The sequence below is a fragment of the Melospiza georgiana genome, chromosome 11 (assembly GCF_028018845.1).
Source record: "Melospiza georgiana isolate bMelGeo1 chromosome 11, bMelGeo1.pri, whole genome shotgun sequence".
Classification (NCBI taxonomy): domain Eukaryota; kingdom Metazoa; phylum Chordata; class Aves; order Passeriformes; family Passerellidae; genus Melospiza; species Melospiza georgiana.
In genome coordinates, this window is record NC_080440.1 from 18,253,146 (window position 1) to 18,397,324 (window position 144,179).

The 144,179-nt window shown below is 41.0% G+C and overlaps 1 protein-coding gene across 5 annotated transcripts; it reads left to right on the top strand.

Moving 5' to 3' along the window:
* The first annotated feature begins 940 nt into the window (after positions 1 to 940).
* Positions 941 to 108,869, top strand: SLC6A11 (solute carrier family 6 member 11). 5 transcript variants are annotated; one of them, XR_009115053.1, is made up of 16 exons: positions 941 to 1,163; positions 1,572 to 1,802; positions 4,894 to 5,028; positions 5,205 to 5,345; positions 6,752 to 6,842; positions 26,674 to 26,806; positions 54,041 to 54,175; positions 87,791 to 87,894; positions 93,689 to 93,813; positions 95,505 to 95,617; positions 97,210 to 97,347; positions 100,002 to 100,104; positions 100,817 to 100,917; positions 102,191 to 102,361; positions 104,684 to 107,335; positions 107,377 to 108,869. XR_009115053.1 is itself a non-coding variant. In XM_058031808.1 (15 exons), exons 2-15 carry the CDS (start codon positions 1,583 to 1,585, stop codon positions 104,834 to 104,836), a joined length of 1,863 nt encoding a protein of 620 aa, XP_057887791.1. In that variant the 5' UTR covers positions 941 to 1,163; positions 1,572 to 1,582; the 3' UTR covers positions 104,837 to 108,869. The 5 variants fall into 5 exon arrangements, 2 of the variants coding, with proteins under 2 accessions (XP_057887791.1, XP_057887792.1); XR_009115055.1 differs by having other exon boundaries at positions 107,482 to 108,869; XR_009115054.1 differs by having other exon boundaries at positions 104,684 to 107,252; positions 107,336 to 108,869.
* Positions 108,870 to 144,179: the final 35,310 nt, after the last annotated feature.

The following is a 144,179-nucleotide window of genomic DNA, read 5'->3' on the forward strand; positions in this document are numbered from 1 at the left end:
CCCCGGCTCTCCCCGCCGCCCTTTCCAGCTCAAGTTTGTGTCATCTGTTCCCGCCGGGCTCCTTTTTTTAACTTGTGGGGTCTGTGCCAGCCCCCGAGCGAGGCAGGTGCGGGGCCGGGTCTGTCTGCGGTGCCATCCCTGCCTGAGGGATGCGGGGCAAGGATGGCACTGCCGCGGTTGGGATGGGGATGCACAGCACGGCTGCCAGCCTGCGGGGCTGGTACTGCCAGAGGCTGCAGAGCAGGGATGGGACTGCCGGGAATGGGATGGGAATACGGCTGCCAACCTGGCGGGCCCACGATACCATCCCTGCCCGAGGCTAGGGAGCAGAGATGGGACCCACCGGGGATGGGGATGTGGCTGCCAGCCTGCCCTACCCGCGGTACCATCCCTGCCCAGGGCTGCGGAGCAGGGATGGGACTGCCGGGGATGGGGATGTGGCTGCCAACCCGCGGGGCTCGGCCCTGCCCACGGTCCCATCCCCGCCGGAGGGATGCCCAGCGGGGCCGGCCACCGGGGATGGGGATGCAGAACGCGGCTGCCAACCTGGCGGGCCCGCAGGTACCATCCCTGCCGAGGACTGCGCAGCGGGAACGGGACTGCCGGGGATGGGGATGCGGGTGCCAACCTGGCGGGCTCGGCCCTGCCCTGTCCGCGGTCCCATCCCTGCCCGATGCTGCGGAGCCGGGGTGGGATTGCCGGGGATGGGGATGCGGCTCCCAGCCTGGCGGGCTCGGCCCTGGCCGCGGGCGGGGAGCGCAGCCGGGGATGCTCTGCTCTCCGCTCGCTGGCGATGCTCGGTGGTGATGCTGGGTGGAGAAGGAGGAGGAGGAGGAGAAGGAAGAGAAGGAGGGGGGAGCTGGCGGGACAGCCTGAGGTGGGCGGAGGGGGGAGGCGGGTGTTAAACCATCGCTCCGGGGAGGGCTGAGCATTTGCAAATTGCGGCTCCATCCAGAGCGCGGGGAGCATCCTCCAACCCACGCCGGGCCGCCAGCAGCGGAGGGGCAGGACGAGGCTTCCCGGCTCGCGGGGATCCCGAACGCCTCCTCCCCTCCTGGCCGTGCCCTGCCCGCGCCGCCGGAGCCGCAGCATCGCCCGCAGGCAGCGCTAGCACAGCCCGGCCCCCGTCCCTGGCGCGCAGGCAGGCACGGGCACAGCCCTGGGTGAGTAATCCCGCAGCTCCCGCGGGCAGGCCACAGCCATCCCGGCCCGCAGGTGCGAGCCCGGCAGGTGCGGCGCGTCCCCGGCCTCTGGTAGGTCAGCAAGGACGGGATCCTTGCCTGGGGAGGGATTTTTGAAAGGTTTCCCTGTCTGCTAGCAAGTTATCTGTCACCGCTTGGAATTACTCCTTCCCTTGCACAGAAGCTTCTCTCTTCCCCCCACCCCTTTCTTCTCCTTTTTCCCCTGCTTTACAACTTTTCCAGCCTTGTGGAGTTGCCTCCCTCATTTTCACCCGCAGATTTCCAGAGGTAACAAGAGGCCAGTGCCACCCTGGGAGATTTCAGAGGTTGAAGATCAGTGCCAGCAAGTGTCCTAACACACCTGTGTGTTCCTCTTTTGTTCTCCACCAGGCTGAAAAGTCATGACAGCTGAAAAGACTATTCCTATAATTAATGGCAAGCCAGAAGATGCTTTGGACCCAGAAGCCTCAAGTACCAACCTCGTCCACAGCAATGATAAGAAAGTTCATGAAAGAGGGCACTGGAACAACAAGGTTGAATTTGTGCTTTCAGTGGCAGGGGAGATTATTGGGCTGGGAAACGTCTGGAGATTCCCATACCTTTGCTACAAGAATGGAGGAGGTAAGATGGCATCACGTGTGGATTTAGATGGGAATTAAACACGGGAATTAAGCAGTTAAGAGTGCCTTGCTGTGATTTATTGCACTAGTAAGAGAGACGTGTTCAGGGTTTCAGTGCATGTGCAGACAGGGAAGCATTAACATCTGACAACTGAGAAAAATCGTTGTGTTTCCCTTTCCCTCTCTCCAAACACTGTGTGGTTTATTTTTACAGGTTGCTGTTACGTTAGTAAATTGACATCTTTTTTTCAGGAGCATTTTTCATGCAGGAGAAGCCAGCATTCAGTTATAGTAGTACACTCTGTCTTCTGCATGTGAATACACACCCAGGCATACTTAACTAAGTTTGTCTGACACAGAAAAGAAGGCAGCACTTCATTTGTCACAGCAGTGTACTTTGGAGAGGATGAATATTTTTTTTTTCCTAACAACGCCACAAAGACTAAATTAATTTTCTTTGTCTCATGAAGTTTTTTATACCTCAATGTTCTCTTTTTCCCCTCGTACTTCTCCAATTCCTACAAGGCAGAAAAGATGTAAAATTACAGGTTGAAGAGAGCAAGCCCTAATAAATACAACATATGAATGTTATTTGAGAGAGGAAAGAGCAGACTCAACTTCTCCAGAGTATAACATGTGGCACGTATTGGTTATAGCCAACTGTAAACTGTGTAAGATAAATGACAGCTGAGAATAAGCACATCAGCTTGGGCAGCAGGGAAGAAAGGAAAGTAAATTACAAACTCAGTTTAGAATTCTGTGGACTGGGTTCAACATTCTTCCCACTTAAGGCCTGAGTCAGTGGCAGTGTAAACACAGAGGCTGGAAGAAAAATAGGATGTTGAGGGCTGATAAGCACTGATCTGCTCCTTGACGGGTTGGTTTGCTGTGCCAAACTTCTATTCCTTGTCCCTCCTTATCTGAACTCAGGGATGGTTTTTAGCCCATTTTGTGTGCTGTTCCTACAAGACAAGCCCTGCTGTGCAAATTGTGTTTATTGTTGGAAGTTCCTTTCTTTATGTCTCTGTATTTTGGCCAAACTTAGGCAACAAGAGTTCAGCTCTTTAGAGAGCGCTGCTACCAGATCCCGAATGTTAACATGCTGCACATCATATACACAAGCCTTTTTTGTTGATGGTCAAAGTGTTCCCAGAGAACTTTTGGCAGAGGAAATGACAGGAATATATATTTGCTGTGTAGTTTTTTGGTTCCTGCAGCTTTAGGTGCCCATTTGTGAGTGTGTGCCAGCTTGCTATTATTTTAAAGGCTGTAACATGAGGTAGAAAGAATTTCCATCATTGTTTTGGGTGATTTGATGAAAAAGTAATTACTTAAATATCATATTTAATCACCACTGTACTCTTTAAGAATAGAATAAATGGGTGTGATTTAATTGCTCGTGTCCTGGCACCATGGGACATTTGCCATTGACCAGTTTTAGTCAATGGAGGCTCAGTCTGTGAGCTTGTGTAACCCCCTGCTGGAATTAGACCAGAGTTTGTTTTTAGTGCTTAAATCTGGTGCATCCAACTCCTTGGTGTGTGCTGGGGGAAGACAGTGGTAAATATCCGAGCTAGTTGTGAAATAAATTGCTTTTAACAGAACAAATCTAGAAGCTGTAGTTTGGAACTTGTGAGGTTGACCTCTCTGACACTTACTCCAAGTCATAACAGGGAGTGTAGGAAAAATCATCTGGAAGTTTGGGCTGTGGATGTTCAGGTTTTGAGGAAAAATAATTTCTTTGTGTGTTTAGAATGAGGTATTTCTTGTAATACGATCTTTTTGTAAGCTGGGAATCCTGATGTTTTCTAATGTTCCTGTTGGAAAAACAAGCTGGCACTTTGGATTTCCACAAGTTGCATTGTTCAACTCGCTGTGAGAGTGTGTGTGATGATACTGGCCAGTAAATTATCCAGGGAAATATTCCATGTTTTGTGGAATCCCCGTGGATTGCTTGAGAGGCACCTGGGATTCACCCCTAGGGAAATTTCCTGGCTGAGGGAAGGAACTCCTGGTGATGAGATGAGGGAAACTCAGAACAGGTGGATGTAGTTGTCTCAATTTTCTCACCAGGGTGACTGAAACCCAGCAGCTGTTGCAGGGTGGGGTGTGCTGTGGTTGGGTTTGCTGTGCTTCACCACCTGTGCTGGAGTTCACTGTCAGCACCCAACAAAAATGTGGATGCTTTGTTATTTTCCTAGAATTTCACACCAATATTTCTGGCTGATAAGGCCAGGTCCTGCTTTCTTGTCCTTGCGAGTAGTTCTGAAGTTTTTTTTCCTCATTCTCTTTCTGCAATCCTTATAATATAAATAACATGAAATGGGTTTCTCAGATTTAATATCTGTAACACTTCCTCATCCCTGAGAAAAGCAAGGAGGGTGGTGCTGGGCAGGGCAGAACTTTGAGCTGAGCATGGCTGGGATCTTTTCTGTGTTTGAGAGACCGACTTTAGGCTGAGGAACGTTGATCTGCTCTGTTTCAGCCCATAACCCTGGCTTACAGGTTAACTTTGGATATTTGGGGCAGGAATTAAACCCTTCCTACACTGCACTGATGGCTCCCAGCTTAAGATCCTTCCTTTAATGGAAAAATCCTCCCTGTGCTTCTGAGGAGCCCTGTTCTTTCTAACCAACACCCCCTCAATGCTCACCCCCAGGTGCTTTCCTCATCCCCCCCAGACCCTGCTTTCCTGTCCTTGTAAGCAGTCCTGAAGTTTGTTTCCTCATTCCCTTTCTGCAATCCTTATCATATAAACAACATGAAATGGGTTTCTCAGATTTAATATCTGTAACACTTCCTCGCCCCTGAGAAGTGGTGCTGGGCAGGGCAGAACTTTGAGCTGAGCATGGCTGGGATCTTTTCTGTGTTTGAGAGACTGACTTTAGGCTGAGGAACGTTGATCTGCTCTGTTTCAGCCCATAACCCTGGCTTACAGGCTAACTTTGGATATTTGGGGCAGGAATTAAACCCTTCCTGCACTGCACTGATGGCTCCCAGCTCAAGATCCTTCCTTTCATGTAAAAATCCTCCCTGTGCTCCTGAGGAGCCCTGTTCATTCTAACCAACACCCCCTCAATGTTCACCCCCAGGTGCTTTCCTCATCCCCTACGTGGTGTTTTTTATCTGCTGTGGAATCCCAGTATTTTTCTTGGAGACGGCCTTGGGACAGTTCACAAGTGAAGGAGGCATCACATGCTGGAGGAAAGTTTGCCCTCTCTTTGAAGGTAACAATTCTGTGTCCTTCTGCAAAAGAAAGCATTCCATTTGAAGTAAAATGAAATTAACTGTAGCAAAATTGAAGTTAAGATATACTTAAGAGTAAGCTTTTGTTTTTAAATTAGATACAGCCTGAAAAGCAGAAGTTTTCTTTTGTATCTCACTTTTTATTTTGCTCCTCCAGGCATTGGCTATGCTACCCAAGTCATAGAGGCACACCTAAATGTATATTACATCATCATTTTAGCATGGGCTATCTTCTATTTGTTCAACTGCTTTACTACAGAGCTTCCCTGGGCTTCCTGTGGCCACGAATGGAATACAGGTATGACCTCAGCAGAGTTTGCCACTATAAAATCCTCCCAAATGATTGATTATTATATTGAAATGTCCCGAACAAAGCTATGTGTGTAGCAAAACCTGCGCAAATGGGCCAATCTCATCCCACTACAGCCAAAAAAAAGGAAACCAGGAGTGAAACTGCCTTTGACCTTTTTGGGTTAGGTCATTGTAAAGCATTTACTCCTCTAGAATAGAATGTCAGCAGAAAAAGACTATGGATTTGTTACTTCTGTACGATCTTCTGGCTAAATCCCAAGACTCTCATTTGCAATCATATCTCTTCTCCCTGAGCACACTGAGTGAATTCTGCAGCAGAGAATGACCTGATGACAGGTTGCATTCTTGCTCTTTCACTCTAATGAAGTCAGGGGGAGTTTGAATGGAGAGGGAAAAATGTTAAATGTGGATCTTTGGAATTGCTCTTTTAAATGCCAGATGTTGAGGGATAATGTTCATCAAGCTACTTCTGGAAATGTAGTCTCATAAATAATCCTTGCTGTGCATGTAAAGGAGCCTCCTGCATGCAGGATGAGGTATTCAGGAGGGTTTGCAGGGCAGGGCTCTGCATCTGTCTTCTCATTTATATAAATATCTGTCATTCTCTGCTCTTTGAGTCTCCAGATCCCAAACATCCATGGGGAGGATGTCATCCCACTGTCCTTGTTCCTGAAATTTTGCATTCATCCCTTATGTGCAATCCAGTTTCAAATCAAGCACCCAGCATGTTGTCTTTCATAGTTTGCACTAGTTGGCCATTTTTGGTGTTCTTTGAGCACACCTAAATCTGCCTGGAACCTTAATTTCTGAAATCTTAGGCAGGTAATTTTGGGCCCAGTGGATGTGGAAGGCTTTGGTATCAATTTTGGCAGCCCTGCCAAGGAGCTTGGCCAGTGTTATCAGTGCTCAAATGCTCCACAGGGCTGAGCTGCTTTGGCCTTTGTGTTAGAGATAATAACAATAATAATAATAATGATTATAATAGTGATAAGCCAGAGGAAATACCCACTTTCCTTATCAGGAAAAAGTGGCAGTTTATGGCTGGCCATGTTCCCTTTGTAGCCATAAACCACTGAACCAGCAGTGGAGTTGGAGCACGTTGTAATTTTAATTCCCAGTCCATTGCCTCAATGTTTCTTCCTTCTGCCTGAGGTGATTTTTTGGCCCTGTGCCTCTGGGAAGTGTTGTAAGAGAGTCCTGATGGATGTTTCTCTGAGTTGTCATAACCTGGTGTTGCAGAATTAACAGCTGTGGCCCTTAGTGCCCCCAAAAACCCTTTAACCCACCCATAAAATTGTGTGGGCTTCCCAAGGTGCACAAAGTGGGACATGAACAAGAACAGTACTTGCATGTCAACATAGCAAACTCCTTGCTTTTGTGGTTCTTTTCTAGAAAACTGTGTGGAATTTCAAAAACTCAACATGAGCAACTGCAGTCAAGTCTCTTTACAAAATGCCACTTCTCCAGTGATGGAATTCTGGGAGTAAGTGCACAAAAACCTTTATATTTGATCAGACTTTTTTCTACCTTTATATTTTATCAGACTATTCACTGCCTTTATATTTGATCAGACTGTTCAGTGATTTTATATTTGATCAGACTCTTCATTACCTTGCAATGATTTGACCATTTACACCTCGTAACCCTGTAGCACTGAGGGAGCGAGTTCAGCTGGAAATTTTCTTATCCTGCCACGGTCAGAAGGAGAGTTTTTAACTCTTTTTTAAGAGGACACAAGGAAAGGAATTCCATATCCTGAAAGGACACAGAACAAAGTGTGCCACTTGCTCGGGAGCTTGGCTCCTGCTGCTGGAGGAAAGAGCCTCCAGCCCATACTAATGAGGAGGCAAAGGTGAAAGAAAGAAAATGATTTACAATATTCCTTTTTTCCCTTTTTTTTCTTTTTTTTTTTTTTTTTTTTTTTTCCCTAAATATTTCTTCCCTTAGGAGTTGGAGAGCTACATCCTCATCCTTGTTTCAGCTAACTAATACTCTGGCTTCTGGATCTCATTATTTTTTAAAGGACTGTGTAAGTGTTAGTTATTCAGCTAGAATAACAGCAGACTTTAACTCTCTCCTCTCCCCCTGACTCTGATTTCTTGCTAGACTAAGGGAAGGAAATCAGATGTTTGCACAAGATGAGCTGCTTTTGTGGTGACATATTTTTTCTGGCTATAAATATTTAATCAGTGCAGTGCAGCCTCCCATTTGTTCCTTGCAGGGTGTAGTGTGTGCTAAGCCAATCAGAGAAATGCAGTGTTACTTTGAATTCTGAGTGATTTCACAATTCAAAGCCAGTTACACAATTCTGGGTTACTACAATTTCTTGAGGACCCATTGATTTTATTTTGAGGCTGTTTTGTGTTCAGGACAGCGACAGCTACACTTTAAAGAAACAGGATTTAAAACTTCTTGAAGGGAAAACTCTACATTGACATAATTTCCTTCAATCTTAGGACTTGCTATTGTCTGCCTGAATGTCTTTTTCTTGCTACATCAGCCAACTTAGATTTCATTAGTTATATCAGCAAATAATACTGTTTTATTTTAAATCAAAACCCCCCAAACACTAAATTAAACCTGAATAATATGAGCGACATATGCACTCTCTGGGTAAAACTGAAATTTTATTTTCTGTTAAAATTTTCAGTAATCTGAACACCTAACATCTTAAATCAAAACATAACTACCCACAGATAATAGCTCAGAATATACAAGAGTTTCTCAGGTGGCATCACTTAATGCTACAACTTTATTTTATTTTAGCAAAAAATATCATATGGTTCTTTGGGATAAGGAGAATTAAGACTTAACATCAGTGGAATAAATGAACAATATATTTTCTCAAGTATTAGCCAATTTGCCCCCTGCATTTATATGATTTTTCAATAATATTCCCAACTCTGCCACTGATGGTAACTTTGGTTATCCAGAGAAGTAGGAAATGTTTAGCTCAATTCTATGGAGGGCAGAGAGTAAGTTTTACACTCTCATATTCTCATATTCCTGTGGCTTTACACTCTCATATTTGTGTGGTTTTACACTTATATTTCTGTGGTTTTGTGAGTTTTGTGTCAGTGCTCATCTCTGGAGTGCCTCAATTCCTGGCTCAGTGTTATTTTGAAGCACACACAAATCCACTTTAAGGATGTCCCTTCTCAGAGATCTCTGAAAATGAAGCTAAACAAGATTCTCTAGCTCCACTTGCAATCAGGTTGAAGTGGGTTTTAAACCCTTTGGGGCATATTTCCCTACCTGGTATTTGTTAAATCTGGAATAAATTATGCAACTAGAAGGGAGAATCAGATTTAGCCTTTTCTCTAGCTGGTTTTACAGTCTTGTCAATAAAAAGTTGAAAATACACACTCCAAACCTTTTAAAATCACAAACACCAAAAAAAAAAAAAAAAAAAAAAAAAAAAAAGAAAAAAAAAGAAAAGAAAAGAAAAAAAAAAGGTAAACTAAATAATCTATTATTTATTTGGAATGCCTTTCTTTATGTGTCACAGACAAACTTTTTGTAACACCAACAGTTTGCTGGCCAAAATAACTTAAGATATTCAACTTTTCTACTTTCTCTGTCCAAATAAAACCGGAGTTGCATAGTTTTGCACACAGGAAATAAATGTACTCTCTTCCTGCTAAGGAAAGTGCTTGCCTTGTTTGAAATTTAAGTAGTTATGATGTTGCTTGGCTTCAAAATTGAAAAAAAAACCCCATAAAAAACTAGTTTCAAAGTGGAAGAATGAGCTTTATTAAAAACAGGATTCATTTTGCTATGAAAGAACTTGAAATAACTATTTTGCTATGAAATAATCTTAATTGGAATTAGGATTATAATTAAAATATGTCTTAAATATCAAACATAAAAGCAGTGCAAGGTCTTGCTGTATAAAGAGAAGATCACAGAGCAGTTAATACAAAGTGAATATTACTAGAAGAGTTACTTTGTGTGGAGATAAGTGTTATCAGCAATGTTATTTCCCTCAGCTTGCGGTGGTGTTCTTGTGATGCTGCTTTATGATTTTGTAAATTCTGCTGCCAGGAGCCATAAACTCATTGTAAGCCCGTTGAAACAAATAGTAAAAAGGAGATTTGCTGGAGTAGGGAAGGAGGAGGCTCCAGGATTTTTTAGAACCATCACACTTTGTGCTCCCTGCAATGCCAAGGCTGCCATTGAAATTCCTCTGGGTTGTGGCCACATAAAGACAATTTATTGCGTGAAGGGTTGGCTGTGGGGGGGAAAAATGGGGGTTTGTGGGATATTTTTTGTGGTGTTTTTGTTGTATTTTTTTTTTTTGTCTGTTGATTAAATCTGTGGATTAGAGTGGCAATTGTTGTGCCCAGTGATCCTGGTTGCTTTTTGTGAGTTTGTTCACATGTGAAACTCAGCCCTGCACCTGTGAAGTGTCAGGCTGGCGCTGCAGCTCCCCTTTCACAGCCACGTCCCACAGCTTTTTACATGCTCACACTCTCTTCAGAGAGTTTTGGTTTTAACTAAACCCAGCCTAGCAAGGAGAGACTCAGCAATTCCCCAGTGGCTTTGCAGTGCTCTGTGCTGCTCCCAGTCTGAGAGCTCCTCATGCTGGGCAGGCTCAGGTTGTTGTTTCACACAGGATTTACATTCTCAAAGTGCCAGCAGCCTGATTTAAGTGTGTAAATGAATACACCAGGCCCAAAACATCTTTATTTCTGGCTTTGGAAAGGAATTTTTTCCCTTTTACCTGGTGCTGTTGTCTGTAAGGCTCTGCCCTTATTTACTCATGACTGGAAGTAAATCCAAATCCTCAGCTGGTTTCGGGATTGCAAACCCTAACTCCAGCCTCTCTGCTGAAATATTTGTGGCTTTTGCTGCTTCTGCAGCCTTGGCAAGTCCTAAAGCTGTGGCTGGAGTCAGGCAGAGGTGGCAGAGGATAGCTGGCAGTGCCATGAGGGTTTTCCATTTCCCATCCCCAGCAGTGCCCAGAGGATGCTGCTCCTTTAGCAGGAACACTCTGACTTCTGAAAATTCATCTTCTCTCCCTGCTTTGCTAACTGCCTCACACAGAGGGTGAAAGTCTAATTTTAAAATATTTTAAAATTTTTAAATTTTAAAAATTCTAAAAATCTTTGTTAAAACCAACAAAAAAAAGATTCAGAGACAAATCCTGCAGCAGGTCCTAGGTGCTGTTTTCCTCCTGGCACACTCCAAAGAACCCCATTAAACCTTAAATATTTTTGTGAGGTTGTAATTGATAACAACTTTTCTGTAGCTGCACAGTGGAAATGGGCTGACCCTGCTGGAGGTACAGCAAAACTTGGCAGTTTGGACACTCTTTTCTTTTTTTCCTGCTTAGAAATATCTGTTTCTGTCAGTGTTTCAAGGCTTCATTTGAGTGAGCAGGCACCACTGACAACTGATCAAAATTAGGGGATTAAAGGATTTCTTACTCCAGAAGGCCTTGCAAGCTGCAGCCTTGAGAAGTTCCAAATTCTGTGTGTACAGGGAAGCAGCTAAACTGATAAAAATTCACTTTTTATTCTTCAAACTCACTGCTGCTGTGTTCCAAAGGACAGACAAGTGCCTGAATTTCCACTTTTCCCTTCATACCCGTGCCAGCATTCAGAGACTTGACCTGTTTTCTCCCATCTATGGCCTTGCCCTCACCCCACTCGTATAGTTTAAGGATTTTCTAAGAAAAAGCAATAATCACACTTTGAAGGCGTGGCACATAGGATTTTTTGGCTTCCAAAACTTGGATAGTTAATACTGCTAGCTGCTAATTACTGATAAATTAAAGCAGAATATGAAAAATCACCGTGGCTGTGCGTGAGGGTGTATTTACAAGCACAGGGGAGATGCTCTGCTCCATCCTTTTTCTGCTTTCCTAGGAGAGGAAATTGCCCTGGCAGGTGTGGGGGCTGCAGCCTTGCCCCTGTGCCCTCTTGGCTGCTGCTCCAGTCTGTCCCCAGGGGCAGGAATTGGAGCTTTCCAGAGCCTGGGAAGGAGCTGGACAGACAGAGGAGCCACGGTTTTGTGGCTGATTCCACCTCAATGGGTTTTTATTGGCTGTGTAGCAACAACTCGGTGCTCTGTTCAAGGAGCTCTGTCACTCTCTGGAGGGGGTGACACATCCCCAGCCTTTCCAAGTAAAAGCCTAGTGAGAAAAAAAAAAAAAAAAAAACCATTGGTTTTGTCCGGCCTAAAAGAAAAGGGGCTGTTCTCAGCAAAAAAAAAAAAAAAAAAAAAATCCCCAGCACATTGAGAAGTCAGGGGTGAGCTGAGCCTGCTCAGTGCCCAGGGGGATCCAGCAGCACCCCAAACCAGCCCCTTTGTGGGTGTCTGGTAGAGCATTAAACACAACCAGCCCCTCTGTGGATGTCTGGTAGGGCATTAAACAGTGCCAGCCCCTCTGTGGGTGTCTGGTAGGGCATTAAACAGAATCAGCCCCTTTGTGGGTGTCTGGTAGGGCATTAAATAGAGCCAGCCCCTTTGTGGGTGTCTTGTAGGATATTAAATAGAACCAACCCCTTTGTGGGTTTCTGGTAGGGCATTAAACACAACCAGCCCCTTTGTGGGTGTCTTGTAGGATATTAAATACAACCAGCCCCTTTGTGGGTTTTCTTGTAGGGCATTAAACAGTGCCAGCCCCTCTGTGGGTGTCTGGTAGGGCATTAAACACAACCAGCCCCTTTGTGGGTGTCTGGTAGGGCATTAAACACAACCAGCCCCTCTGTGGGTGTCTGGTAGGGCATTAAACAGTGCCAGCCCCTTTGTGGGTGTCTGTAGGGCATTAAACAGTGCCAGCTCCTCTGTGGGTGTCTTGTAGGGCATTAAATAGAGCCAGCTCCTTTGTGGGTGTCTCATAGGACATTAAACACAACCAGCCCCTTTGTGGGTGTCTGGTAGGGCATTAAACAGAACCAGCCCCTCTGTGGGTGTCTTGTAGGATATTAAATACAACCAACCCCTTTGTGGGTGTCTGGTAGGGCATTAAACAGTGCCAGACCCTCCCCTTGCTGCCCAGCTCATGAGGGGCTGCGTGAAAATCCCTTTTTCTTTGGAGCCCCGTGAGCTCTCCACCTGGGTTTGCCTCAAGATCGCTGACTTTGCCTGACTTCAGCTGAAAAAAGCAAATGGGATGGGTATCAAAATGCTGCCAATTTTTCCTGTATTGAGGGCTGGACCCTAAACCAGGTGGATAAAGTTATCATGGTTTTTGATTTTTATATTTCCTGTCCAACAGTTTTTCCTTAACTGGGGGCTGAACCCCGAGTCAGGTGATGACGTTTCATGATTTTTATATTTCCTGTCCAAATTCTGCCAGTTTTTCTTGTATTGAGAGCTGAACACTAAGCCTGGTAGATGAAGTTCTATATTTTTGACTTTTACATTTCCTGTCCGACAGTTTTTCCTGTATTGGAGGCTGAACCCTAAGCCAGGGGGATGAACTTCCATTGTTTTTGATTTTTATATTTCCTGTCCAAATTCTGCCAGTTTTTCCTGTATTGAGGGCTGAGCCGTGAGTCAGGTGTTGAACTTCCATGGTTTTGATTTTTGCATTTCCTGTCCAACAGTTTTTCCTGTATTGGGGGCTGGACCCTAAGCCAAGAGAAAGAACTTCCATGGTTCTTGATTTTTACATTTCCTGTCCAAATTCTGCCCATTTTTCTTGTATTGAGGGCTGAATCCTGAGTCAGGTGGATGAACTTCTATAATTTTTGATTTTTACATTTCCTGTCCAAATGCTGCCCATTTTTCTTGTATTGAGGGCTGAACTCTGAGTCAGCTGGATGAACTTCCATAGTTTTGATTTTTACATTTCCTGTCCAACAGTTTTACCTTAATTGTGGGCTGAACCCTGAGTCAGGTGATGACCTTTCATGGTTTTTGATTTTTACATTTCTTGTCCAAATGCTGGCAATTTTTTTCCTGTATTGAGGGCTGAACCCTAAGCCAGGGTGATGAACTTCCATGATTTTTGATTTTTGCATTTCCTGTCCAACAGTTTTTCCTGTATTGTGGGCTGAACCCTAAGTGAGGTGGATGAACTTCCATGGTTTTTAATTTTTACATTTCCTGTCCAACTGGTTTTTTCTGTATTGAAGGCTGGACCCTAAGCCAAGTGGGTGAACTTCCATGGCTTTTGATTTCTACACTTCTTGTTGTACATAACACTTTCCCTGTGGATGATGAAAAAATAACCTTCAAGTTTGCAAATTCTCCTGACTCTGTATTGCTTTGGGAATTTGTAGCATTTGGTTGGTTCTTGTGTTAATACACAGTCGAGTTTTGGCTTGCAGTAGTGTCAAAACCAGAAATTAAATTTGTGTAGCAAAGGTCATATGTGAGCTACTCAAAATATCCTTTAGTTGCACAATTGTTAAAGTTCTAGAAATGCTGTTATTGCTACTCATGGTGGGTAAACATGCACAGAAACTGAGTGAGGTGCTTGAAATTTATGATCTTTAGAAGCTGCTGGCTTAGATATCCAATTTTGCTGAAAAATGGTAAATCTGTTTTATTTGTAACCAACAAGGGCATTTTCATTACTGGGATTAAGATGGGAATGTGTGTTTAGACTTGTACATCTATATATGCAATTTTGCTGTTGTAGGGAAAGAATTACATGAGAAAAGCGCATTTTGCTTGAAGGGGGGAAATCAATATAAAGTGAGAGGTTTAAAATAGCAAAACCTCTGTGGTGCCATGATGGGCTTGGCCAAACCAGCCAGGAGCAGCACGAGCCAAAATAACCAAGAAAAGTAATAATTTTTCTTCTGCCTTTGCCAGGGGTTCATTGGTTTCTCATAACATGCTGGTTTGCTGGGTTTTTTGTGTGGAGTTTTAAAATTATTTTTTGTTAATTATTTTAAAATTTTTAATTAATTAAATTAATTTTTTTATTTTTAAAAATTTTAAAATTTTTTTTATTAAGTCTTCTATTGAAAGGCCTCCCTTCGGCTATATCTGGTTTCATGCAATTATAAAGCCAGCTCATCCCCTTTATCCTGAGTTATTATGTACAGCCTCCTACAAATATCTACAGAAATTTTTAAGCCTTCCAGAAAACTGAAAGTAGGAAGTGTCTCCACAACCTTTTAAAATTTGTAAAACTGAAAGTAGGAAGTATCTACACAAACTTTAAAACCTTGTGTACAAGAAGAAGTGCGTACATAAACTTTTAATATTTGGAAAACTGAAAATAGGAAGTATCTAGAACTGAAATTAGGAACTGTCTGGATAAACTTTTAAATTTGAAAAACTGAAAGTGGGATACTTCTTTATTATGTACAGCCTCCTACAAATACCTACACAAACTTCTAAATCTTCTAGAAAACTGAAAGTAGGAAGTGTCTACAGAAACATTGAAATTTGGAAAACTGAAAGTAGGAAGTATCTACACAAACTTTAAAACCTTCTATACAATAGGAAGTGTGTAAACAAACTTTTAATATTTAGAAAACTGAAAGTAGGAAATATCTAGAACCGAAATGAGGAACTGTCTAACTTTTGTTAACTTTTAAATTTGAAAAACTGAAAGGAGGATACTTCTTTATTGTGTACATTCTTCTTTATTATGCACAAACTCCTAAAAATATCTACACAAACTTTTAAACCTTCTAGAAAACTGAAAGTAGGAAGTGTCCACACAAACTTTAAAATCTGGAGTGGAGGACCGCAATTCGGAAGAACCTACGCAAACTTTGAAATTTGGAAAACTGCAATTAGGTAGTGTCTACACAAACTTTTTAATTTGGAAGACCGAAACTAGGAATAACCTACATAAACTTTTAAATCTTCTAGAATACTGAAAGTCGGAAGTGTCTACACAAACTTTTAATTCTAGAAAAGTAAAAGTAGGAAGTGTCTACACAAACATTTAAATTTGGAAAACTCAAAGTAGGAAGTATCTAGAACCGAAATTAGGAACTGTCTAGATAAACTTTTAAATTTGGAAAACTGACAGTAGGATACTTCTGGTGCCATTTTCTGTCTGGAACCAATTTGTCCCCTCCAGTAGCTCCCCACAGGACAAGCTGGAAAGTGCCATCCATGTTTGACAAAGTTGCCCACTCCAGGAATTATTTTCTTTACCGGTTGACCACAGGAAAGAGATGTTCAAGACTGGAAGTGGCAACAAATCCCATGGAGCTCTTCCATGGCATATTTTTCACACCTCTGTAATCCCTTAAATATCCAAGTAGAGAAGAGACTTTTATTTCCAGCTGTTAAGAAATGTGTCCAGTATGTTTACTCCCTGTCTTGGAATTGGGAATGGGAAAGCTTTGCTGAGAGGGATTTTAGAGATATACAAGTAGCTGAAAACATCATTTAACAGGAATCACATTCCTCTGGTTTTTGGCTATCTCAGCATGGATACTGTGTAAAGGAGAGATTTCCATGCAATTCATCAAGCCTCTGTCTACTTTTGGCACTTGAAAAATATCATCATAAGAAAAATCAAATGTTTAGACACTTTTTAAGAGTATTTCCCAAATATGGCTTTGTGGATTCAGGATGTTAACAGAAAGGGTGGTTGCTTGGGATTTTAAATCAAATTAAAGGAACTGGTTTTAATGTGCAAAAATTATAATGAGCACAGGCTGGAAAAAACAAAACTAATTATTACTATTATTATTATTATTATTATTATTATTATTATTATTATTATATTATATTTATTTATTTATTTCACTGTTTTGCACTATATTCTCATATGGCAGCAGAATTGCTTTGCTGTGTCAGGAGGACTTCCTGAGGAACTTATTAAATATTGCCCTGGAATTCCTGGAAAGGCTCCAGGACACCAATCAGTGCAGGTCTTGAAGCATCACTGTGGGCACTGCTGTCCTCTGGGCACCAAGGAAATCACTGAAATCCCCCCAAATCCCTTCCACAGCTCCTCTTTATTTATTCCATAGATGGTGTCCGCAGGTTTTAGTTCATACAGGAAAAATTGATCCAGTAGAATGAATCTGGATTTAATTAATAATCTGTAATTTGTGAGTGCTACAGCAGTGATATTTTATGAAGACCCAGGACCTGCAAATGTGGACAAAGCATTGAGAGCTCCCAAAATAATTCCTGTCCATTTACAGCTTTCCTTTTTCCCTTTTGAGCGGTAAGTGGTTTTTTATTCCTTGTGCCCCTGCTCTTTTTTACATCTTAGGGGTTTTTTTGTAACTAGAGTTTAAGGCCAGTGAGATAAGAAATATGTTGACAGAGGAATTTTTTCAATTTTTAAAATTTTTTTGCCAGTCAGTCAATGGTTTTCTTTTGGCCTGTTCTGTGAGGAAGAGATAAGAGCTTATCACCATTCATTTGTTGTGTGAATTTGTATCCAAAAACTCACAGTGAAGGTCTGTTTTACAAAATCATGCAATAGCTCTTAATATTTTGTGCTCAGTAGTTCTCATTTGATGAACATTTAATTAATAGTGAAAAGATGAGTACAACTGTACAGGTTTTCTAAAAGGCTCCACACAAATTCTGAGGCATCAGCTTGACTTGATTTCTTCTGGGTGCTTTCAGTTCACAGCTGGCGCTGTGTGCTGAGCTAATTTACACCACTCAAGGTGAATAAAAAGGGAGATTTTTGTTGCTGGATGACTTCTTCAGAGAGGAGAAGAGGGAAAATTACAAAAAAAAAAAAGCCTGGAGGAGTCATTGGATACATTGAGAAAAGAGACTGTAGAGCAGAGGTGAGTGGAGCAGCACAAAAAGTGATTTAACAGGATTAAACCCTTGGGGTTGGTTAAGTTGCCATGACTTCAGTGAAAGAGGAGTAAGGAAAATAGGTCAGAAATGGGATGTTCTGAGTTTATCCCTCACTATCTCAGTGTGAGATATGAAAAATGAAAAAATCATATATTTATACATTATTATACTACACATATACACTATTATACATTATATTGTTATTTATATAGTCAGCCTATACTGACCTTAATGAGAGAGGGGTTGACACAAGAAATGTGCCATTCTTTTCATATTTCGCAACCTGTAGTAGAAATTTCAGAGAAAATTTATTGTATTTGGTGGGAAATGTCCTGATGAAGGGGGGAATCTGACTCCATGTTCTCAGAAGGCTAATTTATTATTTTATGATACTTTAATAGAGTAAAGAATACTAAATTATACTAAAAGTACAGAAAGGATATTTACAGAATTCTAAAAGGTAATAATGAAAACTCCTGACTCTCTCCAGAGTCCTGACACATCTTGGCCCTGATTGGCCAATGAGTGTAAACAACTCCCAGCAGAATGCAATGGAACAATCACCTGTGGGTAAACAATCTCCAAACACATTCCACATGAGCGCAACACAGGAGAAGCAAATGAGATCAGAATTGTTTCCCTTTTCTCTGATGCTCCTCAGCTTCCCAGGAGAAAAACCCTGGGCGAAGGGATTTTCTAGAGAATGTGAATGCTACAAAGATTCTGCAGAGGAAATTTCACTCTTAAATTGGAGATGTGTAGAAATGGGTAATGAATGGAACAATGTTAAACCCTGGCAGGAATTTAAGGAGAAGGAGCTGGATAGAGCAAATGTGACTCAGACAGGAAGGATTAATTCTGTTATGTGTAATTCACACTAGATCTGCTCGAAGAGGTAAATATTTCAAAATAATGCTGTAGCTGAGGGATTCTTGCTAATGTGACCACAGGAAGTTGTCTGTCTGCTGCTTTGAAAAACCAGCCAAGTATGGAATTCAATGGATTTCCAGAAATGAAGTCTTACACTTTTAAGAATTTCCAATAAATTTCTCTCGAACTGTAACCCGTGGATTATCTTCTAAAAGCTGAATTCCTTCTTTCCAATACTTGAGCACTGATGGCTGGGGAGTACATGTGGGTATCCAGCAGTATCTGTCAAGAACCTTTTTAGCTCTTTTAGAAACCTATGGGTATTTTTCCTATTTTAGATTTTCCAGTAAATCCTGAAAAGAGAGGTTTGGACACTACACAGAGCCTGGAGCTCTTATTCTGGATATTCCAGAAAAGCCAAAGCTTCAGCTCATGTTTACTTGCAGGGAGACTTTGGCACCCAGACGACTCTCCCTTGATTTTAAACACAGTTAGTGACTAAATGTGCAAAAAAAAAAAAAAAAAAAAAAAAAAATCCACTGGGATTTATTTAACTTTGCAGTTGTATCTGTGCTTGTTCTGGAGGTGTTTCAGTGATTACCACACCACTGCCCTGGGAAAACACCTGGCACAACCAGCCCATGTTTAGTTATTCTTCCCAAATATCAGACTCTAAAGGAGGGGAAAGAAAGTCCGAAAGGAATAATTTCATTTTAAGGCATTATCTCTGTCAGATGTTTGCCATCTGTAGGGTGTTAATGCTGTCACTGTGCCACTCCTGCCCGTGCCACCATCACATCAGGGCACAAGACAGAGCAGGGTCAGGCAGTGCCCAGTGTGTCTCTGCTCCTCCTCCTCTCCTGCTCATCCACATTGGAGGGTTTGGGTGGAAGGAGGGTCAGAACCAATTTAGTGCAGCCTGAGGGGTGTCCTGCTGAACTCTGGATTCTGACAGTGATTCAGGGTGTGCTCTGTGTAGTGCAGGAGCTGTGTCCAACCCTGGGCCAGCACAGGAGGCTCCAGGATGGGCAGAGGATGGAGCAGCTCTGCTGGGAGCAAAGGCTGGCACAGCTGGCATTGTTCACCTGCACAGGAGAAGATTTGGGGTCACTGAATTGTGGCTTTCCATCACCTGAAAGGGCTGCAGGGAAGATGGAGAGATGTGGGAAATGGAGTTGTAGAAAAATTTTTAAATTTTATGGAAGGTTTATATAGTGTGTGTTTGTATGCAAACTTTGAGAAATGTTGGTTTAGAAATGTTCTAGAATAGGAGAGATATTGTTGGGAGAGAAATGAAACTACAAGCAAGACATCCAACAGAGAGACTTTGGACAAGGGCATGGAGTGCCAGAAAATTGGGAATAGCTTCAGACTGACAGAGATCAGGGTTAGATGGGGTATGGGGAAGGAATTGTTCCCTGTGAGGGTGGGCAGGCCCTGGCACAGGTGCCCAGAGAGCTGTGGCTGCCCCTGCATCCCTGGCAGTGCCCAAGGCCAGGCTGGACAGGGCTGGGAGCACCTGGGATGGTGGAAAATGTCCCTGCCATGCCAGGGGGTGAAACTTGGTGATTTTTGAGGTCCCTTCCAACCCAAACCATTCCACGAATCTGTGCTACTCTGGGGTTAAAGCTCATGAAGGTTATCACTGCTCAAATATGTGTTATCCTGGAAAAGGGAGCGCTCTCCCACACATTTTTGCCCAAGTCCCTCATCAGAGGTATGTGATCTTCTATTAATTTTTGTTTATGCAATGAAACTCAAAAAGTCTCTAATCTGACAGTTATCTTTTACAGTCCTGTAATGTACAGAAGAGGATTTAGGTGTTAAAGCTGAAAAATGTTTCCCAGCTTTGATGCTTCCAGGACATAGAATGTTCTATACCCGTTCTCTAGGACAAGATTGCCCCATTCTTTACATTTGCAGTGTCAAAAGATAACAAACCACATCAGAAAAGAGAAACCTTTCAAACCAGTACATGAAATCCAGTAATGAATTGACTGAAGAATTAAAACCACTCTTTTTAGATTCCATTTATTGAAAGATTTTTTTAACCTTGATCTATATAAAACATGTTTATCTTAAGTAAAAAAATCCAAGAATTTCACAAAGTAAGCTGCCAGCCTTTTGGCTTCACAGTTTCATATTTAGCATTCAGCATAGATTTTTTTTTAAGTTTATCAGTATCGTTTTCCAAAGTTGTCATCTAAGCAGATAAAGCAGTGGAGAATATCTCAAATCTTTAATATCTTGTGTTCTCTGGTTCTTGCAAAACAACTTGTTCCTTCTCAGCTATTTCTTTTCCATCTGCAGTCTGGATGCATGGATCTGCCTCTCTAAATTAGACAGCAATTAGCTCAGATTAGACAGGCACAGGGAAATGTTCCACCTTCCTGACAGGTATTTTGGCAGGGAAAGCTCCTGGCACTTCAAGATCCACAGAGGATTCTGGTGCCTGGAATTGGAATATTGAATTTTTAGAGTTCAGTTATATCTGCTCAAGTTTTTCAGTCAGAAACTCTGTATTTGCCCAGGATACCTGAGTGCATTTGGGTGTGAATTATTCAAAGTAATTTTCACAGAAATAAATGAATATTAATTGCATAAAGTGCAAGGAGAGAAAGAAAGATGTGAGTTAAGGAAATATCTTTAGATAGAAACTTAAATTTGCTTTCACACAGGAATAAAGAGTGTCTAAAAGATCCCAATCCTTTTCCCCTAAACTGGTGAGAAATCTGCACACCCTCAGGTGTGTTCTGATTTTTGAAGAAGGAGCTTAGTGATGAGGTTCACAAAGTAAATATGGGATGGGTTTGACAACTGCAGGGATAAAAGTGCACCAAAATATAAAATATATAAAAGATATAAAATATATAAAATATAAAATAAATATAAAATAAAAAGGATTCTGTACAGGGGCACTGCATGATTTTGTTGCTTTTATGCCCTCAGGATGCTTTGGTTGGGCACACCTCCATGGACAGGGCACCTCAAGGGCCTCCTCTCTTGGGGTGCTGTTTGCTGTTGGGTTTTTTAAAGCCTTGGAAACTGCTCCAAATGCAAGTGGGAACATGAAGGGACCTTCCTCAAATAGACTGGAGCTGTTCTTCAGCTTCCCAAATCATGAAATAATTCAAGAAGTACCTCAGGACATTCCTTTCAACGCTGCGTTGGCAGCTGTTAATCCTCTTTCTGTTCAAGAGGCTGTTCCAGCTCCTCCAACTTTATTAAAGACACTTTTTCCCAGGAAAATCCAGTGTTCCCATAGCCAGTAAATAGTGTGTAAGCTTTCAGAAGGTTTGTTTTCAAATTTGGGTGGAAAGGCTGCTTTTCAGTTATCTCATAACCTTCCCCTCTCCAGCAATTCCAACAACAGAGGGGCCCTTCTTCCTCTCCCATGAACTGAGGCACCAAATGGAAATGTGTTTTTCTACTTTCTCAAACAAATTAGTCCCATTTTCAGTAGGTACTTGTTGAAATCATCTCCCAGTGGGATTTTATTGGGTAAATTTTGTGTAAATTTTGCCTGTGCAGTGATGTGAAGTGAGGGAAGAGAGGTAATCCTTGGCAATGGGGTGTCCCGGGCATGTGGGGAGAACCAGATCCTTGTACAAGGCATAATTTCTTCCTGGGTTCATTCTTTTATTATTTTATTATTTTATTGTTTTATTTTTTTATTGTTTTATTGGTTTTTTATGCGTACTGAAAATATGCTGAAATTTTTCTTTCTATAGTTCTGTAGTTCTAACTATTCAGATAGTTCCTGACTATCCATTTTTATTTCCTTTTTAATCCACATTTATATTTAGATTCAAGTGAGTTTGAAGCCAGGCTTACAATATTTTTTACTCTAGTAGAATTAATCTACACTGTAGTTATTTTGTCTGATAATGATTTTGTTCAGCCCAACTGCACAGACCCTTGTGACCAGACCTCAGCATTTCTGACAGCCCCCCTTTGGAGATGTGCCCTATTACTCCCCCCAAATTTTTCTTTTATTCATTAGATTCCTGGAACTTTTGCCACTTTTATTCTGTGTTATTTACAGGATGAAATGTAAGAACCTTCACTAACATTTAGCCAATTTAAATGTGTGTGATCAGAGGCAATGAACCCTTCAAGCACAGTGCGAGGCACCCCAAACCCACTCTGGCTGGGTTCTACTTAAAAGCAAGACATGCTGTGGAGAATTAATATTTGCTACTGCTGAATTAAAACCTTGCTTTGGTTTGCATTAACCTTTGATCCCAGACTCCCCCCAAGGCAGTAGAATGTGTTTCCCTCAATATTCTGCCCAAAAACCTCAAGTGCCATCAATCCCTTGGCCTCTCTCCCAGGCTCTGGGTGGGTTGAAGGTGCTGAAGTGCTGAATATTTTTACACAACAAAACAACACTCCCCTCAAACAGCTCAAAACCTACAATAAAAACTTCCAAACTCTCATCACTTGCTGTTTTCAATGAGATCCAACAGTAATTAATGATTTGTGTCTTCAGTGCAGGAGAAATCTTTCTCACAGAAAAGTTTCACGCAGCCTGAAGTTGTTGCCAGCAAATTTTGCTTCAACCAAGCAGGGATTTGATGTTCTGGGGTAATTCAAATGGTTATCTACAGTTGTACTGCCAGCTATGTGATCTCCCAGGTTCTTGGGCTTTTATCTGTCAATGAACATTGTTGATAATAATTTCTTCAAATAAAGAAGTGGCAGCAGTGAATTCTAGTGAGAAAGAGTCAAGGCATTGCAATGAAACATCTGTTATTTCTCATTTGATTTAAGAGGGTTTAAAGATGCTCAGCTTTAACAAGTCTTGATACACAGGATAAAATTATTTCTTTCTTTTCACCCAAATGGGATGCAAAGCAGCTGAGCTATAGATTCACTGCAGAACTTTTCAAATGTTTGCTCCTTCAAACCAGAAGGGAGCACATGGAGTGCTGATTTTACTGCTTGTTTCTGTGCTCTGTGCATGAAGAACTGAGGAGAACAAGGCAGTGCAGGGCTCTTGCAGGTAAGGGAAGAGGAGGAAGGACTGGAAGAAGCTACAGAACCTTGTTTTGTTGTTGTTTTCAGTGATTTATGGCAGGTTTTAGGTAGAAGCTGCACTACTGAGCCCTGAATATCAACCTCACATCTCAGACACAGGGGCAACCATTTATTTTCAAAATGCTTCCCTTTTTCCTGTTATTTCAGTTGAATACTAAAAGAAGGGGGGCAGATTTGACTGAATTGAGGCTTTGTGAGAAGAATTTCATATTCTGATTTCTCCCTCCTATCAAAACTTCATTCCCTGCTGCTGTTGAGATGGTTCCAGCAGCAGAATTTAGGGAGAGCTGTGAGGGATTTCCCCTCCTTGGCTCCATTCTTTCCATACATTTCATGTTACAGATTAATTATCACTTCTGGACTTGCTGCTGCTCCCTTTCTGAGGGAAACACCAGCCCTTTGTTCTGCTGGAACAAAGGGAATCCAAAGCCTTGACGGCACTTTGGGGTAATTAACTCCTCATTATGGTGCTGACAGCTGCCCTTGATTGGCACCACGTGTCTCTTCTCAATAGGACCCGCGGGGATAATTAATTATGGTTATCCCATTAATTTGCCATTGTGACGCTTCACAAAAATATCTGGCCAAGAGTCCTGCGTGGGTGAAGGAGGTGTCTCTGCTCTTTGGGATTTCAGAGCACCCAGAAAACTCTGAGCTCTTCCTGCTCCCAGGAATTGGTTGCTTTTCAAAATCTTCACCCCAAGCCTTCATTAAAAATTATGTTCTTAAGAAGAAGTATGAAAAAAAGAAAAAAATTACGTTCTTAAGGCAAAGGCATCTTCTGGTGGGTGAAATATTTCAATCATGAGAAAGAGAGAACATTTATTTATGAAGTTTTGCAGATAGGGAACAGTGTAGGAATTAAAGTGACTTGCACACCCATTGTGGAAAAGGAACCTCACTCATGTTTGGGTTCACGTGTACATAAATAAATCCAAACAGCTATAAAAAAGCTGGTTTGATTAAAACATAAGGAAATTTTTCATTAATAGTTCACAGTGAAATTACAGCTAAATGAAATTTCACTATTATTGTGGCCCAACCATAAATATTTTGTCTCAGATTTCATCTTAAAAATGTACTGCTTTAAAAGGCCTTTTAGTATTTGTTGCCCTGTATTATTTATTCATTTTCTTATCGCATTATGCCAAATTTTGACCTTGTTCTCTTGCAATTAATTCCTCTTCTGGGTGATCTAAGAATTCAAGGACTTCATTTGGGATTTGATAAGGATTTGTGAGGAGGGTGGACTCCATCCTAGGTAAAATTCCACCTTCATCAGTCAAACAGCTTAGAAGAATTTGAATTTTAATGATGCATTTCATGTGTGATTATGTCTCAGTGGTGTTGTGTGCAGGTATCAATTATGTCCTTCCTCTTCTTGATTAAAATAACCCTTCATTAAAAGCCACCTCTCCTCATTTGGGTGCATTTTGATGAGAGAACTTCAGGCACTTTGCAGGTCTTGGCTAACTGAGGGTGCTCCGTGCTGGATCACATCTCCCCCAGAAAAGCTGGTGGAGATTTGAATAATAAAGATTTAAAGAATAAACACTTGAAGAATAAAACAAATTCCTGGATGGGGAGGAGATGTGGATGAGGTGGCAGCAATTTTAATTTAAGAAGATAATTCTCAAAAAGTTTGTGTTGACTTCCTGCCCCCTTTTATTTTTGAGTGGGAAGATCTGTCTTTATTAATTGGGAAATATGGAGATAAAATCTGTGATTTGGGGTTTTTAAGTGTGATTTTTGCTTACCCTGTTAATTCTGTCATTCCCCAGCTAAAGAGGGAATCTTAAACTCATATTTTATGAGCAGCAGCTGCAGCTCTGGAGGTGTGGAACTTGCCCAGGTGCTGCTTCAATATTTCCATTTTCCCTCTTGGCATCTCCAGCCTCCCACTCCATCACTCCAGGAATTTCCCTTCACAGATTCCTCCTTTATTTCATTTTTAAAATTTCATTTTATTTCCTTTAAATATTTCTGTCTCCTATAAACATTATATTTTTCATGTAAATATTCTATATCCTTTAACTGTCATTTTTTATTAGCTGGAATTACAAGATCAGACTTGATATCCCTAAATTTATTGACTCAGACAATAACTGAACCAAATACAAAAGGAAGAATTCTTTTATATATTTAACTGTAGTTTGCTTAGTTTGATTTAATACTTAACCTTTCTACTAAATTGTAATTAAATTATGTGTATATCTATGTAGATATTAATTATATAATCAATTGAAACCTGTGAAAATCAATTAATTTGTTTTCAGTCACAGTGGGGAGGGAGAGGAGTACAAGTCTGAGGTTGTAATAATTTGTAGTTTATATTTATTTATTTATTAACTTACAACTTTAATTTATAATTTATCTTTTTATTTATTTCTTTATTACTTTAAATAAAGATTTTAAATAAATCTCTTCCTATGATGATTTATTTCAGGGTAGTGTTAAAAAACTTTTTATGTGAACATCTTTATGTGTGCATTTGTTGTTTTAAGTTGCTTCAAAATGTTTTGAAAAGAAATATTTTAATATTATAGCTCTAATTACAAAAGGAAATTCATGAAATTTGGGTTAACAGGTAAAAATAAAGGTTAGAAAATTTTTTGGGGAAAACAAATCAAATTGAAAAACCATTTATTTAGGAAGTGTTTTTATTTTAGCTCATATAAATTGGTAAATAATTCAAATAAATTATTTTTGTTTGACTTTAAAGAAAAGTTGTTCTAAAATTAAAATTTTGTCACTGACTTGAAAAAGTGAAACATTTGTTCATTTATAACCGGATACAAAATACCTGGAATATTCTGCTTTTCTCTCTCTCTCTATTGTAGCAAGAGGTATTTTCAGTAGTGAGTAAAGAGCAGTCATTGAATTAAATTAATTCAGTTTTAACCCATTGTTTCCCAAGTAATGCTGGTTTTCTTCAAATATGATCATCTTTATCATCTTTTCTTTGTAATTAATTCACTTTTATCCCAGTATTTAATATGTAGCAATGTCTTTCTTCAATGTTATAATTTTCTTTCATAATTATTTCAGTTTTATCCTGTTTTTTCATATGTAATGCTGTTTTCTTCAGTATTATAATATTTTTTTGTAATTAATTTAGTTTTATCCCAGCATTTCACATGTAGTGCCATTTAAGCTCCATTTAAGAATTTTTTGTAATTATTTCAGTTTTATCTTACTTTTTCGTATGTAATGCCATTTTCTTCAATATCATAATCTTATTTTTTTTTGTAATTAAATCAGTTTTATTGCAGTAGAAATACCATGTAGTGCTGTTTTAGATCAAAAATCTGGGGGTTTTTTTTGTAATGAATTCACTTTTATCCCATTATTCCATATGCAATGTTGCTTTCTTTGCTATTATCATCTTTTTTTTGTAATGAATTCACTTTTATCCCACTATTTCCTATGTAGTGCTGTTTCAACTCAATATTCTAATTTTTATTTTGTAATTAATTCATTTTTATCCCAGTATTTCCCATGCAGTGATCTTTCAGCTCAATATTCTAATTTTTTTTGTAATGAATTTACTTTTATCCTAGCATTTCATATGTAGCATCGTTTTAGCTCAATATTCAATTTTTTTTTTTTTTTGTAATTAATTGACTTTTATCCCAGTATTTCCCATGTAGTGCTGTTTTGGCTCAATATTCTGATTTTTTCCCCCTTTTTTTCCCTCATGGAAGACGGAGGGTGCTGGCGATTTCCGATGGGATTGAGCACATTGGGAATCTGCGCTGGGAGCTCGCCCTGTGCCTCCTGGCTGCTTGGACTATTTGCTACTTCTGCATCTGGAAAGGCACCAAATCCACTGGAAAGGTGAGCCTGAAATATTTATTTCCACCAGAGCGGGGGAATTTCACATGTGTGAGGAACTGTAATTAATTGTAATTAGGAGTTCTTCGTGTTTTTCGGTCCTTTTGGTTTCGTGATTTGCTTTTTCTCTAATTCTCTTAGGTGAGGCTGGGTGGTTTTGTTTTATTTTTGTTAATTTAGCAATGAGATTTATTGGAAAAAAAACCAAAAAAAAACATGTTGTGTTGATTTCTGTGTAAATATTCTGCAAAATTTGGATTTTGCCCCAAATGGTCAGGAGTCAAAACTCTCAGCCCCACAAGAGAGTCACTAAGAGATTTGATGCACATAAAAAGAGAATTTTAAAATACATTTTATTTTTGTTAATCTAGCAATGAGCTTTACTGGAAAGAAACCAGGTTGTGTTGATTTCTGTGCACAAATTCTGCAAAATTTGGATTTTGCCCCAAACTGCCAGGATTCAAAACTCTCAGTCCCTGAAGAGAGTCACTGAGAGATTTGATGCACATAAAAAGAGAATTTTAAAATACAGATTGAAAACCAAGAGCAGAAATAATGAAAGCACTCAGAGAGGGACCAAGACAGGAATGTTACGGGGGAAAATAGAAATATTTAGGACTTTTTGAGTGAATTCCACTCAATCCTGGGAGCAGGGAGCCATGGGGTGAGGGGGAAGCTGCCCCTGGAATGGTGTCAGCCACAGCTCTGAGTAGAATCTGTGAATAATCAACAACAATGAGAGAGGAAAAGAGCAACAGATCTGGAGGGAGGATCTGAGAAATGATCACTGGTTTCTCATGCTGGAAATAAAGGAAACCAGGAACAAAATTGCTGCATTGAAATACCTAATTTTCAATTGTTTCTTATGTAGTTTGGGTTGTGGTCGAGGATATTTTTATTTCTGGTTTAGTGATCTTGTTTATAAATGAAATATTTGACAAGTAATGGATTTTTGAAATTTAGAAAACACCAGAGTGAAATTTTTCAGCTGTGTCAACTGCACACATCCTTGATACTACCAACATTTTGGCTGTTCCCAGTTGCTGATTCTGGGTGTGTTTGCCAACTGTGCCACTCAAGCTGCTGCTGCATTTCCCAAGAAATTTCCACACACATAAGAAGAATTTCCACACACACACACACACACAGAGATTCCTGCAGCCCCACCTTCACCAGTGCAGGGAAAATCACAAAATCACTGCTGAGAATGCTGCCAGGGACAGGGGGTGATGCCTTGGGAAGGCTGACATAAAACAGGGGCTGGAATGGAGATAAAGTAGGGATTTATTAAAAGGATCTCCTCCATGGATGCACCTTGGGCAACACAAGAGCCCAGCCAGGGCTGCACCCAAGATGAACCAAAATGGTCAGAAAATGAACTCAAGGTGGACCAAAATGGTCAGAAAATGAACCCAAGATGAACCAAAATGGCCCCAAAATGCACGAGCAGTCATGGGCTCTGTCACTGTGATCAGTTCTGCTCCATTTGCACCTTGCAGTTCATTGTCCCATTCCAGCTTTAGCCCAGGCAGTCCCACCCTGCTTGTTTTTCTCTCTCCAGCCCACGGTGTTTGTGCTCTTGGGCTGAGATTTGGGTCATTTGTCCTTGGTGCCCTGCTGGAGCAGGAATTGTTTTGTCTCCCTGCTCTGTGCACAGAGCTCACCATCCCTGAATGTGAAGCCCAGAACCACCCACTAAAGCAGCACAGATCCTGAAAAATATAAAGGCCAAACCTGAGGCATCAGGATGAGAATGAATAGTTTAGAGGCAGGGGAAAATCCTAAAGAGTTGGATCTGGAGAAGCCAAAGTGATCCAAGGGAATGACAAGATCCATGTCCTCACACCTTTGCCGTGGGCTCAGGGAGGTGCACGAGCATTTTGGAGTTTTCTGAGAGGTTGCATCTGCTGGGGAAGAAATGAAACTGAGCAAAACTGGATTTTTTTTTCTCCATCAGAAGGAATGTCTGAGGATGGAAATGTATTCTAGCATGGTTTAATGTGCCCCAGGGGTGCAGGCAAAGCTCTGTGGCTGCAGGTGTGTGCACGCACGCGAGGCTGGGCAGAGGCACTCACAGACACAGCAGTGCGAGCAGCCTGGGCTCAGAAGGGGCTGAAGTGACTTTAGAAAGGATTTATTTTACATTTCTGGAGTTTACATCCAGGATTTTATTGCTCTTCCATTCTTTCAGTTCATACTGTTTCCCCAGAATCAGATCTTGCGCTTTGAAGGTGGATAACCTGTCTGACCTTTTCTTTTTCCTTTTTCTGATGGCTTCTGATGGCGTTTTTCTTTTTCTGATGGCTAAGCCCTCAGCTTTAGCTAGGCGGAATGAATTGATTTTATTTCAGTGTGATTTTGATAACCACCTCTCTGATGAGGTCAGCCTGGGAGAGAACAGCCTGTCTTGGGCACGAGAAATGGGATAATAAAATTTTCAACAAGCAGAAATAACTTCTAGTCTTGCAACAGAAGTGCAAAGAGAAGGGAATTCATGCTCAATATTTAGCTTTATAGATCTCAAGCTTAAAACATTTAGACCAGGGTTCTGTAAGAGACAGAATCATGATATAATTGCACCATTTAAATCAGTTTGCCATGAGCAGCTGATCTGTTTCCAGAATCCTGAGGAATTCCTCAGCACTGGTAAATCCCACATTTCTGAAGAGAGCCTGTGGTACCCATGAACCTGCCTTTCCACAGGGTCCCTGGCTCTCAGGAGGGATCTGTCCTATATTGATAATTCAATATCACATTGATAATTGATATGATATAATATTGATAATTCCTTTTTCCAGCTCTGTTTCTGCAGTGCAGGTGTTCCCCCTGGCATACATTTACCTTATTTAATTTTTTTAATGCATTGTTTATTCAATATTCTTATACTTGTTACTTTTTGCAGCCTAATCTCTGGGAATCTGGGCCATGGCATTGCCTTCCCAGAGCAACAAACTTCCCAGCTTAAAAACAAAGGCAGCACTCAGGTGGTGGGGATGCTGTAAATGGATGAAATGTTTGTTCTAGCCAATATTGATAATTCAATACGATATTGATAATCTATATGATATAATATTGATAATTCCTTTTTCCAGCTCTGTTTCTGCAGTGCAGGTTTTTCCCCTGGGCATACATTCACTATTTTTAATTTTTTAATTCTGTTTATTCAATATTCTTCCACTTTTTCCAGCCCAGTCTCTGGGAAGCTGGGCCATGGCATTGCCTTGCAGAACAGCAAACTTCCCAGCTTAAAAACAAAGGCAGCACTCAGGTGTTGGGGATGCTATAAATGGATTAAATGTTCTGAAATATAAATGGTTTAGCAGATTTCTCAGCTGAAGTTTCCATTTCAAATCTAATGCCATTTCTAAAATTCATATTTAAGCTCATCCATAATCCTTCCCACTAAATTGAATTTATTACATGCTCATTTCCAGGAAACATTTAAAATTGACTTCTGAGGTTTTTTATGATAATAATGTAACAGTCTGTTAAATTTATGACAGACTTTAATTGGATTGGATAATTTCAATGAAAAAAATACATTTATTTAAAGCAAAAAAACTTCTTGAAGTTTTATCACCTTTGAAACATTTTCAAAGGGAGGTGTCTGTGGGACAGGAGAGGGGAGAGAAAGAGGACAGGGGAACCAGAGGTGAGATGGAGAAGGTGTGTCCTCTCCACACACTTGTGCTTTCTGAAATATTCAGGAGGTTTCTTCATCCTTTTCCTCTTTTTTACTCTGCATTCTAATGCATGATGGAAAAAGAGTCCAAGCCTTAAAAGCTGTTATAAAATAACTCCATCATTCTCCAACCAGCACTACCACAGATCATGAATATTTAATATTTCAGGATATTAAATATGTTAAGACTAACATCAAGTTTAACTCCAGAGGAAGTGCCTATTACACTGTTAACAGGATGTTCCAAACTTTTCCATTACTGTTCTTGAAATCCATCACTTTCTCACAAAGCATTTCCATTTTCCCTTCCAACAGCTGTGAAACGGCAAAATAAATCCAGGTGATTCTGGCAGCTCTCAGGTGAAATGGATTTGTGCCCTTAATTATTCAAACTTTTCTTGCCCTGAACTTCCAGTCTTAAATCTGAAGGTATTTGTGTGCAAGCTTTTAGATTTTAAATGTTGCAAATAGGCAAAAATGCAGGATCCTTCAATGAGAAACTCAAAATCAGAAGGAGAAATATATGCCAGTGCAGTTACCATAATTTTGTATTTTGAAAATTTCTTGTTGATATCTGATCTCCACCTCATGGAGAAGACCTGTCAGTAGCTGAGATCAAATGTTTCCAAAGATAAGGTAAGAATTATCTAGAAGACTGAAGAAAGTTAACTTTTTTTAACATTTAAATTATCATTCCAGTCTCTGATCATTAGGTTTGGTTCAGTATCTGATTTTTCCAAAATACTTTTGATTTCTGGTTTCTTTTGATTTCCAAAATACTTTTTGATTTCTTTTGATTTGTGGTTATGAAAATTCTCAGTTTTTCTATATTGTACACAGAGCTGCTCAGTCTCCCTAATTTTTTTTTATCTTCCCATTTCATTAATGCAATCTTCAGGTAGAAGGGAACCTGTTCTTTTATGGATCTTGGTTATCCATTTATTAATTTGACTAAATTTAAACTTTGAGAGAGCAACCCCAGTAGCTGCCAATGCATTTTTCCTAAGTTACTTGCTGAAGGTAGTACCCCTGATATTTTCCTTTCTATTTTTTATTTTCATGAGAATTTTTGCAAACAAACCATTCCATTGAGTTCAGTTCTCTCTGTCCCGTTCCTTTTGGAGGGAGGAGCCTGCAGGACTCAAAGTAACAGAAAAGCATTTGAAGTTGTCTTTCCTGCTCCTGGTTAATTTTTGGGTGCATCAACACATCCCAGTCCTGTGCTGACATCCCTGGTCAGAAGCCCTGGCAGGAACTTGGAGTTATAAAAGTGGAAAAGTTGGGAGGGACCTTGGAAAGTCTCTGGTGAAACTTCTTGGTCAAAGGAGGTTCAGCACTGAACTTGGAACTGTTGTCTTGGTGTTTGGCTGCATCTTAAAAACCTCCCAGGACAGGGATTGCTCATGTCCTGAGAAAACCTCCTCCAATCCTTAATTTCCCTCCATTAATCAATTATTCCCTAAATGTTGCTTCACTACAATATTTAATTTTGTTTAAAATTTATTTCTTTTTTATTGTTTTGTTACATTTCTGTTATCCAGCTCAAATCAAAGCCTATTTTTTTATATCATCTGTGTCACTACAGAGTAGGAGTTTGAGTGTCTCCAACTACTGATTTGAAAAGACTTCTGTATTAATAATCTCAATTAATATACTCAAGTTAAAAAACAATCTAGCTTTCCTGCCTCGACCTCTTGAGTGGGAATGAGAGCAAATCAGCACTGAGATGCTTCAGGATTTTGTGCTGTAGATGAGGAGAAGCTGAATCAAAAGTATTAAAACCCCCACAGTCTTTGTATCATTTTTAATTTATTGATATCAGAGCATTTTACCCCGCCCACAGCACATTAATTAAAGTGTGGATGAGGTTTTGTCATGTATGACTCAACACCAAGCCAGCATTTTCTGATGTGAAGTGTTGCAAAATATTCTCCCTCTGGATTTATTGAGTATTAGAATATCACACTGATTGTATGAGCACTGAATTCTCATATATTTTGGGTCTTTTTCAATGGGTTCTTGTTAACATCATGCAAATAGTCTTTTGCCAGAGCTAAACTCAAACAGTTCTTGCTCAGTGATTTTTTAGTTCTACATTAGTTACTGGTTAGTAAGCGATGAGAAATCCTTCTCATTGTGCAGAACCAGCTGCAAGAGAAAAAAATCTCACAGAAATCCTTTCTTCAACATTTTCTGGAACTCCTCTACATGCCATAATCACTGAATATTATTCTGATTCTGACTTCTGAATATTTTGATCCTTTCACCCTCTTTGTGCTCAAAGTTCCCTGAATTCCCACTTCCTGCTGGTGTTCGAAGGTGCTGAATTTAAGCTGCCTCCCAAAATTTTATATTTTAAATACAAAGGGAGGTGCTGAGAGCTGGGAGCAGGGATGTTGTAGCCCCAGAGCCAAGAGTGTCTAAAATAAATCTGCTTGGATTTCCAGGTCATAATTGAATTTGCAAATGTCTAGCACGCTCTCATCAAGCCCTTGATAATATTGGGGCCCTGTCAGACACTTTTTACCCCTTTCCACCCTGCAGAATCTGTCACCCACAGCCCAGAGAGCTCTGCTGGGAGGGTTTGCTGTGGCACATGAGTAAAGCTCTGATGTGGCTCCTCTCTCTGCAGAAACATGAGCTAAAATGCTGGATTAAATACTCCTGTGAGTCAAAAAAATAGCAGATTCATGATTGCACAGGATTCTTTTCCCCTGATTTATCACTGGGAATTTATCACTCCAGCTCTAGAAGGACACTGCTCAGTTCGCAGCTCACTGTTGTAAACCCTGAGAAATGACCTGGCATCATTTGTAGCTGTTGGATATAAACACAAAAGGACAAGGGGCTCTGATACTGTCCTTGCCACCTTCATTATTCATTAAATCTTCCACTTTCTACACGACCCCACTGCAAAAGTTACAAACACCAGAGCAAAGCAGAGAAGTTTTTATTTTCTCAAAGGAACAGCTCTGCTGCTGTAGGTACCACGAGAAGCAGGATTTGGGGTTGAATATTTGCAAATGGGGGCATCATTTCTTGTTTTACTCTTTTGCTAGCGATTTTTTTTCCTCTTTTCCCTGTGATTGTGCTTATTGCCTTCACCTGTAATGTTTTCTAAACGTTCCATTTAGAAAAATTAGGTAGATTCCATTCAGATCCCCAGATATTTCCAGCTCTGTGCATTTAATTTAAGCTTTACAAACAAAACTTATACCTGAGTCCTGCAGAGGCTGCTGAGTGCATTTAAAGCCCTGAGCAGTCTGAGGGGCTTAAGATGAATTTCTGAAGGATCTGGGGATGTTCAGCCTGGAGAAAAGGAGGCTCAAGGAGAACCTTATTGCTCTAAAAGGATCTGGCAGGAGGGATCAGGCTCTGCCTCCAGGGAACAAGGGACAGGAGGTGGCCTTGGGTTCCAGCAGGTTTGGGTTGGATATTGGGAAAGATTTCTCTGAAAGGAACAAAAAGGAACAAAAGGAATGTCCAGTCTGGAGAAAAAGAGGCTCAAGGAGGATTTTATTGCTCTCTATAATGATCTGGCAGGAGGCTGCAGCCAGGTGGGTTCAGGCTCTGCCCCCAGGGAACAAGGGACAGGATGGATGAGAGGAGGTGGCCTCATGTTGTAGCAGGTTTGGGTTGGATATTGGGAAAAATTTCTCCCAAAGGAACAAAAAGGAACAAAAAGGAACAAAAAGGAACAAAAAGGAACAAAAGGAATGCCCAGCCTGGAGAAAAGGAGGCTCAAGGAAGACTTTGTTGCTCTCTAAAATCTGGCAGGTGAGGTCGGGCTCTGTCCCCAGGGAACAAGGGACCAGGTGAGAGGAGATGGCCTCAGGTTGCAGCACGTTTAGGTGGGATACTGGGAAAAATTTCAAAATTTCTGCCCTGAAAATGTGCTGAGCCACAGCAAGAGGCTCCCAGGGCAGTGGTTTAATCCCCATGCCTGGAAGGGTTCCAAGGACACGTGGATGTGGCACTTGGGGACAGCGGTGGCTTTGGCAGAGCTGGGTTTGGGGTTGGTCTTTTCCAGCCTTAATTATTCTGTGATTCCCTGAAATTCATGTTCTGACTGCACAGCTGCTGTTCTTTGCTGTGCTGCACTACTCCTCATGTGGTAATTAGTGCCATGGATCACGTGGTAATTAGTGCCATGGATAATTTGGTAATTAGTGCCAGGGATCATTTGGTAATGAGTGCCATGGGTCACGTAATTAGTGCCATGGATCACGTGGTAATTAGTGCCATGGATAATTTGGTAATTAGTGCCAGGGATCACGTGGTAATTAGTGCCATGGATCACAGGGTAATTAGTGCCATGGGTCACGTGGTAATTAGTGCCATGGATCACAGGGTAATTAGTGCCATGGGTCACGTGGTAATTAGTGCCAGGAATCAAGTGATAATTAGTGCCATGGATCACTTGGTAATTAGTGCCAGGGATCATTTGGTAATTAGTGCCATGGGTCACGTAATTAGTGCCATGGATCACTTGGTAATTAGTGCCAGGGATCATTTGGTAATTAGTGCCATGGATCACTTCATAATTAGTGCCAGGAATCAAGTGGTAATTAGTGCCATGGATCACGTGGTAATTAGTGCCACGGGTCACATGGTAATTAGTGCCATGGATCACTTGGTAATTAGTGCCAGGAATCAAGTGGTAATTAGTGCCATGGATCACATGGTAATTAGTGCCATGGATCACGTGGTAATTAGTGCCATGGATCACTTGGTAATTAGTGCCATGGATCACTTGGTAATTAGTGCCATGGGTCACATGGTAATTACTGCCAGGGATCACGTGGTAAATAGTGCCAGGGATAATTTGATAATTAGTGCCATGGATCATTTGGTAATCAGTGCCATGGGTCACGTGGTGGTAATTAGTGCCAGGAATCAAGTGATAATTAGTGCCATGGATCACATGGTAATTAGTGCCATGGATCATGTGGTAATTAGTGCCATGGGTCACGTGGTAATTAGTGCCAGGGATCACGTGGTAATTAGTGCCATTTATCACTTGGTAATTATTGCCATGGATCACTTGGTAATTAGTGCCATGGATCACTTGGTAATTAGTGCCAGGGATCATTTGGTAATGAGTGCCATGGATCACGTGGTAATTAGTGCCAGGAATCAAGTGGTAATTAGTGCCATGGATCACTTGGTAATTAGTGCTATGGATCACATGGTAATTAGTGACATGGATCACATGGTAATTAGTGCCATGGATAATTTGGTAATTAGTGCCAAGGATAATTTGGTAATTATTGCCATGGATCACGTGGTAATTAGTGCCATGGGTCAAGTGGTAATTAGTGCCAGGAATCAAGTGATAATTAGTGCCATGGATCACTTGGTAATTAGTGCCAGGGATCACGTGGTAATTAGTGCCATGGATCATTTGATAATTAGTGCTATGGATCACTTTGGTTTGCTGCGCTGGTGCCACTGAAGGGCCAGTGAAATGTCAGGAAAATTTTGGAAATCTCATTATATTAGATTAATTATATCTGTCAAGACCCCAGAGATGAAAGAGAAGAGGTACACCCTGTTTGCTGGGACATCTTGACACAGATTCGTGTTAACAACAACAGAAAAATCTCCTGAAAAGGGGTTTGACATTATTGTTAATCTGTGATGGGCAGGAAACAGCCACTGAAAGCTGGACCATTTGTAATGAATAATTGAGGTGGCCAAGGAAATGTACTAAAAAATCCTTAATTCACACTCACATTTTAACAAGGTGTAAATAAAGGTAGAGACCTCAGGTTTTTCTTATTTTATGATGGTTTTGTGTGGTGGTGTTCACAGGGGTCCCAGGATGAGAGAAGAGGTGAGGATCTGACTCCATGTTTCAGAAGGCTGTTTTATTATTTCATTATATATATTATATTAAAAGAAAATGATAGATTAAAACTATACTAAAGAATAAAAAAAAGGATTCATCAGAAGGCTAGCAAGGAATGGAAAGGAATTAATAACAAAATCTTGTAATCTTGTGACTTACCAGAGAGTCTGAGCCAGCTGACTGTGATTGGCCATTAATTAAAAACAACCACATGAGACCAATCCCAGATGCACCTGTTGCATTCCACAGCAGCTGATAATCATTGGTTTTCTTTTCTTCTGAGGCCTCTCAGCTTCTCAGGAGGAAAAAATCCCAGCAAAAGGATTTTTCAGAAAATATCATGGCTACAATTTTGAGGACCACCTGTCCCAGGCTGCAATTCTGAATGATTCAATATAAAATAGACCCCTGACCTGTTGGGAGTTTATTACAACAAATAAGGCTCTACACTGTGCACTACTAAATTAAATACATAAAACAAAGCTGCAGCTGTAGCTAAGTTTTGGTTATAATTTATTTTTCATTTTGCTGTTGAGGAAAATGCCCAGAATTTTTGTGAACAATTCAAAATGCAAAACTGGAGTTCCCAGGCCCTGCTGGCTGAGTATGGTTTCACCTCTCACTACTGAATTCAAAATATTCTCCCTTGGCTCTGATCTTATATTTGTGCTCCCTCCTCCCCCTGGAGGGGAGCTGGATGCATATCCCCAAAAAACTTTATTTTCCAGACATAATAAATTATTTTTGCACCCCCTCCCTACACTTCCAGCTCATATTTCTTTATATTTTGTGAATTATTTCTATCACTCTCAGAACTTTGAGGTTTAATGTTTTTTGTCCAGGTTCTGAGGTGAATTTCAGCTCTCTTGGTTTGAACTGAGCTTAGGTGGCTATGAAATAATCCATCACACCATAATGTTCCCCCCAATTATGTCCAATATTATTTTTATTAGTAATATTTTGATAATAAAAAAATTATAAAATATAATGAGGAGAACAAAATAACTCAGCCCTCTATCTATTCTTTCCAAATGTGATTTTTTTCCTGCCTAAACCAAAGAATTTCAAATAACAAGCAGTAAGCTTCAATGGTTTCTCCAAAGAACAATATCTTTTTTAAGCTTAAAATTTAAGCTTAAAAATTTAAAGCTGGTTGGATTTAATTGCTTAATTTAAAGCTGATTGAATTTATTTGCTTACCTCTCTGTAAAGCTTGGAGCCTCTCTATTCTGCCTTAAGATTTGCAGCAAGGCTGAACCAACAGCCAGAAAAAGTCAGAATTTCTGTAGCTGTCTCCAGTCCCTGAGTCACAAAGCAGAAAAAAAAAAACCCTAAAAAGGGGAGCTAATATGTCCTTTGCTGCTTCTGGGATATAAACTTAGGAAGAAAATCAGGTGAAATTTGGATTTCTGTTTCTGCAGTTTGCACTTATGGAGCTGGGCCAACAATTCTGTGATGGAAAACAATAAAAAAATTAAAATTATTTTAAAGAATAGGCTGGAACAAAAAATATTTGACTGGGGGTAATTTTGTGTTAATTGAGGACCTCTCTTATAGCAGAGCCTCTCTTGAGGCCTTATCATTTCCAGTGTGCAAAAATCACTCACTAAAATAACAATAAAAGAATATATTAATCTGTTGAGAAATACCAGAAGAAAGATAACTCAGTGTGTCAAGATTGATGCGTGAGAGAAGTGGGGAAATTCCTGGCATTGGGTTATTCCTTTCCCTTGAGGAAAAATGGGAAAATTCCTGGGATTGGGTTATTCCTTTCCCTTGAGGAGAAGAGGGAAAATTCCTGGGATTGGGTTATTCCTTTCCCTTGAGGAGCAAGGCATTGCTAGTATCCATTCTGCTTGAAGATCCCAAACTCAGAAATGTTTTTTTCTATATTTTGCCCATCATTTTCCCTCCCCTCAGGAGTTAAGCCTTGCTTGCCAGCAGTTAAAACTCAGTCACTAGCCCCAAAGAAAATTTATTTCTCAATAGCAGCCCATCTAAAGGCCTTAATGGATTCAATGAGGCAGAAAGAAGAAGCAAAAGGACAGAAACAAAAAAAATTAAAAAAAAAAAAAAAGAGAAAGATGTGTGGAAGGGAAAAAAAAATAAAAAAAAAGAAATAAAAAAAAAAAAAGAAAGAACTAGGGCCCATTGTAAGAGCCCAGGAAAAGGAACTGGGCAGCAAGGATTGTATCTCCTGAAGTGTCTTTTGTTTGAGGCTGAAGTGACAGCAAAGAATGGCCCTTCATGGCGAGGCTTTGGCCGTGGCCAAGGCTGATGTCTGCATTCAGAGGGGGAAAGTAGAACATTCATGAGATGCATGCAGAGTTCCTGCTCTCCTCCTCCTCTCCCTGAGCTTTCTAAACTCATTTTTTTTTCCTCCACTCTCCTGTGCTCTGAGCATTTAAGGACATCTCGGGTTTGTTAAAAAAAAATGCATTTTTGTGCTTCTCGTTGGTTTTCCTGACCTGTTGGACAGCTGGGGAAGGTTTCTTAAATAGGAAATTTCAATCAAAATCGTGATTTTTATGATTTCGGTCCTTCCCAGCTACACCTTAGTGGGGAAATCCACTTTCATATGAACATTTAGGGTGGATCTAAGCCCTGGTCCACAGCTGAAGAGAGTAAAAGGTGTTTGAGGGCACTGAGGGACAGCTCAGGGCACGGGCAGGTGGGAGAGGTTCTGGGCACAGAAATCACCAATGAACTTTAAATATGAGAAAGCAGAAGGGGCAGGGAGGGGCAGAGGATGGAAAGCCAGCTGGGATATTTGCTCTGGCAATGCAGGGAAAATTGCTGCAAAATTCAAGGGAAAGCCCCAGGGCACAGATGAGCACAGCAATCCCTGGAGGAAAAATGCCCTGATTGGCCAAAGGTAACAAATTCAGCTTCTTTCTGCCATTGAGGCTACCAGGAACTTTTAGCTCATTATCCAAATTACACTGACCCAACAGAGAGGTTTTAGCAATGTGACAGCTGCACTCATTTATTCAGAGTATATATTTATTTATATATATTTATTATATATATTTAAATAAATAAATAATAGATAAATATAGATTTATTGATATATACTTATTAATAGATATTTATTCAGAGTATGATCTCTTCATGGTTCAGAACCTGCCCTTCCCTACCCATCCTCTTCCCCAAATTTATAGCCAAAATAGAACATTTCCAGTTTATTATCATTTTTGATGCACATGTCAGGGTTAAAATATTATTCCTTCAAGTGCAGGGCACTGTTGCTGAGTGGGATTTACAACTGAGGGGTTTCCAAAGTTGCCCTTCCCAAAACTCTCTGGTTGCCACATCCTGGTCTCCATGTGTGCACAGAATTTCTGCACAGAAATTGCAATGTCTTCAGTCTCACTTTGTATATTTAGAATATTATTTGCCCCTTTTCTTCTGCGGGAGCACACAGGGATACACAAACATTCATAGCTCTGAGTTCCCTAATGCTGCTCCAATTTCATATTTCTTCTCCATGAAACAGAATAGTTACAACTCCCTATTTTCACACAAGTTTTTTTGTCCTCAGCTCCTGCGGATCTGTCCAGCTTTAGGACTGGCTCCTGAACTGCAATTTTAGCTCTCCATTCCCATACCCTGCATGCCAGGGCTATATTAACCCAAATTCCTGCCAGTGGGAAGGCAGGCTCTGCACTCTGCAGCCAGCCAAGCCCACATTTCTGCCTTTATCTCCAGCCTGAAGATCTCTTTGTAGTACAAGTTTTGTTTACAAGGCCGTTCTTGTGAGATTTACAAACTGCAGTCCTGTACCCCACCCCAGTGTCAGCTCCTGTGGCCCAGACCCAAACTCACTCCCAAGAATGGCAAAGCCTAATGAAATAAATAAATAAATGAATTGCCTCAACAAAGGCAGCTTCAGGCAGCTGCTGGTGCTGGTGCTGGGCTGGAAACTCAAACACATCCCCAGGAGGGAGCTGGCTGCTGTGCACCTGCTATTCACTCTGCTGCTGCAAAAAAACCTCCAAAAAGAGAAAGGAAAAAACTCAAAACATCCTGTGGAAGCTGGATTGGGTCATGGAAAGCAGACACTCTGGACAATTAGTAGATAGTGATGTTGTGGAAAGTATAAGACTCTGAATTAAGTCAATTTTTAAAAAATAGGATTGAACAGTGCTTATATTTCTGATGTGGGGTAACTCTGTGTTTATTGAGGACCTCTCATAGCAGAGCCTCTCTTGAGGCCTTGTCATTTCCAGTCGTGCAAAAATCACTGGCATGTGGCCCTAAAATGAGAGAATAGATTCATCTGCTGGGAAATACAAGCAGAAAGAGTAAAAAATTCTGGGCTCTTTCCTGTGGTTGTAAAATGTGTTTGGGAGAATTGCAGTTCTTGAGGTCAGGGAGGATTTTTGTGCTTTGGTTCGTGTGTCCCTTGTCCCTGGAGTGCCTTGCTGAGGGTGGAATCTCAGTGCTCCAAGTGTGGGATTGTTAGGAAAATTAACCCACAAACCCATTTATGGTTTATGTCCAAAAAGGAGACAGAGGAGTCCTTTGACTTTATTTGAATAGAGGAGAGGCCATGGGACATTCCTCTGGAATCTCTCACATTTTTGGAGGATGCAGCCTCCTTTTTATCCCAATTCCCCATTTCCCTTCTCTCTTTCCCCATTTCTGAGGTGCTTGAGAGGTTCAGACTTCTCAAAATCTGATACCAGAGATTTCCCTCTGATGCACAACCCTCCCTTTCCCTCTAATGTATAACTCAATCCTTTTTATCCCAATTTCCCAGCCACATTTCCATTCTCTCTTTCCCCATTTCTGAGGTGCTTGAGAGGTTCAGACTTCCCAAAACACCTGATACCAAACATTTCCTTCTGATGTATCACCCTCCCTTTTAATTTTTAATTCTTAGGGGTTTTTCTTCCTCATTGTTTCTTTCATCTTTCAATGTCTAATTCCATTTACCAGCAAACCTACAGTTTATTTGTAAAAGCAAATATCATTTTCCATTCATCAATCAGTGGAATCCTTCCCATTGTTTCTTTTATCTCCCAGTGCTGGTTTTATCCACCTGCAGACCCACAGCTTGTTTGGAAAGACAAATCTGCTATTTCTCTGAGGATGAGCACAAGGAGAGGTCTGTGCTCCCTAGGGAGAGCCCCTTTACATCCCCAGAGGATGTCTGCAGAGCTGAGGGCGTGAAGGGAGAGCTGAGAGATCAAAGCCTTTCCCTGAGAGAGAAAATCAGGAGAAAATCAGTGTGTGGCACTCACAGCCTCCTCACCCACCCTCTCTCCAGCCCAAGGGTTTTATTGTGTGATCCCTCTCATTTTCTCTACGCATCACACCCCCTTTTCTTCTCAAACCCACAAATTAATTGCAGCACTGTCAGATTGGTGTCCTACAAGGCAGCCTTGGGGTGATTTAGCAGCAACATTGAGAGGGAGGGAAGTTAGAGAGCAATAAACCCTCATCAAGGTGTGGTAACTGCTTTAGGGGGGTGGAGTAGCCGCAGGGAAGGGAAACGTGGAGAATCAGGGTCAGGATGATAAGGATGCTTGTTAGGCTGAGTGCTGAGGCCATTTATTGTGCTTTTGTTATGATACTTAATGCACAAGGAGTGCTGTAAATGCTTCATGGCGCATCCATCCCTCAGCTGTCACCATGGAGATGAGAGCTGGTGTTGCTCAGGGGCTGGCAGGAGCTGGGCTGTCGCGCTGGGGGCACACAAACACACCTTCCCCCAAAGAAATGGGAGCTCTTTACTCTCCTACAAAAGTCCTGGGCTCCCCACAGGAGCACAGCATCGCTTTTTCACTCTGAGGATGCTCAGATGCTGGAACAGGTACTCAGAGAGGTGACAGAGTTTTTGTGTTTGGAGATACTCCAAATCCAGCCAGTCCTGATCTTTTCCTCCTGATTTGTGCAGTGAAATGCTCTATAAGCCATTCACATGCCCTTCCTATAATTCACAACCTGAATTGTACTAAATTTCTATGACCCTTTAATCATTACAGAGAAATAGAACATTCCAAGACAGGGCCTGTCAGTTTAACAGATTTATTGTCACAGACATCTTTTATGAAAAATCCTTTCCTTAGGATTTTTCCTTCTGAGAAGCTGGGAGGCCTCAGGAACAAAATGTAAACAATGATTATCTGCTGCTGCGGAATGCAACAGGTGCATCTGGGATTGGTCTCATGTGGCTGTTTCTAATTAATGGCCAATCACAGTCAGCTGGCTTGGACAGAGAGTCTGACACACAAGCTTTCATTTCTTCTTTTTCTATTCTTAGCCATCCTTCTGATGAAATCCTTGCTTCTATTCTTTTAGTATAGTTTTAATATGATATATACCATAAAATAATAAATCAGCCCTCTGAAACATGGAGTCAGATCCTCGTCTCTTCCCTCATCCTCAGACCCCTGTGAACACGGTCACAATTTATCACCTAGGGAAAGATAAAGGTCTGCCAGATTTGGGTTTTGATGGTTTGGTTGGAAGGGACAGGACAGTCCATGGATTCAGGGAATATCCTGAGCAAGGACAGACCCACAGGGATCATCCAGCCCCACTCCTGGCCCTGCTCAGACCCCCCAACAATCCCACCCCTGGCAGTGGTGCCCAAGCTCTCCTGGAGCTCTGGCAGCCTTGGAATGTCACCATTCCCTGGGCAGCCTGGGCACTGCCAGCACCCTCTGGGGCAGAAATTTCCCCTGATTTCCTCCCTGACCCCCCAGCCCAGCCCCAGCCCTTCCCTGGCTCCTGTCCCAGAGAGCAGAAACCAGAGCAGAAATCCCCACTGCCCATCCTGGGGAAGTCTGACCCTTTTCCTTCAACACCACGATTACAAAACCCATCCAAAGACAAAAAAGAGTTCCTATGCTGTAGGATATCTCTGCCTGCCAGTTTAGAAATCTTTTTTTCCCCCAGATTTTACTGCACAAATACATAAATAGTTTACACTATTTACAGTGTAACACGTTGAATGGTGCTGTGGTGCCCAGAAAACTGCAGAAGTGACTGCTAGATTTAGAGATGGCCATTACCAAACCTGCTGGAGGGCTTGGAGGATTGATAGGATCATTTTCAAACAAAGCCTCACATATGACTCATTTTGGAGCAAAATTCTAGAGAAAATTTTTTCTTACCATTAAATTAATGTTCTGTGTTTTTAATAGTTGCAATTATTTGAAATGTTATTAATTTATTTGGTGACAGCAGAGTCTGGCTGACACACTGATCTTTTCCAGCTGGCACCTTTCACCTTTTGAGGCCACCTTTTTTACCTTTTTCTGGCTGGAAAACCTCCCCTATTACCCTTTGGTCATAGCATTTCTCACACTTACACTTCATCCAGCTTTTTTTTTACCTCAGTGCTGATGTTCATTTGGGAGTGTGTTTTTGTGTTGTTGGTTTTATTTTCAGGGTTTTTTTGAAGACAGGTGAGGAAACTCAAGCAGGAATCTAAGTTGGAGATGATAAGGGATGCTCTGGTAAATCCTGATTTTATTGGAAAATGTTGATTCACTGAAACGAATCACTGGAGGGAATCCATGATATAATAGAATAATATATAATATATATAAAAATATAAATAAATACATAATAAATATTAAATATGTACATTATATAATTATATATTATATTTAAAATTATGTATAGATATATATTAGAAATACATAAATTTTAAATAATTAATATATAAATTATCTAAAATATAAATTATATTATAAATATTATATATATTATATATAATGATATTTATACCTATATATATAAATTACACCTAATTATATATATATATAATCATATATATAAAATTACACATATATATATGTGTATATATATATATATGTGTGTATATATATATATATATATATATATATATATATATGTGTAAATTTGTAAATTTATTACATAAAATCCATTATATAATCTATAATAATTCCATGAGGACAGCACTCCTGCAGAAAACCCAGTTTCATGTTCTCCAGGAAGAGTCAGAGAGCAAACAGACCCTGAACCAGGAGAAGGAGTTGGCCAAAAATTTTGAGTCCATTCCAGTGCACACATTTAAGATCTTACACATTTTGAAGCGACAGGAAAATTCACCTCCTGCTCTGCATCTCTAGCTAAAGGTTAAACATTTTAGCTGAAGGTTAAACAATTTCATGATGGGTCAGGACCTGAGGAGTGAGAACTGGAAGGGTAAAAATTCCAATTCATTTAATGCATTATTGAGCCCCTATTTCTGCCTGTGGAAAATCAGTTACACAACTGGAAATTCAGGGGCTGCTGTGGGATAATTCTGAATTATTTTCACAGAAATGGGGGTGCTATGAGGAATAGTCATCCCATTTTACATATTTTTTTAAGCAAAATGTAAATTTCTGGATGTAGGTGTAACTCACAATATCACAATATCAGGTTTGTCTGTGAAGGTAAACTAGATGGCATTGAGAGCTCTGAAAATCCTAGAAGGTTCTGGAAAGGAACAGCTTTGTTTTATAAAAGCTTGTACATTTTAAACACCTTAAAAAAAATAGAAAAAACCCACCAACCCTTAGTTGATTAATTAGTCCTAATTTATATTTAAAATTCTTCCTGATTGATTCTTGAAGTTGACTTTTACTTGATTAAATAGAAGTCTTTAATTCTGAGATATTTGTGGCTCTGCAAATTCCCTCCTTGATGGGAGCTCTACATAAACACTTGGCTTGCAGTGATGAGCTCAGCCAAGAGGTTGAAATTTGCTTCCTCCCCATCAGTCTTCCTCTCCCTGCCCACAACCAGGGGGCAGCTCTTCCTCTTGGTACCCTTGAATGTTACACCAAAAAAATCACATTATTATTATAGGATACCATTTTTTCACTGCTTTAACAGCACCATTAATGGTGGGGATAAAATAAAAAACTTCAGTCAAGAGCTGAAATAATAAGCTTCAATCAGTCTTCTTTTCTGGGTAAAAACCCCACAAAACCTTGAATGTTACACAAAAAAAAAATCACATTATAGCTCTGGGATGCCATTATTTCACTGGTTTATCAGCAGCATTATTGATGGAGATAAAACAATAAAATTCAATCAAGAGCTAAAGTAATAAACTCCAATCAGTCTTCTTTTCTGGGTAAAAACACTACAAAACCCAAAACATTCACTGCTTTTAAAGAAAGATATTCCAGGTTCCAGGGACAATAACACCAGGATTTTAGCATTGGAAATCTTTTGTATTTCCACTGGGAGAGCAGTGTCTGCTTGCCAAATTGTAGAGCTCCTTTTCCTTGAGAATTCCAGCACAGCCCTTCCCCACAACCAGAGGGCAGCTCTTCCTCTTTGTGCCCCTGAATGTTAAACAAAAAATCCCATTATAGCTCTAGGATGCCATTATTTGACTGGTTTATCAGTACCATTTATAGCGGAGCTAAAATAATAAACCTCATTCAAGAGTTAAAATAATAAAACTCAATCAATTGTCTTTTCTGTGTAAAAACCCCTCCAACCCCAAAACATCCAAAAGAAACCCATCTTAAAAAAAGAAACCCTCCAACAACATTCCAGGTCTTTGGAATATTAGGGACAATAACACCAGGATTTTAGCATTGGAAATCTGCTTTTTTATTTCCACTGTGAGAGATGTGTCTGCTTGCCAAATTGTAGTGCTCCTTTTGCTCAAGGTTTTCTGCCTTTGAGAAATTCCAGCACAGACCTTCCCCACAACCAGAGGGCAGCTCTTCCTCTTAGTGCCCTTGAATGTTAAACAAAAAAATCACACTATAGCCATAGGATGCCATTATTGCACTGGTTTATCAGCACCATTATTGGTGGAGAACTTCAGTCAAGAGCTGAAGTAATAAACTTCAATCAATTTTCTTTTCTGGGTAAAAACCCCACAAAAACCCAAAACATCCACTGCTTTTAAAGAAAAAAAACACCAACAAAGATATTTCAGGTGTCAGGGACAATAACACCAGGATTTTAGCATTGGAAATCTGCTTTTGTATTTCCACTGGGAGAGCAGTGTCTGCTTGCCAAATTGTACAGCTCCTTTTCCTTGACAATTCCAGCACAGCCCTTCCCCACAACTAGAGGGCAGCTCTTCCTCTTTGTGCCCCTGAATGTTAAACAAAAAATCACATTATAGCTATATTATTGCACTATTTTATCAGCACCATTAATGGTGGAAATAAAATAATAAACTTCAATCAAGAATTATTTTCTGGATAAAAACCTCTCCAATCCCAAAACATTCACTGCTTTTAAAGAAAGATATTCCAGGTTCCAGGGACAATAACATCAGGATTTTAGCATTAGAAATCTTTTGTATTTCTACTGGGAGAGCTGTGTCTTCTTGCCAAGTAGTCATGCTCATTTTGCTTGAGAATTCCAGCGCAGACCTTCCCCATCACGAGGGCAGCTCTTCCTCTTTGTGCCCCTGAATGCTAAACAAAAAAATCATGGTTTAGCTATAGGATGCCATTATTTCACTGGTTTATCATTTATGGTGGAGATAAAATAATAAACTTCAATCACTCTTCTGGGTAAAACCCTTCCAAAACATCCACTGCTTTAAAAAAAAAACAAACACTCCAACAAAGACATTCCAGGTCTTTGGTATATTAGAGACAATAACATCATGATTTTAGCATTGGGATTCTGCTTTTGTATTTCCCCTGGGAAATTGCCAAATTGCAGTGCTCCTTTATGCTCAAGGATTTCTGCCTTTGAGAAATGCCAGCCCAGCCCTTCCCTACAACCAGAGGGCAGATCTTCTTCTTTGTACCCTTGAATGTTAAAAAAAATTCAAATTACACTTATAGGGTGCTGTTATTGCACTGGTTTATCATCACCATTAGTGGTGGAGATAACAAACTTCAATTGTCTTTTCTTGGTAAAAAAGCCCTTCAACCCCAAAACATGCACTGCTTTTCAAGAAAAGCTTTCAACAAAGACCATCCAGGTTTTTGGAATATTAGGGACAACAACACCAGAATTTTAGGATTTTAGCATTGGGATTCTGCTTTTGTATTTCCTCTGGGAAATTGCCAAATTGCAGTGCTCCTTTATGCTGAAGGATTTCTGCCTTTGAGAAATCCCAGCCTTCCCCTGCCCCCCAGAGCTATTTTGGGCAGGCAGGGTTTACAACTGTTGGGATTTTTGTCAGAGCAGTGTGCCAACAGCACGTTCCCAACGTGAGGAACACATTTCCCAACACATGGAGAGAACATTTGTGGGACTGTTGGTGTTGAGGGTTGTTGCAGCCTTCAATTTTTTCATCATAACTCCTCTAAGAACAGTTGGTGAGTGGAGGATTAATGTTGAGTGTGGGAAATATAATTTTGGAGCCTGAGGAAGCTCTGGGAGGAGGCACTGAGCTCCTGAGTTGTATTTACTATAGATATTGAGCTATGAAATAGATAAATTATTTTCTTTCTGGTATTTAATGGCAGCAAAAATGTAATGACATGAATTAAACATTTCCAGCAGTTGCTCAGCTTTTAGTTCAAGCTGATCCTTTTTAGAGTGGGTTCATTTGTGAACATTTAAAACCACTCCAGAGCAGTCATCACAATCTGAACTGATCTGTTCAGTGTCTAAATTTTACTGTGAATTTGGCGCTATGAACTTGACCAAGCCTATTCTGGTTGAAATTAATCCTTGAAATAAAAGGAACGGTGACATCAAGTCATTTTTTCAGGATCCAGCCCATTATTTATGATCACTCCCCCTTTTTTTTGAAGCTGTTGGCAAATTATTTGTCACTGATTGACCTATGCATATATCAAGAATTAATTTGGTTATCTCAATTTGCCATTATTTATTTATTTATCTTAATTATTTATTCTTAACAAACTTATTTGCCATTACTATTTATTTATTTTACAATTCAATTTATTATGGTGTTTAAATACAGGTGCTCACATAAATGATTCCAATAATGGGATAAAATTCACTTTTTCTACATTTTCTATGGGTACTTTTCTACATTTTCTATGGGTTTCTGCATTTTCTATGGGTACTTTTGTGTGTTCTGGCGTCCATGACTGAGATTTTTTACTGCATATTCTGTTCTTGGTAGTCTTACAAACAAATGTTTTAGGGCAAGATCTGGTAATAAGAGAATTTTTATTCAAATACAAGGAAATCTGATATTTTTTCTTATTAAGTAAGAGATCTGTAGACCTCATCAAAAGAACTAGCAAGCCTGAAGAGCAATTTTAGCAGAAAGAAGACAGATCTTGATTTTAATGCTCCTGGGCAAGCTGGAAGCAAACCCAGCTGTTGGAAGGAGCTGGGAAATTACACATATTTAGAAAACTTGCTGCTGCTTTAGGAATATTTATGGGGAGCAGGAGCTCATCATGGAAGTGAATTGTTCCCTCAATTCAGCTGGGAAAATGAGCTACTGCTGCTGTGCATGGATATTGTCTGCCCTTGGTGCTGTCTCATTGTTTTCCAATTTTAGCTGCATGCCTGGGTTTCTAATAGAGCATTTTGGATTCAGCCTTCCACCATAACTTCTCTTTCTTTTGGAACTTTGGACCACAGGCAGGCAGTTTTGTGAACACAGAATATTTGAAGTGGGATTTGGGCAGTGCTGGAAAGTCTATATAGTCAGACCCAATGTAAAGAATAATTTGTGCTGCAAAATATATGGAAAAGAGGTTTTTTTCACCTATTTTTAATGTGGAATTAAGGCTTCTAAATAACAACTTGGGCTTGTTAAAGCATTTTTCATTCAAGAGAGAACTCCCTTCTGCCCATTCAGTTAAAAGAATGCCAAACCAAAATTGAGCAGAACATTCTGATTTGGTTTTTTGGATTTTTTTTTTAATTGACCCAATGAATTTTGGAGTGAAGTTTCCATTTAATTGTGAAGGAAACCATTCCAGCAGGGCTCAGACTTTCATTTATTTATTTATTGTCTTCACCACTGTGTGGAAAAAAATCTGGACTTGCACAGCTCTACCAGGTTGGGATTTTTCTGTGTCCCAGGCAATGACCTCAGTGTGATGTGGTGCTGGAATTATTCCTTCCTGCAGTTATTATTTCATGTAGAAACTTCTGTTTCCTTCAGGTTCTCCCATCCCTTCAGCCCGCGTCCTCTCCTGGCCCCTCTTTGTATCTCATCTCATTGAATTTTCATTCCCAAATGGATTTTTCCTTTTTCTCAGACCTCAAATCTCATTAAATTTTCTTAGCTGTTGGGGTTTGAATTTATTCCTGCCCTCACACATGACTCAGTGATAATTCAGAAGGAATTCTGCAGTTCATAGGCAGAATTGGTTAAGGTTGGTTTTACAGAATTATTCTGGTGCAGGATTCCCTCTGTGGACAAACAAAGATGACAAACAGAAGATGATGCTGAATAAATCCATGAAATACACACAGAAAATAGAAAAATCAGCCATTGTGCTGATTCTAACCCCTCCCCTCGTTCCATTATACAAATCCACTTACCTGCTGTTCTCTTGAGTTTTTCCTTGTGTTTCTTTCTCCGCATATGAAATTTTACCTTTAAAGTGTTGGTGGACCTCCAATGTTTTCTCCCTTTTGACATCCTTTTAAAAACCTTGTGAATCAGCTGTCATTCCTTTACACCATTTCATGCCATTTTACTTGTAAATCCAATTAATGTGGAAAATCTCCCTTTTCAGTTGTGGCTCTGTAGATGATGTAGAGTCAGATGAACAAAAGCCTTTTTTCCCAACAATGCTGCATGGACTATTTCACACTATCCCATGGAAGTTGAAAAAGAAAATCTTTTATCTCTTTTATCATCTAGGTAGGTTGGTACTATCAAAGAAATTAGAATTTGTGAAACTGGCAAATATCAGTGAGGCCAAGTCTGGTTTGACTGGGGCTTGTGGGACAATTTGAAAACTTTTGATGGAAATCCTGCCCAGATTGGTGGTTCCTGGGTGTGGCTGCTCAGCAACATCCTGAGGATATATCCCTAATTATAATTATATATAGAAATATAATATATCCCTGAGCTGCCAGGCAGGGATATATTATATTTCTATATATAATTATATTATATATATATATATTTTTTTAATAATTATACTTAATTATATATGATACATACAATATGTGTATGTATATATATATATATATATATATATATATATACACACACACAGGTACATATATATATATGTATATATATATATACACACATATATATATATATATACTTGTGCCAATTTGTTCCCCTAGATAAAAAATTACTCTTTTCCTTCTTGTCCTTCTTGCATCCCTGGGTGAAATTTTGGTTCCTGAGCAGTTCCTCCACACAGGAGTGCAGTGCAGTGTGGGCACAGTTGGGGTGTCACTCTGGTTCTCCATGCTCATGGTTTCAAATCAATAAATACATAAATAAATAAAGGTAAATTACACCAAGATTAAAACACTGTGAAAAATAAGGATGAGCAGGACATGGGGGCAGATCTGATTTTCCATAAACACTTCAATTGTGAGTTCTGGCAAATTCCTGCATTGATATTCCTCATGTTTACAGCCCAGTGGAGCAATAGAGGATTTCAGGGGACAGTAATTTTCTGAAGCATCAGGATAAATTTTATCCCATTTATAAAACCCTTACAGTTCCTAGTAGTGCAAACATTGAACATTGCAGCTTGCAGGGGAGAATTCCATCACTTTCCAGGCCTCCAAGTGATATTTAGTTCAGGAATTCAGGTTGTGTGTGCTTAACAAGGAGGAAGGTTCACTGCTTCAGGCTGCTGTGCCCTGCAGGAGCTTTGGCCAAAGAAATCTGATTTAGGGCTTTGGGATCTCCATGGGTTAGGGCTCAGGTCACTGCATGGAAATCTTCCTCAATCTCAGCAGGGTTATCCTCAATTTCTTCTATTTTTCCTCAAAATCCAGATCCCCTAACCCTGCAGCATGGTCTGCCTGGGGTGCTCACAAAAACACCTTTTCACTTAGGACAAGAAGTTCAGCACTCCCAGGGGACAAACTGGAACACAGGCACATGTCTGTGCTGTTGAGATATTTAGGCATGAAAAGATAAAACTGAAATCTAGCTCAGTTCTCAAAGTCTTTATGGTGCCTCACTCATGAAATCCTTTTATTGCTACCTGGATATCTCTATATTAACCTTCAGTGACATCTAAGCCTCTTTAAGGTTTTGGGATTTAAATTTAAATTTGAGTCCTTGCTACTCAATTTATCTCCTGTTCTTTGATACTTAAAGCTCGTGGCAGCCAATAAAATATCAATTTTCAGGATCTTTGGTTCCAATGTACTTACAGTGAAGCACCCAAGGGTAGTTCAGAGTTGTTGGGTGCATTTCCACCTACTTGTATGTCTAAATATCATTGTCAATTTTTCTTTCGAGCACATTGTGAGAGGAGGACTTGGTGCAGAAACTCGCCTGCCAGAAATTTTTTATTTCGTTTCCAACTGCTTAAACATTGGCATGGCTCTGACAAGGGTTTAAAAAAAGCATTTTGAGCATTGGGATGCAAATTAACATAGCAAGCAATTAAAGTCAATTAAAACAGGATGTGGTGTAATTAGAAACAGTTGTGTTCACATTGATATTCAGAGAGGTTCGATGTGTTGAAAGAAAAGAAAACAATTCAGGAAACTTTTAATGCCCCGCAGATGTGATGATGATGCTAATAGTGGCACTGATTCCTAAATTCCCCATCCTGCCTCACCTCAGGAGCTCCTGGGGAAGGGGAGAAAATGGGAATTAATGGCTCTCTCTGAGCACAGTGCACTCACCTGCTGAAGTAAGAGTTCCTCCGTTTTTGAGGGTGAGTCATGAGAGCATTTAATGTTTGGGGTTAAATAGTCTGAAAATCCATTTTCATTAATTAATTACAAAAATAAGTCTGAGAATCCTTTCACAGGTCATTCTTGATGTCTCCCTTTCATTTCCATAGGAGACATACATTGGACTCCTCAGTTTAAAGAACATCTTTTTTTGAGGTTGTATTTTTCACCAAATTATTTTTTTCCATCCAGCAGCTGAACTAATTTTGACAGATGTGATGATGATGCTAATAGTGGCACTGATTCCCAAATTCCCCATCCTGCCTCACCTTAGGAGCTCCTGGGGAAGGGGATAAAATAGGAATTAATGGTTCTCTGAGCACAGTGCATTCACCTGCTGAAGCAAAAGAGTTCTTCCCTTTTGGAGGGTACCTGATGAGGCACATGAGATCATGTCATGTTTGGGGTCAAATAGTCTGAAAATCCAATTTCAGTTCAATAATTACAAAAATAAGTCTGAGAATCCTTTCACAGGTCATTCTTTGATGTCTCCCTTTCATTTACATAGGAGACAGAAATTCGACTCCTCAGTTTAAAACCTATTTTTTTGAGGTTTTATTTTTTACCAATTTTTTTTTTTTCATCCTTGCAGCTTAACTAATTTTGACTGGTGCAAGGCAGGTGTAATAGTTACACAGGTGGAAATGGCAACAGGAAATTATAGAGAGTTAAATTTATAGAGAGTGTGTTTGCCACATAAAGAAAATATTGATAGTGGCATGGAACTTATTATTTATTCCTTCTCTGAGTTTGAGTGGCCATGTGCTGATCTCAGGTTTAGGAATGTGAAACAGGACCAATTCTTCTCCATTTTTCCTTTGGAAAATGTGAGTTCTTGCAGGTTTCCTGTTGCTGCCCATGCAGAGAACAAACTGATTTCTGGAAATAAAAATGTGTGGCCATGTATGTGAAAACAGAAATTGCTGGGGTTCAGCACCTCAGACATTTTGCTTGAAGGTTCTTTGTGAGATAAGGGTTCTCTATCCAATCCCAAAGAGATATGGACAGAATTTAACCTTTGGGTTTTATGAAATGCTTATCCCTGAAACCCAGTCATGCAGGCAGAGCAGTCTGAAGGGAAATCAGTTTAGTAATTCTGGTGTGGCTGAGAATCAATTGCTATTTCGTTATAAAAAATGTCATTAATTACTTGTTATCGTGTGTTTGGAAATCATACACTTACAGAGAACTTAATCTCTATAAAAAAGTGCTGACATCTCCCACAGACCCTGAGGAGTTTAGAAGGGAAAAATGGTTGGGGGACAAAAATTGTCAGGACCCAGAACATCCCTCTGGCTGTCCAGGACAGATGAAGATCTGCAAGCCACGACAGCTTAGGTAGAATGACAGTGAAAAAGTAGATTTTGGAGTTTTGAAAATGGGGGTTCAGGGGGCAAGATGGAGGGATCTGGGCATGTCCAACCTTTCTCCTCCTTCTTCTTCTTGGCCTCCATCTCCTGCTGTGATGTTGGCACTTTTGGATTGGTTTAGAGTAGAAGCTCACTGTCTAATACAGGTGATAGGTATTGGAAAGTAATTGTAAATATTATATGTGTAATTTTTAGTATAAAAAGATAACGCCAGGCTGGGGCAGGCAGAGTGCCTCTGTCTTGCTGAACGGACCTCGGCAGGACAGGAGAAAGAATTTTATAGATAAGACACAATGAACAACCCTGAGAATGAGAACTGAAGAGTTCTGACTCCTTCATCAAGCGCTGGGCTGGGAAAAGAGACTTTTTAACATTTCTCAGGGTCACTCTGACCAGCCGGAGACCCCGACACAAAACCACCTGCACAAAGGCACCCAAAGCACTTTTCCTCCAGCGGGGTGTGAAAAGAAGCTGGTTTTGCTGCAGCTGGAAGAAAATTCACAGAACTCACAGAATTCTCACAGATCCTTTTCTGCTGTTTGTTTCCTCCCCAGGTTGTGTATGTGACAGCCACCTTCCCCTACATCATGCTGATGATCCTCCTGATCCGGGGGGTGACGCTACCCGGCGCCTCTGAGGGCATCAAGTTCTACCTTTACCCCGACATCTCGCGCCTCTCCGACCCACAGGTAGGACACGGCTGCATCCCTGTGTGCCTTTGTGCCCGGGGAAAACTGCAGGAGCCCTTGGGTTTGGAGTCTGAACTCAGGGGACTGCTGGGGGATTGCACAGATCCCTCCGGGAAATGAATTTGTGGGGGATTCTCAGAGCTTGACAGAAAGCTCACACAGTGTGTGCGTCTCTGTGCAAACCTGGAGATAAGAAATGCTGACTGAGAAATGCCATGGAACAGCACAGGCATTGTTGAGAGAGAAATTGAACTAGAAACAAGTTTCAAAGAATGGCCTTGCAGAAAAGACTGGATACTTTAGAGAAATAGAATTGTGAAAGATGCATTGTGGTAGGACCCAATAGGGGTAATTTTAGACTTGGCTTTAAGGCATTCACAGTGTGGTGTGGCAAAAAGCTGATAGCCAAGAAATACTTATAGTGTGTTGTAATTAAGAAATAGTTAACTTCTGATTGTGATGGTGTGAATTATAACATTTGTATTATAATATCTGTATTATAATATCTGCCTCACCCTTCTCATGAGAGTGAAAATGGGATAAAAGTTCTTAAAACACCTCTCAGTTGCCCCATCTCTGGATCAGAAAAGAGCTTAATCCAACCCCCTGTCCCTGGCCTTTCTTGGCTGCAGAAATTAATAATGTTGGCTGTTATTTGATGGAGATAAGAGAGAAAATGCTCGCAACACAACCTGGACAGGAATTTGCCTCTGCACATCCCAGTATTTGCTCAGGTAGAAGGTTCCAGGCCTGTGGGATGTGCAGGAAGCAGTGGGTGTGCTGCACAGCAGGGCAGAGAAGGAAGGAAATGCAAGGAAATATTGCAGATTGCAAGGAGAAAAGGATTGGAAGGAAACACAAGGAAATATTATAGATATTACAAATATTACATGTGCAAGGCCTTCAGTGCCATCACATGGATGTGTCTGCTGACTGCCCTCTGTTAAATGCAACTTTTGATTTAAAATGAGGAGGAAAAAATAGCTGGCAAAGAGCAAAATAAATGAAAAGCATTAGCTGGCCACTCCATCCTTTCCACCTAATTTAAGGCTCAGAGCAGGACCGTGTCCATCCCATGTGTTTATTGTTTAATTGATTAGAACAAGGAAATAAAAATAGGTGGCAAAGAACTCAATCAATGAAAGTTACCCAGCTCCTCACTGGAGCTGTGGAACTGGGGATAGGGCTGTAAAGCCATGCTGTGTGTTGGCACAGATCAGTTTTTAAATTGGAAAGTACTTTGCTTGATAAATGAGGATTTGCAGAGCCAGTTGCAGTTGGTGCTTCTGCCATTGAGAGACATTGCCACCAGTTCAGTGGGAACAAATTTATCTGGGATTTTGCCTTTTTTTGGTTCTTTGCTCCTTCCAAATCTAAATCTCAGACAGAGAAATTATTCAGATGATTACTGTCTTTATAGCAGAATATGCAGCTGAGGAGGAATTAAGTGCTCAGACTAGGAAATCTGCCTGTTTTGTCATTTCCAATGTAGAGCAGAACATGGAAATCATGGACTAAGTTTGGTTTTTTTTAAATTTCCAGTGACAGAGGATTACAATAGAGCAGTTATTGTCCATCATTTCTGTGATATTGAAGGGGGAAAGTGACACAATCTCTGTAGAACCTGACAGGCTGCAGACAGCATTTACTGATCTGCTTTGGCACTGTAAAAGACATTACACAGTGTTTCTCCTGGGGCTATTCCATTATTAAATGGATCCTGAGAAGCAGACAGAAAGGAATTTGGGAATATTTGTCAAAATGAATTTTTTTAATCTGCCTACTGAAGATGTGGCAGCATAATTTTTTTAAAATCTCTGCTTACTTAAGACATGTTGTTTTTTTAAAATAAAAAATAAAATAAAAGACAATAGAGGGGCTTGTTCAGGTAATTTCCTTGGCGCATCTGAAATATCTGTGATGTTTGCTTTAAACAAGTAATATTTCTAGAGGAGAAAAAAACCTCAAAAATCCAAAAAAAACCAACAAACAAACAAAAGGAAAAAAAAACCCAAAAAACCAAACCATGGCAGAGACACCTTTCACTGTCCCAAGCTGCTCCAAGCCCCGTCCAACTGATGTCCTCCTGCCAAGGGTGCTCATAAACAATTCATGTTGTCCTTCCCATGGTTCCTGAGCATTTGTGGTTTAAAACTCATTGGTTTCACAATCAATGGATCCAGGTCTCCCTTCTGGTTTTTCTTCCCATAGCAGAAAAAAAAACCCCTGAACTGATGCCCAAGAACAGAGACCAGACAGAGTTACAGAATAAAGCAGGGATTTATTAAAGGAACTCCTCCATGGATCCAGCTTGGGCAGCACAAGAGCCCAGCCACGGTTGCACCCAAGATGAACCAAAATGGCCCCAAAATGCACGAGCAGTCATGGGCTCTGTCCCTGGGATCAGTTCTGCTCCATTTGCACCTTGCAGTTCATTGTCCCATTCCAGCTTTAGCCCAGGCAGTCCCACCCTGCTTGTTTTTCTCTCTCCAGCCCACGGTGTTTGTGCTCCTGGGCTGAGATTGGGATCATTTGTCCTTGGTGCCCAGCTGGAGCAGGAATTGTTTTGTCTCCCTGCTCTGTGCACAGAGCTCACCATCCCCTCATGTGAACCCAGACCCACACACTAAAGCAGCACAGAACCTGAAAATATAAAAGCTAAACCTGAGGCATCACAGCCTGGGCTTGGACACTTCCAAGGGTGGGGCAGCCACAGCTTCTCTGCACACCCTGTGCCAGGGCTCACCTCCCTTCCCAACATCCCATCCATGTCCTCTGTCTATGTGAAACCATTTCCTCTGGTCATGCCCCTTCATCCCTTGTAAAAACTCCATCTCCACCTTCCCTGCAGCCCCCCAGGCCCTGCAGGGCCACAGTTCAGTCACCCCAAAGCTTCTCCTGTCCAGGTGAACAATCCCAGCTGTGCCAGCAGAGCTGAGCTCTCTGTATGAGCAGGGCTCAGTGCTGCTCTTTAAAATCTGCTTTCCTTCCCTTGCCCAGTGCTTTTCTAGAGCCTCCTAACAGGATTTTGCCCTGCCTGTGGATTTCCCACGTGCCACTGACACCCTTGCTCGTGTTTGTCATTGAGGGAGGGCACGCCAGCTTAAGGGACATTATTGCCAACCTAAGGGACATGATTGCCAGCTCCAGGGAGGGTTTATATGCTTATTTACTCCCCTGGTGGCACTCGTAAAAGAAAGTCGTGTTGCCATGACAATTTGCAAAGCCCATGGGCTGGTGGGAGCAGCCTGGGAAGCACAGACGGCTGGAGACATGTGGGTTGTGTCTGTCTGTCCCTCATATTTGGGGCTGGAATTCCTTTTGGGAGTGCTTTAAGAAGACAAATCCTCCTCAGGCTCAGGGAGATTTTCACTGACAAGTTCTTGTCCTCCGGTTGGATTTAAACACCTTTTAGTAGGAAAAAATGTGCCATAACAGAGATGGCAAACACCAGTGCAGGTAATTGAAATGTGTAGTATTCATTGGTTTTATGGAGTTAATGTTGTGTTGGAAAAACCTGTCATTCCACCAAAATTGAAATATGTTTTTGAGAATAATTAATTCAATACTTGAAGAAAGCTTTCAGAATAATGGGTGCAATCTTTAGTCACTTCTCAAGATACAGAGGAAGCTTAGTTCTTCAGACTTAAAACTAGAATTTGGCACAACTAGTTTTGTTTTAAAAAGAGATTTTGGTCCAGCTTTAGGGCAACTTTTAATGGCAACAAGATAGATTTAGAGGCACTTCTGATTGTGATATTATATGTGTGTTATAATGTGTGTGTAAATATATAATATATAATATATAATATATTATATATAATATATAATATATCATATATAATATATCATATATCATATATCATATATCATATATCATATATCATATATCATATATCATATATCATATGTCATATATCAATAATATTATCATATTATTATAATTATATATATATTATATGTATATATATATTATATGTATATATATTTAATATATTGTACATCTCCATTTTATGGAAATGCAGAATTCAATGTTCAAACCCACAGCTATCAGGAGAACGTCCCCCACTCCATAAACCTCTTGCCAATTGGTTCTGGAGCTTTTTGCCAAGGAGCACACTGACACTACCTGGAGATTTGTGTTTCCAGTTTCCATGTTTACTCATTTCACTGGATTTACTCCCTAATGCCAGAGCATTAATCATGTTGACCAGCAGGATTTGTTTTCCTCTTCAGCTGCAGGCCTGTTTCAATAATATTTCAGGGAGGGTGCAGGGTCTGCATGAAGAGAGAGGTATTTGAGCCCCAGAGCCAGTTCTGTTTGCTGGGGATTAAATAAATGAAATTTCTCTTCAAGGCTCACTTCAGCCTCAAGTTCTGGACTCTTTTGTCTTTGTGCAATTTGCATTCCATGGTGGGTTAAAGCTTTGTGAGCAGCCATTCCTCTTTGCAGCTCCCCTCAGCTTCCAAGGCCTTTGGTCTCCATTTCATTTTTGTATTTTATTTTCCAGCAGACCCAATCCCCTCCCTCTGAAAATGCCATTTTTTGTCATGTGTACAGCTCACTCCAATCGCTTTGTGTTGCACCAGTGGAAGCTGTACACAGTCTGGAGCTCTGTTTAAGCCTCAGAAGTGTTTTCATTCATCAACAAAAAGGTCTCGACAATCTTCATGCTCAAATTGGCTTGAAATAGATCCCTCTGCCCTAATCTGGGAGATACAGGTGCTGCTTACAGCTGAAATAAGGGATCTGTGCTGGGTTATAGCTCACACAAAAGCGAGTTAATGGGATTGTTCTGGGGTTTGTGTGCAAGCCTGACTCAGAATATGGCTCTGCTTGTCCCTGCACAGATCTAGGGTCACTGTCATTGTGTGTGCTGCTCACTGCTAAACATTTGGGGCTTTGTGAGAGGATTTTGCAAACATTTGTGCCCGGAAGAAGTTTAGGGAGGGGCAGATGTAGCAGATTGATGGGCCAGGAAGTACCAGTATGGATAATTGTATGGAAAATCACATCAATTTAACCCCTGCTGGAACAGTGGCTTGTTAAAAAGGGGAGGAAAATAAGAATAAAGCTTTCTTCTCTATTGTATGTTTTTATGCTAAAAATTGGCCAAATTTCTGGGGTTTTGGGGTTTTTTTATTTGTTTTTTTTTCTTTGTTTGGTTTTTTTGGTTTTTTATTTTTAATTTTAATTTTTTAAATTTTAAATTTTTTTTTATTTTTAAAGTTTAATTTTAAATTTAAAGTTTCTTTAATTTGAAAGTTTTTTAATTTTAAAGTTCAATTTTAAGTTTAATTTTTTTAAAATTTTAAAGTTTTTTAATTTGAAAATTTAATTTTAAATCTAAAGTTTTTATTAATTTTAAAGGTTTTTTAATTTGAAAATTTAATTTTAAATCTAAAGTTTTTATTAATTTTAAAGGTTGTTTAATTTTAAAGGGTTTTAAATTTTAAAGTTTTAATTTTAAGGTGTTTTTAATTTTAAAGTTTTTTTTTTAATTTTAAAGTCACTAAAAATATGTTTTAATGAACATATTCATGAGAGCATCTATCAACACAGCCACAATTGCACTGGACAGCTGATTTCCAAAATCTTGGAGAAATTTCCATTTCTCTGTGGGAAGAATCCAGGTTGTAGCTCATCTCTGATAAACTCTCATGTGAATGTTGAGCTTGAGGAATGAAGCCAAATTAATCAGGTACAGGAAAATCAGAGCCATGACAGGTAAATGGGTTTTAGGTTTCTCAGGTCTTTTATTTGCAGTGGGGGAGGGAAAAAATAGCAATAAACTTTGTGGTGGCAGAAATATTTCTGCAATTCTTTGGTAGCTCAGCCAGGAGAATTCACTTTTAGGCAGCTGGGATGTGCAGGTGACAAGGGGGAGATGGTTCCAGAAGGACTTTGCACATCAATTTCCTATGAGACTTGGCTGGCTGGCTTGAATTTTGAAATCCAGCTGGATTTTCCTTCTTGAAAATGAGCGCCAAAACACAAATGCAGAGCAATGAGCATCAGCTTGACCTGATAACCCACTTATCCTGGGTAGATTTTATACTGCCGAGATCCCTCTCTCCCTTACTGAGACCCCTCTCTTCCTTACATTGCCCTCTAGATCAAAAACTGCTTTTTCCTCTGTGGCATTTATGCTGTTTTCATGTGTAGTTGTAGAGAAATCAACCATTTATTACATCTCTTTCAGAGAAAACACTTTTTTTCTGGTAGAAAGTCACTCTAAAATGAATGCACATTGTTTATTTCCCCCCTGGAAATTGTACTTTTTCATTAGATTTCATAATTTTTGTATTAGCATGAGTTTATTGTGGTGGTTTTTTCCCTCCTTAACATGATATTAATCTGGTTCAGCAAATAAATAACAATATTCTTTTAAAAATATTCTGCTCAGCAGAATATTCTTCCCAATCAGTCTAATTATAATATACATACAGATAAGAGAAATTCGGGAATACTGGATCAGTTTGGAGGTGATATTTCCTTAAATCCTGATGTGAAAACCCAAACTGCAAAAGCATTGAGAATTTCTCTTCCCTTAAGAGAAATTCTCCCATTTGAGAACTTCTCTTCCCTTTTTGTTTCCAAGATTTAGTGGGGCTGAGTTGCTCCAGGAAGAAGAAATGAGGAGATGGAGTCAATTTTAGGGTTTGCAGCCCTGGAATCCACAATGCTGTCGCCACCTCGAGGCCAGGGAAGCCTTTTTGCCAGGCAGAGGAAAATTCTCTTTTCAGCCTCTGAGAGTGGAGCAAACTGCTGCACCCAAACATAAATGTTAGGGCTCTGCTTTTTCCAAAAAAGAAAAGGTTGTAAAAGAAATTTGGATTTCATTTTTGGCTGCTTTCAGGCTCAGAAAATCCAGGTTGCTGAGCAGCAATTTCAGACCTGTCCTGCATTTAAACCTTCAACTATGGAAATCTTGGGATTTTCAGGTGTTGGCAATGAAATTATCTCTGATTGCTGGAGAATTTTTGGATGCTTTTTAAAATTTTTTTGAAATGTGACAGGTAATGACCTTAGAGGTCTTTTCCAACCTTAATAATTCCATGATTCCCTAAGGGAAAAGCTTGCAGTGGAATGAGAAACTACTCCATAGGGTATCTTCAATACTCATTGGTGAGTTTTTAAAGGGTTGTGCTTGGAAAAATGCTTCAGAGACAGGTCAAGCATCCTGAATATTACCTGAATTTTGGCACCGATAAGTTGGAAAACCTTTCCGTGATTTACTGCATTTTTGGCTTTTATAAGAGTTTGGGCAGCAATTAAAAAAAAAAAAAAAAGAAAGAAAGAAATTAATTGTGAAAAAAGGAAAAAATAGTGGCAATGAGAGGAGGAAGATGTCCAGTTCCCCTCACACTTGTTCAGTTCTGCTAAGGGGTGGAATTTACTGTTTTTCCTCCCACTTTCTTCCCATTCTCTGGATTGTTTCCCTCAGCAGGCATTCACAGTCTGAACCAGGTGTGATTTACAGTAAAATAAAACAAGAGTGGAAGTCAGAAATCCATACAAAAGCTGCAAGGATGAAAATCCTCAGCCAAATTTATTATCTGTATAACTGCAACTCCCCCCTACCTGGACCTTTGAACAAGCAATAATCTAAATTTCAAAGTGTTCTCTCAGTGAAAGGAGAAAGCCTTGCTGCTGGAGGTGAGGTTCTTGTGGTGCTGTTTTGTGTAAAGTTTAAATTTGCCCTACCCAAATTTAAACTTTAAATTTTCAAATTTAAACTGGGAAAAGAATTAAATTCTTCTCCAGGTCTGCTGTTTGCACCACCATTACAAATTACTGAGGTCTGAAATTGTAAGGAATTAAATTCAAAGATAGAGCCCAGTGTGATGCTTAGAGATATTTTTCCTACAATGCAGTTTATAACCTCCAAAGTGAGGAATATTTCATGTAATATATCCTGCAGATTTTGCACTTTGGATTATGTGGCTTTAAAGAGCAGAGAGAGCAACAACTCCCAAATGCAGAGAAAGGGCAGAGGTGTTGAACAAGAGCAGAAACCCTTCCTGGGATGGATTTCCCATTTCCCCCAAATCAAGGGAATGAATTTCCCCAATTTAAGAGCCAGCCTGGGAGCACATTGCATTTTCCCTGCTCCAAACAAAATTCTCTGCAGGAATCTGCTTGGGAGCACACATTCCAAAAGGATGGGATGGAGACACTCAGGGGCTTCTCCTGGGGCAGAAAATAACCCCCTGTGCTGCCTGGGGTGCTTGTTTGCTCACCACGTTGGGTTTTTTATTGGGCAAATGTTTTGGGGACGCCTAAGTGCAAAAGTTTTTTGTGCATTTAAGTGCAAAAGTTTTGTGTGCATTGAAGTGGAAGAGTTTTTTTGTGCATTTAAGTGGCCAAATGCAGAAAAAGGACAGAGGTGTTGAACAAGAGCAGAATTCCCTCCTGGGGTGGATTTCTCATTTCCCCCAAATCAAGAGAATTATTTTCCCCAATTGAAGAGCCAGCCCGGGAGCACATTGCATTTTCCCTGCTCCAAGGCAGCTGCATCCCATTCTCTGCAGGAATTTGCTTGGGAACACACATCCCAAAAGGATGGAGACACTCAGGGGCAGAGAGAATAACCCCCTGTGCTGCCTGGGGTGTTTGTTTGCTCACCACGTTGGGTTTTATATTGGACAAATGTTTTGGGAATGCTTAAGTGCAAAAGTTTTGTGTGCATTTAAGAGTATTTTGTGCATTTTGTGCATTGTGCACCTTTTCAGTGCAAAGGTTTGGGTAAATTTCAATATTCTGTGGGAAAGGCTCAGTCTAAATTCCATACACAAAAATTTTGGGGTGTGTCAGTGCATTTAAGTCACCTTTTCATGGCTCGCCAGACAACTCTGGTTTATTCACCAGCATCATGTGGTGACTGCTCATTTTATGTGCCAGACGTGCTTTCTGAACTCCAGTTAAGGCTCTGGGGTGTTGTTTCAAGCCCTGAACAAATGATTTGCCTCCTTCTCCCCATGGTTTCTCCCTGTGTTTTTTGTTCTAGCCCACAAGAGGCAGCAAGCTGAGCAGGTTTGGGCAGTGGGGTGAGACTTGTTGGAGAATGGGCTCATTTTGGGATTTCTCTGGGATTTCTGGGTTAGCTCCTCAGCTGTCCCTGCAGCCCCTTGGCAAGCCTGGCAGTGGGGAGGCATCATCTGAGTGGCAGAGTGGCTTTAATTGCAGTTTAATATCAGAATTTATGGCTGGTGCAGTTGCCACTGGAGGGAGACAGGATCCACACATTAACTCAGAGTATGGGCATGACGGCCAGAGATTTCCCTCTGCTTTCATGATGGAGCCTGAAAAGAAATACAAGAGAAACTCAGAGAGCCTTTTTTGCATAAATTTGAACATTTAAAGGATTACAAATAATATTAATGACTTCACTCTGTCAGCTACTTTATAAGTCCAGTCTTCTAGCGGAGAAAAGCTGTTGTTAAAAGTGCATATTTCAGATGAAATTCAGAATTGGTAATATAAAATGCTGAGTGACAGATGGATATTAATGAGGAAATAATAACAAGGGAGATTGCGCACAATGGGAGGGTCAGGAAGTGAAGCAAATGAATATCCCATCTTATTTCTGTGCTGCAAGTGGGTTTATGATACCATATAAATAGAGACACTGGAAATCCAGAGCTATTTTAAGAATTGCTAGTAGGATTTTTAATCCCATTATTCCAGAGGAATGAGAGAAAAAAGGAAAAGATAAGATTATTGCACTGGTGGAATGATGTGCTGCTTGCAGAAAATCTGGAATTTGCTCTTTACAAAGCTGCGGGCTCCTAAAGATAATTCTTTCAAGACCTGTACAACAAAATGCTTTCTAATCCCCCTGGCGTTTCTGAAATTCTTCTTATTTCCACCCTAGAACTGGAGTAACAGCAGAACTCTCAAAATAAGCCAACAAAAAAGGGCTGGGTAAAAATGTGCAGAAAAGTGGAGTGTGCACCCCAAAGCTGCCCTGGGAGGGGAGCCTGGAAAGTGCTTCCCTCAGCATTCCCTGCCAAGGTTTTGGTATCCACTGAAATCTGTGGGACATTTCTGCTTAAATATGGGATTTACTGCATTGCTGCCTCTTCCTTCCTTATGGATGAAGTTGCTGTGTTGGGGTAGGGTTGGCTTAGACTTGTTGGAACTCAGGACATCCCTCTGGCTGCCCTGGATGGCTCAAACCCCTGCCAGGGGGCTCAGAGACCCTGGCACAGAGCCCAAGACCCCTGTGCCTTTGATTACGACCCATGGAAATAATTACCGACCTTATATGAGGATCTGCAAGCCACGAAAGTCTAAGTAGAATAATAGTTTGTCAGGGGGTGGAAAAATAGATTTTTGGGGTTTTTAGAATGGGGGTTCTAAAAGGAGGCAAGATGGAGGAATCTGGGCATGTCCAGCCTTTCTCCTCCTCCTTCTTGGCCTCCATCTTCTGCTGTGATGGTGGCACTTTTGGATTGGCTTAGAGTAGAAGGTCACTGTCTAACACAGGTGACAGGTATTGGGAAGTTATTGTAAATATTGTGCACCTAGTTTTTAGTATAAAAAGATAGCACCACCAGTTATTAGTGTGTGTGTTATCAGAGTGCCTCTGTCTGTCTTGCTGAGTGGGCCTCAGCAGGTCAGGAGGAAGAATTTTATAGATAAAATACAATAAACAACATTGAGGCTGAGAAATGAAGAGCTCTGACTCCTTCTTCAACTGGAAAAGAGACTTTCTAACACATCTTGGGGTCACTCTGAGCAGCCAGAGTCCTGAGAAGACTGTTGAATTATTTGTTGGATTGTTGTCCCAAATTTATTCTTTACCTCCCATTGCAGAGTTGTTTCTCCCTTCCGCTTGGTAAGGGAGAAGCAGAAGGGAGAAACAAATCTGCAATGGGTGGTAAAAAATAAATTTGGCACCACAGCCACATATTCACACTGATGTGATATCACCAAAGTGCCTGTGAGGGTAAATGACAGGATGGGAAATGAACATTTTCCTCATTTCCCATTTGGCTGTGGTGCATTGTGTGATTTCATGGTCTCTCCTCTGAGAGTCCTTAAAGAGATAAATTGTCATGTGTTAACATTAAATCCCAGAAAACTTTGTGGTACAGGAATTCCTGTAAAGATCATGGATATTTTAAGGAAAACCTTCCTTAGCTGGGTGCACAGTCTCAGTTTCCACATGCAAACTGATTTTCCCATATGGATTTTTATAGGCAGCTGCTTTAAAACTAAATAAGGCTCAATAAACTGAGTTTTCCCCAGAATTCTCCCCAGAATTCAGCTTCTGATGACACAGAAATAAATAAAATAATAAAATGGGCTTTGTTCCACCAGGGCCAAGCCCACAGCGCTGCTCCAATTAAGGAAAAATTGTAAAATTGCAATAATTGTAAAATTGTCTGTAATTAAGGAAAAGAGAAGAAAACTTTGGGGTGTCACAAGCAGAGAGGGAATGAAATGCATTGAGAAAATGTGTTACAAGTTTGGCAGGAAATCTGCAGATATTGCTGCAGTTTGGGGTAAGGGTTCACTGATTTCTCACTTGTTTTTGGTCAGTTCCAGAGAATATTTAAATCAAAAAGTGCAGCTGAACCCCTGAAAATGGGAAATGGGATCTGGTTCTTGGTGATTCTAAAGTTCTGTTTGCACACTGATATTTTAGCAGAACAAACAGAAAACATTTCACACAGACCAGAGCCTTAAAAAGAATTTTTATTTTAAACATTTGAATCCTTTATTTTTACTTATTACTACATTTTGAAACAAAATCTTGTTTAGGAGTTTAAAAGAAAATGCTTAATTTAAAAAATGGAGCAACAACATTTGGCTTCTTTAATAACCCTCCAGTTTTTGGCCAAATGCTTTTATGTTTCTTAAAAATTTGCAAATAAAATTAAATTGAAGGTCCATTTTTCTGCAAAATTAACCATTTGATCAATGTCAGTACATTTAGTAGGCCAAATGACAAGAAGTAAGGTCCTGAATATGGTTTCTAAATGGCATTTTTTTTATCCTAGCACTTTGTTTTTGGTGTTAATCTCAGTTTTACTTTATATTTCTGCCAGCTCTGTGGCATAATTGCAAGGTTTTCCCCTGCCCAGCTCTCTTGAAAGAGGCCCAGGCTCCCAGCAGAATCCCAGTGAATGTTGAGTGGCTTGTTTACTAAAATTCACCACTTGGGTACACAGCTCCTGCCACTCCAAAAACAACTCAGGCTTTTAGAATGCTCCAAATCCCTTCTGTGTAAAATAATAAAACAACATGGGCGCTCTGGGGGATGCTCACAAAAAGCTCCCGGTGCTTTCCCAGCCTGGGGGGCTCAGGGAATTTGTTTATCCAGCCATGAAGGGGAGCACAGCAGAGCTGGGGAATGATGGCAGCACCAAAAATTCCACTGGGGAGAAGCAGCCCTCAGTGAGTGACTGGTTATGGGGGCAGGAAATGTGCCAGAGGAGGAGGGATTCCAAATTTAAATTTAAATTTTCCGTTTGGTGATTTGATCTTGGCAACAAAGTGGGTGAGGTGGTTCAGGGCCATTGTATGGAACAGGGGAGGGAAAAGGGTGGTTTGGTTCTAGAAATCATCAATCCCAGAAATTCCTCTTTGCCCTGGGCCTGTGGAGCCCTTGGAATGCCCAAGAGCCAGAGCAGAGATGCCTCAGCTTGAGTGAACCAGGCAGAAATTAAACAACACTTAATTGACTTCCTTGTGCATGTTGACACTGAGCAGACAGTGATTTTCAGTACAGATATATTGCTGGTAAATGTATTTTTGTATTTCTAGAACTCCACTTACCTGCAGATTAAGTAATTTAGTTTTTAAGTAGTTGAGATGGTCTCTTAGGATTTTTTTTTGTTAGGGTTTGTTTTGGTTTTTTGTTTCTCTTTTGGTTTTTGTTGGTTTGGTTTTGTTTTGTTGTTTGTTTGTTTGTTTCTTTGCTTAGCGTTTTTTTTTGTTTGAGTTTTTTTTTTTAATTTTATGCTCTGGCTTAAAATTCAAGTCCATGGTCAACTAAAAGTAAGAGATGATTGCATATTTCCAAAATATAGGGCTGAAGAAGGCAATGTAAGTGAGCTGGCAGCAAGTGAGAAAGGAAAGAAATAAACCAAAAATTTTTGAATTTTTCCACTCTGTGTAGGGAGTGATCACATAGGAGGCTGGTGGGAGAGAATGGATATTTCTGTTTAAATATGACAAAAAACAGGCAAAGGCAAACAGGGCAGGCTAAGGTGTGAGATGCAGTTTGCTTTTGCATTTGTATATCTTTAAAAGAAAGGATCACAATAAATTACCTATGTGGACATGAAGAAATTTCTGTTCCTAAAGTAAGACATCCCTTTTCTTCCTTCAACTATTCTGGAAAAAGTTTTGTTCTATCAGAGACACTTGAAGACTCACTCATACTTGTCAGCGTATTTTCCCTGTAATCTTTCTCCTTAATACTTTGTACCAAAGTAAGGTTAGATTAAATTCCTGGGGTTATTCACCCAAAATAGCAGGTTGGACGGAGCAGAGAGAAGCCAAAGGTCCTTCCCATGGAGGGGGAACATGCAGGGAGTGATTCTGAGGGACAGACACCACACCAGGGGTGGTTTTGGGGTAAAACCACCCCTAAACCACTCTTTGAACACTTCAGATAAACCTTTACAACAAGCCCAGGACATCAGCAGTGCTTTGTTTGTTTTCCTAATTAACTTCACCCAGACAAATCTGTCACAGGGCAGAGAACACAAGCTTGTGCCTGAAGGTCTAAAAACCAAATTTGCTTTATTCTTTGTCTTTTTTGATCCCTCCCTGTATTTATTTATAAAAATTACTTGGGGACCTCATTCTGATTTTTCTGCCTGGGTGCTGTCAGTAGCTCCTAAAATTCCCTAAATTGTCAGGGGGACTCTCAGTGCCTCGTAACTGAGAGAAACCACAAATCCCAAACGCCTCTTTAAAAAAGAAATTAGTTTTTAAAATCAGAGACTGGTCGGACAAATTGTTGCTCTGAGCTTGCTGGAGTAATCTCAGAGATTCTTGGCACATAATCCTGGGAGGGTGCCAAGCTCTTGGTTTGGTTCCAAGCAAATTCCAGCCACCATTCAGCAGCAATTAACTCTGAGGCAGAGGCAGCTGGGCCACCCTGAGTTATCATCCCTGCCCTGGCAGCCCCAGAGCTGGGCTCGTGCTCATTCAGCCACGGAATCTGAGATTTCTCCTCATGCCACCCCAAACTCCTGCCTGGGGCTTGTGGTCCCACACCCTCCGTAGCTGTGCTTGTGGAATTCCCACCCTAAGAGCTGGGGAGAGATGAATCTAAACTTAATTTAGTTATTCTACAATTCCATATAACATGTATAATATAATACAATTCTGTATAATGGCAAAATATATATATAATAATATAATTCTGTATAATGGCAAAATTAATGACTGTTGCTCGCTCAGTACTTTCATTGCTGGAATTTGAGGGTGAGGCTATAGGGAAAAAAAGGAGCAGAGTGTGTGTTTGTATTGATTCAGGGTGACCCCAATGTAGGGAAGTAATGTGCTCTGACTCCACGATTCAGGAGGCTGAACAAATGCTTTATTAAGCTATTCTATATTACACTAATACCATGTTAAATTACATGCTAAAGACATATTTTATTAAAGAATACTAAAGAAAAACCCATGTCTGAGACAGCCAGGACACAGCTTTGACCCAGCTGGCCAAGGAAACAAAACAATACCTTCACTGGTGTCCAATAACCAAATCACAATCTCCATAACACATTCCACATGTGCCAAAAAACAGGCGCAGAGAATAGAGATAAGAATTGCTTTCTATTCTTCTCTCTGCACTTCTCCAGGAAAAATCCTGGGAGAGAGAATGATGTCTCTCTCTGTTCAGAGAATGTGAATGCCACGTGTTGGTGGCTATGGAGGTTTGAGGCTGCACGCAGTAAATTTATAAGGTTTTGTGACCTACATTTCAGAGGAGGTCACTGCAATGGATTCTGGCAACAATCAAAAAAGGACAATGAGTGACCTCTGCACTGGCTGAACACACTTTTGTGTATTTATAACTAATGAGAGTCCCTTGCCAAAGTGAAACTAGCAAGTGACACTAGTTTCACTTCTGCTAGTTTTGCTAGTATCACTAGCAAAGGTGAAAAAACAGTTTTATTTCCATGCCTTGATAGTGATTTCAATCCTTTCCATTCTATTAAACCTTACTAAACAGAAAATGATGGCTCTCAAATGAAAAAGGATGTTTTAATAAAGTGGTTAATGCTCTAGGTTAGCTTTATGGATTTTCACAGATTTCTGGGCCAGTTTTTGCTGAGTTAGCATGGGATTATCCACATCAGTAGCTTTGAGTGAAATGGCATTAAATTAGAATAAAATTAAATACTTCCTTGTCTGTCCTTTTGGATTGTTGACCCATATTGTCACTAGCAGTATCTGAAGCAATGTGTTGCCCCAGATTTCATTTCTTTGTTTTGAGGTTACTTTAGAAAACATAATTAACTTTTAATTGAGTCTTTAGTATTTATCCTGCCTAAGCACTCAGTTTTTATTCTGCTTATGAAGGGCAATATTTAGACTGTTCTGTGGGCAGCAGGAAATCAATGCTGCCTTCAATTAGGATTTTCTTTGTGTGACACAATGGTGGGTCAGAAGTTGTCACTTGGCCTTTTTAATGGGTTTATTAAACACTGGGTTTACTTGAGGGATTTTTTTTCTGTTAAATTAAAAACATTTTCCCTTTTTTCCTTTTGGTCTTTAGGCAATAAATTAGTTTTGTTAATAAATCAAATTATGACAGAGTTACTTAGTGGATAATAACTGGAAGCCAGGCCACGGTTTTGGTGCATTTGTAGAAAATGGAGTATTTGGAGTGGCTGTTCAGAGGTTTGTATTTATTTGTGATGCTCATTAAATAGCAGTGTAGGACACTATACACCCAACAGTCACTGGAGGGTTTTTTCTGTGAAAAGGCAAAAAATAAAAAAAGAAAAAAAAAAGTAAAAAAGCTTTTACACGCTGTCAAACCTGGAAATGGAGCTCAGCCCTCCTGGTTCCACAGCCAAGGCACCGTTCCCTGTTGGGGTGGCACTCAGCCAGGAACTCAGGAGGTCCTCCTGGATCCCTGCCCTGGCTTTGGCAAAAGTCTATAAAAATGGAGATGTAGTGGGTTTAGAAAAATACAAAAGAATGTGCTTTTTCACACAATGAATGACTAAATGGTGGAACTCCCTGCTGGAGGATGTGGGAGGCTGAAAGTATCAATTAATTCAATTAATTACAGATGGGCCGATTGTGAGCTGTTGAACACAAGAGTCCAGATTTAACTCGGGGTTCTGGCTGGTTTCTGTGCAGCTTTTATTGGGAGGCTCCCTGTCCTGGGGAGTTCACCCTGCTGGGGCAGCCTCAGTGTCCCTGCTGGAAAAATAAAGTGTAAATTAAAGAGAAGCAAAATGGCAGCAGGGCAGAAAATTCCTGCTTGAACAGAGCCCCCCAAAGCAGGTTCAACCAGAACAAGCCCAGGATCACTTGGGTTGGAGAAGACCTTTAAAACCATCGAGTGCAACCCTAAACCCCACCAAAGTCCATGTCTGTGGTTTTCTCATGTCCTCTAAACAGAGAGAGACAGAATTCTCTCTCTCAAGTTTTTTTCCTGGAGAAGCACAGAGAGAAAACAAGTTTTATCTCTACTTGTTGCTCCTAGTGTTTTGCACATGTAGAATTTGTTAGAAAATATTGTTTATCTGAAAGAATTTAGTAATTAGATTCTAGTAGAGATAGGTTAATTAATAGAAACAATCAAGTCCAAGCTGTGTAGACTGTATTTCTGCAGACAAATGTCACAAATTTTTCAATAGCTAATAGTAAGTATTCTTTAGTATTCTTAATAATATAGGATAGATAATGTCATATATAGTAATATAATATAACATAACATAACATAACATAACATAACATAACATAACATAACATAATATAATATATAGATATATAATATATTATATATTATAATATATAATATGTAATATAAATGTAGTATAGATAAATATATGTATATGTATATTTATATTATATATACACTATATTTATAAATATAGTATAGATAAATATAGTATACATAAATATAATGTAAATATAATATAGTTTTAATAAAATGAGTATTCAACATTCCAAAACCTTCAAGTCAGATACCAATCATTCCCTGGACCTGAGAGCCCAAATTTCCAACACAATTAATACTAATTTAATTATTAACACAATTATTAACACAATTTAATAATATAAATATAGTATAGATAAATATAATTTGTATTTATATTTATATTATATATATTTTAAAATATAATGTAGATAAATATAGTATACCTAAATATAATTTTATATAATATAGTTTTAATAAAATGAGTATTCAACATTCCAAAACCTTAAAGTCAGGCACCAATCATTCCCTGGACCTGAGTGCCTGAATTTCCAGCTCACATTCCATCAGGTTCTGAGCTCTCCATGGGTGCTCTCTCAGGTCACCCTCTTCCAGGGTTTTACTACTCTCTCCACGAGTTTTTCCTTAATTTAAATGAGATTTGTTGTGTTTCAGTTTGTGCCTGTTGTGCTGGTAACTCCCACTCATCCTCATCCTCCTCCTCATCCTCAGCCCAGGAGCTGCTGCTCTTTGCTCCAGGGCACACTGCTGGCTCATGGTCAGCCAGTCCCCTCTTGGTGCCTTCCAGGAGGTTGTTCCCCAGAGATTTTTCCAACAGTGACTTTCTTAAACCACAATTGCTCAATTCTAAAGAGCTTTCAATGACAGATTTTTTTTCCAAAGTGATTTTGAATATAAACCCAGGCTTCCTTCACCTTCCACCACGTGGTTGCTGACCACTTAGAAAAAACCCTTTAGGAACAATAATCTCTCTTGGGGGGGGAGTTTACCTTTTTTGTTTGCACTTTCTAAGCTTTACCAGCAGCTTCTGTGCTGGTTCCAATTCCAAGTATAGAAGGCACAGAAGGTGCAGGCTGTGCAGAGAGAGCGGGGTGAATTCTGCACTGGTAGTGCTATAGAAACCCCATTGGTTTCTCCATTTTCAGAATGCAGCTGCCAGTGGCACCATTCCAGCAGCTGGGCCAGGCTCCAGCCTGGAGGTGCCCACCCAGGGCACTGTGCCAGGCTAGCTGAGAATGGAAATCTGTTCTTGCCCTCCAGGCAGGGCCACGCTGCCAAATCCAGCTCTGTTTGCCTTCGGGCTTGGGCTGCTCTTGGTGCTCTGGGGAGGGTTCCTCTGCTTTCCAGAGAGGCAGGAGACAGAGATTTCAGAGATTTCCTCACCATCACCTGCTGGCTGCAGGCTCTGACAGCAGAGGTGTGAGAGCACAAACTGCAGGCAGGAGAAATGGAACTCAGTAGCAATGACATCTTCCCCAACACAGAGGAATTACAGAATCACAAAATCACTGGGTTGGGAGAGACCTTCAAATCCTACCCAGTCCCAACACCTGAACTAAACCCTGGCACCCAGTGCCACATCCAGGCTTTGTTAAACACACCCAGGGATGGTGACTCCACCACCTCCCCAAGCAGCCATTCCAGAACTTTATCATCATTTCTGTGGAAAACTTTTTCCCAATATCCAACCTGCATTACTCTTGATGCAGCCTTAGACTCTGTTCTCTCATTCTCCATTGCTCTCTGAAAAAAGAGACCAACACCCCCTGACTAGAACCACCCTTCAGGGAGTTGTAGAGTGATAAGGTCACCTCTGAGTTTCCTTTTCTCCAGGCTAAACACCCCCAGCTCCCTATGAGGAGCTACTGAGGGAGGCTTTTGATCTGATCTGAGAAAGTGGGAATGGAATTTTTACTGCCCCAAACAGCCTTTAGTGCTGGAGCTGCTGCTGTAGAACATGTGAGAACAAACAAACAAGAAAAAAAATGCTTAATCATGAAGGGTGATGCATCAGGTTTTGGCTTTTATATTTTTCAGGTTCTGTGCTGCTTTAGTGTGTGGGTCTGGGCTTCACATCAGGGGATGGTGAGCTCTGGGCACAGAGCAGGGAGACAAAACAATTCCTGCTCCAGCTGGACACCAAGGACAAATGATCCCAATCTCAGCCCAGGAGCACAAACACCTTGGGCTGGAGAGAGAAAAACAAGCAGGGTGGGACTGCCTGGGCTAAAGCTGGAATGGGACAATGAACTGCAAGGTGCGAATGGAGCAGAACTGATCCCAGTGACAGAGCCCATGACTGCTCGTGCATTTTGGGACCATTTTGGTTCATCTTGGGTTCATTTTGCGACCATTTTGGTTCAACACTTGTCTGGGCTCTGGTGTTGCACAAGGTGCATCCATGGAGGAGATCCTTTGAATAAATCCCTGCTTTATTCTGGAGCTCTGTCTGTTCTAGCTCAGCCTTCCCAGGGCATCCAGGGCACATTTTAGGGGAGCTGTTTCCACCAGGGCTGGGCTCACCCTGCATTGCTGCTGCCTGTCCCACCCTCATCCCAGGAACTAAGCAGAGTTGTCAGAGCTCACTGCAGGATCCAACCCAGGGAAAAAACCTGTATTATTGGTATGCAAAACCAACCCATCCTCAGCTATCCCTTGACAAAACTGTCCCATTGGAAAAAGTTCTTTTTATCAGGAGTTATGAAATGTTTGTTGAAGTCACGATTAACACCTCATTGACACCCAAGGTCATGCAGGGATCTTAGCAGGGAACTTGACTGTCTTTGGGACAGTTTATCCAAGGGGACAGTCTCTGGATAAGTTTATTTTTCCCTATTTTCTCCACCTGGCCTAATACCCCACTGCCACCTTCAGGGCGGCTTTGGCAGTTTTGTCCTCTAAGGGATTCTGAGCTCTGATGAACACAGTTAAACTTAGGTGAGACAAACTTTGATTTACTGCTTGAAAATTAAAATAATATTCCTGCAGGCTGTTTTTTTTTATTTAGATGAGTATTTATAGCATACTTTTGATTACTCCAACCCAGCTCAATTTTAAGGTCTTTATAATGTAAGGATGAGTTTTTGTTTTTTTTAATTTCTACTCTGCATATTGTGTCCTCAAGCCCATCATTTGCCAAATGATACATTGAAGTAGAAGGATATATTTATATATTAACTCTTCACGTATTTAATTTAGCTTAAAAAATATTCCTGCAAGCAAAAGAAGCTGATAAATCAGCATTTAGTTGCATTTCTTGTTTTCATGAATTCTAATTCTGCAAAATCTAGCAAGGTAAATCCAGCCTCCTGGAAACTGATGGGAAAATTTCCTTCGAATTTTGTGCCCTGACATGGCAGAAGCTTTGCCTGTTTCAAATGCAAAAATGCAAAATTTTCAAACATTTCATACTTTATTTTCTGAGCAGCCTTTTCTCTATTTTTTAAATAGAGTGCTAAATGTACATTTAGCACAGTGCTAAATGCAAGTTTACCTCACACAGAGACATTTGCATGTGATGAATTACGGAAATAGGCGAAATATGGAGCTGGAGCAGAACCTTCAGAGCTTGAAGTGCTCTGGGATCTTCAGGGCCCCCTGAAAATCCCTGGGGATTCCTGAAGAGCAGGAAAAACGCCAGTGGAGTGGTTTCCATTCCTCATATCAGAAACAGAGAAAACAAGCTCCTCTGAATGAGGGAACTGCAGAGTTTTGGGGAAAAACCAATGTTTTTGATGTGTGACCATAGAGTGAGGCAGGGGCTTTGTTCTGTTTTCCCCACAGAACCTGAACCCACTCTGGGAGGATCTTTTGGGGTCAGGTATTTGTACAAGGCTCAGGCTGCTTTCAAGAAGAAGAAAAAAATGAGATCAAACAATCTTCAGCTTTTGTAACTGCATTTTCTTCTGTTTTGAACAGGGTTTTTGGATCCTTTGTTAGGAGCTCAGTTGATAGATAAGTATTCTTCAGGTGGCTTAAAGAGAATCCTTGAGAATTATTATTTTTAAAGAAGTTAGATTAAATAACATTTCACCTGATGTTATATAACCCAAGTTCAGCTTCCTCATAATTTCTGAATGAAACCTGTGAATAATAATCATAACCAAAATATGAATTCTATGAGTAATGATCATGACCAAAATATCAATTCTGTGAATAAATGATCATAACCAAAAGATCAATTCTGTGAATAATAATCATAACCAAAATATAAATTCTGTGAATAATAATCATAACCAAAATATCAATTCTGTGAATAATGATCATGACCAAAGCATCTCCCCTTTGCAAATATTTCAAATATCAGGGCTGGATGCTGTGTTTGGCATCTCCAGTGTTCCTCAAGCTTCAAGGGTGGTGAAAAAACTAAAGAGAGTGAGAGGAGTTAATAAAAAAGCCATTGGAAAAAGGTTTTTGTCACTGGAATGTTACAATTGAGCAGATCTGTAATAAAAATTGGATATTTTGATCAGCTTGGTGAGGGGAAATGAAACCTCACTGTCTTTGCTGAATCTCCTGCATCCCCCTGAAAACCTAAAACCAAAATCCACTTCAGAGCTCTGATTTCTGGTAAATGTAACACAAACAGAATATCTGAATAAAAAACACCTTAAAACCATGTTGGTTTGGATTCAGAGCAGCGCAGAAATTACTCAGGGTCACCTCTCCATCAATGCCTGAGCTGAATTAAGTGTAAATATTTTGAAACCCCTGTGAGTGCATTCTGGTGGGTGTGGGAGCTGCCAGATCTCTCATCCTGAGAGCACTTGTTGGTGTTTTTTCAGTAAAGTGGAACTCTAATCAACACCCTCATTTTAAAAATTAGTTGACTGCACTTCCTGCATATATTTTAAAAAAATTGAGCATCTTTATTTATCATTTATAGGAAATGACATTAACAGGCTGCCTAAAAGACCTGGTAAATTCTGGTGTCTCTGGGGCTGAAAAGATATGAAATATACATGGAAATATAGGAAATATGAAAAGAGAAAGAAAGGCAGTATTTATTCTTTGGGCTTTTTCCATACCATACACAGAATGAAAAAAAAAAAATTATTTCCATAAAAGAAATTTTTTTCACAGAATGAAAAAAAAATCTTTTATTTCCAAATGCCTGAATCTTTATAGAGTGAAAGTGTAGAAGGGAGAACTTTTGATGTTTTTAAGGTCTCCCCAGCAAGCTGGACCATGCTCAGCAGTCAGGGATTTTCCTTCCCACAGAGTGGGATGGTTTCCATACCCAAAACATCCCAGCACAATAATACAAAACATTCTCCTGCCCTGACACTTAAGAGAAATGAAGAAGTGAAGAAAAAGGTGCTGCTCCCAAGAGATATTGGGATTTAATGATATTTGGCCTGTTATCAATACCTTTTAAAAGGAGATTTTGTGATTAAATATCAATACCTTTCTACAAATGTTTTCAGCTTGCCATTTTCCCAAAGTCAAGCTATCAATCCACTGAAGACAATTTTTGTTTCCCATCACTCAGACACAAAATTGTTCCAGATACCTTTTTGCCCGCCCAAAATAATGTTGTCATAAGGATAGAAATTATTTTATATTAATAATATCTCTGGGATATTCTGTGTACTTTATGCTGCCAGGTATCTCCTTCCACATGCTCCAGAATTAAATTAATGAAAAGCTGACAGATATTTCAAGGGATTTGAATCCTGCCCTCAGAAAATGCTGACAGGGAGGTGAATTCAAACCTCTGGATTTCCCTGTGCCAGGCTGAGTGAGGGAACTTTGAGGATGAAAATGAATCAAAGAGAATCCCAGGCTCAGGAGGGTAAAAGTGGAAATCAAAGGCACTTTCAGACCCCTCAGGACCTTGCTCTGGGTTTGGTTCTGCCCTTCCCACAGGCACTCATCCCTGCTCAGCCAGCACTCTGCACTGGAGAGGGATCTTTGGATAAAGTTATAAGTTATTTTCTAAATTTATTTATTCTTCCTAATTTTTTTTTAACCTAAGCACAATCACAGAGTGGTTTGGGTTGGAAAAGATCTTACAGATCATCCAGTGCCACCCCCTGTCATGGGCAGGACACCTCCCACTGTCCCAAGTTGCTCCAAAACTCCCTCCAGCCTGGCCTTGGGCACTGCCAGGGATCCAGGGGCAGCCGCAGCTGCTCTGGGCACCTGTGCCAGGATTTTCTGTCCTCTGTGGACACCTGTAGTAATTACATATCCTCTGAACAGAGAGGAGGGACATGGTTCTGCCAGGAAAATCCTGGGAATCTGTGTAGAATCTGTAAGAAACTCAGGAAAGAGTTCAGACAATTATTCTCTCTCTTTGTGTAAGCATTCTTTATAGATATGGTTCTCCAAAGTGTGCTATTCATATTTCACCAATAATGTGAGAGAAAATTCCTAAAAGCCAATCAGGTCCTAAGTCCACCATTGTTTCTAGAAGAACTTAAGTCTAAATTATTAGATGTTTTAAATCTAAATTATTAGATTTCTAATAATAATGTGTCTTTTCATGCCTTCTGATGATGGAGTCTGTATCACCTTTAGCTGTCTTGATGCCCCTCATGATTTACTCAGGGGAGCACAACTGCACCTCGCGCCTCCTCCTCGCACCAAGACAACCAAGACACCCCTAAATTTTACATTAATGAGTGTAGGAATATATTTTACTCCCGAAAAGCAGTGAGAGGAAGAAAAAGAATTGCTTGATAATTGAAAAATTGAAAAATTTATTTTCCAAGTTGGACGCTGCCACAGGAACATGCGACTGGCGTGGCCCCAGTGTGGAGGAAGGCGCTGCCCCATTTTGACTGGGTGGTTCTTGGCTGGCAACACCCCCTGGGAAATCAGCATTTCAATGGCTGGAAAGTGATCCCCAGCTATAGTGCTGGCCTCCAAAGGCACCAATGAATAAACAAAACTCCTCCGAGTATTTAGGTCCCTCTTCTCCCGAGTTTCCATTCTCCCAGTGAATTTGCTGTATTCAGCCCTCTGGAAGTGACATTAGCAGAAGGTAGCAGAGAGAGCGCCTAGCAACCCACAGAAACCCCAAAGAGAGGTGGAAAGGAAGTGATTTTCATGTAATTATTCACCCCTACAAAAGCTGCTGTCAGGTAGACACTAGAAACATAGCTGTTTTATTCTTCCCCTAACCTACTTTGGATCTTTTGAGAATCACCACCATTAAAGAGAGGGGAAAAAAAGAGCTTAATTCAGCCATTTTCTGCCTGGCCGTTTAAGTGCTGTTTTCCTGCTCTAATGAAGGCTCTGCTTTCAGAAGCTGCGTTGTTTAGAAAGCGCTGGGTAGTAAACTTCAGCCACAAACTCACTCCTGCATCCAAAACTCGCCATTTCTGTTTGCTGCTTCCCCACAATGCACAGCTCATATTTTGTCTGGGTTTAATTCCCCATTTAATGGCATTTCCCACTGAGTTGGGAGAGATAAATTAATTAAATTTTTTTGTTGTTGTTGTTTCCAAGAAGGCATTTGGGGACAGGGGGCAGGGGCTGAAGAGTTTAATTTATTTTAGGTAACGTGGTTGGTGCCAGGCTGCTTGGATGGATCCAGTGGGTTTTTTTCCCCTTTATTTTCTTCAGCTCTGCCCTCAGCCACAACTCCTTGGAGCTGAGGCTGCTTGGAGATAACTGAGGGATATTTTTGTGCTTTTCTTGCCATCTGGAGGAGCCTGGAGGAGCTGAGCTTCACTTGGCCAACATCACAGCAAACACTCCTACATGGATGGATGTCACAATGCTGCCACTTCCCGCAGCCCCAGGCACATCTTCAGTGCACACTCTGATTTATATCCTCCTTTTTGCACATTCACACTCCCAGCAGAGGTTCAATAAATGCAGAAGGGATAAAAGATGTTGAAAGCTGACTTTTAAAGGGCTGTATTTATTTGAAAATATATATATCAGAAGTCAGTTTTATCAGAGATTGTGTTTGTTGAGGCAGTGACATCCAGAGTTGTTTATTGTGAAGAGCTTCCTAAAATTCTGAAGGCTTTAACCTGTGTCTGTAGCTAAAGCAATATTCTGCTTTAAAATTGTATTATAACAGTCTGTTTTAAATCCTCATTTTTTGTCTGATTTATATCCTCGTTTTTCTACATTCACACTCCTAGCAGAGGTTCAATAAATGCAGAAGGGATAAAAGATGTTGAAAGGTGACTTTTAAAGGGCTGTATTTATTTGAAAATATATATATCAGAAGTCAGTTTTATCAGAGATTGTGTTTGTTGAGGCAGTGACATCCAGAGTCGTTTATGGTGAAGAGCTTCCTAAAAATTCTCAGGGCTTTAACCTGTGTCTGTAGCTAAAGCAATATTCTGCTTTAAAATTGTATTATAACAGTCTGTTTTACTGACTGGGTGTTTCAAGATTCTAGTTCTGTATTTTCATACTCAGCAAAAAGGTTTTCATTGGGACCCCAGGGATTAACTGGTTTAATTTTATGGAATAACTTCTTTTGTCTGAGTTTTAAACACAAAATGTCTCTTAAATTAACTGTGTTCAGAAGGCTTGTAGTATTTTTTTTTTAATTAAACATATAATAAGATTATTTTTTAGTCAAATTTTCATATTTAACTATTTTTAGTCAAATATAATAAATTATAACTGAACTAAAATATTGTAAACGATAGAGGTACAACAACTGTGCTGACAATGTGGGAAAATGAAGATAATAAAGTTTATTCTTCCCTGTTTGATTTTGCCTGCAGGATTGATAGGGATGAGATAAAATCAGTGTGCTGCTAGTCAGGGAACAGCAGGATGCATGCAAGGAATGGAATTATTCCCTTTGAATGTCTGCATCCCCCCAAGTGTTTGGGTTGTTTTGTGAATAGAACAGAGCCTTGACCTCTGCATTCTGAATTTTGGCAGCTGCACAGCCCAGACACTCAGCTGATTTCTGTGTTTGCTGCTATTTAAGAAAAAATTTCTCCTGATTGCAGGAGAGTGACTGGAGAGTAAATGCGAACTGCTTGGTTTTATTTTCCTGACTCTGCACGGGGATTTGTGTTGCTGGCAGTGAATTGTGGTATATTATATATATATATAACAGATATATAATATATACATTTTCAGCCTGAGGAACAGGGAAAGCATTGAAGGAAGCAGCCAGGTGTGGATCTGTTGTCTCCCTCCCCATGTGTGCAGCTCCCTCTCTCCCCCTGCTGCCACACCAAGCCCAACAGAGGAGGCTGGGATGTGGTTGGATGCTCTTTATAATGAAAAAGCCAGAGAAAAAAAAATCACTTTATTGGAATAAGAACAGAGGTAAAATGTTGAGTCTTCCACTGCTATCTATTTTAGTATTATTCCTGGAAGTATATTTTTATATATACATAAATATATTTATACATTTACATAAAGATGGGGCTGGTAGCAGAGGAGTGTAATGAAATGCAATTTAGGGAATGGTTCTTTTCATTGCACATTACAGCAGAATGGCTCTTAGTTCCCTGGTGTCACCAAAAGTTCAGCTTGGGGATAAAATTGTCCTTTATTGGAGAGACCTGGGATGTAAGGCTGGAAAAGGGAGTGCTGTAAATAGGAAATATTAAAGCTCACTATGAGGGCAATAACAGCAAGGTCAGAATGGGATCTGTTTCTCCAAGCCTGAATATTTGGGGTGTTCTCAGCACGAGCACCCCATGTTTTCTGTGGATGGAAACAGCAATTCCCTCTGGTTTTTAATCCCAGCTTCACAGTCAGCAGGGCACTGAAAGCAGCTCCAGTGATCCACTGATGGAAAAGAACTTCCCAAGATGCTGCAGATGAAAGCTCAGGGTGGAATTGAGATTTTACCTTCTTCCCAAAGCTATTAGAAACTGCATTTCTTATCCTATTTTTTGCTTTTAGCATTTATTTTGGGGGTTTCCTATAGTTTATGTCAGAAATTGTTCTGAGTTCTTCCAGCAGTGCTTGGGGCATTTTAGATCAACAGAGAGGGGGAGTAGAGGTCACACCACAGATGAGGCTGAACAAAGCTTTGTATGTTTTTAATTTTTTAAACAGCTCAGTTGCAGAACCTGATCCTCTGATTTTGAATTAAGGTTTTGAATTAAGACCTTAGAATCGACATGACTTTTTTGAACAATGACTTGTAACTATTGCCAGGTGTAATTTATGCTCTTTCAACTGACTGGACTTTCACAGCATCAAATTGCTGTGTTGTGATATAGCAATGCTTAGTGCAAGCAAGAAAATGCTTTAAGCAGGTAATAGGCAGAAATATTATAGTAAGGCTATGAAATGTAAGTAATAAACAACATGATTGTGAAGGTTTCTTTTTAAGTGAACAGAGAGGGGGAATTGTGGGAATCCATAAAATCAGAGGGGTTTGGGAAAGCTGCAAAAGGCAGCTCAGAGACAGCAGAACTGTGATTAGAGCTAAGCAGCAGCCATGAGATTGGTCAGCAGAAAAAATATTGAAAAAGTAGAAAAGCAAGGACAAATAGAACAATGGTCTGTGTATTTATGCTTGTCTAGAATAACTTTAAGCTACAGAACAGTTTATCTAGCCAGATATTAGGAAAGTTGAAGCTTAATAATGGAGCTCTGTGTGTTTTAAGGCTTACAAGTGGGTATTGTATTTGAAATAAGCAAGCATTGTTTAACCAAAGGTACCTGTGCTTATAGTGGCTGGGTGGAACTACTGTCAGTGTGCTTTTGCTTTGTGTGATTGGTCAAAAAACTTATAAAGTTGTAACATTGAGTTCTTGGTCTGCTGCCTGGGATGGGAGTTGGTGGCATCTTCCCACTGTTATCACCATGGAATGAGGCTGATGCTGGAAAATCAAACAGCTCAAGGCACGTTCCAGCAGTCCCATCCCATTTGTGATTTGTCCACAGCCACCTGCCAGTGATACTCTCCCACCTCATTCCACATGAGAGGAAGGAAAGTTTTGTTAGAGAGAGCTCTGGCAGGTACTTTTGAAATGCTTTTATTCTCCAAAAATTTTTATTCTTCTGTTAGTGCTCTTAAACCTGTGGCTAATCACCCCATGTCTGCTGGGGTCACTCTTTCAGTGCAGGTGTTGCCTCAAGGTCAAGCATTCACATTTTCCTGGTTTCCTGCAGTTCTGTCATACCTAAACTTATCTGGCAACAGGTTTTTTTATTCAGGCATTTGTGATAAAATTCTGCAGTCGTTCCATGCCCTAACCTTGAAATTTCATTTATTATCTCCCGAGAGCCACGGCTTTATTTATAAAATTCTCATTTGAAACTGAAGGCAAACTGCTTTTTAAAATACAAACACTGCAGAGGTTCATCAGAAAGTAATGAATAATTTAAATTAAAAGAAAACCTGGAGTGATTGCTTGTTCTCTGATAACAAAATGGGAAATAAATGACTGTCAACATTTGGAACATCGTGTTTTAAAGAGCAAGCACAGGTTTTAACTGGTCTGTCAGCTCTCCCATATTCTCAGGCAGTGCTTCATGATGGGATTGTCATTTCCACTCAGGAATTAAGGATGCTTTCAGCTTTGGTGTTCAACCTCACTGTTAAGAATGAGGGGGGGGAAAAAAGTGAATATTTATGCAGATCCCAGCAGGTGCTTGGGCTTCAATGTGAAATTATTGCATTTGATTTTGACAGGAATTCTCAAGGGAGCAAACAAAGCTGTGTGGGCTGTAGGAAAGGCCAGGCACAGAGAGAAAACCAAAATATTGGTTTTATTTACTGGGAGAAGCCTCCTGGTGTTCCATTGTTCCTGTTCACATGGATGTGTGTTCCTGTTCCCTTGGATGTGGCAGCTTCCCCAGACTGACACCTGGGCACCAGGCGTCAATGACACTGGAACCCCAGATTGTCACCTGGGCAGTGTCCCAGGCATCTGTGAAAGGGAATTTCACAGAAACCTGTGAAATGGAATTTGAAATGCTGCCAAAATAGAAGTGGAGATGTGTGTGCTACGAGAGGAGCTGCACATCAGCCCCTGGGCTGTCAAATGAACCTTCTCAGGTGACAACAGAATACATTTTCTTTTTTAAAAAAAAGCCCTGCCTGTCTTTTGGGAGGATCAGAGTGAAAATAGCTGCCTGATTTCCCCATGTTGCCCAGACATGGAATGATTTGACACAAATTTTTCTTTACACAACTACAAAAAATGGAGTTATTCAGCTGTTTGTCATGGAGGAAGTGCCAGTTAAAGTCAGAGTGTCCTGGGAGATGCTTCCTGCATCCACAGAGAGATTTCATAACAGCTGCACTGTAGCTTGTTCAAAATAAGGCACAGAAAATAAAGGAGAAGGTACAAAGTTAGAGAAACCCTTGGAATTTGAGATATTGTGGCTTTTATTTCATGATTTTGTGTTTTTTTCCAAAAGAAACAACAATTCCATTAATTATTTTTTATTCCAGCTGAAGGAATTGCTTTTTATTCCATTACTTTGGTTTTTTCCAGAAGAAACAATTCCATGAATTATTTTTTTATTCCACTTGAAGGAATTGCTTTTTATTCCACGATTTTGTTTTTTTTCCAAAAGAAACAACAATTCCATGAATTGATTTTATTCCACCTGAAGGAATTGGTTTTTTGTTCCATGATTTTATTTTTTTCCAAAAGATACAATTCCATGAATTGTTTTCTATTTCACGATTTTTTTTTCCAAAAGAAACAGCAATTCCATGAATTTTTCTTCATTCCACCTGAATGAACTGGTTTTTATTCCATTATTTTGGTTTTTTTCCAAAAGAAACAACAATTCCATGAATTGTTCTTTATTCCACCTGAAGGAATTGGTTTTTCTTCCATGCATGATGGAAATAATCAGCACCAACACATCCCAGGTTGTCCCTGGGATCTCTGCTTTGCTCAGGCACTGAGCTCAGCTCAGGACACTTATGCAATATTTTGGTTTATCCCTCTCACCCCTTGCCCTCTAAATTCACTGCATAAAGCTTGATCACCACAAAAAAAAAAAAACTCAAGGCTCAGCCTTGCAAAGGGAATTATTTCTGCACTGGCCATGTGCTTCAACACCTCATTTATTTTATTTTCAGTGTATGGCATGACCCCATCTTAGTGACAGAAAGACATTTATATTGAGACTAAAATGAGGAGCTGTCACTCTTCTGGGGATTTTCAGCTTGGTTTGTTAAACTGTGGGGTTTTTTAATTGTTCAAGAAGTGACTTTAATTCACTTTATCTGCAGCAGTAACTTTCTCCTTTGCTTTGGACACCCATTAGGGCACAGCCAAGTCAAGCAGCACGTGAGAAAAGGCTGCTAGAAGTGATTTATGGACATAACATCCCATAGAAACTTTATGGCAGGGACATGAATAGATCCCAATTCTCCAGAGCAGGGCTGTGTTGTCTGCACTACAGCACATCCCTCCTCTTTCTTCCTCCTCCTGCTTTCATGGCACGAGCTACAAAGGAGGCAGGGCATCCTCCAGACAGCAGCATCCTGTGTTTGGCCAGCTCCATTCATCTCCCTAGGCACAGAAAACATCCATGGAAATGGAGATTGTGCCCCAGACCTGCCACAAGAAGGCCAGATTGAGGTTACACACACAGAGTTTAAATTTTGAGGGCGTTGCCAGGCTTGAGAGCTGGATGTTGCAGAGCAGCACTTTCCATTTTTAGTAAAAAATGCTCCTGTTTATTGTTTTGTAAGGTTCTGCCCTTTGAAATTGTGATTTTTTCAAATATCAGCATTAATTATCAAAGTTTTTGAGCTTTAATTTTAGTCTTGTTTTGGCATGGAAACTTTTAATATGAATTGAATAAAGCTAAAGAAGTTATTTACTTTCTTTAAGGTAGGAGCTGATAGAAACTAGAAAACTGTTCCTATCCCAAGTTAGTGAGTGCTGAATTGAATTTATTATCACTGACCCGAGGGTTTTCAAGGCCCAAAGTTCATAAAGCACCCACAGGGTGTTCTCAGGTCCTTTCCTCATGGAGCTGTGTCACCTTTCAGACAAATGTCCTCTTTGGTGTGCCCCAGGTCCTCCTCTGTGTCCCTGCCCTTCAGAGTGTCATTGCTCTGCATGGAAAGGAGAACAACTCCTGGTTTAAGGCAGACTCAGCACTCTCAGAAATGTCCCACCGTGGTTTGGTGGCTGTGAGCTGGGTGGGTGGCACCTGGATTTGGGATTGGTGTCTGCAGGAGCCCATCAAGCTGGAATGAGAGCAACTTCCCTGAGGTGTCTTTTGGGAATGAGCAAACTGGGGTGACACAGGCTAATGAACAGTCAGACTAATGAACAGTCAGACTCATGAACAATTTGAGACCTCACCACATCCTCCTGCCACGAACTGAGCGCTGCATCTGAGGCTAAGTGTCAGCTGGTCCCTGGCTGCTGGGCAAGGGGATGGAGACCTGACCCGAAATGCCATTTTCAGGGCTTGAAAGTGTTGGTGTGTCTGGCAGTTTACACCAGGGTTACTCCAGCTCTCGTGGTTTCTTAGCCACAGAAAATCTACCTGTGGTTTCTAAATGGATGTTCATGTTTGCCACTTTGCTGATCACTTCTTGTGATTTTAGAAACCTGAAAGAATTAAATGTCACTTGTCCTCTGAGAAGCTATACAACCCCAAAGAAGCTATACAGACTGTATTATTTCATTCAGCAAATAAAATTGCTTCTTCATTCCTATTTAAACATCAGCTCTAAGTTCTGAGGCAATTTCTAGACTGATGTCATAAAATGCAACAAAACCTCTCTTCAGTCTGATCCCAGTTTCCCAGGGAAAAGGGAAGGGAAAGGAAAAGGGAAAAGGGGAAAGGGGAAGGGAAGAGGGAAAAGGGAAAAGGGAAAGGGGAAGTGGAAAGGGGAAAGGGAAAGGGAAAGGGGAAAGGGAAAAGGAAAAAGGAAAAGGGAAAAAGGAAAAAGGGGAAAGGAAAAGAAAGGGGAAGGGAAAGGGAAAGGGAAATGGGAAAAGGGGAGGGAAAAGGGAAAAGGGAAAGGGAAAGGGAAAAGGGAAAAGGGAAAAGGGGAAGGGGAAAAGGGAAAGGGAAGGATCCATGTGCTGATCCAGTTTCCCAGCTTTTGTGTGGGCCCCAGCAGAAGGAGCATTTCAGCTGACCCACACTCCTCACAGCTTTTTTGGGAGCTTCCAGTCCTGTTAAAGAGCCTGTCTGTCAGAAGGCTCTCTGTGTGCCGCTTTTCCTGGTGAAGCTCTGGGATGTAACCAGCTGTGTCTTATTCGGGGTGACAGCAACAAAACCCTTTAAGCCTCTGACGTAAATCAAATGTGATCTTAATGTTATTTCTAAACAGAAACACTCAACAGCTCCAGAGAGCAAGGTCTCACTTGATCAGCTGTAAAACAAACACATCCCCTTGGTGTGTTTAGGAGGGTTTGATGGCTGTTATTGGTACTGAAATAATTCCTGTGCTCCCTCTTCCCTAGCTCCAACTTCAGCAGGGAATGGCTGCACAGCCCCTGCCTCTGAGCATCACTCAGGGTTTGGTGTTTTGGTTGCTCTGCAGTAAAAAAGGACCTAAAGGGATCATTTATCCCAGGAAAACAAAGGACCTAAAGGGATCATTTATCCCAGGAAAACAGGATTTTATTGGATGGCAGCTCTGTGGGTTTGGGGTCTCCATATCTCCATATCCAGGACTTCAAGGGGTACCTTCAGTGGGAACACACCCACACTGGTCAGGTGAAATAAGTGGCTTTGTTGCAATATTTTAAAAGTAAAATGAACCTGCTCATTAATGTTCTGAGGCTGCTCTGAGGAGAAGAATCTCACTGTGGCAACTCACACTTCCTTTTCTCTGATTTCAAATTGTTTGCACCACTTTAGGATACAAATGTCCCCACAATGGCATTACAGAGCTACTGGTTCATTAAGCTCTACAGAACTTTTGTTTGCTGATTGTACAGTGACCAAAGCTGTAACTTTTTTGCCTGTTTGATCCATTAAATTTTGCTGAAAACATCCTTTCCCTGGATAAATTGTCCCTTCTTTCCTCAGCTTAATTTATGTATTATCTATATTTATGAATTATACTATTATAATTAATATGTATTATATATATTAATATATATAATTAATATATATTAATTATAATGCTATAATTAATAAATACAGATAATACATAAATATTATATATTTATGTATTATCTGTATTATATTATTATATAATACAGATAATATATTTATGTGCTGTAGGAATAGCTAATAAACATATTATTTGTATTTAATATATTAATTAATAGACAAATAATATATTTATATATTATCTGTATTTTAATATTATGTCGTTATATAATATTATAATATATTATTATATATTTATTATATGTAATAAATATATATTATTGTATATTATATAATATATATTTATGTGCTATATATAGGAATAGCACATTTTGTCTTTAGAGCATTTATTCACACGAAATTTTAAAATTTGAATAAATAACTGTCCAACAGGAGTGAGATAAATGCAGGTGATCCTATTTAGGCTGCAATTACCAGAACTACCTAGAAGCAATTAATGAATGTAATGGGTGAGGTTCTTCTCTATGAATTCTGTGTCCCTTTAGGTTGAGTCTGTAAAGGCCAGCTGGGATGGGGAGGGGAATTTCCCTCTCAGCACATTATTTTTTTTGGAGTTTATGATTTGTAAAAGCTTTCCAAGACCTGCAGAACCACCAGTGCAGATTTGCAGACAATATTTGGCAGGAGGGGATTTCTCTGGCTGCTTTCTGAGGCTCTCCCTGCTCTGTGTCCCCAGGTGTGGGTGGATGCTGGCACACAGATCTTCTTCTCCTACGCCATCTGCTTGGGGTGCCTGACAGCCCTGGGGAGCTACAACAACTACAACAACAACTGCTACAGGTAACACCCTCCAGCCTGGAGTTCTGCTCCTGGGGTGGCATTTGGAACCCCTTCCCTTCCCCTTCTTCCATGGATAACCATAATCTCACACAGGTGGTTTGGTGGGACAGAGATCTGTAATGTTCCTTGGAATGGCTCCAGAGGAACTCTGCTCTAAAATGTGGTGTTTTCATCCCTTTTGGTCAAATCTGAGCCTTCCACAGCCCCTCAGCACACACAGAGATAGAAATTTCATGTAAAAATGCAGGATTTCAGGCAGGTATCATTGAATAACTCACTTCCTCTCAAACCACAACACTGTGTGCACTACTTAAGCTGCTTTTTGAAAAGTGCTACCAGAAATTGTCATTAAAAATCACCTCGGTTTGGTCCATGCTCTGACTGCCACTTTTCCCCATTTTTTTGGGAAGTTTGCAGTCCCCAACCCAAAGGGAATGGGGGGCATTTCATGGTTTATCTCTGTATTCCCAAGGAGGGAATTGCCAATGCCTTCAGGAGGTTTTCATCTCTCCTGAGTCAATGGCCAAAGGATTGATTTGCACAAAATCCCTGTTCCACATCTCTAGCATGGGCAGCAATATGAGCACCAATCTTTTCTTCTGGAATTCATGGCTATTGGATTAGTTCTCCTAAAATTCCTGCAAGGAATTTCAGTTGTAGTGACTCCATTGAGATCTCCAGACAGAGAATTAAAATTTCATTTTTCTGTAAGGAAAATAACACAGTCCAAAAGTGAAAGAATCCTAAACAAACCACCCCCAAACCCCCAAATTTATTTAAATTCTTAATTACAGTTTGACTTGGAGACCTCAGGAGGCAGTTTTAGGAAATGCTCCTTCTTTCCATGTCTTAGCAAAACAAAATGTTTTGCTGCAAAAAGTGGTGTGAGTCCTTCAGAGCTGCTGCTAATGAACCTTTTCCCTAATTAGCACAAGCTTTAGCAAAGGCACACTCCTCTCCTGTCTTATTCAGTTTTATTTATATTTATTTGTATTTCTTTCCAGCTGTATCCCAGCTAGAAACTGTCAGTGCCCCAAGGAGTGCAGGAATGTTTTTCCTGAGTTTTTTTGTTTTGTTTTACAAAAAGCAGGAGTTTGGATTTATGGAATTTTCTTTCCTTCTCCCTTACCCTGGGGCTCTTCTCTGAAGCTGCAGAGCAGGATGCTGCAGCCAAACACCTTTTATTCCATCCAGGCTCCACAATTCCCCTCACAAAACATTCCCCAAATTTTCCAGCTAGGAAACAGATGTTAATGTGTCCTGACATGTGATTTTTAATGAGTCTGAAGGAAGGGGGAGGACAGCAGTGATGAGCAGAACGTGGCCAAGCTGGGCAGGGCAAGACATAAACAGAGCTCTGATGTGAAAACCATAATTTTGTATTCTAACCAGCACTTTAAAATAATAAAATCAAGCAGGCGTTTTTTTCTCCTGCAATTCCCACAATCTGATTGTAACATCATCGTTTTCTGCTCTTTTTTACTCCATTTACTTCCCTTTCCTCAGGGAAAATTGCAGGAGAAAATAATGGCAAGAGGTGGGAATTGGGAAGGTCTGAACTGCACATGGGCCTGGTGAATGTAAATATTTTAATTTAAAAAATTTAAAGATTTAAACCTGATTTAATTTGTTAATGTGGTAAATGAATTGCAAAAGTCACTTCGTGTCTTTGAATGGGAAATGAATTTTTATCATCCTTACGTAACTGTCATTGAAAAATATAACAGAGCTCTGATGTGAAAACCACAATTTTTTATTCTAACCAGCACTTTAAAATAATAAAATAAAGCTGGAGGGTTATTCTGCTACAATTCTCACAGTCTGATTGTACCATCATTGTTTTCTGCTCTTTTTTACTCCATTTACTTCCCTTTCCTAAGGGAAAATGGCAGGAGAAAATAATGGCAAGAGTTGGAATAATGGCAGGAATTGGGAAAGTCTCAACTGCACATGTGCCTTGTGAATGTAAAGATTTTAATTTAAAGAATTTAAAGATTTAAACCTGATTTAATTCATTCATGTGGTGAATGAATTGCAACAGTCACTTCATGTCTTTGAACGGGAAATGAAATTTTATCATCCTTACATATTTTTTATTGAAAAACATAAAACTGCTCCTCCCTGGGTGTCCCAGAGTGTGGATCCCAAGTGACTGATCTGAGAAGGTGAAACCCTGGCAGTGTTTCCCCACAGGGATCACACACACGTGTACTGATGTTTCTTCTGCTCTTTTTCCACCTCAGAATCCCAAATCCATTCCCAGGTACAAGTCCAGGGTCATTTCCCCTGTTCCCACTGTGGAGCAGGAGATGAAGGAGGGATTTCTCACATGGATAAAACTTTTAAGACCTGAAGATTTGTCCTTTGTCAAGTTTCTAGCCTAGGAGGAAAAGAGAAATGGGAGTTTCTCAATTGGGTCTTGAGGAACCCATAAAGGCAAGGAAGGGACTGGAGGGATGCCAGGGGCTCTGTGGGCTCAGAGAGGCTCCTCAGGAAGGCAGGATGAATCTTCAGAAGTGTCCTGCCTGTCAGACAGGGAGAGGAGAAGTGATGCACATCTTCAATTATTCAGGTGATTGGCAGGAGTTTAATTTGGAAGAATGCGAAGTTTTCATAAAAATTTGAAGTTTCCCTTTCACTTGAAATCAGTCTGGGCTTCAGTTAGGCTCTGATGTCCTCCTGCCGAGGGTGGACATAAAAAATTCATGTTGCCCTTCCATTGGTTTCTGAGCATTTGTTTAAAACTCATTGGTTTCACAATGAATGGATCCAGATCCTCAGGGCTCTGAGGATGAGGGAAGAGATGAGGATCTGACTCCATGTTTCAGAAGGCTGATTTATTATTCTGTGATATATATCATATTTAAACTATACTGAAAGAATAGAAGAAAGGATTTCATCAGGGGGCTGGCTAAGAATAGAAAAAGAAGGAATGACAACAAAGGTTTGTGTCTTGGACTCTCTGTTCGAGCCAGCTGACTGTGGTTGGCCATTAATTAGAAACAACCAACATGGGTCAATCACAGATCTACTTGATTTACTTGTTGCATTCCACAGCAGCAGATAATCATTGTTTACATTTTGTTCCTGAGGCCTCTCAGCTTCTCAGGAGGAAAAATCCTAAGGAAAGGATTTTTTCATAAAAGATGTCTGTGACAGCAGGGATTTATTCAAAGGTTCTCCTCAATGGATCCACCTTGGGCAGCACAAGAGCCCAGCCAGGGCTGCACCCAAGATGAACCAAAATGGCCCCAAAATGCACGAGCAGTCATGGGCTCTGTCACTGTGATCAGTTCTGCTCCATTTGCACCTTGCAGTTCATTGTCCCATTCCAGCTTTAGCCTATCCAGTCCCACCCTGCTTGTTTTTCTCTCTCCAGCCCACGGTGTTTGTGCTCCTGGGCTGAGATTGGGATCATTTGTCCTTGGTGCCCAGCTGGAGCAGGAATTGTTTTGTCTCCCTGCTCTGCGCACAGAGCTCACCATCCCCTCATATGAAGCCCAGATCCTAAAGCAGCACAGAACCTGAAAATATAAAAGCCAAAACCTGAGGCATCACTGCCAGAGGCTTCAGCCTTTATCTCCCACTCAGAACCAGCAGCTCTCAAATTCCCTGTGCCACAGCATTCCTCAGAAGGAAATATCTTGTTCAGACTGCATTTGGAGCAGAGAATTATCTAAAGCAAATCTTATCTGAAGCAAACAGCCTGTGCCCAGTGGAGGCATCATCTGGCTGCATCCCCCCAAAGCAGGAGCTCTCTTTTCCCCCCAGAGGATGATACAATTCATCTTTCTGACCTCTCTTATCAACAGGGCTTCATCAGACTCAGTTTCAATTTCTTGGTGTTGAACTCACCAGTTGCTGAGGTGAGAGAGGTGGGGTGATAGTCCCCCCAGAGCTCTTCAGAGCTGAAATTCACACAGAAGGTCAAAAAGGGGCTCATTTTTCTTTTTTTTTTTTTTTTTTTTTTTTTTTTTTTTTTTTTTGTATTTCTGCTAAGCACAATGGCCTCTGTGCTCCTCAGTCCTTTATTTTGGATTGCTATTTTGCTTTAAAACGTCCCAAGTGTAGAACTGGCCTGGCTGGGCACAACTACAGGGAGAATTTCATATGAAAAGCAAATAAATAAAGGTTAGAATCGTATTTTCAGCAAGTGTTTCACTGCAAATGAACAGCGTGAGAGAGAGTCCAGGCATGAAGGAAGTGTGAACATCACTGCACTTGTCCATGTCTGAGTCTCCAGTACAAATGGGAATGTTCATTCTTTTTCATTGCTGGGCATATTTTAGCAATTTGTAGATGTTATGCCACAGAGATTATTTTCACTCTGAATTTGTTGCGAAAACATAAAATCTTCCCAAAATAATGGTTCAAATGAAGTGTAGCTGAGGTGATGACAGGGAGCCAAAACCTCCCATGGCCCAGAGGCTGGGCTGGTGCTTGGCTTTGCAGCTGAGGGAGGTGCAGGTGCTCCCTGCCATGGAAATGTGTGTGCCTGGTGCTCAGTGAGTCCCAGGGCAGTCAGGAGAGCTTTGGGCACATCTGGGAGCCGCTGCAGCGCTCATCAGTGAAGGAACAAGATGCTGGAACTGCTCACCTCATTCTGAGCTCCAAAAATGGATGAGAAGTTGCAGGATAAAAATACTAAATGAGACAAATATTTAGTAGGGAGATCAGCAGAGAAGTTTGGAGGGAATAATTGCCAGGACTTGGAAGTAGGATTTGTCTCTGATTCTCAACAAATCTGTGATCCTTTACTGAATTATTGAAGCTGGGAATTAGGAATCTGCTGGATTTTACAGGGTCCTTTCTTCTTATTGATAACTTGCACAAAAATCTGCTTCAGAGCCACAGTGGGATGGGGATAAAGCAGATTAAGGGATGGGCTGCAGACAGCCCAGGCTTGCCTTGTGTTTCAGTGGGTTAGACATCCAGGTTGGATTGTTACTCTCTCAAGCACACAGCTGTCTCTGCAAACAGTCCCCAAGGAGGGACTGTCAGCATCAATCACCTGCCACTCCTGGAGAGCTGTCAGAGCAGCAGGAACAGCAATATTTATATTTCCTTGGGCTCTGGGGGAAATCACACCTTTCTGCAGAAGGATCTTCCCTTTCTGCAAAGTGATTTACTCTGGTGACGTTTCCAGCCTGGGCAAAGAAATCCTCCTTCACCTTGGCCTTGTCCTTGTCGTGGTTTGAAGTGTGGGATATGATTGTCTGAGACATCTCTGGTCCTGCTCTGCCTTTGCCTCTTTTTATTTTTATTTCTTTTATTGTATTTATTACTTTTCATTTCTTAAATGTGTCTAGCAATCAAACTGCATGGATATATTTTTCCAATGTTCTTTAACAGGGATAGAAGGAGCTGAGATCTGACCACATTTTGGGTTTTTTTCACCCAGGAAACAAACATTAGCATTTTATAGAGTTTATTAATGAGTTCTAATACCCTCTGGAATCTATTAGTATAATTATTATGGAGAAATTGTTCTCAACAATTATTACATGTTTGACATAGTTTTACATGTTTTTTAAAGATTTTACTTGAAAACTGCAAGGGCCTTGCAACAAGTCAACCCCAGCAGTTAGAACACAAGCAAGGATATTCTGATAATCCTCCTAATTCCCGGTTTCTCTCAGGAATAATCTGAGTTGGGAGCTGACTGTTAATGAACAACATTGTTAATGAACTTTCCATTCCTGCAGCCCAGGGTTGTGTCAGTCCTCTGGCTGAGTGGATGGAAGAAACCCCAGCTCTGGAGATCAACTGCAGTGTTTTTTATTTATATTTTCAGAGACTGCATCATGCTCTGCTGCTTGAACAGTGGCACAAGCTTTGTTGCTGGTTTTGCTATCTTTTCAGTTCTTGGATTTATGGCTTATGAACAAGGCGTGCCCATTGCAGAAGTTGCAGAGTCAGGTGAGTTCCAAAAGCAGATTTCTGAGTTAACAAAATTGCCCAGAGGCTGAGGCCAGAGCTCACAGTCTGTGGATGAGATGACTTAATGGAATAACTGCTGCAGGAAGAGTTCTGAACTGTTTTTGTGGCCACGCATTTGTGTGTGAAAAAGATGAATGTTGCTGTGCATAGAACCGAAATCATGAATTCAAGGAGTCACAAATTACACAAGTTTTCTCCAGCTGAGCATCCAGAATGTTGTTCAGCAGAGATAAACTCAGTTGAGAGTGTTAATCATCCTCATCTGCATTCCACCTTCTTTCAATGAGACAGACTGAAATCCACAAATATTTCTTCCTTCTGGAAAAAAAAATGAAAAAGCATATTAAAGAAAAAAAATAAGAAATCAGAAGGGCACACAGGCCCAGATTTATGAAAAATTAACCATCTACAACCATCATTGGAGCTGGGGATCCAATAGAAGTTACTCTACACCTTTGTGGCTGTAACATCCTCAAGCAGAAGAAAACACCAGGAGGCTGCACCCCAAAAAGAAAACACCCAGAAAAGCCCCCCCAAAAAACCCCAAAAACCCAAAAAAACCCCCAAACCAAAACAAAAACAAACAAAAAAACCTTAAAAAATATAACACCAAACCAATGTAATGCTGAGCTGTTGAGGAGGAAAAATGACTCTCATGGAGTTAATCCCAGGAAACCTGCAAACAAGCAGGGCTTCACTGATGCTCTCATGGAAAATATTTATCTTTTCCTAAAATCCATACAACTGGCTTCCACTTTATTATAGGAGCTTGTAAATGCTGCTTTAAATGAAGAAGCAGCAGAGTGTGACAGATCTGCACTGAAGTTACTGCAGCAGGAGCACAGAGTTCTCCTTTACTGGCCTTTGTGCCCCTGCTTTGAAAGCTGGCTGGCTTCATAAAAAGCAGCTGATAAATAAAACCAGAAAAACATGAGCAAGGTGAGAAGGTGCCTTAGCAGATCTGAGAAGTTATCAGTTACAAAAATGTTCTATTTTGAAGGTTTTTCTAAATATGTAGCCGATGTCACACAGCAGCAGCAGATGCACCCCAAAACACAGAGCAGGATGGGAACCAACCTGAAGAAAAATAGGAGAAAAAAAAATTACTCCAGGATATGTTCCTAAGTTATAGATGAAGACTCCAGGATATGTTCCTAAGTTATATAAGGCAATCACAGGAGCACAGCTATGATTTATTCAGGGATGTTTGTAGAGCTGCACATCCACACAAAAAAGGGGAACAGAAAGCACTGGGATGCCTGAAGAGAAGCTGAGCATCCTTCGGCCAGGGTTGTGCCATTTCTGATAAAATTGTTTAGACTATGAGAGATGCAGAGTTTGTCAAGAGTTCAGCCTTGGGTTTAGTTCCTCTTGTCTGCCACGGCAGAAGGATCAGGTTGTGGTGGGCTGACCCTGAGCAGCAGCTGGGCATCCACACTGCTGCTCACTCTCTCAGCCTCCACAGGGGATGGGGAAGGGAGCAGGAAGAAGAAAAGTGAGAAAATGGCTGTGTCTACATAAAACAGTGTAAAAAGTGATGCTGAGTGAGCCCTGCTCACTTTTGGTGTCACAATGCTGTTCTGCCACACCTCAGGCTGCTCTGGAGGAGCTGAACTCCATCTCAAACTCCCACACAAATATAAACTTTTAATTTCTTTACTCCTTTTCAGGACCAGGGCTTGCATTCATTGCTTACCCTAAAGCTGTCACCATGATGCCTCTGTCTCCTCTGTGGGCAGCTCTGTTCTTCATGATGCTCATCTTCCTGGGCTTGGACAGTCAGGTATGAAACAAACACCACTGCAATGAGCTTTAGCTTTTCATTTCCAACTCCCCAAAAGGTGGAAATCACCCCTAAACAGCATCAGCCTGATGAAAGACTGAACCCTAACTCGATTCTCTGCTATTTTAAATCTCAGTTGTGATTCTGGATATTCCTTCATGATTCACTGCAAAGGCTGGCTCAGCCTGACTCTGGCTCTCATTATTAACATGGAAATCAGTCTGAACTTCAACAGGGCTGATTAAAGTTCACGCTTCAGTAAAACACCAGCCCATTCTTAAAGCACTTGGCAATGAATTTTGAAGCTGAATATCAGATAGGGATAATGTAATTTTCTGTGGTGTATTTTTACTGCAAGATACCATAGCAAGGAATGTGCAGTCATATCCTGCAGCAAAGGGGCAGCACAGAAGTCGTTGTCCTTGTGTGACTGTAAAAATTACAAAAGCTGCTCAAAGAAAAATGTGAAATGCCTGAGATTTTTAGCATGCAGCTCAGCCCTTGGCATCACTGGGTGCAGAAAGTTTATGATTCTAAAGCTCAGCAGTGCTCGTTCTGCATGACATTTCCAATCCTTAAATTTAATGTTTTAATAACTGTTCTTTTTAATGATCTAACAGGTTCTTAAAAGTCTTTTTTTTTTTTTTTTTTTTTTTTTTTTTTAAGTGAGCAGTTCCTGGATTCTGCTTTTGACTATTCCAATGTCTATTTTGGCGAGTTTGTTTTTTTTCAGGCATATATGTTTAAAAGCTGATGTAAAATTATATATATGTGTGTGTATATATATATATATATATATATATATATATATATATGTTGTAAATTTCCAGGTGGTGATACTAAAAGGGCTTCTATTTTAATGATAGTGTTGCTGTCTATATGGTGATTAATGGGAATAGTTCTTTATAAGGGAATAAGTTTTAGGAATATGTTGCTGGTACCTAATAGGTTGTTCTGATTCCATTTCCATTGTGTAAGAAGAACACCATGTTTTTTGACTTTTCATAGACATCTGACTAGGTTAGAATTAGTTTGTCTTAGAAACCTTGTTCCAGAGCCCTGACTCAGAAGCTCAGGGCTTTTGCTTTTTTTGATGTTTAAAGACACTGAACTTTGTTAGAGCTACTTGGCTTGGGCACTCAACAGCTCTGGGGAACTTCTCTCTTCTGGTAAATGGAGAGAACTTCCCCCAAACCCTGCTGCTCCTTTAGCAGGTTGGAAGATGCATGGCAAAACTGGCAAAAGTGCCTGGAGTGACATGATCCCAATGAAGGGTTTGTACATTATTTATTCTCATTCAAGCCACATTTGAAAGGTTTAATTTTCATTTAGTCCACCTGCTACAGGGTAAATGCAGTCTGGGATAATATTAGAGAATCCAACTGTTTGAATTTGGTGGAAATCCATAACTTTGGACTTTTTAATTTGGAGATGTTCCCTCGGCTTTAGCTTCTCCTTATGGAGCATCCCCAGGGATCACCGACCCTGTGTGATGAAAACGCAGGAGGATATTTGAAGTGTTAGGTGGCAAATGGCAATGGCAGCAGCAGAGGAGACAGATGTGACTGGATCTTTGCTGTCCTTTGTTGCAGTTTGTGTGTGTGGAAAGCATTGTGACAGCCGTGGTGGACATGTACCCCAAGGTGTTCCGCAGGGGCTACAGGAGGGAGCTGCTCATCCTCGGCCTCTCCGTCGTCTCCTACTTCCTCGGCCTCATCATGTTAACTGAGGTGAGAGCTCTGAGGGATTCACACCCTCGGAACCTGAGAGAAGCAGAGAAAAGAATGATCAAAACAATTCTTATCTCGTTTGCTGTGTCTGTGCTGTGCCAAAGCAGAATGCAATGTGGAGATTGTTCACCCAAAGATGGGGTTTTATTTCCTTGGCCTTTCAGGGCCAAGTGTGTGTGCTGAGACTGTTGGGTGACAGTCACAGGATTCTGTGCAGTTGAGCTGGGTGCTTGTGCAGATTCAGTTTAGATGTAGTCTAATATAATATCGAATAATATAGAATAATATAGTATAATAAAATGTGGTGGTGTTCACAGGGGCCCCAGGACGAGGGCAGAGATGAGAATCTTGACTCCATGTTTCAGAAGGCTGATTTATTATTTTATGATATATATTACATTAAAACTATACTAAAAGAACAGAAGAAAGGATTTCATCAGAAGGCTAGCAAGGAATAGAAAGGAATGATAATAAAATCTTGTGACTCTCAGAGCCAGCTGACTGTGATTGGCCATTAATTAGAAACAACCAACATGTACCAATCAAAGATGCACCTGTTGCATTCCACAGCAGCAGATAATTTTTGATTTTCTTTTCCTCTGAGGCTTCTCAGCTTCTCAGGAGAAAATCCTGGCAAAGGGATTGTTCAGAAAATATCATGATGACAATTAAGTAATTAATTGGCCTTCTGATATCAATGAATGCATCACTTTCTCCCCATGGCCTTCTCCCCCACTTTCTCCCCTGCTTTTCCTGCACTGCTCAGAGAGAAAGAACTTGTGGTTACAACCACCACAGATAAAGCACAAGAACCTTTGCCACAGACAGGAATGTGGCCACAAAATCCTTGAGAGACTGTTCTCAGCTCCTGTGCAACATCTGAAATTGGAAAAGTGGCTTTGTTTTATCAGCTGAGCTCAGGAGATGTTTTAATGAGAAATACACAGCCCAGCCAAGGAAATTCCATCTGCTTTGCACCAGCCAGCCACACACACTGACTGTGGTTCCTGATTGCTCACCCTGGGCAGGAACAACCACATTTTGGATGGAAAGAGCAATAAAGAAGATGAAATAAAGTGAAAAGAGAAAATCAAACCATCTTTGGTTTCCAGATCACCAGGGCATGTCAATCAGTGCAGCTGACTGACACACTGATCATGGCTTCTCCTTGCTTGCCCTGGGCAGGAACAGCCACATTTTGGATGGAAAGAGCAATAAAGATAAAGTGAAAAGAGAAAATCAAACCATCTTTGGTTTCCAGATCACCAGGCCATGTCAGTCAGTGCTGCCAATCTCTGAGCAGAAATTTCGTGTCCCTTCCAACTTGGAATAATTTGGAATTTGGAACATTAATATTTGATTACACTAATTAAATCTCCCTCTCTGATAAGAGATGTGATGCTCTGTGTGAAATAATGCATTGAACAGAAATTTTCTATTCTTATTGACTTTATATTTACCTGTAAATCATTCTTATTCTCAGTGAAATAAATCATTGCTATGCAAAATGGGAAATCTTGGAATAACCCCTCCACAGGGCACATGCTGAACAGAGCACTGAGAGATTTTAAGATATACTAAGAAATATAAGAAAAGAAATATAAAATATGAACTGAGAAGTGAAAGGGAAGCAAGTTGTGCAAAGTGCAGGAATATCCATGCAGGGGTTTTGTTCTCCTTACGTTGTATTGTCTTAATTGGCTGATTTCTAAATTTGCAATTTGTTCAGGTATTTGCTGAGCCATGATGACTTTGCAGTAGAAATTTCATTTTTTTCCTACTTTTATGATTCTCTTCCATCTGCAGAAAGTCAGAAAGTTGTCTGAGATGTAATGAGTCACATGAGCTCCCCAAAAAATATTACATTCCAACTGAGGAGCTCATCTCAAGCCCCTCTTTCCTTCCTTGGAATTCCTTCCCATTGAAATGCTCTCTTGTGAACTCCTGATCCTCATTATTTCAATATTAAATACAGATGTGATAAATGATTGTGTCTCACATAAAAAGTGTAATATTATCCGTATAATTTTAATTATGTCTTACACAAAAAGCATAATATTATCCATAAAACTTTAATTATTTGAACCCTAATGTTATTGATTGGATAATTCTTATTTCTTTTTCTTTGTGACAAATAATAAAGACTTGTTTCAGCCATGTGGCTTCAAGTCTGTAAGCTGCATTCACACTTTTTAGATCACTTTACTCAATTTTTAGTCTCTACACCATCAGAGAGGGATTTTTGTAGCTACAGATTTTACCTTCTTTCCCCACATTTTAATTAAATATTTTACATATTAACAACACAGATACAGAACCAGGATCTGGAGGTCAGAATCACCTGGGGATATCTACAGCTTGATGTGATAAAAAAAAAAAAATAGAGGAAAAAGCAGGGAGGTGGGAGAGCATTTTTGGGGAAAAAAAAAATCAAATTTACTTCTCCCCACTCCAGATTTACCACCCTTAAAGAAGTGCAGATTAAAAAAACAAACCAAGAAATTAAAATTCTTTGTTCAAGAAGGAACCAACTTGAATAGGAAGCTTGCCAGGGAGCCAACAGCTTGACAGTGTAATTAAAAGAGATTTGCTATGAAATATTCCCACTGGTGCCAACCCAGGGTTTTTTTCCCCTTTCCTATTTTCTCTTCCAGGGTGGGATGTATGTGTTCCAGCTCTTTGACTCCTATGCAGCCAGTGGGATGTGCCTGCTCTTTGTGGCCATATTTGAGTGTGTCTGCATAGGCTGGGTGTATGGTGAGTGATGAAAATTGCTCTGTTTTTCTTATCAAAGTTTTCTATTTGCATAAAAACAAAGTGACAACCTTGTACGCTTATGGAATAGGACCTTCCACATTCCTATTCCCCCCAAAAAATCATAAATGCCTTTTTCTCCACAAAGATGCTCACTCTGGATAATTTCATTTTGTAAAGCACCATAGAACTGCAGATCACATGTGCCCAGCTATCCTTGGGTTCACACATGAGCACCTAAATATATTTACATATATAAATTATATTTATATATAAAATAAATACTCTTTGGCTGGGGTTGTTTGCAACCTGATCCCACAACAAAGGGAATAAACCAACTAAGCAGAATATATTAGGTTTATACTTGCCCTGAAGGAAAGCAAAACTCAAGGTGAGGAGGAAAAAGGAGAGTAGGACCAAACAAAATGTTCATATTTTTGTGACAGCTTGTGCCACACTAATGAATCCTCCCTCTCTGATAAGAGATACAATGATCTGTATGAAATGAAAGTTTTATAGCAGCAGAAGTTTTATAGCATCAGGAACTGTAGATCAACCCAGGCCATGAGCACAGGGCAGATGGGAGGGAGGAGTTTTCCAGGGAAAGAGGAGCAGCTTCATCCTTCCCCTGTCTGTATTTCACTGCTTTAAATCTTGACCTGGACAACCCCTTCCATGTGCACTCTACATCTGCTTTTCCTTTGGTTTTGGGCAGGCAGCAATCGCTTTTATGAGAACATTGAAGACATGATTGGGTACAAACCTGTGTCGTTGATTAAGTGGTGCTGGATGGTCCTAACTCCAGGTATTTGTGCAGTAAGTACAGAATGTCCAAAACACTTGTTTTAGATATAAAGAGGGGGTTCTGGAAATCTTTTTTTCTATTTTTGCTGCTGCTAATAGTTGAGAGAAATGCCTGTTGATTTATAGCATGTATTGCAAATAAAAAACACTCTGTAGGATCTGTAAAATTGTTAAATATCTGTAAAATTGTTAAATATTCTGTGAAAAACCTTAGTATGTACAATCATAGGGGCACAAATAATGCCAGGGCCCTAAATGAAGATTTGCCAGAACAAAAGAGATGTTTTTCTCTGTGCTTGGTGCACTTTGTGTGCCAACACACAGCCCAAGCTCCTCCAGACTTGGGCTGGGTCCTTTGCTGCTTTCTCCTCCATTCTCCTCTCTCTTTGGGGGGGAGTGGATATTTTCCAAAGGAGACAAGACATTTTTTAGTTTTAAAAGTAGCAGGAGAGGCCAAAAGCCCATCCCACAGGCATCAAAGAGGGGAAGGAAGCTGGTGCCAGCTCTGCAGAGATGTGGCAGCATCACAGGGACAAAGTTCCAAAAGCAGCATGAGCTGATTGCCCTTAAAACTGAGGATGAGATGCCAAAACCCCTTCCAGCTGTGCAACACTCCAGTGATGGCAACTGCAAACCACAGCAGCTGGGGCACCTCGACATCCAGGCTCCCATTTGCAAACTTAGGAAAATTTCTGACCCATTTGCACCAAATCTGAAATGGTCTCCATACCATGTGCACTCGTTTCACCACTTTGGGGAAAATTACATGGTAGCTTTTCTCTATTTCATACATTGAAATGGTCCAAGCTGCTTGATTAGAAATGGAGACAGATTTTTTAGGGTTTTTGGCAGGATGAAAGCATTGGAACTGCAGATACACACAGTGGATTAAAGCAACTTCAAAAATTTTGGCTTTCATTTTTCATCCTGACAGGCTGGAGAGAACCCAGCTCATGTTATTTAATCACAGCTGGTTCACTGCAGCAAAACTTAATCTTTCCTGCCCAGGTGCTGTTTGCCATCAAAGTGCTGGGTTTATTGTCATCAAGAGGTAAATAGGATTAAACTTGAAAGGTTGCTCGTTCCTGCAGGAGCCTCTGAGATGTGTTATTTAAGCTGTAGGGAAAAGAGGATGTTGCTGGTGGGTTTTTTGCTGTGAGTGAAGAGCTTCCCTCTGCTCTCCCTCCTCAGGGAGCCTGGCCTGGCCTACACACTCAGCCAAATCCTTGTTACACACACAGGCTTTGCCCAGATACCTCTGACAAAATATCTCTGCTTGTTTCAGGGAATCTTCATCTTTTTCCTGGTGAAGTACAAGCCCCTGAAGTACAACAATGTGTACATCTACCCTGACTGGGGCTACGGCATCGGCTGGATGATGGCACTCTCCTCCATGGTCTGCATCCCGCTGTGGATCTGCATCAAGCTCTGGAAGACAGAGGGCACCTTCATGGAGGTGAGAGAGAGCTGCAGAGAGATCAGTGATGCTGCAAAAAGAGCTGGGAATGGGGGGGTATCCTCACCTCTCGGGAGTTCTGCTGGTCAAAGTGACTCTGAGATGTGTTAGGAAGTGTCTTTTCTCAGGCTGGCAGTCAAAGAAGGAGTCAGAGCTCTCCTATTTTCTTTCTCAAGGTTGTTTATTGTTTCTTATCTATAAAATTCTTTCTCAGGGCTGGTGAGGTCCGTCCAGCAGGTCAGACAGAGGCACACTGACTGCCCTCAGGGCGGTGTTATCTTTTTATATTAAAACTACGTGTACACTATTTACCATAACTTCCCAATACCTATCACCTATTTAGACAGTGAGCTTCTACTCTAAACCAATCTAAACGTGCCACCATCACAGCAGAAGATGGAGGCCAAGGAGAAGGAGAAAGGCAGGACATGCCCAGATTCCTCCATCTTGCCTCCTGAACCTCCATTCCAGAAACCCCAAAAATCTATTTTTCACCCCATGACAAACTATTATTCTGCTTAGACTTTTGTGGCTTGCAGATCCTCATAAAAGGTTGGTAATTTTTTTCCATGGGTCAAGATCAAAGTCACAGGGGTCTTGGGCTCTGTGCCAGGGTCTCTGAGCCCCCTGGCAGGGGTTTGAGCCATCCAGGCCAGCCAGAGGGATGTCCTGAGTTCCACAACTCACCTGCACCCTTTGATCAGAACAGCAGTGCCACATCCCTGTTCTCTGCGTTAGGGCTCTCAGCCACTGCTGGAAAGAGAATTCTGCACTTTCTCTGCTTTATTCTGAACTCCTGTTGGGTTTTTTGCTGCCAGTGGTAAACTAACCAATTTAAGGTGCTCTGTCCCAGCATAATTTGTAGCTTAAAATGTTGTAACATCACCCAAATACCTCAAGGTTTGTACCAGCCATTCCCTTTTCCAAGGTTTTCATTGTGCTGCCAGGATTTTCTCCAAGAGCTGCCTTGCCCACATTCCCATTTTCTGGAAAGTTTTCCTAATTTCAGTTCTCTAAATGAGAAACTCAGGTAAATAAAGAGATTCAGTGGAATTTTCTGACATTTGGTGTCAGGTTAGCTCAGGTCTAGGCTGAGGTTGTTGTCAAATTTAAGTTTGGAAGCTGCTCGTTTCTGTGAGTGCTCCAAAGAAAGGCAGTGAAGGAAACAATAGTGGAAGAAACAAAAATAAAAAACTTTTTCAGCCATTTGGGATTCCAACATAGCAGAAAAGCCTCATTTTGCAGACTCTGTTCAGCTGGTTAAACACAGCCTGGAGACTGCCTATCACCCAAATCCCTCAAGGTTTGTACCCGCCATTCCCTTTTTCCATGGGTTTCGTTGTGCTGCCAGGATTTTCTCCAGGAGCCAGGTTGCCCACATTCCCATTTTCTGGAGAGTTTTCCTAATTTCAGTTCTCTAAATGAGAAACTCAGGCAAATAAATAGATCCAGAGATTTGGTGTCAGGTTAGCTCAGGTCTAGGCCAAGGTTATTATCAAATTTAAGCTTGGAAAGTTGCTCATTTCTGTGGGAGCTCCAAAGAAAGGCAGTGAAGGAAGCAACAGTGAAAGAAACAAAACTACAAACCTTTTTCAGCCATTTTGGGTTCTAACATTGCAGAAAAGCCTCGTTTTGTCCACATTGCAGACTCTGTCCAGCTGGTTAAACACAGCCTGGAGATTGCCTAGGAAATCTTTACTGGATAGATAAACTAAAACTGAATTTTCCATCATTAAGTTGTCTCAGAGAGTCAAAAAAGGAAGTCTGCACAAATCTAAACATTAAATATCTCCTCAATTCACTTGTCCCTGCTGGTGAGAAGACTTTGCTGGAGCTGCAGCACTGCAGACAGGTCGTTATCTTTTCCCTGCCAGGATGACAAGAGGATTCTTTGAATCACAGCTGGGAGCTTCTTGAGGAGCCAACTTCCCGCTGTGAGCAGCAACCTTGCTGTGGATGTCATTGCTGGAAAAGTGAAAGCAGATTTTGCTCTATCACAGCTCAATACACCTTAGCTGTCTCTGGTTTATTTGCTTTTCCCAGTGGACATCATGGATGACAAAATGGGAAACAAAATGTACCTGTAGAGCAGACACAGTGCTGAGAGTCTTCATGAAAGGGGATGATTAAATCAGCATAAAAATTCAATTTGGTTTGAGCTTTGCTTTCTTTGGTCTGGATTTATCCAGAATTGTGCAGCCTGCAGGTCTGAGGGAAATAAAAGAGAAAAGCAGGAGAAAATCCTTTTCTAATGGATCTATTAAAGAGAGGTGTCTGTGACCAAGAAAAACATAATGATTTCCAATTTTTCCAATTTTCTAGAAATTCAGGAAGCTGATTACACCTAGCTCAGACCTGAAAATGCGGGGCAAGCTGGGAGGAGGAGCCTACATTGCAGCAATAAATGACTGCGATGCCAAACTGAAAGGAGATGGCACCATTTCCACCATCACAGAAAAGGAGACACATTTCTGAAAGAACTTTTTTTTTTCTTTGTTTTATTTTTTTTGTATAAAGAAATAAATAAATTCACTTAATTATAGAAGCTGGCTTGTTTTGCACAGAATTTTATTAACCAGTTAATTTTAAAGTGAAAATTGTATACTTGTTTAAAAAGTGATTTTTTTAAATTACTCTATCCATAATGATTCTGTAAAAGAAAAAGAAATAGTATTATATGGTCTGTTAGTGATGACTTCTTGTAATATGGTGATTCCAGTCAATGTTTTTTGGTTTTTTTTTAGACTTTTAGAGGGACCTGTATAATGTGCTGTAAAACTTTTCTACTTTGATTTGTGGCAGGTGTAATGTTGTATAGACCTTCTAACCTGTAAGCATTTCAGCCCATTTCAGCTGTCCATGTGTGTATATAAAGGGGACCAGCCTGTCCTGTGGTTTGCTTGGGAAGAAATCTCCTTTCAGGGCAAGTTTGGTGATGCTGACAGCGCCTCAGCTGCTCCCATCTCCTTCCCTCCACCCTCCACTGGCTTCAGCAGGGCTGGAAATGTGGAATGGGCCCATCCTGAGCCACTGTTTTCCTGAAGATTGGATAGAGGCTGGTTCTGAAGGGCTCTGAATTTTGCTGCTGTAAGTTCCTGGTCTCTGTCAGGATGTGCTCCCAAACATTTTCCATTTTCCCATGTGAGTGGCTGCTCCTGAATTTTGGCCAGCACTTCCCACTCCCTGGAGTGACCTGTGTTTGTGTGTGCTCCTCCAACAGATCAATTTATTTCACAGAGCTGGAGGTGTCCTGAGGGGAAAAGAACAGGTTTAAGGCCAGCTTTAGGGCTGTCTCTGTCTGTACAACTAATTCCCCTCCACAGGAATCCAGGATCCTACAGTGCAGCCCTACCCAGCTCCTCTGCTGGCACAGGGTGGGCTTTGGGGTGTCCTGTGCAGGGCCAGCAGCTGGGCTGGATGATCCTTGCAATTCTGATTCCTCTTCAAGGTCCTTCCCAGGTCCCCTCAGATCAAGTACTGCTTCCTCTGCCCTGCTGGGCTGGAGTTTGAGGTCAGAGCAGGGATTTCTTTAGCAGGAGGTTGGGGTGATGTCCTTTATGCATGGAGGAGCCCCAGGAGGTCACTTCTGTGTGGTGCAGGAGGGGACTCACACAGGGCTCCTGTGACCCCTCAGACACAGTGTGTCAGTCAGGCCTTGCTCTGGACTGACTCCTGGCTTTAAATAATGTGGTTTTGTACGTGGATCCAGCTGCTGGATGGTTGTTCCAGGAGGTGTGCAGATGCCCCAGTATGAAAACTCCTAAACTTTGTCTAAGAGTGTGGTTTTTTTACCTGATAATACTCCAAACATGGTTATTTGTTCTGGACATTTTTTTCTTGGCTTGTTTTTGTTATTTGATGGTTGTGTGAGAAACCTGGGGAGGAACAGCATCCTGCACTGCACAGGATCTGGGGACAAAGACAAGAGACAGCCCAGAAGAAACATCATAAAACCTGCTGCCTTCTCTTCAACTCCAACCCACCGGAGCTCAGACACCTGGAAGTTGTAAGCAACAGAAATGGCTCCTGACCTTCTCCCAAGGAAATATTTCCCTAGAAATCACTAAATATATCTTAATATTGGCTAGAACTGTACCTGCAGTCAGCACTTCTCTGAGCTCTTGCTGTTACTTCTTAAAAAAAAAAAGCATTTTTATGGAACTGCTTTGTCTCGAGTCACTTCATTAAATCTAATAGAGCCATTTCATTTTTACTTTATCTTATTTTTGTAGGAGTTTATTTTGTGTGTGGCAAAGTGGAAACCTAGCAGAGGACTTCAAATCCTCCAAGTCTTGTTTGCATGTCTCCATTGTGAGGTGCTTGGGGCAGGACATTTGGAAGAAACCTGGATTTAGGAAGGCATAGAACCATGGTTTTGTGCCTCCCTCAGAGAGAGACAAAACTCAATCGCATGGGAAAACTGGGAGAGAAATGTTCCAGAATTGAAACCACAGATTGATTTATATAAAATGAAAAGTCTGAACTGACATTGACACTCCAAAATCTAGGAATTCACATTTTTGGAAGTCCCAACAAGTCAGGACTATTTCTAACAATATTTGTGATTTGGGCTTTCTCTCCACCAACCCAGGCTGCAGAACCAAGGCCCCAAAGCCACACGTGGGTCCTGGGGTGGGTTATGGTAACTCCCAAGGAGAATGTGAAGATATTTTCTGATCAGTGAAGGGAGATAAACCTTTGGTTGTGTTTGACCTGGATTTCAGCACTCCTGAGAACATTTATGTTGTGTTTGGCCTGGATTTATGGCTCCTGAGCACCTTTAGGTTGTGCTGGGCCAAGAAATTTCAGGCCAAGAAATGAGAACCTGAGAGAACCTGAGAACCTTTAGGTTGTGTTTGGCCTGAATTTCAGGACTCCTGAGAATCTTCAGGTTGTTCTGGGCCTGAATTTCAGGACTCCTGAAAACCTTTAGGTTGTTCTCAGCCTGGATTTCAGACTCCTGAACATCATTAGGTTGTTCTTAGCCTGGATTTCAGATTCCTGAACACCTTTAGTTTGTGTTTGGCCTGGATTTCAGGCCAAGAAATGAGAACATGAGAGAACTTGAGAACCTTTAGGTTGTGTTTGGCCTTGATTTTGGAATTCCTGAGAACCTTTAGGTTGTGTTTGGCCTGGATTTCAGGACTCTTGAGAACCTTTAAGTTGTCTTTGGCCTGGATTTGGGACTCCTGAGAACCTTTAGGTTGTGCTCAGCCTGGATTTCAGACTCCTGAGAACCTTTAGGTTGTGCTGGGCCTTGATTTTGGGACTCCTGAGAACCTTTAGGTTGTGTTGGGCATGGATTTGGGACTCCTGAGAACCTTTAGGTTGTGCTCAGCCTGGATTTCAGACTCCTGAAAACCTTTAGGTTTTGTTTGACCTGGATTTCAGACTCCTGAGAACCTTTAGGTTGTGGTCAGCCTGGATTTCAGTGTCATTCCCTTGGCAATCAGGATTCTGAGGAAGTGCCAAGAGGTTCAGCCCCTGCTCCTGGGGCCATCCATGGGCAGAAAGTGATGCCACACAGGCTGAGAGGATGCCTTGGTGTTTTTGGAACCCCAAATAGGACAGGAAATGATGCCTTGGAGGGGCCCCCAGAGCAGAGGCCAGGCAGGGTTAAGAGAATAAAGTGGGCATTGATGAAAGCCTTCAGTGGGCACAGCTTGGGCAGCCACAGCCTCCAGAGGCTGCACCCAAGGTGGGCCATGGGCACGAGTTTGTCACACAATTATCAGTTTGGGCATTCACAGATCAGGGGTTAATGCTCCAATTCCAGCTGCAGATAATGAAGTCATTTATCCTCAGTTTGCTCCCCCCAGCTCATTTTTATTTACACTTTTGGGGCCTGAGGCCATGAGGTGTCCTTGAGTTCTAGGCCCAGAGAGGAATTGTGTCTGACCAAAATGTGAAGGCAGTAAATAACACTCTGTCTGGAGTTGAGATTATGCACTAATGCAGCACAGGAATTGAAAAATACAAAAGCTAAAGGCCTAAAGCATGACAGGGATCAGGATAAACGCTGCTGTAGGACAAAAAGTGTTCCCTGTGCTTTGTGTGAGTGCAGGAAGGCTGTGCTGTGCCCAGGAGCTGCTGTGAACATTTCACCTGTGCTCTAAAGCATCCCTGCTCTTACTGCTGTGCTCTGTGTGCTCCTAATTGCTGATTTGTTTAACACTTTACTGATTTAAAGAAAAAAAAAAAATTTTTTTTTCTTTTTGTGGGGAGGGAAGTGGGATGGTGAATTTCCTAATTGTGGTTGGGGGATTTTTGAAATTATATGAGGGGAAAATGTAAAAAACCCAGCTCTGTGTTTACCCAGCTCTTTTTTATCCGCCCTTTTCTGAAATATCTGCAGAGTTATTAAAAATAATACAATAAAAATGAAAAACCACTAAGGTTTATGTAACATTTTACACAAAGAAATTTGTGTTTCTGTTTGGTTTTGAAGGGCACAAGATTTCATCTACTGACTTTGTTCTCAAAAATTAAAGGAAATGGGCAAACTCCATTCTGTGTATTTTAGTTTATATCCATGTACAGGACATGACACTCCCTTAATGAATTAAAAAACCCCAGCTACCCTGGCAGAGCAAACAAATGTCCCTTGTACAGAACTGAGAAACAAAAGGAGGTTTAGCAACTTGTTTGAGGTCATGCAGCAAATCTGTGGCTGAGAGAAACTGAAGTTCCCTGGGGCCTATATCCATATTTATTTATATCCATATCTATTTATATCTATATTTTATATAGATATTTAGGTATAAATATATATATATATTAAAAATAAATATAGATATAGACCCCAGGGAACTTTAGTTTCTCTCAGCCATATATATTAATTATATTATATTATGTTACATTATACATATAATGTATATTATATTATATTATATTATATTATATTATATTATATTATATTATATTATATTATATTATATTATATTATATTATGTTATATTATATTATATCTAGCTATATAAATATATCTATATTTATTTATATTTAAATATATAAAATATAGATATAAATAAATATAGATAAAAATATAAAGCAAAAGTAAATATAAATAGAAAGATTATACCTATAAATAATAACATAAAATATAAATTTTAGAAATTAAAAAATTAAAATATATTTTCAAATTTGTAAAAAGTTACCATATAAATTATGAATATAAATACAATAAATGTAAATATGAATAATATAAATAGATATGATATGGATGTAGATATTAATATACATATAAGTATATAAGTATATAAGTATATAAGCATAAATATAAATATAAATATAAATATAAATATAAATATAAATATAAATATAAATTTTTTGCTGACCAGGCACCACTTCCCTGCTGCTGGCCCTTCCTTCCCACCCATGCCTGGTTTGGTGGGGCCCCTTTGTGTCCCTGGCACAGTCAGAGCCATGCAGGGATTGCTTCAGGAGCTGCTGGCGATGAAAACCCTGCCCAAGCCAAGCTCCCCGTGCCCTCAGCTCCCTGCCCAGCCAGAGGAGATGCCCCAGGGAGGGAATTGCATCTTCCAGCTGCTGAAATGAAATGAAAGAACCTCCCAGCCAGGGCTCTGATTTTATGCTTTTGTGCTCTGCTGGGTGCCTGAAGTGTTCAGCCCTGGAGCCTCCAGCATCAATAGGATGTGGAACTGTTGGAATAAGTCAAAAGGAGGCCACAAAAGTGATGAGAGGGCTGGACCCCTCTGCCCTGGAGCTCACCTGGAGAGGAGAAGGCTCCAGGGAGATCTCAGAGCCCCTGCCAGGGCCTGAAGAGGCTCCAGGAGAGCTGGAGAGGGACTGGGGACAAGGGATGGAGGGGCAGGACACAGGGAATGGCTCCCACTGCCAGAGGGCAGGGCTGGATGGGAGATTGGGCAGGAATTGTTCCCTGTGAGGGTGGGCAGGCCCTGGCAGCTGTGGCTGCCCCTGGATCCCTGGCAGTGCCCAAGGCCAGGATGGACACTGGGGCTTGGAGCACCCTGGGACTTTTGAAGGTGTCCCTGCCATGGCAGGGGTGGAGCTGGGTGACTTTTAAGGTCCCTTCCAACCCAAATTTTTCTATGACCCTTTCTTATATCTCAGGCCCACATGCAGGGAGAAATTCTTACTTTAACACACAACACACTCATGAAAAATTCTGCTCTTGCCCCTGAGGCACCCTCTTATCCTGCAGCATGCAACACAGGAAATTAAATTCTTTTCTTAAAGGCTCTTTCTCATCTTGACTACCCAAGCCTGGCTCTAATAAGGAAAACGTGGATTTTGACAAAACCTTTTCACTCCTCTCTGACTGTGCCACTCCTGGTGCTTCTGTGCTGTTTTGCTCTGTGCCAGGGTAACAGCCAGGCCCCTGTTTCTTCCAAGGTGCTGATATCAGCTGATGGAGAGGCTCCTTTCACACTGTGATTAGCTCCATGGCTTTATATCTATCTATATCTATCTACATCTATATCTATATCTATATCTATATCTATATCTATATCTATATCTATATCTATATCTATATCTATATCTATATCTATATCTATATCATCTATATCATCTATATCTATGTAATCTATATCTATATCTATATCTACAAAAATATTTATATTTACATCTATATTTATATTTATAAAATGGGTCTATTTATATCTATATTTATATTTTTAAATTATATTTATAACTATATTAATGCATATATTTATAAAATTAATTTATATTTATGGAAATATTTATAGTTATGGTTATAATTTATATTTATTTTAAATTTATACGAGCTCCGTGGCTTTGAGAATTAGGGATTACCATCCTTGTGGTATTCCAATTAAACAAGAAGAGAAGCCTAAGGATAGTCAAGAATTCCTTGCTAGCAGTGGTTAATGACAAAATATTGGAGTGTGCTGGTTAATCCAGCCCCTCAATCCCCCCTCCATTCCACTCTGGAGAAGGCACAGCACTTTTCCTTCAATATTGTTGTGAAACATCTTCTGAGGAGCGCTGAGAGCCGGGGCTGACACCATCCCTTCCTTGCCCTGCTCCTCAGGATGAATCATCCCTGCCCTCTTGCCACAGGGCTGGAAGCTGTCTGCAGCTGAGGCATGCCACGCTCAGAGGAGCACACAGCAGCTATTTGGGCAGACACCTCCAGGGCCAGGGCTAAGTTTGGCAGCAGCAGTGACGTGGGACTGCTCAGCACTGGTGTCACAGCCCTGGCAGCCACGGGCAGGGGGAGGGCAGGGGACAGGGGCACAGCCAAGCCATGGCCCCTCGTGCCTTCAGCAGGGCTCAGAAGGGAAGGGATGAGAGAGATCCAGCTCCAAAAACAAGCTGGGGGTCTGGTAAATAAAGCTGCATACTGAGAGGTGGAAGAAACAAGGGAAGGATTCCACTGATCCATGAAAGGAATGAGAGGGGTCTGCTGGTAAATAAAATTAGGTGCTGAGAAGTAGAAGAAACAATGGGAAGGATTCCACCGACCAATGAAAGGAATGAGAAGGCGTCTGTCTTATAAACAAGCTGGGATTCTGCTGGTAAATAAAACTGGGTACTGAGAAGTGGAAGAAACAATAGGCAAGATTCTACAGATCCATGAAAGAAATGAGAGAGTTCTGGCTTTACAAACAAGCTGGGGGTCTGGTAAATAAAGCTGGGTACTAAGAGGTGAAACAAACAATGGGAAGGATTCCACAGATCCATGAAAGGAATGAGAGAAATCTGTCTACAAACAAACTGGGGGTCTGGTAAATAAAACTAGGTACTGAGAGGCAGAAGAAACAATGGGAGGGATTTCAGTGATCAGTGGAAAGGAATGAGAGGGATCTGTCTTTACAAACAATCTGGGGGTCTGCTGGTAAATAAAACTAGGTACTGAGAGGTGGAAGAAACAATGGGAAGGATTCCATTGATTAATTAAAGGAATGAGAGAGATCTGGCTTTATAAACAAGAGAGAGTCTGCTGGTAAATAAAGCGGGTTATTAGAGGTGAAAGAAACAATGGGAAGGATTCCACTGATCAATGAAAGGAATGAGAGAGATCTGTCTGTACAAACAAGCTAGGGGTCTGGTAAATAAAGCTGGGTGCTGAGAGGTGGAAGAAACAAGGGAAGGATTCCATGATTAATGAAAGGAATGAGAGAGATCTGTCTGTACAAACAAGCTGGGGGTCTGCTGGTAAATAAAATTAGGTACTGAGAGGTGAAAGAGACAATGGCAGGGATTCCACTGATCAATGAAAGGAATGAGAGGGGTCTGTCTTTACAAACTGTGGGCAAAGCTGGATGCTGAGAGGTGAAAGAAGCAATGGGAGGAAGCAGAAATTCCTTAGGAAAAGAAAAAGGGGGGGTACATTAGAAGGGGTCTGTCTTAGGTGATTTGGGAAGTCTGTACCTGTCACATGTCTCAGCCAATGTGGAAAGAGAGGGAAATGCAGCCAGGAAATTGGGATAAAAAGGAGACTGCATGCTCTAACAATTTGAGACACCCCTTAGGAAATGCCCATGGCCTCTCCCTGTATTTGAATAAAGTTCTAGGCCTCTTCTGCCTCCTTTTTGGACTCAAACCTCTGGTGTTTGAGGATTAATTTTCCTGACAAGAACAGGCTTTCTGTGGGTTATTCACTGGTGCCAGGGGGTCAGGCTGTGTCTGTGCTCACGGCCCTCAGTGGAGCAGCAGGAGCTGAGCTCTGCCTGCTCTGGAGACACCCAGGTCTCCCCCAGCCTGCCCCACATCACCTTTGAAGAACACATGTGTAAACTCCAACTGAAACCTGCCCAGGAATTCCTTTGGGCTTTAGCACCTTGCCTGGTTTTGGTTTCCTTTCCTTTCCCAGTGAAATCAGCTTTTTTGGCTGGGTTGAAATGGAGGCAAAAATCACAGGCTAAAGACCTTGGAACCTAAAACTCAGCTCAGAAAACCAGGAAAAAACAGCTCAGAAAACAGCAATAAGAGCAGAATAGGCCATTAAGATCAAACAGGATCAGGGAATCTCTATGTGCTGTTTGCAGGGATGAAAGCATGATGTGGTGCAAGGGACACTTAAATCAGCTTTTCATTTTTCCTCTTTATTCTTAGATATTATTTCCAGCAAACAAGCCCAGGTTATGCTTAAAAGTCTCTGCATTTTTGCCCAGCTCTTTCCTGAGACTTCACTGAAAACTTTTTGGGTTCTGGGGGCACAGATTCCTCCTTTCCATCTCCTGTAGGCATCATTTTTGTCCTTCTGTACACCTGAGCTTCACTTTCAACATCTTCAGCTGCCAGTGCAGCCTCTGCTCCTGGAGCAGAAGGAGAAGGGCTGTTGGAGCCTATTAGAGCCTATTAGCTAATTGGATTAATTAAAAGAATCTGGCTGCACATGATGCCCATGACTGGGGATGGAGAGTGAAGTGATGGGGAGAGAAGGCAGGAAGAAGTTGGATTTTTGGGATGAAGCTGTGGTTTCTCCTTTCTTTGAGTATGCAGCAAGGAGGGGTGGGGTGGCACCTTTATTTTTCAACTAATTTTTGAGTGTTGTTACTCCTGGAGTTTGTGATATTTTTCATGTGTTTCTGGGTGTTTTCAGAAGCCTTTTTGTGATCCCAATTGAGAGGTTTCTTTCAGATTTTAGATTCATTGAATGTGCAAGTTTTTCCTTAATTATTCCTGCCCTTGGCAAGCTCAGCCTCCTCAAACCCCTGTTTTATCCACCCCACCCCTGCAGGTGGGATTGTAACCCTGCTCTGTGTAGTACAGTGCTGCTGCTAATTAAAAAATCCTAATTATTTGGCTAATTCAAGTAAAGTGGTTTAAAATTGTTTGGAATTAAAGGGTTTTTTTCAGCAGATATTGACAAAGCCATGTTTGGTATTTTTGGGAAATGTAACACATAGTCTGGACTAATCCTATTGTGTATGCTATTAATGTGTCCTTTGAGTTGTTGTAGAAAGGTGAAATAAATTTTATCCATTCAGCTTAGTTCAATTTACCTGTATTTTTATAGAGTTTGGGGGTTTTTTTGTGAAATGATCCAATCTTTGAGAAGTTGTGTTGTTAGCTCTGTTTTGGGGAGGAATCTGCAGGCAGGACGGAGTGAAGAGGCAGCACTGGGGACAGGAAATGTGGCTCTGCTTCTCTGGGCTTGTTATTAAATGTAAATATAAATAATATAAATATATAGATATATAAACAATATAAATATAAATGTAAATATAGATATAAATATTATATATATAAATGTGGGTATTTCATGGGCTGATAGAACTGTCTGAGGAACCCTGAAACTCAGGGAACTCTGCACACTGGAATTCTGCATCCTGCAGCAGCCACCACTCTGCATTCACATGGAATTATCCACAACAGATTATTTCTCCTTATCAAGGACACAGTGAGTGAAAGCTGACTCAAAAATCAGATTTCTCCCCGCTGAAAGTCCCATTTCAGATCAGGAATTGTAGGAAGCTGCTTGTTCTGCGTGCCCTGTGCAGTGCAGGAGGCAGCAGCTCCCTGGGGAAGGTTCCTGAGCTGCCCTCAGGGGCAGGGTAATCTCACCCCGGGCTGCAGGTGCTCCACAAGGAACCTTGGACAGGATTTTTGTGGTGCTGTGGGGACACCTTTTGGTTAGAAAGCAGTCTGAACCTGGGTTTGGATCCAATCCCCACCTCACACCCAGCTCTACCCTCACTTTTCATACATGGACTTGCCCTTCCCTGTTTCAGGTGATAAAATTTACAAATCCCTTCTGTAGCTGCTTTTTCTTCCTCTTTTTTTTTTTTTTTTTTTTTTTTTTTTTTTTTTTTTTTTTTTTTTTTTCTTTTTTAATGCAGTTCTGAGGTTTTTCCTCCCAAAGTCTTGGTTTCCCTATCATTAGGTGGCAGCACATGCCAGCACAAAATCTGTTTGTCCCCAGAGCTGGAAGACAGAAGGTCAGGAGAGGTTTCCTTGGATCTGAATCATGATGCAAAGAATGAAATGAGTCCTTACAAGAAGATAAAATGAACCTTCTTTCTTACATATCCATAAATCTTCAGGCTGAAGCTGCCACTGAGAGTGGTACAGATTTTTGAATTATGGGGAATAACATGTGGTGTGAGGGAAAATGACGACAAGACATCCTGCAGGAAAAGCCACTCCCATAAATTTCATGTCTGGTTTTGTTGCTCAGGTCAGGTTACATGAAAATGGAAAGTCAAATTCACATTTGACTTTTCTTTTTTTTCTTGCTCCGTCTGAACCCTGCCCAATATTTCTGAGGAACACCTCAGAACATCCAGCCTGCACACATAAAATGTCCCCACTATCAGCCCATCCTCAGCCATGGTTCTGAGGTTCCTCATTGAATATCTGGGAATCACAGCATCAACAGCTGAAGCAAACCTCCTATTTAATTAGCAGCAGGTGTAATTAACACCCACTGTTTTGGATCCAGGTGTGAGGTGATGAGGTGCAGGTGAAAACCAGCATAGGAAAGGCAAAGCAAAACCAGAAAAGGTGAAGGAAAAGAGGAACAAAGTGCAATTTGTTTTTAATTGTGTTTTTGCTTGCATTTTAAGCAAAGCCTTCCCCATCTCTATGTGTTCTTTGTGACCAGAGCTGTGTGAGAGAAAAAAAAAAAAAACACCTGAGATGGGCCAGGACATGGCTGAAAGGGGGAAAATGAGGAATAATTCACACTGAGGCTTCAACTGGGAGGTTTCTCATTCTCAAGGCCATTCAGCTCTAATTTCTGGGAATTCTTTGAAATCCCAGCTTGGACCCTCAGGGTTTGCCCGGGGAATTCTGGGATCCATTGCTGAGTTTCTGTCAGTAGCAGTGGAAATTCTTCTGCTTTCTCAAATTCCTTCTTTCCCCAAACCTTGTTAATGCTTCCAAGTCTAGTCTTGGATTGGAGCCCTGTACATCCTCAAATAATCTGATTTGTCCTGTCACCTCTGACAGGAATATTTTTTTTTCAGACAGGAATAAATTTGTATCTCCTATGATTTCACATGAAAAGTAAATTCCTACAGCACAGTTCTGAACAAAGAGCCTGATTTACAATCCTTGCTTCCATTAATACCACTAATATTATTGTTGTTGGTTCTAATGAAGGAATGGGATTATTTTTAGGTTAAGAATGATTTATTATTTAGATAAATATTAGAGGTTGTGAGATTTTAAAGCAGTAAATAATTGGTTATAAGTTAGGAGTAGTTACAAGTTTCTTTGTTATAAGGTAATATATAACTTTCTAAACTAATAGATAGTTGTTATAGGGGGTTTTTTTGTGTGTGATTTATTACCTTTACCTAATTTTGTTGTATTGTGGATGTTATAAATATTTGTAGATATTATGTATTATTTGTTATATATAATATATCTATAATATATATATGTATTATTTGTTATATATATATATTTACATAGAAAAATAATAATGTCTATATATGAAACATAAATAATATTATAATGTAATATAATACAAAATATAAATGATACAATTATTTATATATTAAGATATAAATATTTTTATTTAATGGGGTTTTGTTTTATATATATAAATATTTATATTATAACTTTTAAACTATTATAGCTTTTAAACTAAACCCTAGAAGCTGGTGACTATTTCAAGCCCCAAATCCCCCCTGCTTTTCTCCTGACAAGCTTGCACATCGATTCTGACATGCAGACTGACAGCTCCATGGCATTTTGGAATGTTCCAACTGCACTGAGGGTTTTGTGGTACTATTTATTTCAGTGCCCCCATTCCCAGAGCAGCCACTGACTCACAAGAAAAAGCTAAGAGCAATATTTGGCATTTGTTTCCTGTGCAGTACAATTTGCCTGGTTCATTAACCTTCTTTATGTAGATGTAAATTCTGAGCCTGACATGGCTATTTTTGGGGAGCATGTCAGAACCAGATTTGTCTGTCTGAGCAACGTTTGCTTCAGAAAAATGTTGGAAATTGCTTCAGCAATTTTGTGTTTTGAAGCAGATTTTGCACAGGCTGAGCTGTGTTTGCGTGGTACTTTTGGCTCTTCAGCACCATTAGACTTGCAGGACAAGGAGTGTCTGAAGCACCAACTGGAGGACAGTGTTAAACCAGAAATATTTTCTTTTCTTGTGCAGACTGAGGGAGGCTGAGCCTAAATTCTGCTGTCACTTGTACCTGGATGTGCCAACAGTGGCTGGGCTCAGTCTTAGGGGGCATTTCCAACCTAAATGATTCTGTGATAATTCTGCCGTCCCTCAATACTTTTTCTATACTTTTCTCTCTGTTTTGCCAAGAACTGTGTGGGAAAGGAAGGAGGGGGACAGAGAGAAATCCATTGGCCTCTTCTGCTGCTAATTTCCAGCTTTGTCTCACCCTTGTTTGACTCAACTCTGGTTCTCCACTCCTTGTGGCTCCTTCTTTGGAAAAGTTGGTGCTCAAAACACTGAATTTCCTCTGGCCTGGTGCTGACCCCTCCTCTCCCCTCCACAGCAGGAATTGCCTCAGGAATTGACCCTCAGAGCTGGCTCTGGCACACACAGCTGGATCTGCCCCACAGCTGGATCTGCCTTCCACCCTGACCCCCAAAGTGGCCCCTTCCTCCCATTGGGGCTCCCTTGGCTCCTCTGGCTGCTGCTGGAGATGCTCTTTGGGGGATTTAGGGACCAGGTGAAGATGCTCTTTGGGGGATTTGGGACCCGGTGAAGATGCTCTTTGGGGGATTTAGGACCAGGTGAAGATGCTCTTTGGAGGGTTTAGGACCAGGTGAAGATGCTCTATGGGGGATTTAGGACCAGGCTGGGCAGGGAGCACAGCCCATCAGCCTGGGGAGATGGGATCTCATTGAGCTCCTCCTCAGCTGCAAAGAACAGAGGAGGTGGCAATGTCTGAAACCTGAACATGGGCTCCCCTCTGCCAGGCTTAACTGAGCCACATCCTCCCCTTTTTCCTTCTTGTGCTGCTCTTTGGAGATCAGATTGCACCAAGGAACTGGACTCAGATGGGACTGGATTCTCCACATCCACGCAAAATTTAAATGAAAATATTTTCTGGATGTTTTCTCTGCCATCCTGCTTGGACTTGGTGTAGACTTGCATGATCACATGAAATAAATGAAACAGTGAATTAACCTGGAACCTGAGCTTTCAGGAGCAGCAGGCTTCTGTAGCACAGGTTAGAATTGATATTGGAATGGAAAGCCTTGTCCAAGTTGTTCCAATACCTCCTTTCTGGGCTGTGACACCTGCCTCAGATTGGAGCCTTTCCTGCTTTTAGTGTGTCCTGGGTGGAGAAGTGTTTCATGCCCCTGTTGGTGTTGTCACCATTTAAGGATTAATTGAGGTGGGCTCCTTTCTGCAGGGCTTGGGGCCCAGATGTGCACAGGGATCTGGTTCTGATGCCTTTTCTGTCAGCACAGCTGGATTAAAAAGAGAGAAGAGAGAATGTTTCCCCAGGTTTAGCAGCAGAGTATGTGGTTATTGTATTAGTGGGGTTTGCTGAGGTGATGTTTTAAAAGTGCCTTTGGACTCAATAAACTGGGATTTCCAGATCCTGCTCTTCAGAAATTCCCATAAATTCCATAATCCAGCAGGGAGTTCTGCTTTTCCCAACACCAGCAGGTAATTTATATAAATATATTACCAATTTCCATGCCCTTCTTTAATCTGGAGAGTTCAGCTGACGCATTTGCTTCTCCTGTCCTGGTCACTGATCTGGTCCTGAGCAGAAATGTTTGCACAGCTGCTGCTGCTCAAGTTGAAATTCCTCTGCTTTAAGCTGCCACCAGCAAGGAAACTCTCAATGCCACTGGATGTCACTGTAACAAAGCTCAAAGTGCTTTGGCAATCCAAATCTTTACATTTCCATTGTAAAACCAGGTTCCTCAGCAAAAGGGGGTGAAATAATTCAGACGTTCCCATGTAGAACCTGTGGATAACTCAAACATGGTATCAGGCTAAAATATCCCAGGTTTCATTTTGGATTTTTGTATAATCTTGGATGTTTCAGGATTTCTTTCTAGAGCCTCACAGTGCTGCAGGGGTTTTGTGGGGTGTAGAAAGAAGGAAAATGTCAGCTCTGACTATTTGTCTGTCCCATTTCCCTAAAAGTGTGAGAGTTTCTGAGCAGTGTGAAAATTGGGTGTTCAAATCAAAAGTCAATAAAATCTAACCCTGTCCTCAGCTTTCCATTTTCAAAGAGTGACAAGAAGGCAGAAGTTAATTTAGCTCAGGGACCATGAATGGTGCCATTACAAAATTCAAGCATAAAATGCCTCTGCAGAGAAGTGACTTTCCTGAGGACAAGCAGCAAGTGATGGAGTTGAGCTGCTGCACAGAGAACCTGAGCCACAAATCAGCCAAAAATTATAAATTGAGTGTGGGTGCTCCTAAAAGAGATAGAGAATGATCCTTTCAGGTGCTTGGGAGGGTGGAGAAGCATCAAGGGCACCAGAGGAGCCTCTCCATTTGTGGACTACTGCACGAATAACTTGGGTAACACATTTTAAATTATGCAGGTGTGACACCCTGACCTGTGCTGAGCAGAGTTGCTGTGATTCTCCTGCCCGTCCCACCTTGATTAACTTTTATAAACCACTGGTCACTTTCACTGTAGTTGGTTCTCCCTCCCTCTTCCACATCCCTTTACTCCCAGTGTAAGAAAAGGTGCTGAAATAACTGCACAGAGGCTGCAGACAGTGCTTAAAATCTAAATAGACTCACTAATTACTCCTAAAACATGTTTAATACCAGATACAGATAGCTGGAAAATCCAGTAAATGGTGTTCAAAATGTAAGTTCTGTGGCAAGCTGGATAATTTCCCCATCTATTACAACAGAATGGAATGTCAGGGCACTGTGCAAAATTTTAATTACATAATGAGATGACTGAGTCACACAAGTTTGTCTTTTAACTTGAGCCCTGCTCTAGAGGGGTTTGGCAAGCAGGAAACTGTGACCGTGTTCACAGGGGTTTTTGGTTGAGGAAAGAGATGAGGATCTGACTCCATGTTTCAGAAGGTTTGATTTTTATTTTATGATATATATTATATTAAAACTACACCAAAAGAATAGAAGAAAGGATCTCATCAGAAGGCTGGCTAAGAATAGAAAAAGAAAGAATGATAACAAAGGTTTGTGGCTCAGACAGAGTCCAAGCCAGCTGACTGTGATTGAACATTAATTAGAAACAACCACCACAGATGCACCTGTTGCATTCCACAGAAGCAGATAACCATTGTTTACATTTTGTTCCTGAGGCCTCCCAGCTTCTCAGGAGGAAAAATCCTAAGGAAAGGATTTTCATAAAAGATGTCTGCGACAGGAATCTGTTCCTGGTGGAGGTTCCTCTGGAATTCTGATGGCAGTAGAAATCTCAGAGGGACCATCCCAGGAATTGTAATCTGGGGCTCCTCTGGGAGAGGAGCAACAAGACGAGGTGAGATCAGAGATGTCAGCCAGCTCCTGCTGCAAAGGCCTGATTCTTTTGAGGCAGTAATGACCTGCAGTTGACTCAGTGACTCCAAGTGAGAATCTCTGAATTCCATTACCCAGCTCATCTCTGGGAAATCAATGAATGCCTCCCCAGTGACACATAAATAGCTCAGCCCTTTAAACAAGTGTCAGGAAAGGGCCTTCATTTCCCCCGTGTGCCTCTTTATCATTCATGTAAATGGGCAGGAAAATGCAGCCCTTGGAAGTTTCCAAAGGCTCATTAATACAAAATGCAAGATGCACAGAACTCCTTCCCAGGAAAAAAAAAAAAAAAAAAAACAAAACCAAAAAAACCCAAAAAACAAATCCTCTCTCTTTCTGTTCATATGTAAGGGCTGTCATCAAAGAGGGGATGTGCCTGTAATTCTGAAAATATTCCCACTGAGTTTATTTCTTATTTTTGAGGCTGTGCCAGCTCATGGCCATGAGGTGCCCCTTACAGAGCTCTGTGGTTGGTGTGGCCACAGCCAGAACCCCATTCCCACCCTTTTAGGAGGGCTGGATGTGCTGAGCTCAGCTCTGAACCCAGGTTTGTGGGGAGAAAAGGCTGCAGAGAGCAGAGGCAGCCCCACAGCTCTGCAGAGCCAGGGAGGAAATGGGACTGGGGCTGTGATGTGCTTCCACCTTCTGCCCCAAAACTGAACCTGCAGAGATGAGAGGCTGCTGCAAACTCCTCTGAAAGGAGCCCAACGCCACTGATACTTTTTTGGGGTTCTCTGATACTCTTTCATTTATTAATTATTTATTAATGCTTCAATTTATCAATTATTTGTTAATGCTCAACTACTGGCGAGATGGGGGTGGGAAATAAAAGCCCTTGTGAGGCAATGGTGACACAGTGAATGGGTTTTATTTCCTCTTTTGCATTGGATTATTGGTTGTCTTAACACCAATTGTTTATTCATGTGTCTTGTTTTATTCACCAGGCACTGTTGGCCTCATTAGCCATAAATACATTTATACCTGACCTTGCTTTGGCAACTCCCTGCCTGGTTCTGTCTTTCTTTTACTGCACCTCCCCAAGCTTTGAGTAAAACAGCAATAAAAATAAGATAAAAACTGATTTCTAGCAGGTAGCTGTGGTGCATTTCAAGCTATTTTGGTTGATTAGGAGCTTGATTACAGTGGCTGATTGTTGGTGCATTTTACTGCAAGTTTAACCAAGCACAGCTGGCTCCATGGCCCTAAACATCATTTACATTCCTGGAGCAGCAATGAAAGCTCTTGCTGGAAGTCCTTTTAGGATCAATCCTTGCATTATTTTGGCATTCTTGCCATGCAAAAACCTCACAGGGTGTGGGGTGGTTCTTCCTGGCACCTGCTGTAGGAAGATGAGAATTTTTATCTAAAACTTGGCCTCAAATCTGCTCTGGTGAATGTCACACCAAACCTTAAATCCCCCCGATCTCCACCTAAACAGCTTTGCAGCTCATAAAAACACCCCTGAGCTGGGATTCCAAACAAAACCAGGACTGGGGTGAGGTTCCCACCAGGTGAGGATTGTCCTGCTGCACCTGGGGGCTTTCATAACCCCCAGAAGTCCAGATGAACACACCCAAAAAGGAAATTCACAGGGTGAGCAGTCTGAAAAAGGCTTTCTGTGAAAAGTTTCTGGTGACTTTAGGAAAATCTGCTTAAGAGATTTCATGGGAATATTCCTGCTTAATTCAGCAGAGCTCCTAAAGTGGGGAGATGGTGCTTCTGGGCTAAGCTTGATTTTGTATATGCAGTGGATTGGGGAGGGTTTGTAAGAGCTCTCCTGGAGCTGCAAATTTTGCCCTCAACCTGATATGGTCAAAAGATTTCTGTATATTTGTGCCTATTTAAACTCATGCAAAATGAGATTTTTCATCATGAAATTTGCATTATTATGTCAGATAATCTGGGGCAGATCCACAGCCCCAGAGCCTGTTGCGAACAAGTCTTAAAAACTGCAAGATGTTATCCATTCCCATCTGTATGGCAGATTCCCTTTGCCAAGTGGGCAGTTTGCCTTATCTCTCTCTCTGAGTGACCACATTCACTCCTCCCTCAGGAGGGGACATTGCTGATAACAGCTACTGAATGTCACTGCATGGCTGATAAGAACTTCAGCATCCCATTGGGAGATGTGAGCCCAGAGGGAGGAGACAAGCATTGCTACATGGATATAATCCAGAGGGAGGAGCCAAGCATTGCTACATGGATATAATCCAGAGGGAGGAGCCAAGCATTGCTACCCGGATATAATCCAGAGGGAGGAGCCAAGCATTGCTACCCAGATATAATCCAGAGGGAGGAGCCAAGCATTGCTGCCCAGATATAATCCAGGGGGAGGAGCCAAGCATTGCTGCCCAGATATAATCCAGAGGGAGGAGCCAAGCATTGCTGCCCAGATATAATCCAGAGGGAGGAGCCAAGCATTGCTGCCCAGATATAATCCAGAGGGAGGAGCCAAGCATTGCTACCCAGATATAATCCAGAGGGAGGAACCAAGCATTTCTACCCAGATACAATCCAGAGGTTTGAGACACCAGCACAGCTTCTCCATGGGATTCCCCAGAGGAACAGCAGCTGCCTCTCCTTCCACTGGATCTTCAGAGGAAGAATACATCCTTCTCTACAGATCCCCCTGCTCCAACAGAACCACCCCTGACACTGCAGGAGGGCTGAGCCACATTTCCAATGGGACTGCCACCAACAGCCTGACCCACAGGGTGTCAGGTTGGGCTCTGACTCTGTCAGTGCTGTTCGAGTGTACTGCATTGTTCATTTTATCCTTTATTCTTTTTTTCCTTTTCCCTATTAAAGAACTGCTATTTCCTGCTCCCATATTTTTGCCCGAGAGCCCCTTAATTTAAAATTTATAGCAATTGGGAGGGGTGGGGAGGGTTTACATTCTCCATTTCAGGAGAGGCTCCTGCCTTCCTTAGCAGACTCCTGGCTTTCAAAACCAAGGCAACAAGGAATCCTGGGGGCTCTAAAGGTCATTTCTGCCATGGGCAGGGAAAGTTCCACCAGAGCTCATCCAGCCTGCTCTGGGATGTTCCCAGCAATCAAAGCCTCTGCAACCCCTGGGCAATCTTGTGTTCCACCAACTTCATGAAAATAAAAATTCTGGAACATTTCTGAGTTAGCTCAACCCACCCCAGGACAGCCCTGTCATGTTTGGATGTCCCATTTCCTGCCAAAAGCAGAAAACTATCAACATTAGGAGCAGAGGTATCCTATTTTTAGGTCCCTATGGAAAAACACATCATCCTTTTAAAATCTTCCTGAGCATCACTCAGAGCTTAGGCACAGGTGGAAAGTTCGGGTTGGTTTTTTTCCTTCTGCAGTTTGCTCACACTGAATTGTGCTGTCCCTGATGGGAGACACAGCTCAGAAAATGAGAGGGGTTTTCAGTCTAAACTCAAAGCCAGGCAAGATTAGGCTTTGTCTGCCTGATATTTTCATTTCTGCATTACAAGTGCCCAGTTATCTGCGGGTTTAGATAAAGATTTCCTGCAGCTCTTATCAGTGATGGGCTGGCAGTGCAGGGAGCCCTTGCAGAACACAAATATTGGTTTTGGGAGAGCACTTGGTGTTGTTGAGATCCTGTTGAACACTTCCAATTACAGCAGCTTCTTTTGAGAGGAGGAAAGAGATTGGAGCCACCTCTTGTCCTTTTCTAACACTTCTTAAGTGAAAGCCTCCAAAACCTTGACTGACTGCATGGTGTAAAATTGAGATGCTCAGCTGATTCCTGCTTGCTGTCTGAAGCCCCCACCACCCTGTAATTTGAATTTTTTCTGCTGACAATTGTTCCTTCAGGCTCTTCTCACTGCCTGAGCGCTGACCTGGTTAAATGTCTGCATGCCTGAGCACACCCAACCATTGAAAATTGGCAACAAATCGTGAAAAATAGTAAATTAATAGTAAAGAGATAGCAAAAAATGCTTAGCCAATCTCCTTTCAGAAGATTATGTAAATTTTGCTCAGGTAAAAGAGTGTTTGAGAAGTGAAAGGTCGCTTGTCTAATGACCCAAAATTTTTTGTGTTTTTCACTTGTCTGAGCCAGTGTTTTGACCAGAGTGCCATCAGATTTTTGATACAATTTTATTTGTGTCAGTGCCTAAATTCCAGCTGTTTTATGCAGTTTTCACTGACAATACTTGAGTAAGTTTTCACTTTCAATACTTGAGGGGTTTCTTCCCTTCTCATAGTAAATATTCCAGTAGCTCCCCATAAAAAACCTGTGGCCTCTGCCCACCACAAACCAGCTATTTCCCATAGTAAATTGGATAATATCTTCAATGACTGATGCAGAGTGAGCCAATTCTTAAACTAAATCCATCAATATCTAAAATAAGGAGATCCAAACAATGTGTGTTCAGGAATAACTTTGGAAATTATGGGATCCAAATTCTTAAATTAAATCCATCAATATCTAACAAGGAGATGCACATAATGTGTTCTCAGGAATAACTTTTGAGATTTTGGGATCCAAATTCTTAAATTAAATCCATCAATATCAAATATGGGGATCCACATAATGAGTGTTCAGGAATAACTTTTCAGATCTTTGGGATCCAAATTCTTAAATTAAATCCATCAATATCTAACATGGAGATCTACATAGCATGTGCCCAGGAATAACTTTTGAGATCTTTGGGAGTTTCTCAAGTAGGACAAAGCCCTCCTGCAGCCCAGCCTGAGCTGTGGCAGCAAGAACAACAATTGCTGACCAAGACATGAATTCACTTTTCCCCAAAACTCTTTCTCTGACCTAGAAAAGAGCTCTGGCCTGATCAGTTGTTGCATTAAGTATCCAGTGGTTGTGAGGAAAATTATACACTGAACACCCCCTAACTATAGATTAGAGCAGTGTTGAAGCAGTTTTATTTCTGGAAATGTATAATCTTCTTACATCAACCTCGGGCCTTTGTGCAGGGGATTATTTGCACTGAGAGGCTGGGGCTGGGACAGGTCTGCAAGGAGAGAGTGCTGAGGGTGCTGCCTGCTCCCAAATTGCCTCCCCAGTTGCTTGGTAACAGATGCTGAGCTCCTGAGGGACTGGGAGCACTGGGATTGTGTGGCTGTGTCCTTGGGCAGCCTTTCTGGAGGCTTCCATAGCGAGGAAACCAAACTCCTCTTGTCTGGAAATGAGATATTTTATATATCGCTCAATATTTCAATATTAATATTTTATATATTACTTAATATTTGGTTTCAGGGGATGCTGGTGCTTGTGGAGTTCGTTCTCTTGGTGCCTTGTGCATCCATTCCCTGATGGAATAAGGAACTGTTCGGGAAACTTGGGAAGGCTGCCCTACAACAGAGGCTGGGCAGAATTAAAGAATAAAGCAGGGATCTATTCAAAGGATCTCCTCCATGGATCCACCTTGGGCAGCACAAGAGCCCAGCCAGGGCTGCACCCAAGATGGAGCAAAATGGGCACAAAATGAACCCAAGATGAACCAAAATGGCCCCAAAATGGACACAGGGTCTCTCCCTTGGATCAGTTCTGCTCCATTTGCACCTTGCAGTTCATTGTCCCATCCCAGCTTTAGCCCAGGCAGTCCCACCCTGCTTGTTTTTCTCTCTCCAGCCCACGGTGTTTGTGCTCCTGGGCTGAGATTGGGATCATTTGTCCTTGGTGCCCAGCTGGAGCAGGAATTGTTTTGTCTCCCTGCTCTGTGCACAGAGCTCACCATCCCCTCATGTGAAGCCCAGACCCACACACCAAAGCAGCACAGAATGTGAAAAATATAAAAGCCAAAACCTGAGGCATCACTCTCTAGGCATTTCCTGGGCAATTCTGGAGTACTTAGTGCTCCCTTGTCCCTCCTGACTTCTGCCCTTGAGTCAAACAAAAGAGGAGAATTCTGACTTTTGGTGAAAGGTGATAAACTGTTCAAATTTATACTGAAAGTGTTCACCAGGCTGTGGTTGAGCAATGGTCACCTCAGAAATCTGAGTAAATCTAGAGGTCATAATCTTTTATGCCATTGATGCTCTTGGTTGGCTTAGATGAACTATAAATTGTAATATTTTTGACCATATTAAAACCACCACGTTATCCATGGTAACGGGGCATCTTCCTGCATCAGTGCCTGAGCTGGAATCTGTGTCTCTGCAGCACACCTGGGTGGTTGAATCTCATCAAATACCCACTGAAGGCACAGGTCCAGCTCAGTGTCTCCAGAGGGCCCCAGGTCAGCTCTTCCCAATAATCCCCATTTGCAGGAGGTAGTGGAAACCTGGCTTTTAGCAGGAAGCTTTTCAGCTGAGGAAAATTCCTGGGTTTCTGGCACAGGAATGCAAAACTCTCTTTGGAAGGTATTCCAGTAGGTAGCCACCTTCCCAAAATCCAGTATAATTTAGATAATTTATTTATATTTATTTATATTTATTTATCCTTTATTTATAGATAAATCTATAATTTAGATTTCTAATTTAGATAATTTATAATTTTAGATAAATTTATAGTTTGGATTAGCAGAGCAGCAGCTCACTGCCCAGGTGGTAAAAGCTTCTCCCACCGCCCTGACTTTGCAGCAAAAGAGAATTAAAGGCTGAGGTTTTGTGAAAAGAAGAGAGATTCCTCTGATCCTGTTATCACAGATTGAAATCACTCAGGTGAAAAAGGAGGGATGTGAGGAGCTTTAACTCTGTGCTGGGAAAAAGAAACTCCAAGAGGTTTTCAGACACATAAGTCCAGCCCTAAATTTGTGTTTATCAATTAAACCAGAAGTGAATGTGGCAGCCCAAGATCCACGAGAGCATTCTTGTCCCACCTCCAACCTGGATTTCCAAAGAAATCTCATCTGAGAGTGAGGAGATGGACAAACACATCTTTCCATGAATCCATCAAAAAGCATTGGGAAGGATGGAGACAACCAAATCAAGCAAAATTATGTCTCCAGGAAAAACACACAGCCTTCTTTAGGGCATTTTTATAATATTTACAGGGGAAATAGTGACAGGGGATGAGGGAATGGCTTCAAAATGGCTTCAAGTGGGTTTAGATTAAATATTAGGGCATATATATACATAAAAATAAAATTAATATACATAAAATATAAAATAATTTATATATTAAATATAAAATTAATATATTTTAAATATAAAACTCTTCCCTGTGAGGGTGGGCAGGCCCTGGCACAGCTGCCCAGAGAAGCTGTGGCTGCTCTTGGATCCCTGGCAGTGCCCAAGGCCAATTTTTGGCAGTTTATTCTCCACCTTAACATTGCCTTTATTCTCTAGAAAGCTCCTGAGAAATTGCTTCTGGATCATGGGCATGAAAAGTGAAACCCAAACAAGGTTTTGGAGAGAACACTGAATAAATTATTTTATAGCAGTTAAAAGTTCAGATGAAACTCACACATGGAGTGACGCAAGACATCTTGTGGCCATTTTTGTATTGGCTAAATAAGGACCAATATTATTTCCCAAATTACCTCCAGCTGAGCAAAACACTTGAGTGTATTCTTCATTTTTAAGCCCACAAATAGATATATGGCCCTTCACTTTCTGTTCTTTATTGCTGTGTAAAATCCTCAGCTCCTTCCTCAGAGATTTTTATTTCTTACTTCTTCTAATCAGGCAAAACTCCCAATAATTCTGTAACACTCTTGAGGCATTATGCATGTTATTTATAGATGCCTTTAACAGAAATAACTTGGACAAATCCATCGTGCAGAGACTTCCAAGCAGCAGCAGCAGCAGCAGGGTGCAAAGTCCCCTTTGCTTCTTTGCTCTGAATCCACAACAGAAACTGGAAGGGCAAATCAGGTAATTTGGGACTTGTGAAGGATCCAGGGTGTGCTGGGGGATGGAATCATGGAGTGGGGAAAGGGTGGGAAGGACTTGAGGGCTGAGTCCTGTCATGGACCCAGCACCACCACACTGTGGCCACATCCAGGTGTCTTTTGAAAATTTCCAGGGATTGTGATTCCACAATCCCTCCACTGCCCTGGGCAGCTCCTTTCAGTGTCTGACCACCCTTTCAGTGAAGTAATTTTTCCTGATATCCAACTTCAGCCTCACCTGGTGCAACTTGAGGCCATTTTTTTGTCCTGCCCCTTGATCCCTGAGAGAGGAGAACACCTTCTCCTTCTCCTTCTCCTTCTCCTTCTCCTTCTCCTTCTCCTTCTCCTTCTCCTTCTCCTTCTCCTTCTCCTTCTCCTTCTCCTTCTCCTTCTCCTTCTCCTTCTCCTTCTCCTTCTCCTTCTCCTTCTCCTTCTCCTTCTCCTTCTCCTTCTCCTTCTCCTTCTCCTTCCCCTTCTCCTCTCTCCTTCTCCTTCACCTTTCTCCTTCACCTTTCTCCTTCACCTTTCTCCTTCTCTTCCTTCTCCTTCTCCTTCACTTTACAACATCCCCTCCTGTCAGGAGCTGTGCAGAGCCACAGGGTCCCCCCTGAGCCTCCTTTTCTCCAGGCTCAGCCCCTTCCCAGCTCCCTCAGCCCCTTCCCAGCTCCATTCCCTGCCCTGGACCCCTCCAGCCCCTCCGGGTCCCTCTTGTGAGGGGCCCCAAAGTGACCCCAGGGTTTGGGGTGGTGCCTCAGCAGGGCCAGCTCAGGGGACAATCCCTGCCCTGCTCCTGTGGCCTCTCCATTCCTGACCCAGCCCTGGGCCTCCTGCACATCTGGGCACAGCTGGGTTCATGTCCAGCCACTGTCCCCAGCACCCCCAGCTCCTCATCCCCCAGATTTCAGCAGACCCAAGGGCAGGAGCTTCCCAAAGGTGCTCAGCCCATGGGTCCAGCCTGCGCAGATCCCTCTCTGAACAGTCAGATCTGCTGCTCCCTGCCTGCATTTTGTAAAATTTAGCCCAGTTTGGAATGAAAAGAGAAGGTTCACCCACGTACAATAACTTCAGAGGATGATGGATGCATTTAGCTGGAACAACCTACTCTAAAAATAGAGTTGTGGTTCTTTTCTTTTGGCACAAGAACAATGAGATGTGGGAAGAGAAGGAGCCTGAGAAACTCCACATGCACTGCTCCCAGCAGAGCTCAGAGGCAAGGCTGGAGAGTCACATCCTCCCAAATTCTCCAGCCAGGGGTTCAGCTGAAAATATCTGAGAGCTGATTTATCTTCATCCTGAGGAAATGAATCTTGGGAGGGTTTGACACTCATTTCTCCTTGTGCCCTCAGGCATCTTTGTGCTTGTGTGAGAGAAGGGAGCAGAGGGCTCGAGACAATGAATTACTGAAAGGTTTCTGGAAATATGTGGCCAAGGAGAGAGGAGCCAACCTATGAAAGGTGCTGCATTTATGGGAATTAAATCTCTTTTCTCCCAGAGGGAAAAGCTGCACTGTCACGTTTTGACAGAAGAAAATTGACATGGAAGGAAGGTGTTGAAAACTTCCAGTCAGGGGAAACTCTGGAATACTTTTGTGGTCTCAAAGTAGTCAAAGCTGGAACAAGGCCTTTGGAAATCACAGCCCTGGAATTGCTATAATCTTTGTAATAGATCTATGACAATTTCCCACTGTTTGCAATCTGTGAAGCAGTATTAGCAGGAGACTGGGAATATCTGTTTCTCTTTCCTTCTTCACATAAATAAATCACTTAGAGAAAAAAAAAAAAACAAAAAAAAAAAAACAAAACAACTTTTCAGCATCTCCACTCCCACATAAAAATGTGAAGTGAGCAATAAATATTTTAGTCTGCTTCAGACTATTTTAAACTTTTCCCAACTCCTTTGTCATTTATGCAATGGCAAATTGGACGAATTTCATACGATCTAAGAGTGGTGTGAAAAATGCCCCATCTAGCACAGAAATGTGGCTGTGGGTTTGCATTTTCAAGCACTTGGGTTTCCCCTGCCACAACCTTGGGGTGAGACCTGACTGAGCTTTATTGGGCTGCCTGATTCAGTCCCACAGTCAGCACGAGCTTCATGCTCAGAGCAAATTTAGACAACCCAGTAAGTCAAAGTTCCCTTGTGAGGAACTTACAAAACGTGAAGAATGCCTAAATTTTATATAAAGCACAATTTGAATCTGAACTCAAGCCCACGTGAGCATTAGAGCTCCTTTTGTACTTCTGTCACAACTAAAGGAAGGTGATGGTACATTTTTTTCACCGTTTTTTGTTTGATTGTAAAAATAGTATTTTTTTAGGAAAAAGGCAGAAAGTATTTGTGAGATATTTCACTAAAAATACAAACTAAATGTTGTTGTGGGGGTTCTTGTGTCTGTGCTCTTCTCACTAAGAGACAAAGAAGAAAAGGAGGATCTGGGTTGCAAAACCTGAGCTCTTGCAGAGGGATCTGATCCCTCCATCCTCGCTGCGCCCAAGGACAGCAGTGTCAGCCCTGCCTCCTGCATCCCTGTGCACTCTGCAAGCACCAAAGAGGGGCTGGAAGCTCAGAGCAGCTTTTCTCTCTCATCTCCATCAGCAGAGCCTCTCTTCTGTGTGCTCTCCATAAATTATGTGCATTTAAATATGGAATTTATCAGGTCTTTTATGTATTTTTTAATGCCGTGACACCATTCAGCCACACATGCATGTGTGGAAGCACACGCACACACCCAATCACACCAAGAGCTCCTTTTACTTCCCAAATTTTTTTTTAAACACAAAATCAAGCCTACATTTTAGTTCCCACTGTAATTACAATCAACGTCTTCTTCTAGGAAGATAAAAAGAGAAAAGTGGGAATCAGGAAAAGGGAAATGTTACAAGCCTTTTCATTAGGGTTTTATGTATTTAAAGAATTTACATTTTTAACCAGTGGCAAATTTATTTCATACTCCATAAGCTCTGAGGATCCTTTGGGATAAACAGCATGAAAGCTGTCATTTGAGAACAATCATCTATTTTCTGTTTATTGAAAGTTTGCTTTTTTTTGTGCCACGGTGTTTTGCGTGGAGCTGGAAATATTTGTTCAAAATGATAATTGTCAAAGCGCTCGCTCTGTTTGGGATTCGCTTGTTAAAGAGAGCTGCCTCTGCCATGAAAATAGAGGGAATGGTGCCAGCTGATTTCTTTGGGATGAAGGTTGAAGCCTTCCCCAAAGCCACTTGAGGTCTCATTGCAGTTTCCTGGCAGCCAGAGCAGAGGCAGAGAGGAAAAGTTGAATTTGAGGAGAGGAGGCAGAAATCTGTGTGGGGAGAGCTCTGCAGAGCTTGATGGCTGAAATTCAGGTCTGGGGGCATGGATGGACAGGCATTTTCTGCTGGAACCCTGGCTGATGAGAATTTTAAACTTTCTGTGCAGAAAGGCAAAGACCCACAAGAGAACACTGCATTGACCTGAGGCTGTGGAGAAACTTCCAGAATGGAATGACAGAACTGGGATTGTGGGTGTGGAGTTTGATCAGAAGTGTGTGAGATCACAGGGTGGGAAACTCAGAGTTTAAGGATTTAGAAAATAGTAATATATATAAAGCAAGATGGAGGTTTTAGGGCAGTGGCTGGTCCTTCTCCTTCTCCTTCTCCTTCTCCTTCTCCTTCTCCTTCTCCTTCTCCTTCTCCTTCTCCTTCTCCTTCTCCTTCTCCTTCTCCTTCTCCTTCTCCTTCTCCTTCTCCTTCTCCTTCTCCTTCTCCTTCTCCTTCTCCTTCTCCTTCTCCTCCTTCTCCTTCTCCTTCTCCTTCTCCTTCTCCTTCTCCTTCTCCTTCTTCACCTTCTTCTTCTTCACCTTCTTGTTCTTCACCTTCTTCTTCTTCGCCTTCTTCTCCATGGGTTTGGGCGGTTTTGTGTGATTGGATAAAAAAGTCCACACTGCAGGCAGGGGTGGTTGGTTATTGGGTTAGAAGTAAAAAAATAATTTAGGTGTCATTTCTTAATTGGACAGTTTATCCTTAAAAGGCCTTGTAGAGATAGATAGTGAGTGAGCCATTTTGTAGCTTGTTGGTTGTCACAGACATATTTGATGAAAAATCCTCTTGCCAGGATGTTTTCTCCTGAGAAGCTGAGAAGCTTCAGCTTCATGTTTTGGAATGTGATTTGGAGAATTGTTTTGGGTAAACATGTGAATTGTTTTTACTTGATAACTAACCAATGACAGCCACCTGTGTCGAGGCTGTGAGCAGTCACAAGATTTTATTATCATTCCATTTCTTTCCTTGCTAGCCTTCTGATGAAATCCTTTCTTCTATTCTTTCGGCATAGTTTTAATATAATATATATCATAAAATAATAAATCCGCCTTCTGAAACATGGAGTCAGATCCTCATCTCTTGCCATGCTGGGGTTGCCAGCGAATTCAACAGTTAGTAGAATGCTGTGGAACTCAGGGTTTGTGAGACTGTGATGGAGATAAAAACTAACAAACACCTGAGCTTGAACACCAAATACCATCTTGAGCACTTCAATCCTGACCTGGACAGAGGCAGAAAAGAAGCTGAGAACTGACAATTTTCAGTAGGAATGAATCCATTCCCATGTGGAATTAGTGGAATCCTGCTTCCCATCAAACCTGGGATGATTCCATCGCTGCTATTGCAATGCCAGTCCGGGCTGGATCTTTGGGGTGTTTTGGTGTGGAGTACCCTGGAAATGTGACAGTCTGACACCAGCTTGTACAGGAGCATCTGGGAGAGGTTTAGACTTTAGTCTGGGCTTTAGTCTGGGGTCAGGTGTGGCAATGTTCCTCACTCGGGGTCACAAATTGTGGTGGTGTCCAATTTTTAATATTAATAGAAGAAACATATTTAATATAGCGACAGCTATGACTTATCTGTTCAGATCTGCAGAAACAAAGGGGAATAAAGTACTATCCTCAATCATTGAAGGATTTTTATTTCTGTCTTTGAGCTGGGGCAGGATGGAACAGAAATTCACCACTTAGCCCAAGAGTATTATTGTGTTTTCTCAAAGACACAAATCACTGCTGCCTTTGCCTTTGGTCTAGATTTAAAGTAATCCATTTATATGTAATAAACAGCTCCTGGGCCTCACACTGATTGCAAGAGTGGAATAAAATTAATTAAAAAGACCTTCAGTGAGCTGAGGTGGAGTTGGAGTCATCTCCTCAACCTGAAATGCTTTGTTTCTGTGGCTCAGAAGTCACACCAGCAATTATTCACGGCAAATAATGACTTTTGTGTGGATTTAGAGATCTTCAGACGCTGTTTGTTTGAAACCTGTGGTTTTTTGCTGGACCCAGTGCCATGTACTGCTCCCAGATTCCCTGAGAGAGCTGACCAATAGTTAGATTTTTTGGAAAGCAGTGACTTTCACACCAGCAAAAGCATTAATTAAGAAAACAGTGTGATTGATTAGTGTCCTTTGTTGTTCCAAAGCATCCTTTGGAACCAAACTACCAGTGCAGAACTCAGTAGCAGGATGGTCCCACCAGGCTCAGTGCTGGCACTAGGCAACCCTTGATGGTGGCTTTGAGGCCCTCAGAGGATGGGACTGGCATGGAAATCAGAGGTGATGTGCTAAAAATCCTCTGCCAAAGAGGTCTGTTGGTGTTTTGTGGGACAGCAGACTGAGTATCACATGGCCCTCAGTGTTTAATGGAGCTATGGGAGGCTGAGGTTGAAGATTTTCTTGATCTTTTTCATATATCATCTTTTCTACTGTCACATCTCATTTATGCTGTGCTCTTAACTGAGTTTTAGAGCCAGGGCTGCATTTTATTGCAAGTGTTAATCCCATAAAAATGTCATTCTCAGCTAGTTAGGAAAGCTAGTTAGGGAAATCTTGTCTTGGAAGAGTAATAAAATTCCTGCTGCACTATAGAGAAGAAGATTGTGTGCCAGCCTCTGGGCACCAGTGGTGAGGCCACGGGCAGGACAGAGGATTTGAGTTATAGGTGACAAGAAAGAGCACCTGGGAATACTTGAGGTGTTTTCTTCTTCATCCTTTTAACTCCAGCTCTTTGAAATGAGATTGGAAATCATTGCTCCAGTGAAGAGGAGCTGCAATGTCTTCCTCTGCAGAGACAGAGCTTTGCCTGGTGGAATAAGGAACGTTCCTGGAACAGAGGCTGGATGGAGTTACAGAATAAAGCAGGGATTTATTCAAAGGATCTCCTCCATGGATGCACCTTGGGCAGCACAAGAGCCCAGCCAGGGCTGCACCCAAGATGAACCAAAATGGCCCCAAAATGAACCCAAGAGGAACCAAAATGGTCCCAAAATGAACCCAGGATGAACCAAAATGGCCCCAAAATGCACGAGCAGTCATGGGCTCTGTCACTGGGATCAGTTCTGCTCCATTTGCACCTTGCAGTTCATTGTCCCATTCCAGCTTTAGCCCAGGCAGTCCCACCCTGCTTGTTTTTCTCTCTCCAGCCCACGGTGTTTGTGCTCCTGGGCTGAGATTGGGATCATTTGTCCTTGGTGCCCAGCTGGAGCAGGAATTGTTTTGTCTCCCTGCTCTGTGCACAGAGCTCAGCATCCCCTCATATGGAGCCAAGACCCACACACTAAAGCAGCACAGAATTTGAAAAATATAAAAGCCAAAACCTGAGGCATCATTTCCTGCCTGGCAATCCATGGACCCAGAGTTCCTGCAGGGCACAGAGCCCCCTCTCAGACAGCACAGAATGGATTAAAGGTGATTTCTGACTCCATTCCTTTTTCAGGAGAGCAGCAGGAGCACCTGGTGCTCTCTTTGCTCTCTCTTTGAGCCTGGCCTGGCTTGGCCAGGGGGCTGTGGCACAGCTCCATGCCCAGCTTGCTCCTGGGGGTCTCTAATGAGACTGCCACCAGGAGAACGTGGGATTGCTCCAGACTGAGTCGGGGCATGGAACTCTGGATATCCCTGGGAGGAGGGAGGGTTCAGTAGCAGGGAACATGTCAGGAACAAGCCCCAAGCTCTGTCACAGCAGCCTGCAGCCATCCCGTCTCCCGCAGCCTCAAAGTCCTCGTTGCATTTGCTTCAGAAAAGAATAAATCAGGATAATAATAACAAGGCTGTGCTTGTCAGGCTGCTCGTGGAGCAGATCCAGCCCTGTGTCCTGTCCCCAGCACAGCCAAACTGATGGTTCCTGCTCTTGCTCTGTCACCTGCAAAGACAGAATCCATTTGGTCCCAAAATACACAACTGGGCATGGGGTCTCTCACTTTGATCAGTTCTGCTCCATTTGCACCTTGCAGTTCATTGTCCAATTACAACTTTAGCCCACCAAGTCACATCCTTCTTGTTTTTCTCTCTTCATTCCACCTTGTTTATGCTGGATTTGTGCCTGGATTTGTGCTGCTCTCCCCAGAACACCCCATTTCCAACCAGAGAAACCTGAGCTTCGTGAGCACATCCACGAGATATTTCTGTACAAAAAACAGGAACGTGGTCAGGTACCAAGATTTGCTGCCTGTTTCCTGAGCTTCATCCCTTTCCTTCCTGGCTTTAATTGCCCCAAATCAAAGCCCCTTGCAGCACAAGGAGGCAGCAATGCCCTGGGCATCCCCTGTGCCCGGCTCTGCTGTGGCAGGGCGCTGACACTGCCTTGGACAGCTTCTCCCTGGAGCTCTTCCTCCCTCTGGACTATATTTGTGCACTGCAGCCTGGGAGCCCTGAGAAGGAGCTGCAAAATTCTCCTTAACTCTCTCACGGAACTGAAAAATTAGCAGAAGGCTCAGTCCAGTAATTTGAACTAAAAGCTGAATTTCCCACATCTTACTTCAAGAAGAGGCAGGGAGACACCCCAACATCAGTGCACCCGTGCAGGCTGCACTAGATTTTGTATTTATTTTGTATTTTGTATTATTTTGGGTTTTTTATTTTGTATTTTGTATTATTTTGGGTTTTTTATTTTGCATTTTAACCCCTGGCACAAAAGGTGAGCGCTGCTTGCTCCAACAACCCTGATGTCACTGGGATGTGCTGTAAAATGCCCTGGAAAAGGCTAATGTGGGAAATGGATTTATAGAAAAAAATGCAAAAAATCCATCTGTTCTATTATTCTTTTACTTTTCCTTGTCTCCATTTCATAATATTAAGAATAGCTTACATATAGCTTAATATATAAATAATAATATATAAAATATTAATATAGTAGATGACTATTAATATAATAGCTTAATATATAAAATACTTTACTGAATATATGTTTCCTGTAAAACCAGCTTAGCTGTTTATTGAAAGTTAGTATTCTTATGTTAATCTTTATGTTGTATCACACAATAATTTCAGTGCTTCATGCCAGTTTCAGGGTTTTTATAGAGACTTTTTATGTTGATTTCTAGTTGGTTTCGTTTTTATAGAGATATTGGAGTTTAATAAATAATAACAGAAATTATAACATCTATATTATCTCACCCTTCACATAAAACTAAAAAAAATTTTTTAAAAAACACTTCTCAATTACCGCATTTATAAATAAAAAAAAAATTAATCGAACAGCCTAGGAAAAGGTTCAGGCTTTTGCAATGGGATGCTCTGCTCTGGGTATCAGGGTGGGAATGAGGTGGGATGTTGGAAGTTCGGGGTGGAAATGAAAAATAAAAAGCTCTGTCAAACACTCACATCACCAAAGTTACCATCACAGAAAGAACCTTAAATAAAATACTGGAAACCAGTGGGTAAAGCTGTTGTTCAGAGCAATTCGTCGCTTTTAAGTTGGAATTAGCTCTGAGTATCCCTGTTTATGGAGAGGGATGTGGCTGGGGCTGAAGAGAATCAGCTGGAATCAGAGTGGCCAAAAAAAAAATAAAAAGAGATGTGTTAAAGGAAAATCTTTTTTTGCCGTAAATTGGATTGAATATTCAATCTTATCTGACTATCTCTAGACTATATGCAGTGTATGGAATTTACCAGGCCAGTTTTGAGGTCTGGTCCTGAACTTTTCTCCAGCAAACCAAGTGAGGATCAAGCATGAATTACTGAGCAGAACAATGTGCAGCACGTAGGAAAAGAGCCTGACAATGTTCCTCTATCTCCAAGCATTTCCCTCAGACATCAAAAAGAGAAATAAATCTGTGAATGATAAAGATTTTCCCTCCTTGGCTGCTGTTTGCAGAGGTCCCAGCCCAGCTGTGCCTTGGTTTGTGCTCTGGGAGGTGCAAAAGGGTGGCAACGCTGCCACCAGCATTTCCAGCTCTGAGCTTGTTTGGTCACTGATTAAAAGAAGATCAAGCCAAGCTTCTTCACACTGCAGCAAAACCTTCAGAGCATCCCGACTGCCAAATTTAGGAGAAAAGGTTAATATAAACCTCACAGCTGAGACAGTAAAGGATATTCGAGGTGACATCTTGGCCATGAGCTCTGCTTTGGGCTCTGGGAAAAAAAAAAAAAAAACAGAGCAAGGTTAGTTCTAACCTTCAAATTAACCTTTTTCTATTTTTTTTCTGCAGCCAGAAGAAGACCTACGGGCCAAGATGTCGGCTCGAATATTTTGTGTGTATTTCAAAGCTCAGCTTTGACCCCATTTCCATGGTTTGGTCTCTGGACTTCGCCAATATCAAGTGGTGCTGTGCTGATCCCTCTGTTTTCCCGGGACCAGAGGGAAAAACTAAATATTATTTGTGGGCTGCTTTAGAATTCTTGCTTTGTTTCAGCTGAACCTAATTCAGTTGTCTACTCTTCACCATGCTGGGTTTGTTTTTTTTTTTTTTTTCCTGTGGCCCTGCTATTTTATTTTTTTTTTTTCCTGGCTATTTGTTCCTTGTCATTTGCAGTAATCTGATTTCATTTGTTCAGCTCTTGGCATAGTCTCCCAACATAGTCAGCTGCTGCCATGAATATGTGGAATTTCTGCAATCTGACTAAATATCAATAGACTATTGAACTTTTATATTATGCATCCTTGTAATCAAGTCAACTGCTTGAGAATTTGCACATCTATGCATTTAGATGTGGAAAAAATAGGCTGTGTTCATGTAATTAAAGTCTATATCACAATACTTGTGCATAAAAGGGCCAAATTAAGGTTTTGAAGGCAAGTTTAATTCCAGCACTTCCTCTTTGTTTGGTGCTTGACTTTGCAACCTGAAAGAGATTTCTAATGTCTTTTTTTTTTTTTATTTTATTCATAATATTCATGGAAAATTGAGCTGGTGAATTGTCTGTGGCCACAGCCCCTTGCTGTGAGTTATTGGTAATTAATAAGATTGTCAGCTATTAAAGGTGAAGTGAGGCAGGGGAAGCAAAATTACTGAGTTTTCTAAGCACGAACTTTACATTGGGATGGAAAGTGGGGAAAAAAACCCCAAAATCAGGGGGCTTGTGCATTTTGTGCTTTGGAACCCCAATACAAAAATCACAAATTTTTGCAGGAACATTTTCTATGCAAGCCAGCAAAAGAAGGGCAGGGTGAGACAGCTGTGACCGAAAAAATGAAATAAATGGGGCTGTTCTCAGATTTTTTATAACATGTGGGGTTTTCAGCCCAGGATGTTTGGTTTGGGGGTTTTTGTGGTATCAGAAAAGCACAGGCCAGCATCAAATTGTCCAATTCCACCAGCTTGGTATCGTTTGGGTGCTAAGATAGGAATTAAAATGTCAGCTAAAAATGAAATTGTCTCCTTTGAGTTGGAATTTAGTGAAAGGAACAAGCTGGAATAATTAGGATTTCTCATAAAAATTGATTATTTTAATGAATTAAGATCAGCATAAATCAAAGAAAAGATGATGTTTGTCAAGGCAGCTTGGCCAGCACGGGGCCAAAAAGGCTGACAGAAAATCCAGAAAAGCTGGAATGAAAATTGTCTTTTGCTTAACAATTCAAGGTAACCAGTCAGAATAATGGCAGCAGCAACACCTGCAGCTTCTGATGGAGTTAGAAACTGTCAAACCCTCAGGAATCATTGTCCTCAAGACAAAAATATTCAGGGCAATAAGTCACCACAATGGGCTCTACGGTCTTTGCCACTTGTCATATTAAAGGACATTTTATTTTAAAAATATTATTAATTTATTGTACATTTATTGAACATTTATTGGACATTTGTAATAAATTTATTGTTTTATAATTATTTATCATTGACTTGTTATAAACTTTATTCTAAAATATGTAATATTTTCAATATCTTGGACTTTCCTGAAGTTTAAGCTTTAAGGCCTAACCCCATTGGCCGCAGCAAGAACCCCAAAGGCTGCAGCCCCAAAATGCAACAATTTACCCAAAACTTGCACTAATTCACCCATAAAACTGCACAGGGAGTTTTCCACCATCAGCAGCCCTGCAGAATCCCAGCTCTCCTGTCTGGCACTGGAGTCCTCTCTGAATTGTTGTTTTTCTGCTCTGTGTGGGGTTTGTATCCATGCATGTCAGCAACACGGAAATTCTGCATTTTTCATTTTTTGGGTATTTCAAGACATCTCTGATTTACATCCCTACATTATCAGCTGGTCCAGCACAGGATGCTCTCCTGCACACACACAAATAAAGATATTTTTACTTGTTGGAGGCCCAGCTGAGAGTCCCTTTCTGCCTTGAGAAGATGAATTTTCTTAAGTGTCCAATATGCAAGCAGAAAAAAGGCCTCTTAAGTTTGAGGACACTTTTCTCTGCTGATACTGCCCACACAATTCCACTTTTAATGCCATTTCAAAGGCACGGCGCTTAACTAATTTAGTATAATTTGTAGCTTTTTGCTGTTTCCATTCCTACTTAGCCATTCCAGTTGAGAAATTGATCCCCTCAAGGCAAAGCAGAAGGAAATTTTTTTTGTTTGTTTTTCTGCTTTGTGGGGAGCTTGTTTCCATACGTGTCTGCAAACATGGAAATTCTGCATTTTTAATTTTTATGTATTCCAAGACATCTCTGATCTACATCCCTGGGTTATCCATTGGTCCAGCACAGGATCCTCTCCTGCACACACACAAATAATGACATTTTCACTCGTTGGAGGCCCAGCTGAGAATCCCTCCTGCACTGCCCCGAGAAGATGGATTTGCTCTTAAATGCTCCACGAGGCTGTTTGCAGGGTAAACACTCTGCCTTCAGCTGGAGGTACACACAAAAATGCTCTCAGGAAGTTCCTACTGCTCCCTGCAGCACCACGCTGGGAATATTTTGTGCTGTTCCCAGCAAATCCTTCTGTTATTTCTGTAAATATTTGCTCTGAGGAACAGCAAACAACATTTTGGAAGAGTGTAAAGACTTTATTCAAAATTGTGGTTAATATTCAAGGAATGTTCTCTTGAGTCGCTATCTGCTCTCTCCTGGCTGCCTCGTTTCATTTCTTGTGTGTGTGAGTCTGAATTCAGGTTCTGCATCTGAGAAATACCAGGAGTATTCCTGATTTCTGTATCTGGATATCATGTAAGTGAAAAAAAAAAATTATTTGATGCATTCCATGCAGCCACTCTGTACCCCATTGAATAAGAGATCATAATTATAAAAGGGGCTTTGACTTATATTCAGCTTTAAAATAATTTTCAAAGTATCATGGATACACTTAGGAGCATGAAACTCTTTTCAAAATGTGGTAAATCTATTTGAAAAAGAATTTAAAAATTCAGTAATTTCTATTATAATTCTATTTCTATTTTCTATTTCTTATCTATACTTTATTTCTATTTCTAAATAAAATACATAAATTTGGTAATTTCTATTCTATAGTTAAAATTAAAATTTGGATATAGAACAAAAAAAAAAAATCTAAGCCACAAAAAATAGGTTGTGTCAGATGGCAAAAGAGCATCACTATTTGAATTTCAAAATCGTGAATTCCCAAAATGTGCACCTCAGAAATTTGATGTTCATAATTTTAAAAATACTACTGGACTCATGGGGGATGCAGTTTTTAAAGAGGTTCCTTTCACACCTTTTAAATTGCAATTAGCATGGTTGGAAATGAATAGCAGGTCTTTGTTGAGTTTGTGAGGTCCCCAGGATGAGGGAAGAGATGAGAATTTGACTCCATGTTCTCTGAAGGCTGATATTATATATTATATTATATTATATTATATTATATTATATTATATTATATTATATTATATTATATTATATTATATTATATTATATTATATTATATTATATTATATTATATTATATTATATTATATATATTATATATATTATATATATTATATATATTATATTATATTATATTATATTATATTATATTATATTATATTATATTATATTATATTATATTATATTATATTATATTATATTATATTATATTATATTATATTATATTATATTATATTATATTATGCTATACTAAAACTATACTAAAGAAAGAAAAAGGATACATCATTAAGAAAGCTTAACAAGAATAAATAATAAAAACTCGTGACTGACTCCTCAGCGTCCAACACAACTGATGGTGATTGGCCATTAATTAAAAGCAATTCACATGGAACCAATCAAACATTGACCAGTTGGTAAACAATCTCCAGTCCACACTCCAAAGCAGCAAACACAGGAGAAGCAAATGAGATAAATATTGTGTTCATTCCTCTCTGAGGCTTCTCAGCTTCCCAGGAGAAGAAACCCTGGCAGAGGGAATTTTCAGAGATGTGACAGTGCCAGGTCTTTGATGGAGGCTGAGATTCCATCCCTTGGCTCCTGCAGATTCCAGAGCCACCCCTGAAATGCCAAACTCAGGGTGCACCAGGAGGCCTGGGGAGGTCTGGGAGTGAATCCAGGAGATCCCTGATGGCTGCTGCTCAATCCCACCATTTCCATCTCTTTGCTGCCAAAAACCCAGCCCAGTGGGGGGGCAGGAGGAACTTCATGGAATTCTTCGTCCTTCCATGAAAACCGACCCAAAGCTCTGCCTCCACTGCCTTTCTCCTTGGAACAGGCTGGGATCCATCTGAATTCCCAAATATTCCCTTTCCTGAGGCCTCTCCTGACCCTTTCTGGTTATCCTGCCCCTGCTCACCCAGGCAGGTGAGGAGCCCTGCTGGGAGAAACTGTGGGAACCCAGGAAATTCCTCTGATTGCCCTGAAAGACTTGAGCCCTTTACCAGGGGGCTCAGAGACCTTGACAAAGAACCCAAGACCTTTGATTCAGCCCTTTGAAAAAATAATTACCAACCTTGTATGAAGAATTACAAGCCACGAAAGTTTAAGTAGAACGATAGTAAATTTATCACAGGGTGAAAAAGTAGATTTTTGGAGTTTTTAGATTGGGGTTTCAAGGGGCAAGATGGAGGGATCTGGGCATGTCCAGCCTTTCTCCTTCTTCTTCTTCTTTGCCTCCATCTTCTGCTGTGATGTTGGCACTTTTGGATTGGTTTAGGGTAGAAGCTCACTGACTGACATAGGTGACAGGTATTGGGAAGTGCCTCTGTCTGTCCTGCTGATCTGACCTCAGCAGGTCTGGAGAAAGAATTTTATAGATAAAAAACAATAAACAACCTTGAGAACGAGAAATAAAGAGTTCTGACTCCTCCTTTGACCACCAGGCTGGGAAAAGAGACTTTCTAACACATCTCAGAGTCACTCTGAGCAGCTGAAGACCCCAAGAAGAAACATCTGGGGACAGAACTGGGCACCCTAAATGGACTTTGCTGTGATTCCCATTTTGTTGTCTCTCCCCAGTGCTTGGAGCACCTCCCTAATTGCAGCACTGCTGTTGGGATGAATTTTCCCGAGTGTTCTGACACCTTCCCCAGGCTGCTGAATAGATTTGATAATTAGACAATGGGATTTTTCTGTTCCTGCCCACCCTCGCTGAGTGCTGCTCGTGATTCTATTCTTATCTGGCATATCCCAGCTTTTAAATGTTCCTGCTTTTAAAGGGTTTGGGGAGTGCAGCAAAATATCAGAGGAAAAATTCAGCAAAATAAAGTAGGAGAGAAAGGACAGTGGGCCTTGTGTGCATTTCAGCACACCAAGAACACCACAGGGTTTTCTCTTCCACCACCCCATTCTCTGGTAGCAAAATCATTTTCCATGTCCATACTCAGAGCTGGAATGAAGTCTCTCTCTTCTTTGTTGTTATTCCTGCTCAGAGATTAAATGGGAATAATTTCTGTGGATAAGTAAATGCTGGGAGTGATTTCAAATATTTTTCTTCCTCAGTGCTGTGTGGATTCCCCTGATTTGACTTCTCCTCCATCTGAAGAGTCTCCATCCCACAATCTCAAGTTTTCCAGAGTGGTAAAAAGAACACAATGCATGTGCTAAATAAATATTAAACATCTGTGGTGCACATTTTATTTGAGGAGGAGGTAGCTTGGAAGACCTTCGTAAAGGAAGGTCTTAAACTCCATTTCTTAATGTTTTTTCTGCTGTTGGAAGTTTGTTTTGCTTTATGAAATATTTCCGAGGTGAAGCAGAGGGACAGAAATGTGTGGGCTGACACTCTGCTCCTGTCCTCAGCAGTGTCACTTGCCATCAGCTGTGTCACCTCTGGATGTGCCCTCAGTCACAGATCAAGCTTTGTAATTCCTCCTCACATCAGCGTGGGAGGGAAATTGAGTAAATTCCAAAAGTAGGAGTATTTCTGGTTTCTAGTGCAGTTATGGCTCAGTATATCTTGCAGTAGAATTTGGGAATATGGGAGAAAATCCTCTGGTGCAGAAAACACAACTGCATCCTCTCCCCTTCGTTGTGCAACAGCC

Excerpts from the sequence above, each read along its gene's own strand:
- SLC6A11 (XM_058031808.1), top strand. The coding sequence starts at position 1,583 with ATGACAGCTGAAAAGACTATTCCTATAATTAATGGCAAGCCAGAAGAT. Across the intron at positions 54,176-87,790 it reads CGCGCCTCTCCGACCCACAG|GTGTGGGTGGATGCTGGCAC; the intron begins GTAGGACACGGC and ends CTGTGTCCCCAG. Across the intron at positions 97,348-100,001 it reads GCCTCATCATGTTAACTGAG|GGTGGGATGTATGTGTTCCA; the intron begins GTGAGAGCTCTG and ends TTTCTCTTCCAG.